Raw genomic sequence first — 144179 nt, 5'->3', positions numbered from 1 at the left:
TAAATTTCTCGCACGTTGTTTTTGCCAAATATGACGTATGTCCCTTTCCTTTATTTGCATGAATACGTATATGTTGGGTCAGAAACACATCAAATTTGGCTAATAATTCCAATAACCCTAAATAATTTGCATTATGGGGTGAACCAACAATTTCATCAATACCTCGAAACGCTAGCCCTGGTTCGGCTAAAAAACTTTGCATGTTGTACCACCATACAGCGAGACCTTCAGAGATGGTGGTCCAGATTGCCGTGTACACCGGTGCCTCTAATACCCAGTAGCACGTCCTCTTGCATTGATACATGCCTGTATTCGTCGTGGCATACTATCCACAAGTTCATCAAGGCACTGTTGGTCCAGATTGTCCCACTCCTCAACGGCGATTCGGCATAGATGGTTCAAATGGCTCTGAGCGCTATGGAACTTAACATCTGAGGTCATCAGTCCCCAATGCTTTTAACTACTTATACCTAACAAACCTAAGGACATCACACACATCCATGCCTGAGGCAGGATTCGAACCTGCAACCGTAGCTGCAGCGCGGTTCCGGACTGAAGTGCCTAGAACCAGCAACAGCGGCCGGCACGTCGTAGATCCATCAGAGTAGTCGGTGGGTCACTTCGTCCATAAACAGCCCTTTTCTATCTATCCCAGGCATGTTCGACAGGGTTCATGTCTGGAGAACATGCTGGCCACTCTAGTCGAGCGATATCATTATTCCGAAGAAATTCATTCACAAGATGTGCACAATGGGGGCGCGAATTTTCTTCCATGAAGAAGAATGCCTCGCCAATGTGGTTGCACTATCGGTCGGAGGATGGCACTCATGTATAGTACAGTCGTTTCGGTGCCTTCGATGACCACCAGCGGCGTACGTCGGCCACTCATAATGCCACCCCTAAACCGCAGGGAACCTCCACCTTGGTGCACTCGCTGGACAGTGTTGCCTGCAAACACGTCTCCGGCGATTGTCTGGTTGAAGGCATATGCGACACTCATTGGTAAAGAGAACGTGATGCCAATCCTGAGCGGTCCATTCGGCATGTTGTTGGGCCTATCTGTATCCCACTGCATGGTGTCGTGGTTGCAAAGATGGACCTCGCCATGGACGTCGGGAGTGAAGTTGCGCATCATGCAGCCTATTGCGCATGGTTTGAGTCGTAACACGACGTCCTGGGCTGCATGAAAAAAATTATTCATCACGGTGACATTGCTGTCAGGGTTCCTCCGAGCCATAATCCTCAGGTAGCGGGCATCCACTGCAGTAGTAGCCCTTGGGCAGCCTGAGCGAAGCATGTCATCGACAGTTCCTGTCTCTCTGTATCTCCTCCATATACGAACAACATTGATTTGGTTCACTCCGAGACGCCTGGACACTTCCCTTGCTGAGAGCCCTTCCTGGCACAAAGTAACAATGTGGACGCGATCTAACCGTGGTATTGACCGTCTAGGCACGGTTGAACTACAGACAACACGAGCCATGTACCTCCTTCCTCGTGGAATGACTCGGACGGATCGGCTGCCGGACCCCCTCCGTCTAATAGGCGCTGCTCATGCATGGTTGTTTACATCTTTCGGCGGATTTAGTGACATCTCTGAACAGCCAAAGGGACTGTGTCTGTGATAGAAATTCCACAGTCAACGTCTATCTTCAGGAGTTCTGGGAACATGTGTGACGCAAAAATTTTTTGATGTGTGTATATGAGAGTTTTTTACCCATAGAGCTTTTGCGAATGATACGTGCTGTGTAAGCAAAGCGACAGTCTGGACTTGTCAATTAGCGTCCAGGGTGGACGTTAAATGACAAAATAGGAATTTGGTCAAAGAGAGAGACTATATTTCAATGTATGCGATACAAGGGGCGGCCCTAGGGGGGTAGTTACCAGGTGTATGCCAGTCTAGGAGGACGAACAACTAAATGAATGGGAAATGGAAGGGGAGGCGGTTGACAGCCGGCCGCGGGGCACAGAGCCAGAGGCTCTTTCGCCAAAGAAAGACGTCTTTTCTGCTCAGAGTCTGGGTCAGAAAATGAGAGAAAAGCAGCTGCGTTCTGCACTGCAGAATCGTCCAGCGTCCACACACGTGATCTGTATCCCACGTTCATTGTTGGCTGAAACTTATTGCCTGAATTAGCTAGCAATTTCAGCAGTGGGCTCATGGCGTCTCTTTTCAGCACCTGTAACGGGACAGAACTGCCTCGTTCTGAAAGACAGGCAACTTGTGTCACGTAAGCACAGCGGAAGTTGTTCTAGGAGAAAACTTACAAAGATTTGACTGAAGTCTTTGAAATATTTTTTTTAACTAAATCCCTAAATACTCCTTGACTGGTTGCCACCCTGTACATTCCTTCATCTCTTCCAGAGGAGTGTTGCTTACAAAAGGATGTCAGCCACTCCCTGGAAAGACGATTTACGCTGCTAGAGGCCTTAAAGCTATGGGAGGGATCTGTTATAATTGTTTCATTTAGTGTAAGTCGGAGTGAACTTACATGTAGTCAAGTTTATCAAACTTCATCAGATAAGTATAGCACATATAAGTATAGCAAAATATTAAATATTTAAATTTTGTGCAGAAATACAATAGCTTTCGTAATAACTGAAATCATCACTCTCCATATAATCAAACCCTAAAATAAAGGCAGTTAAAATCGTGCCAGAGAGCTTCACAAAAGGGGAACGGACTATTATCGTTTTTGTTATATGCAGGAAACATATATTATTAATTTACTGTTACAATACTATACCCAGTGTCATGCGAAGTAGATGATGGTCGAACTGAATCAGCGCTGATCTTTTAATAGGTTGTAGGTGCTCCTAGAAATGTGTACATGTTTGTGTTGTCTGGCAAATTTGAATCTGACTGCTACATGTTGTTGTTGTTGTGGTCTTCAGTCCTGAGACTGGTTTGATGCAGCTGTCCATGCTACTCTATCCTGTGCAAGCTTCTTCATCTCCCAGTACCTATTGCAACCTACATCCTTCTGAATCAGTTTAGTGTATTCATCTCTTGGTCTCCCTCTACGATTTTTACCCTCCACGCTGCCCTCCAATACTAAATTGGTGATCCCTTGATGCCTCAACACATGTCCTACCAACCGATCCCTTCTTCTGGTCAAGTTGTGCCACAGACTTCTCTTCTCCCCAATTCTATTCAATACCTCATCATTAGTTATGTGATCTACCCATCTAATCTTCAGCATTCTTCTGTAGCACACCATTTCAAAAGCTTCTATTCTCTTTTTGTCCAAACTATTTATCGTTCATGTTTCACTTCCATACATGGCTACACTCCATACAAATACTTTCAGAAACGACTTCCTGACACTTAAACCTATACTCGATATTAACAAATTTCTCTTCTTCAGAAACGCTTTCCTTGCCATTGCCAGTCTATATTTTATATCCTCTCTACTTCGACCATCATCAGTTATTTTGCCCCCCAAATAGCAAAATTCCTTGACTACTTTAAGTGTCTCATTTCCTAATCTAATTCCCTCAGCATCACCCTACTTAATTCGACTACATTCCATTATCCTCGTTTTGTTTTTGTTGATGTTCATCTTATACCCTCCTTTCAAGACACATCCATTCCATTCAACTGCTCTTCCAAGTCCTTTGCTGTCTCTGACAGAATTACAATATCATCGGCGAACCTCAAAGTTTTTATTTCTTCTCCATGGATTTTAATACCTACTCCGAATTTTTCTTTTGTTTCCTTTACTGCTTGCTCAATATACAGATTGATTAGCATAGGGGAAAGGCTACAACCCTGTCTCACTCCCTTCCCAACCACTGTTTCCCTTTCATGTCCCTCGACTCTTATAACTGCCATCTGGTTTCTGTGCAAATTGTAAATAGCCTTTCGCTCCCTGTATTTTACCCCTGCCACCTTCAGAATTTGAAAGAGCATATTCCAGTCAACATTGTCAAAAGCTTTCTCTAAGTCTACAAATGCTAGAAACGTAGGTTTGCCTTTCCTTAATCTATGTTCTAAGATAAGTCGTAGGGTCAGTATTGCCTCACGTGTTCCAACATTTCTACGGAATCCAAACTGATCTTCCCCGAGGTCGGCTTCTACTAGTTTTTCCATTCGTCTGTAAAGAATCCGCGTTAGTATTTTGCAGCCGTGGCTTATTAAACAGATAGTTCGGTAATTTTCACATTTGTCAACACCTGCTCTCTTTGGGATTGGAATTATTATATTCTTCTTGAAGTCAGAGGGTATTTCGCCTGTTTTATACATCTTGCTCACCAGATTGTAGAGTTTAGTCAGGACTGGCTCTCTCAAGGCTGTCGGTAGTTCTAATGGAATGTTGTCTACTCCCGGGGCCTTGTTTCGACTCAGGTCCTTCAGCGCTCTGTCAAACTCTTCACGCAGTATTATATCTCCCATTTCATCTTCATCTACATCCTCTTCCATTTCCATAATATTGCCCTCAAGTACATCGCCCTTGTGTAGACCCTCTATATACTCCTTCCACCTTTCTGCTTTCCCTTCTTTGCTTAGAACTGGGTTTCCATCTGAGCTCTTGATATTCATGCAAGTGGTTCTCTTTTCTCCAAAGGTCTCTTTAATTTCCCTGTAGGCAGTATCTATCTTACCCCTAGTGAGATAAGCCTCTACATCCTTACATTTGTCCTCTAGCCATCCCTGCTTAGCCATTTTGCACTTCCTGTCGATCTCATTTTTGAGACGTTTGTATTCGTTTTTGCCTGCTTCATTTACTGCATTTTTATATTTTCTCCTTTCATCAATTAAATTCAATATATCTTCTGTTACCCAAGGATTTCTACCAGCCCTCGTCTTTTTACCTACTTGATCCTCTGCTGCCTTCACTATTTCATCCCTCAAAGCTACCCATTCTACTTCTACTGTATTTCTTTCCAACGTTCCTTTCAATTGTTCTCTTATGCTCTCCCTGAAACTCTGTACAACCTCTCGTTCTTTCAGTTTATCCAGGTCCCATTTCCTTAAATTCCCACCTTTTTGCAGTTTCTTCAGATTTAATCTACAGGTCATAACCAATAGATTGTGGTCAGAATCCACATCTGCCCATGGAAATGTCTTACAATTTAAAACCTGGTTTCTAAATCTCTGTCTTACCATTACATAATCTACCTGAAACCTTTTAGTATCTCCAGGCTTCTTCCATGTATACAACCTTCTTTTATGATTCTTGAACCAAGTGCTACGATTAAGTTGTGCTCTGTGCAAAATTCTACCAGGCGGCTTCCTCTTTCATTTCTTACCCCCATATTCACCTACTACGTTTCCTTCTCTCCCTTTTCCTACTGCCGAATTCCAGTCACCCATGACTATTAAATTTTCGTCTCCCTTCACAATCTGAATAATTTCTTTTATTTCATTATACATTTCTTCCATTTCTTCGTCATCTGCAGAGCTAGTTGGCATATAAACTTGTACTACTGTAGTAGGCGTGGGCTTCGTATCTATCTTGGCCACAATAATGCGTTCACTATGCTCTTTGTAGTAGCTTACCCGCGTTCCTATTTTCCTATTCATTATTAAACCTACTCCTTCATTACCCCTATTTGATTTTGTGTTTATAACCCTGTAGTCACCTGACCAGAAGTCTTGTTCCTCCTTCCACCGAACTTCACTAATTCCCACTATATCTAACTTTAACCTATCCATTTCTCTTTTTAAATTTTCTAACCTACCTGCCCGATTAAGGGATCTGACATTCCACGCTCCGATCCGTAACATAGAGGAACTAATACCAAAACATAAAATTCATCAACATCATGACAGAATACTAAATTCTATAACACTCAAAGTATTTGCATACTAGGGTTGGAACTTAATTAGTGGCAACTATTTATTCACAACCGATACGAAAGGGTTAAATGTTGCACCTGTTACTGTCCTTCAAAGTAGTTGCCAGCGATGTGGACGGCGTAGTATATCGTTAGCAGAACCTGTTCTGTTGATGTGCGAATGGAGCGGTCTACTGGCTGTCGTATCTCTGGAACAGTTCTGAAGCGAAAACCACGAAGTCGCTCCTTCACCTTCGGAATCAAATCAAAGTCATAAGGACTAAACTTGTATTACTGTTCGTTTTTGGAGCATCACCTGCGACCAGCTTTGCGAAAGAAGCGGCTACACTTTCTGCGCAACCCACCCATCATTTTGCACGACAATGCGCGAACGCATACAGCGCAAGCAGTGGCTGCCCTGTTCGGTCGATAGGACTGGGAAGTACTGTTCAAAACGGTTCAAATGGCTCTGAGCACTATGGGACTTAACTTCTGAGGTCATCAGTCCCCTAGATCTTAGAACTACTTAAACCTAACTAACCTAAGGACATCACACACTCCCATGCCCGAGGCAGGATTCGAACCTGCAACTGTAGCGGACGCGCGGCTCCAGACTGTAGTACCTAGAACCGCTCGGCCACAGCGGCCGGCGGAAGTACTGTAGCATCCACCATACTCCCCAGACTTAAGTCCTTGTGACTTTGATTTGGTTCCGAAGATGATGGAACCACTTCGTGGCATTCGCTTCGGAACTGTTTCAGCGATTCGACAGGCAGTTGACATGTAACTCTTTTGTATCGGTTGTGAATAAATAGTTGCCACTAGTTAAGTTCCAACCCTCGTAAAAAACACAGTAAGTGAGCTTCCTGCAGTACACTTGTTCGCCCACTGCTTGAATGCTGCTCACCGGTGTGGGATCCGCACCAGATAGGGTTGATAGAAGAGATAGAGAAGATCCAACGGAGAGCAGCGCGCTTCGTTACAGGATCATTTAGTAATCACGAAAGCGCTACGGAGATGATAGACAAACTCCAGTGGAAGACTTTGCAGGAGAGACGCTCAGTAGGTCGGTACGGGCTTTTGTTGAAGTTTCGAGAAAATACCTTCATCGAGGAGTCAAGCTGTATATTGCTCCCTCCTACGTATACCTCGCGAAAAGACCATGAGGATAAAATAAGAGAGATTAGAGCCCATACAGATGCATACCGACAATCTTCCTTTCCACGAACAATACGAGACTAGAATAGAAGGGAGAACCGATAGAGGTACTCAAAGTATCCTCCGCACACACCGTCAGGTGGCTTGCGGAGTATGGATGTAGATGTAGAACATTAACACCTGTCATCTGTTAGAACTGGATTAAGTATATTAGAAAAAGAGTAATAGCAAAGGTAAAATCTTGCTACATCATCCAGCCGATGTTATGGGTAGCAGCTGCACAAAATCCCACAGGCTACAACATGTTAACACAGTTTCAGTAAAATGTAGCAAGCATTTAGCAAGGTGAAGAGATGATGTACCACAAATCACACGAAAACTTTTATTTTCATTAACCCATGTTAAAATAAAAGTACAAAACCGTTCTTACACCGACGAGATATTGGAATTACGGATTAAATGAGATCCAGCAACGGCTACACGTCAAAGCCAGCTAATATTAAAATTGTGCCTACTCACTTTAAGACACCTTAAATTACCTCATACAGTAGTAGTCCTTCATAACATGGGATACTTAGGAATACTCAGTGAGAAAGTCCCAGTGCAACATAACACGTAGGTCAAAGCTATTCATCAATTTTAAATGGAAAAGGGTAGATAAAATAGATACAGTATGTACAGTATCTGATAAAATGCCATTGCCTCGACTATGATACTTTATTGACGATAATGGCCAGTACAACCAAATAATAGCGAAAATCTCAGTAAAGTAATGACACTTGAAACCATTTTAAATTGCCTCACGGTGTAACAGTGCTTCCACATCACTTAGTTAAAATTATGCAGATAGTTTTACATGTACGTTAACTAGGCATAATTGAGGCAAACGAAAATTAACAAGGTTGATATGTGACCAAGTTGTGGTTACTGGTTTGCACAACAACAAACATTGGTTTGATGAATGGCTATCTTCTATATTTCTCGTATGTTGCAGATCAAGATTCCACATAATATTGTCCAACTGCAAAATGAGGTTCTGGTATAACTTTAAATATTTGTAAGGCGAATACATCTAAGGGGCCCGCAGCTCGTGGTCGTGCGGTAGCGTTCTCGCTTCCTGCGCCCGGGTTCGATTCCCGGCGGGGTCAGGGATTTTCTCTGCCTCGTGATGGCTGGGTGTTGTGTGATGTCCTTAGGTTAGTTAGGTTTAAGTAGTTCAAAGTTCTAGGGGACTGATGACCATAGATGTTAAGTCCCATAGTGCTCAGAGCCACATCTAAGGGCTTCCTTGTCATAAACCGAGCGAGGTGGCGCAATGGTTAGCACACAGGACTCGCATTCGGCAGGAGAACGGTTCAAACCTGCTTTCTGCCATCCTGATTTAGGTTTTCCATGATTTCCCTAAATCGCTTAAGGCAAATGCCAGGATGGTTCCTTCGAAAAGGCACGGCCGGTTTCCTTCCCCATCCTTCCCTAAACCGAGCTTGTGCTTCGTCCCCAATGACCTCAACGTCGACAGGACGTTAAACACGAATCTCCTTCTCCTCTTAGTCATAATACAGTTTCAACTTAAATTCATTAATTGTAGAAAACACATATTCAAATGCTTATCGAATTCCCGGAACCACATTATAAAATGATGAACATGTGTCATCTCACAACATTACAGTTACAAAAAGAACATAAAGCAAAAGTACTCGAAGGAACAAATCTGTGCCAAATCGTTAATATTCATTACCTTATGTAAGAATACTGTTCATTACCTCATCAACCAACCTTAGGTAAAACCACAGTCCACTGATTCAATACCATTCTAACTAAGTCTCTTTGACAGGAAAACACATTAATTACCATTAATGTAAGGAGATACAGTATGAAAATACACCAAGAAAGTACATCTAGTTCTCAGAATAAAACACAGACTTAATATTTTCCCCAGTAGTGTCACTCAACCACGACGTTCTACAAACCTGTTACAATGCAATAATTATTAATAAACTGTCCTTCGAAACTAAAATTACAACTAGAAAAACTGAATGACAAAAACAGAACTCACTCGATGGATTATCAGTTGAAAATGAGGGACGATTACAACCTTATTTTTTCCTCTAAAATAACAAAGTTCAAGGAAAATATCCGTCTTGTCAACTGCTCTTAGAGTTTACAGTTTTCAGATATCAGGGGACCTTCAGTGGCATAAAATAAGCTTGTGAAACGAAGTTATAGGCATGAAGAAATACACAGACAAAACTCTACAAGAGGCAAATAAAATGTGTGACCACCACGACAAAACAACTAAGAATATCCTCGTTCTATTCCTAAAATTTCAGGTATAGAAAGGCAGGCTCTGCATGGCACAGCAGCAGCGCTTCTAAAGTGAGCTTAAAATACGCATAATGTATTTGAAAGTACAACTGGTGATATGTTCCAGCGATGCGACGCTAAGTGTGCGTAAAAACAGAGCCAGACAATGGTATCTGACAGTAGGTTAAAAACCAATAACGATCGGCACAGAGCAGCACCAAATTTGTACTTGAAGGGATACTAACTTTTGTATGACTAAACCAAATGCAAGGCAGCATTGTAAACAATGTTTCAGAAAGCTCGGTTCAGATCGTTAGTACAATACCTGTTTTAATTTTCAAACGAGGACAGCATGACAAATTCCATCTCTATGTCGATTTTCAGAAGACACAACATTCAGAAAACACTGGCCAATCGTTGGATTGTCTGCATCCAAACTACAAAAAAGTCGCCCCAAGGCGACGAAAATTCCGGTAGTGAGTCATGCAGGACTTAATACACCGTTTAAAACACGTAGGTAAGAAAAAGTAAATGTTAATTTCACTGGGCACAAGTCAGGAAAGTTCTATAAAGAGAGACTGATGGAAAACGGTCAGTTCGGCGTACATGAGAATTACAAGCGCACATTTATTTTTAACCCTTTTGAGCAGCGCCTTGCAAGAAAATAACGGAAATAAATTCTTCTGAACCATCAGTGGAAATACCGTGCCTGCATAGCAGTGGAACATTAGTTACAAAAGATAGATGAAAATTCGAAATAAGCTATAACGACCCATTGAACAATAAACGACTGACAATAGACACTGCAAAGAGATGCTGCACGTTCTAGATTCGAACAAAATGAAACATTCAACAAAGCTCGCTTGTAAAAAAGTAGCGTTGTAGAAAAACTTTAGTAACGCGAACTTAATGCAAAAATCCTTGTCAATAAAAGAGATCTACAGTACATCCAAGGTCTACAACAAAGTTGAATAATGCAAATAGCTTAATTCATCACATGACAAAGATCTACACGGCAGAGGGGAGAGGTGTATCTTTAAGCACCTCAAAAATCTTCAGAAGTACCTAAACTATCCACAGAATACAAATAGATACACACCTGGGTCATCCTTCCCCTAAAAACTATTAACGTTTACTTACAACCACGTAAAACTTATACTCTATATAAATTAGTCAACTGAGCAAGTACAATGTCTCAAACAAATTCTTAGAGAAAATTTGCAACTTAAAACACAGGCAGTAGACAAAAGATCTTTCAAAAGATGATGGAACAATTTTGTGCAAAGGTGAACACTGTCTATACTCACTGAAAACCTACACCACATGAAAACCAGACTTAATTACGACAGACAAGACGAAGAAAACGAAGAGAGATGGTAGCGTATTTATGTGGCTGGCTTATCGCAAGGCGACACCTGTGCCGATCCACATGTTTGTTTGCATCGTGCAATCTCTGCTTAAAGCAAGCATTCACAGGTGACAGAAGCTGCAACTTTTAAGACTCCAAAAACACATTGTCACAATTGGAAACTCGCTGCGAGGTAATATGAAACATAGTTAACGGTTTTACTCTGACGTCTGGAGGTGACAACATAAAATACACAGTTTAAACATAAATCATCTGCACATTATTGGTAAAGATATCCTCCTCAACTTCCACCGCAAAACATTATCTACACAACAGAAACAACATCGCTTAAAACTACTGCCATAGGAACTCTTGCCTGCACGTAATTACCTTTAAGTATCTTAACCAAATGCCCTCTTGTCTGCTCACAAATAACCTCAACAAATAACTTTATAAATATCTTCATATCAACAAAACTTTCCTGCCCTCTAGAGGACAACAACCGAAATCGTTATACCCTCACTTAACAACTTACAAGGATACAACAGATCCTTCGTCATTATAACTCTTACTACAGTGCATCACATAATACATCGTAGCTTCGTGCACTGAGGTATCAGTTATAATCAACTGCCACTTACGATAAACAGATGGCTTGAACATAAAAAGAATAAAAGGTCAAGAAGGAGATTGTAGAGGGACGAGAAAGAAGAGAAAGAGAAAGCAAAAAAAAAGTTCATTCCCTTCGTCCCGCGATCTGGCAAGTCCCACAGCTTCCCAGTGTTTCGGCAACACAAGTGCTAATCGTGTAATTACGACTGTGTACGCGCTTGGGGACTCAAGTCGCCTAATTCCACTTGTATGGTTCAAATGGCTCTGAGCACTATGCGACTTAACTTCTGAGGTCACCAGTCGCCTAGAACTTAGAACTAATTAAGCCTAACTAATCTAAGGACATCACACACATCCATGCCCAAGGCAGGATTCAAACCTGCGACCGTAGCGGTCGCCCGGCTCCAGACTGTAGCGCCTAGAACCGCACGGCCACTCCGGCCGGCAATCCCACTTGTACTCTGATAAACAATACAAGATCTGAATCTAATAGATTGTTGCTTTTCTTACGAGGCCTAGACGCGGACCTCCCGTCTGTGCCTGACCTTGCAATAAAAACAGACTTCCGTCGAGGTAAAAAGTTATTATCACAACAACTGAGCATGAAATACTTCAACGACAAAAATGGTTCAAATGGCTCTGAGCACTATGGGACTTAACATCTGAGGTCATCAGTCCCCTAGAACTTAGAACTACTTAAACCTAACTAACCTAAGAACATCACACACATCCATGCCCGAGGCAGGATTCGAACCTGCGACCGTAGCGGTCGCGCGGTTCCAGATTGAAGCGCCTTCAACGACAATAGAATTTAAAACTAGGATGAGGAATCCACTTCAATACACAAGTTCAACGAAAGTACGTTCTTCAATTACCCGGGCATTAACTATCCAATCAAAATACATCTGAAGTGCTCATCTACGAACAATTACATATTCAACATATCTCGCTACAACTACACTCACAAAACTTCAAATCGTTCTTGTATGTAAAGACACGTCCAAAAAAGGTAATAACTGCATGTTGTTGTTGTTGTTGTAGTCATCAGTCCTGAGACTGGTGTGATGCAGCTCTCCATGCTACTCTATCCTGTGCAAGCTTCTTCATCTCCCAGTACCTACTGCAGCCTACATCCTTCCGAATCTGCTTAGTATATTCATCTATTGGTCTCCCTCTACGATTTTTACCCTCCACGCTGCCCTCCAGTACTAAATTGGTGATCCCTTGATGCCACAGAACATGTCCTACTAACCGGTCCCTTCTTCTTGTAAAGTTGTGCCACAGACTTCTCTTCTCCCCAATTCTATTCAATACTTCCTCATTAGTTATGTGATCTACCCATCTAATCTTCAGCATTCTTCTGTAGCACCACATTTCGAAAGCTTCTATTCTCTTCTGGTCTAAACTATTTATCGTCCATGTTTCACTTCCATACATGGCTACACTCCATACAAATACTTTCAGAAACGACTTCCTGACACTTAAATCTATACTCGATGTTAACAAATTTCTCTTCTTCAGAAACGCTTTCCTTGCCATTGCCAGTCTACATTTTATATCCTCTCTACTTCGACCATCATCAGTTATTTTGCTCCCTAAATAGCAAAACTCCTTTACTATTTAAGTATCTCATTTCCTAATCTAATTCCCTCAGTATCACCCGACTTAATTCGACTACATTCCATTATCCTCGTTTTGTTTTTGTTGATGTTCATCTTATACTCTCCTTTCAAGACACTATCCATTACATTCAACTGCTCTTCCAAGTCCTTTGCTGTCTCTGACAGAATTACGATGTCATCGGCGAACCTCAACGTTTTTATTTCTTCTCCATGGATTTTAATACCTACTCCGAATTTTTCTTTTGTTTCCTTCACTGCTTGCTCAATATACAGATAGAATAACGTCGGGGAGAGACTACAACCCTGTCTCACTCCCTTCCCAACCACTGCTTCCCTTTCATGTCCCTCGACTCTTATAACTTTCATCTGGTTTCTGTACAGAAATTGTAAATAGCCTTTCGCTCCCCGTATTTTACCCCTGCCACATTCAGAATTTGAAAGAGCATATTCCAGTCAACATTGTCAAAAGCTTTCTCTAAGTCTACAAATGCTAGAAACGTAGGTTTGCCTTTCCTTAATCTATGTTCTAAGATAAGTCGTAGGGTCAGTATTGCCTCACATGTTCCAGCATTTCTACGGAATCCAAACTGATCTTCCCCGAGGTCGGCTTCTACTAGTTTTTCCATTCGTCTACAAAGAATCCGCGTTAGTATTTTGCAGCCGTGGCTTATTAAACTGATAGTTCGGTAATTTTCACATTTGTCAACACCTACTCTCTTTGGGATTGGAATTATTATATTCTTCTTGAAGTCAGAGAGTATTTCGCCTGTTTTATACATCTTGCTCACCAGATTGTAGAGTTTAGTCAGGACTGGCTCTCCCGAGGCTGTCAGTAGTTTTAATGGAATGTTGTCTACTCCCGGGGCCTTGTTTCGACTCAGGTCCTTCAGCGCTCTGTCAAACTCTTCACGCAGTATTATATCTCCCATTTCATCTTCATCTACATCCTCTTCCATTTCCATAATATTGCCCCCAAGTACATCGCCCTTGTATAGACCCTCTATATACTCCTTCCACCTTTCTGCTTTCCCTTCTTTGCTTAGAACTGGGTTTCCATCTGAGCTCTTGATATTCATGCAAGTGGTTCTCTTTTCTCCAAAGGTCTCTTTAATTTTCCTGTAGGCAGTATCTATCTTACCCCTAGTGAGATAAGCCTCTACATCCTTACATTTGTCCTCTAGCCATCCCTGCTTAGCCATTTTGCACTTCCTGTCGATCTCGTTTTTGAGACGTTTGTATTCGTTTTTGCCTGCTTCATTTACTGCATTTTTATATTTTCTCCTTTCATCAGTTAAATTCAGTATATCTTCTGTTACCTAAGGACTTCTACTAGCCCTCGTCTTTTTACCTACTTGATCCTCTGCTGCCTTCACTATTTCATTCCTCAAAGCTATCCATTATTCTTCTACTGTATTTCTTTCCCCGATTCCTGTCAATTGTTCCCTTATGCTCTCCCTGAAACTCTGTTCAACCTCTGGTTTAGTCAGTTTATCCAGGTCCCATCTCATTAAATTCCCACCTTTTTGCAGTTTCTTCAGTTTTAATCTACAGTTCATATCCAATAGATTGTGGTCAGAGTCCACATCTGCCCCTGGAAATGTCTTACAATTTAAAACCTGGTTCCTAAATCTCTGTCTTGCCAGTATATAATCTATCTGAAACCTTCTAGTATCTCCAGAGTTCTTCCACGTATACACCCTTCTTTCATGATTCTTCAACCAAGTGTTAGCTATGATTAAGTTATGCTCTGTGCAAAATTCTACCAGGCGGCTTCCTCTTTCATTTCTTACCCCCATATTCACCTACTAAGTTTCCTTCTCTTCCTTTTCCTACTGTCGAATTCCAGCCACCCATGACTATTAATTTTTCGTCTCCCTTCACTACTTGAATAATTTCTTTTATCTCATCATACATTTCATCAATTTCTTCATCATCTGCAGAGCTAGTTGGCATATAAACTTGTACTACTGTAGTAGGCGTGGGCTTCGTGTCTATCTTGGCCACAATAATGCGTTCACTATGCTGTTTGTAGTATCTTACCCGCACTCCTATTTTTTAATTCATTATTAAACCTACTCCTGCATTACCCCTATTTGATTTTGTATTTATAACCCCGTATTCACCTGGCCAAAAGTCTTGTTCCTCCTGCCACCGAACTTCACTAATACCCATTGAATATAACTTTAACCTATCCATTTCCCTATTTAAATTTTCCAACCTACCTGCCCGACTTCTTTCTCCTGATAACGACGCCCTCCTGAGTAGTTCCCACCCGGAGATCCGAATGGGGGACTATTTTACCTCCGGAATATTTCACCCAAGAGGACGCCATCATCATTTAATCATACAGTAAAGCTGTATGCCCTCGAAAAATATTACGGCTGTAGTTTCCCCTTGCTTTCAGCCGTTCGCAGTACCAGAACAGCAAAGTCGTTCTGGTTAGTGTTACAAGGCCAGGTCAGTCAATCATCCAGACTGTTGCCCCTGCAATTACTGAAAAGGCTGCTGCCCCTCTACAGGAACCACACGTTTGTCTGGCCTCTCAACAGATACCCCTCCGTTGTGGTTGCACCTACGGTACGGCTATCTGTATCGTTGAGGCACGCAAGCCTCCCCACCAACGGCAAGGTCCATGGTTCATGGGGGGGAATAACTGTATAAAATGCAAAATTTTTACTATAGTTTACAAATCTGAAGGTTCCTATTCGCTCTCTACGTTCTTCTCTGAATACATGGATGCAGTGCCTCGGTATATAGCAACACTGGCGTGTGACGCGACACGACACTACATCGCTACGCACACGTTCCACATGTGTCGCACGGGTCCAACTAGCACCCCCTGAAGGGGCTGGCTCTGAGCACTGTGGGACTTAACTGCTAAGGTCATCAGTCCCCTAGAACTACTTAAACCTAAATAACCTAAGGACATCACACACATCCATGCCCGAGGCAGGATTCGAACCTGCGACCCTGAAGGGGGTGCTGCTCTGACGCACCGGCAACCGGCCTGCCGCATCGGCCGCCGCCGTGTTGTCACAGATTACCGATTCGCCGCAAGCCGGAGCGGCTGCTTGCCACTGTTGGCACATTCAACTGCCCTGTCGTCACACTGGAAGCAGCGGCGTGAGGCGGTTTTTGGTTCAAATGGCTCTGAGCACTATGGGGCTTAACATCTATGGTCATCAGTCCCCTAGAACTTAGAACTACTTAAACCTAACTAACCTAAGGACATCACACAACACCCAGCCATCACGAGGCAGAGAAAATCCCTGACCCCGCCGGGAATCGAACCCGGGAACCCGGGCGTGGGAAGCGAGAACGCTACCTCACGACCACGAGATGCAAGAGGCGGTTTTTGTCTTGCAGCTTGTAGCGTACGCATCATGGACACAGAAAGGCTTATAGAGGATGTGAGAGAATACAACTTTTTGTATCAGACACGCGATCCTGATTACAAGAACATTCTGAAGAAGGCTGAGGGGATATAGCTGCTAAACTGGATCAAAATGGTAAATATTTTTGCAAAATTTTAAGTTCCACAGAAGCAAAAATCTAGTAAAGTATATTATCAAGCACTGGAATTCATCTAGTGTATATTACAAATTAAAGCATCTGGAAGTATGTAACCAACAATGCCATCAAAATGGAAAACTACACATAGAAAGTGGAAAGAGAAAAGAACCGTCACCTTTGTTATAATCGGCCTTGATGTATGGTAATTGTGTTCCATTTAAACGAAAATTCATTGTCTGTCCCACGTCGTATATTTTGAGGTCGTGTGTTATTCCCATGCATGTTTTTAACGCTAACAACAGAAGATGCTATTCCACGCAACTCTTTCGTAATACAAATCAAAGTAATATTTCCGATATTCTGAGAAATATATTTCACATAATTTTGCCAATGATCCAAAACATTGTTGTTTGCTTAACATTTACAGTCACTAAAGAATTTACCGACTGAGTTTTGTATGGATAACACAGAAATAGGATATTGTATGTTTCTTCACAGAGGTGTCGCTTGCTTATCTTTCTTTTAAAGGTATTCTGTTACTCAAATGTGATATTGTAGTAACAACGAAAGTGCCCTTTATTGAAAATGCGGCATGCCTTGCTCTGCAGTTAATTGCTTTATGAGATACTACAGTGTATGTCTCCATGGGTATGACAGGCTCAGCTTGTTAAGGTTTCACATGGATCATACAATTGCTTATATAGTTCGATATTTTAATAGCCATTTGTTTTACTGTCATGAAATGGTAGAATGTTCTACTTCAGGTGTAAATTCTACCGTTCTCGTTTTGTCAACTTGCCAAGTATGGGAAAAAATCTTTAATGACAAAGAAAATAATTACTGGCTAGAATAATTGAAAACTGTCACAGAACGAATACACAATACTAGAGGACCATATACGGAAAGAGAATTTCATATTTGAATGGGAATAGTAGCATGTCATAAAAGGCATTTCCATATGATCTTAACATTAGAGACCTCTTTGAGTGTAATTGTTTCCAGTTCAGACATCTACCACAATCATTATTTTCTTTATACCTTCTACAAGAATACATTACCGGTACATTTTTTCATTTACAGCCGAGACCCTGAAAACGAAGTGGAGGAACTTGAGAGATGCCTACGTCAGACACAAGAAGATGGTAAAAGGTACCACTGGTCAGAGCTTGAAGCGGTACACATCATGGCCATGGAGTGAACATAAGAGGTTCATGGACTGTGCTCTGGAAGCACGACCAACAACATCATATATTCCTTGCTCAAGAGAGGCAGTCACAAATGACAGCAAAAGACACTCACAGTCAGGTGAACACTCATCAGCCTCCTTAATTTTTTCTCAGTTAGAGTTGCTAACACATGAGTATGAAGGAGAATCTCAGGATCAATCCACAGAGGTTTTGGAACCATCTTCAGCACGAAAGAAGGCAACCGCTACAAAAATGAGAAAGCGGGGACCAAGTGCTGATTTTGATTGTATAATTCGTTACTTGCAAAAGAAACATCAGTACAAGGATAAGCATGACGTAGTTGATCATTTATTTTTAAGCTATGCAAAAACATATAAACGTCTTACAGTTAGATCACAAGCTAAGCTTAGAGTGCAACAGGAACAGTCATTTGCGGAGGCTGAGCTCGCGGAGTTCGATGAGCAACAGCGAACACGTCTCTCAGTCTTTCAGTAGACTCGGCCCACGCTGATTTCCGTGAGCCCGATGCATTTGGTGGTGCAAATACTGGCACATGGACTGACGATGTAGGTCAGGACATGAATCCTGATACAATCACCCTCACAAAACTTTGAGCACTTCAGATTTTTCACACGTAAAAGCTCTGTACTTGTGTAATTTATACTTATATAGAAATAATAATAATAATATTTTGTAAAACAAATGCTGTAGTAAATGGAATACACAAAACATTGACTTTTCTAAAGAATCTTCAAGTCTTTCTGTTCTCACATACTGGCTCTTTCGCAGTTCATCATAGCTCCTTTGCTTTTGATACAAATGCGTTGTACTGACAAACTGGTTGAAACACTTGGTAGGTATTTAAAAGTAATCGCATAATAATATGTTTAAAACATAATTTGTAATTAAAATCTGAGGTAATCAAATTTACGTCCATGTCGTGTAGCTTATCTTCTGTTGAAATAATCAGCAAAATGTTCACAAACTTGAATTGCAGCAATAGGTTACCTTCAATTAGTTGATCCAATATCTACGAATGCAGGTATTGGCTTGTACTCTTCTTCACTTTCAGAAGGGGACCAAGTGCTGATTTTGATTGTATAATTCGATACTTGCAAAAGAAACATCAGTACTAGGATAAGCATGACGTAGTTGATCATTTATTTTTAAGCTATGCAAAAACATATATATCTATAAAAATCATACAATCACATTTGATCTTTAATTTACAATTGCCATTGCCGACTTTCGCCCATAAAAAGAGGTACTCATCAGCATTTAACTTCTTCTTCCTTCTCGTAGTCAAAACAAATGGCATGCTTGGAACAAGGCTGTTTAGCCAAGAGTCCTGTAGTCTCGGCTATACTCCATGCCTTCCAAGCCAAAATGTTAGCATCTGGAAATGCTTCAAGGCCACCATAATCTGCTTGATTGCCCCATACAACAGCAAGTGTCAACCAGGTACTACCTTCAAACACTGCTTGTACATCACAGGTAAAGTTCAGATGGAGTCCACGATAAACATTTGGACCTCCAATCAATCGCTGTTTATTAAACTGCCCAGCCAAGTCAATATCAATCGCCTTCAAACTGCGATACACAGGTACACTGCGCCGCCAGCGACGACGGTAACCACGTCGCAGAGGCACTGTTGTGGCACGTTAACACAAGTGAACGTAGCAAGCCAACGCCCAGCGAGACACCCAGAGCTATGCGTCCGCACTCCTCGACGTTCGCAGAGCGAATGACGCTCCGTGCTGCGGCGCAGCTGGACCCCAGTAGCGCTTATCGCTAATACTAGGGCCCGTGTTGCCCGGCAGCCTCGTCCAGCGGCATGCTGATGAGTACCTCTTTTTATGGGCGAAAGTCGGCAATGGCAATTGTAAAATAAAGATCAACGGTGATTGTATGATTTATTATAGACAATAAAGTGTGTTCTGTCCTTTCCTTATCTCCTTCCCTTTTTTTATCAAAAAAATCTATTCACTTTTTGTTTTGGTGGCCGTGCCGCTCTTGGTTGCACGCTAGGCGGGTGACCTTTGTTATTACTTGTATAACGTAATTGTGCAAACAGCGAGCCGCTTTAACAATATGTTCTGCAGTTTCAACAACGGTTTCTATGGCTCTTAAAAATACGCGCCATTTCATTGCCAACATACCAAAGTCATTTTCCACTACACGACGTAATCGGCTGAGCCAGGCATTGAATTGCTTCTTCTTTGCGCTGTTGATTACTGCAGGTTTTGGATATCGTCTCACTAAATAAGTCTGAAGTTTCACCAACGAAAACACGAGGAACAGGGATGTCTGTACCCGGTAGTGGCTTTGGAGGTAGAATACTTTTGCCCTCGATATACTCTTGATAGGAAGCTGAATTCTCAAAAATAGTTTTGTCATTGTGACGTCCATAACTTCCAATGTCAACTACTGTAAACTTGTAGTATGGATCAAAGATCGCCAGGAGAACTAGCGAAAAGAATTGTTTATAACAGAAGAACTGAGATCCACTACTCTTCGGACATTTTAATCTGATATGCTTTGCGTCTATGCTTCTAAGGCAGTTCGGAAACCCCCAAAGTTCTAGAAATCCTTCTTCAGATTTCTTCCACGTCTCTTTGTTGGAGCAGGTAAAAAGGGCTGTAGAACAGTCCATATTGCCTGGCACACTTCTTTCACAATTTCTGAGACTGTTGAACGTCCTAACCGAAAAGAAAAAGCTATGGGCTGGTGACTGTCGCCTGTAGTCAAGTATCTGGAAAAGATTAAAATCAATTATGCCGATAGAACGAATAGATAAGTTAACGACCAAAGATATGTTTGTTTAAATTCATTGACAATGTTATGAATACAATGGAACAAAGCAATCTATTTAGTAGAAAGTTTTCTCTAGCGGGACATACGGAACTACGGGATTCTGTTTGCTGTATTTGTAAACATAGCAGATAAATTTATCACTCCACTCGTAACTACATTGTGGGATAGTACTTTCTTCCGCCGAACCTTTCATATGATACAGCAAAACTGAAATGGAATAATTTATATGACTTCTGAACCGGTATGAAGCACAAAGAGGCCAAAAATTGTAAAACTTTCCTCAAACAAATGGCTAGTCTTTGCCTTGTATCAATTGGCTTTCTCCAGTTCGTTGTGCACTTCTTGGTGCTCCCTTTTATCAGGAGATGCAGCCGATGAGATGCGGCATGCAGGAAACTTCGGCTAGCTGCAGAATAACCGCGGCGAATACTGACCGACACATAACGTCAAACAGGAACCGAAAGTAAATGGCGGTCCTATGGGCAGAATATTACGGACGTATCGCGATTCTAACACCAACGTACTCGAATGGAGAGAGGGAGTTGTTGGATCCCACTTCTGACGACAATGTACATGAGTGGAGAGAGGAAGTTGTTACTGAATGCCACTTCCTACGACTACGTACACGAGCCGGGAGAGGGAGTTGTTCAATCCCCCTTCTGACAACAATGTACAGAAAGGGGGTGAGGGAAGAAGGTTGTTGCATCCGGCTTATGACGACAACGTATAGGTGGTCGAGCGGTCAGGACTTGTTTCTGGGCATCCAGGGTGGACGTTAAATGACAAAATAGGATATTTGGTCAAAGGAAGAGAATATATTTCAATGTATGGGAGGACGACGGTACAAACTCACGACAGGCCAACCTGATTTAGGTTTTCCGTGATTTCCCTAAACCGTTTAAGGCAAATGCCGGGATGGTTCCTCTGAAAGGGCACTGCCGACTTCCTTCTCCACCTGCCCCCCCCCCCCCCCCCCCTAATCCGAGCGTGTGCTCTGTCCCTAATGAACTCGAAGACGGAACGTTAAACACTAGTCTCTCCAACGTACGGGATACAAGGACAAACAACTAAGTAAGTTTACAACGGAAGGGGAGGTGATTCATTTTAAGCTATGTTGGTGGCCAGCCATGGGATGCAGAGCCTGAGGTCTGCTCGAGATCTGGATCACAAGAGAGAGAATCAACTGTGTTCTGCACTGCAGAATCCTCCAATGTACACACACAGGTCCTGTATCCCACGCACGCTATTGGCAAAAACCGATTGCGTGCATTAACTAGCAATTTGAGCAGGGGCTTCAAGGCATGTCTGGCACTGGGCACAACTGCCTCAGTCCTAAAAGACAGGTTAACTTGTATCACATAGGCATAGGGGAAGTTGCTGTGGGAGAAAGTGGTTCAAATGGCTCTGAGCACTATGGGACTTCTGAGGTCATCAGTCCCCTAGAACTTAGAACTACTGAAACGTAACTAACCTAAGGACATAACACACATCCACGCCCGATGCAGGATTCGAACCTGCGACCGTAGCGGTCGCGCGGTTCCAGACTGTAGCGCCTAGAACCGCTCGGCCACTCAGGCCGGCTGCTGTGGAAGAAAACTCGTAAAGATTTGACTGGGCTCTTTGAAATAAAATTTTTAAACCAATTCCCTAAATACTCCTTGGCTGGCTGCCACCCAGTACAAATGGAACTGAAGAGAAAGTACCTGACTTAACTGTAAAGGTTGAGCGAAGTGTATATAAGGTGCAGTCTTTGAAGTAGCCTACATAGTATATGTAGTATAACAGGATGCCGACTACTCCTAAGGTCATCACTGCACGGAAGGCTGTTCGAGAGAAGTTATGACAGCTAAGGCTTGCACAGTTGAATCGAGAGCATAGGCCTACACCGAGAACTTGCTACTGAATCTTTCAATGAACTCTCAGTGACATTACACAACAACAATGATGTTGCTATTACCAGTTTCATTAACCATCACAGAAATGCTAGTATAGAAACAACATTCGGTGTCAGTCGTGAAAAGCCATACATGTTGGGCACACAGCCTATAAGTTTAAATGAAAAAACGGTACAGAGTGGGGACAGGGAATTTCAAAGAACACCAGGTCTACTGAGCCTCATTTTCCTAAAACCTTCAAAAACTGTGAATTATTCACTCAAAGATCTGGAGATGTATAGTGAAATAATACATTTGACCGGTGTACACAGGAAAGCAGGAAACCAACACACTCTGAAATACAGAGACATTATAAAACCATTATTATTAGACGTTCGACATAGCACTGGTGATAGCTTTTGTCACTGCGCCACACATGTGATTTGTAGTGAAACTGAGGCTTATGGAATATGGGCTCATTTACGTGATGGTTTTGAGATTTCCAGACAGAGAGGTCACAGTTCGTATTAACTGACGGCAAATCATCGAGTAAAACAGAAGTGATTTCTGGTGTTCCCCAGGGTAGTGTTATAGGCCCTTTGCTGTTCCTTATCCGTATAAACGATTTAGGAGACAATCTCAGCAGACGTCTTAGGTTGTTTTCAGATGATGCTGTCGTTTATCGAGTAGTAAAGTCATCAGAAGATCAAACCAATTGCAAAACGATTTAGATAAGATATCTGTATGGGGCAAATTTTCGCAATTGACCCTAAATAACGAAAAGTGTGAGGTCATCCACATGAGTGCTAAAAGGAATCCATTAAACTTCGATTAAACGATAAATCAGTAAAATCTAAAGGCTGTAAATACAACTAAATACCTAGGAATTATAATTATGAATAACTTCAATTGGAAGGAACACATACAAGTGTTGTGGGGAAGGCTACCCAAGACTGGCAGGGCACTTAGGAAATGTAACAGATCTCCTAAAGAGACTGCCTGCAGTATGATTGGCCGTCCTCTTTTAGAATACCGCTGCATGGTATGGGGTCTTTACTACATAGGACTGAGGAGGAAATTCAAAGAAGGGAAGCACGTTTTGTATTATCGCGAAACAGGGGAGAGAGTATCACCGAAATGACACAGGATTTGGGGCGGACATTATTAAAACAAAGCCGTTTTTCGTTGTTGCGGAATATTCTCACGACATTTCAATCACCAACTTTCTCTTCCGAATACGAAAATATTTTGTTGACGTCGACCTACACAGGGAGAAACGATCATCATAATAAAATAAAGGAAGTCCGAGTTCGCTCAGAAAGATATAGGTGTTCGTTTTTTTCCGCGCGCTGTACGGGATTGGAATAATTGAGAGTTAGTATGAATGTGTTTTGCTGAAACCTCTGCCAGGCACTTAAATGTATTTTGCAGAGAATTCATGTAGATGTATTGGCATTCAGCATAAAAGAGTCAGCAATCGACCCCGAAGAATATTTACTGTGCTGAGCCCAATGATTTAATAAATTGAATTACGACTGCTAATGACATCAGCTGCTGCCAGTAATACTGTTCATTCAAACGAGGTTGTTTCAGTAATTTGTGAGCTTAGAGAGAAAAGTATAATCGAATAAGAATGGAGACGGTAGTTCGAGAACTGCACAAAGCGTCATAGATAGTTGTTGTTATTGTTGTGGTCTTCAGTCCTGAGACTGGTTTGATGCAGCTCTCCATGCTACTCTATGCTGTGCAAGCTTCTTCATCTCCCAGTACCTACTGCAGCCTACATCCTTCTCAATCTGCTTAGTGTATTCATCTCTTGGTCTCCCTCTACGATTTTTACCCTCAACGCTGCCCTCCAATACTAAATTGGTGATCCCTCGATGTCTCAGAACATGTCCTACCAACCGATCCCTTCTTCTAGTCAAGTTGTGCCACAAGCTCCTCTTCTCCCCAATTCTATTCAATACCTCCTCATTAGTTACGTGATCTACCCATCTAATCTTCAGCATTCTTCTATAGCACCACATTTCGAAAGCTTCTATTCTCTTCTTGTCTAAACTATTTACCGTCCACGTTTCACTTCCATGCATGGCTACACACCATACAAATACTTTCAGAAACGACTTTCTGACATTTAAATCTATACTCGATGTTAACAAATTTTTCTTCTTCAGAAACGCTTTCCTTGCCATTGCCAGTCTACATTTTATATCCTCTCTACTTCGACCATCATCAGTTATTTTGCTCCCTAAATAGCAAAACTCCTTTACTATTCAAGTATCTCATTTCCTAATCTAATTCCCTCAGCATCACCCGACTTAATTCGACTACATTCCATTATCCTCGTTTTGTTTTTGTTGATGTTCATCTTATACCCTCCTTTCAAGACACTGTCCATTCCATTCAACTGCTCTTCCAAGTCCTTTGCTGTCTCTGACAGAATTACAATGTCATCGGCGAACCTCAAAGTTTTTATAGATATGTTATAATTAAAGATTTGGCTGACTTAAGGAAGGCTGATTTTGTAGATATGAGGGAATATTCACATGAAAATAATGGATTCAGATATATTTTAATGGCCATACTCCAAATTTGCCTGGCATTACCTGTTACAACGAAGACGAGGAGATACTCACGGAGGTGTTTGAGCGTTTGTTGCAGACAGGGACAAATCGATGTATGGACAACCTCCAAACCGATCACCGTGGAGAGTTTTACAATAGGTACGTATTTCAAGACTGATGCAGTGGTATGAAATTCAGCGCTACTCAACGTTCACCCACCTGGAGGCGAGTATCGTGGAATATCTGAGCAGAACAATAATATGTCAAATGTGGATATATTTTAATCTTTGCATCTCATACAAGCGGACAGATATCATCCCTGAAATAATTGTACCGAATAATCGAATCAAACATAGCACAATGAAAATGAGACTAATCGATGTGTATGACAATGGACTCATGGATACGATGTACTATCGTATTAAAACGCTGGATCCATATAAACAGAAATTTAATGTGGGTGATTTGGAACAGATTTCGAAACACAAGACAGCATTTGAGAAGTTGATTGGTTGAGTGAGATATTCACAGTTTCCGAGGTGCAGAGAAACAAATCCTTGAACTTACATCTCAAAGGATAGCTGTGGCACTGAAATTTTAGAACGCTTCTACACATAGGAAATGCAGAAGAGCTCAGAATCACACAAATTCTCATAGAAGGTGTCATAAGACGTCAAGGGAATAGAGCACTAATGAAATGGCTTGGTTTCCTGCAGCACAAAACAGCTGAATTGGCGCTGGCGATTCGCTATGTAATGGAGTCCATGGAGCGCATCTGGCACAATAGCATAACATGCACGATAGGAGACACATTATAGGAGGCGGTGGTATTATCGACAAGAGTCCAGCAGAATTGCACATACCAGGTTGTAATTACTGTGGCCATAGTACAAAGCTTCAAAAACATTTGGTTGGTGGAGATAAGGGGCTTAAGCTGCTTGATGAGGCGTGTTTGGAACACAACATTGGGTACATAAAAGATTTCTGACGACGTCACGCTGTATATCGAATTGTAGCTGATAAAGCCAAGGCAATATGTCTGAGAAAGGCTACTGGCATAGGACAACGCTCTGCAGCATTTGTAGTTGATAAAATAATGTGAGGTAAAATTAAGTGGGGTTAGAGGTGAATTTCAAGCAAGTTATGAACGCTGCAGGCCGTGCACTGAAGAAGAAGAACAAGAAGAAGCAGCAAGCAAACAACAGTGATGAAGAAGAAGGAGGGTTGTTTAAAAAACCGTATCCTGACAGCGATGTATTGTACTAAAAGCGCCCTGAAGCATAAAGTAACGGTTAAAGTACCCTGGGTTCTGCCAATAGCCAAGACATCGGGTGGGATTATCCCCTTCTTCTTTCCTACTCTCGCAGGTCTCACGGCGATGGGTTTACTGGTTAGTGGTGCTGTGGGTATCGCCAGAACAGTCAAAAACGCACAGAACTCACAAAATCAGCTAAAGGATGTAAGGAAACATAATCGCTGGATGGAAGCAGCAGCCATCGGAAAAGGTCTACACGTGAGACCTTACAAGAAAGGATTAGGTCTCTTCACACACATAAAAAAAAAAAGTTAGCCATCCTACCGGATAGACTGCTTACAAATACAGATCTGCCTAGCGTTGGGAAAAAATTCAGCATTGCAAGATCCCACTGTGTGTTTATGAGGGACACATCACTGAAGGCTACATGGAACTCAAGAGAATGTGGAATTGTGAATTTATATGTTGCTGGAGGACCTGGAAGCCACTGGGTAGCATATGTTAAGAATAATACAAACAAATTTTCTATTTCGATTTATTTGGAGACCTGAAACCACCAGAAGAGCTACAACGATACACAGAAGACATGTGTGTTCTACAATTTTATCGCCATCGAGAGTTTAATACTTATTTATTTATTTATTTTTATTTACACGACAAGTTCCGTAGGACCCAATTGAGGAGCAAATTGTAACATCCACGTGATAAATTTTTGGTTACAGTGCGACGAGAGGAAATTATGCCTCTAACAGTTATAAACATTATCCATTCGACGTATGAAAAAACAGTGAAAACTTATAAATATTTATTATTTACATAATATTCTATGATATAATTGGACATATCGATGTGTATCATACAAAGACAATGATAATTATAATTTCCTTTTATGATCTGCGTTTGTCTTCCTTTGTTTTTACTTTTTGTTGGTTAGCTTTTGTAGGTTTTGGCCGCATATCAAACTGAGGTCTGTTAAGAAATTGTAATTATTTGTTAATTATTACTTGAAAATAGAGTTCATTATTATTATTATAAATATGAGTGAATAATTATTTGTAACTTTAATTCCTCTCTCAGTAAGTATTATCTGTGTTCATTGCTTCTTTCCGCTGCAACGAGCGCAGCCATTGATGATAGCGATTTGTATCGCGTTTGTCTGTTTTCCTTAGAAACAAATCAAATGTTTGCTTGATGAAGTCTAAATAGTGCACAATACGAAAGTGTAATTTATAGCGTTTAATAAGCATTTAAAATACTCACTTATTTGCTCTAAAAATAGAAAGTCTGTATCAATTGTCTGCCGCCATCTTAACAATTATCTCAGCGGCAAATTCAAATTACGAAACTCTGCAGATATAAATGCTGAAGGTAATACAAATGTGTAAAAATAAATGTGCACCGGTGGTTCCGAACTCATTTTAATGAAAATGATTCAAATCAGATTGGTTCTTTAAAAACAGTGCTCATAGCACGATCGTTATAACAAACTTATCTAGCTGATGTATGGAGCCGAAATTAATTATGCACGAGTTGCGAAGAATATTGTTTCAGATAACATATGTCAGTGTTGTGCGTGGCTGATATTCGGTGGTTTTAATGATCATTTTGCTGAAGATAACTGCTTCCATCTTAATCAATAGTTGTATAGAATCTGTTGTATGAACTGTGATTTAGTGACACTTACACAACTTACAGACAACAATTTAACACGACATTAACTTTGAATTCTTTAGCAACTTGATCAAATCTTTAGCCAGGAGAAAAATTATTTAGTAATTACTCAATGTAATAAAATAAGATTATCATTTTCATTTAAAAATTAGTTAAGTACCAAACCACTGAATAACACAGCGAACGCCACAAAATCTCCAAGGTCATGTAACATGTCAGTACATTAAATTACAACATAAAAGTAACAACAGATAAAAATAAATGTTTATGAAACCGAAAGAGTCAGTCCATAAGTTTAAGTAAACGCAATCAACAATATAACAAGAATCAGCTTAATTTTTCAAGGAACTCCTCCACAAAATAGAAGGAGTGACCTATGAGGAAACTCTTCAGTTTCGACTTAAAAGCGGGTGGATTACTGCTAAGAGTTTTGAATTCAAGTGGTAGCTTATGGAAAATGGATGCAGCAGTACATTGCACACCTTTCTGCACAAGAGTTAAGGAAGTCCGATCCAAATGCAGGTTTCATTTCTGCCGAGTAATAACTGAGTGAAAGCTGCTGAATAAGCTAATATTGTTAACAAGAAATGACAGTAAGTGTGAACATTCTTGCATCGTTTCCCCTAACATATATGAAGAAGCATATATATATGAGGAATTGCATTAAGCATCCACTCATCAATTGAGATTCAGATTTAGTGTTGTATACTTTGACTTTAAAGGAACGATCGTCTGTATTACCCACAGATTACTTCCCACCGATTGATTTAAGCAATGGAATGTGGAGTACTGCATTGGTTGCACTGGAGAGGTACAACAGCTTTCCAAATATCGCAGAGGCTAACAATACACTTCATCTGGAAATTAATGGTCGAAAAAAATTGTGGCAATAGAACCCGGTGCATATGATACAGATGATTTAAACGATATCTTAAAACCATCTGGAAAATTGATTGTTCTATGTGCAAACATCATGTACTCAAATCTGAAATAAAGACAGCGAATGCACCGATTGGCCTTAACCAGAAAGTTTCAGTGGGACGATAACCAGATTTCACAAAAGAACAGGTTTTGAAGAAGGATCCTAAAAAATTTCACATATCCGACCAGTCGGTAGATATACTTCCTGTCAGTACAATCCGTGTTGAATGTAACATTGCAAAAAACTCTTATCTCAACAGTAGGTTATTCATACAATGTGTGATTCTTCCCACGAGCTGGAAGTCGGTATAAGATAACTGAGACCCCAACCAACGGTGTGTACCTCCCAGTGACACTCCACACATTGGACTATCTGGAGCTGCATAATGTGGACCATGATAATCATCTTGTCGACTTTTGGGGCGAGGAAGTAATTTTATGACTACATCTAAAGCAGGATAGCAGTGACATCGAACATGCAGAAACTTGGAAGCTACAACGATAACCTTCAACCAACCAGGACTTTCCAGGAGTTGGAAGTGGTGGTGATCTTCAACAAGTCATGGATCGCGGCAGCCCTGTATTGTCAGCAAGAACAGAATGGGTATAAAGTATAAAATCACAGCACACATCCCACAGCGTGGCACTTCACAACAGAAAACCAAGGTTAGAACACCTGCGAACTACGAGTTTTTTTAAAACAGTGGGTCTGAAAGCTTGCAATGACATCATTCAACATAACAAACCGGTGGAATACGACAGTCATATTATACGCAAGGAATATTTCTCGCATAAACCTTATGCTTCAACAGATTTTAACAAGAACGATGAAATTAGGATTGCCATCCAACACCAATATAGTTTAACCCTTCTGTGCAATAGTTTCATATATCTGGATGGATCATTTATGAAAAAGGATGGTACATGCAATGCTTTATCATTCGTGTTTCATGAGATATGGCATGAACTTAATGGGACAGATTTGACTGCAGATGCAAAGTAGGCACAGCATCATCTCGTGAAACGTATGTCTCAGCATCTCCCTCAGATCTGAACCATTTAGAAAATGCTAGATGGTTCATAGACGAGCCAGTTGGTAGAACAGCGGAAGTTTGCAAAAGATATACTGCATGTATACCTCTAAAACTGCTTAAGGGGTACTTTGGTGACATGCAGCGAGTTGTTATGAATATTACAGAGGGACGTTTTCTGGTGCAGAGCACATCTGACAGCGACTCATATATTCAAGGAGTTAACGAGGAGAATGAGGTCACCATCAATAAAATAATATGGAAAATGCCATACATCACTATATCACATGAGCAGCTTTTGAACCTTTTAAAAGTTCTAAATGGAGGTGTATTTCTATCATTAAAATTTCATTCATGGGAGCTTTTTGAGTACCCAGTGATACTAATGGCAAGTGGATGGACATGGATTATTAAATATTTTTTCAATTGAAGACACACAGATTCATCATATTTGCGAATCAGACTTATAGAAGAGAGAAATGTGTATGGTCTAGCATATGACATGTACGTGAGGTTCTGTGCTTCCAATTATGAAGAGGAAGGATGTCTACTCAACCCACAGAAATTCAAGGAACTGGCACCAATCATCGTTATAAACTGCTCTAAACGGATCGAGATAATTAAATTGGGACCATAGAAGTGAGAATCGAATCTGAGTCTTTGCAAATTTCCCTGAGCCCACTGCAGTGTGTGCTCTAGTTCTACATGACTATGTGATTATCTGTTGCCCACTCACTGGCGTCATGCAGCAATCTGTATAAATGAACAATTGCTGCACCATACGCAGAGCATTTCATAATGGCATCTTGGGGTGCATGGCTAACACACAGGTTTTTTTCTGTTGATGAGTGCAGATATTTCACATTTAAAATGTTGCATTTGTAGCATACGCAGAAGATGCAGGTATAGTAGCCTCAGTAAGCTTTACTTCGCCAATGTCCTTCAAGGATGTGAAGTGCACTAAAACATGCAAGAGTGTAGAGTAGTTAACATATTGCTACCATGTAATTCACTGGGGTGATATTGGTATACCTTATAAAGATATTGTGATGTCGCTTCGGTTATTTGATCCCATGGGTACCATCATCTACGTCAAGGGGAAGGAGAAGATAGCATGGATGTGTCGAATGTCCAAATATGCTGCCATTAAAGTCCTGGAATTATACAGGTGCTCTTCTCTCCATCGACTCAGGAAGAACAAGAAGATGTATGAAAATAGTGTTGCTGTGTCTGCTTATTAAAATGTAAAATTACTTTTAAGTTGGATGAGAAATTAATGAATTTTTTACCTTACATTCTGTGTACTTTGTTGCTAATTTCACCCTGCTTCCACTTTGATAGTGTGCAACTTTGTCAAGATACTATCTCTGTGGTTCTCCTGAAGCAGAGGAGATATAATTTTAGAGATGTTTGCTATATGTCTTTGGAAGGAGTCACAGTCACATGCCACCTGCTCCCATAACCCAACATGTGCAGCACAATACGTGAAGTCCAATGCAACCATTACACATATTTTGTAATTTTCCACTTTAACCTTCTTTTCCTTAATAACACTCATAATGTGCTGCACAACCTTTATACCCAGATGGTTCAGTTCTTGAGTTAAAATTCAGTTCTTGAGATTAAAGTTTGAGTCTTTTCACGTAATACTTTTCTTTTAAAAATAACCAATAAAAGAACGTTCACATATTGAAATATTTACAGTTTTCAGATATTTATAATCTACACCAGAACTGATGTGGAGATACTTTTATTACAAGTAAATTACAGTCCCAGTAGCACCAGCATTATTATACAATAACAATTCTGAAGGACTGAACTATGTAGTCTTAAAAACGAATGCAGAAATACTTTTACTACGACTAAGTTACACAATCCCAAGAGCACCAGTTTCATGGATGAGCAATAATTCTGATGGACTGTGAACTATGTACACTTAAAACTAATCTGACATGGACGGCTAGCAGCAGATGAAACTTAGAAACTACTCTATTTACAGATGTACATGAAGCGCACTCAGTCTAATTCTCTCCTTCTCAGTCAGAGTCACCTGCCTCTTTTCTTGCAACAAGTGAATAGTGTGAATATGGGCATGTTTCAATCCTGTCATCAGAAATGACCCTCGTATTGCCATGAGGAGACAGGGCGATTTTAGAGGGCAGTACAGTGTACATCTCGTGCCCTCTCGATCAAATACTGGTTTGTCTCACTGTATGTGGCAGCTGCGATGCAGCACCACAAACAGCACAGTACAGGCACTGCAAATAGCCTTCGGTGAAGAGGGCTTTTGATGCCACATGACACACACCCCTAATCCACCGCTTGGTGGCAGCTTCCAATGTGTGATATGCATACATTTTTGCACGCAGACCTAAAAACTCCACAATCGTCAATCCATTCGCCTCGTCTTTCATAAGAGCGATAATCTTCTTGTTCTGTGGAACAATACTGTAAAGATTATTGGCCGGTATGAGGACATTTAGAATTCATTGCCATGGGGCCTCTTTACTTCATATGGATCACCGTGCTTCAATCAATACTGAAGCTATCTGTATCCATATTAAGTAACTCTGGATCTGCAAAATGAGTTTTTGCAAACTCATAGTAGAATCAGTGCATGTGAAGTTTGGATAGGTCTAGTATGCACATCCCCACATACACAGTTTCATGAACTCTACTGCAACCTTCACAACCTCAACAGAAACAAAGTTGTCACTGAATATTGCGACTCCCCCCCCCCCCCCCCCATTATAATATGGTCTGGCGATGAATTTTCATTTTATTACACTCCAACGCCCACCGCATGCGGTTCTGATCAAAATTTCACTCTCTTCCCTCAAATTCTCAATTGTTTTGCCGAAAATTGAATTATTCATTAATTTATAAAAACCTCTCTCAAAGTCACACACACCTCAAAAGCTCTCTGTCCCGTATTCAGATCACTATGCTCATTCAACCAGAGGGACTGCCAGAAGTAGATAGCCCAGATGATTCTAACCATCTCCATCCCCAAGTCGAGACACTGCCGGAGATTACAATAATCAATAATATATCTCCACTGATTCGTCATCAGTTTTGGGGGTGGATGCTCCTCGCAGAACTAGTTGCTCTAGTAAATTGGCATGCACAGCGTGCAAACTAATAGGGTGTGTGAGTTCTGCCTGCGCCACATACACCCCAAATCAGAATCCGCCACCATACCGTTGATTTTTTAAACCTAATCCCCTCCATTCGTCTTTGGGCACCCACCGAAACTCGCCAAATGGCAGTGATTGTTGCATAGTGTTCCCATATATGTTATTCACATCCAAGTACATGACAGAACTTGAGTCAAGGGATGCATTGAACCTGTCACCCATCCAGGGTTATTTGCCTTGGCATGCCTATGGACATATAAACGAAACTCCTCATGGATCCCTCGCTCTAAGAAAAGAAGCAAGTAAGGATCAGTCAATAATTCGATGTTGCGCTTCATTTTCTGAGTATTGGGTCCAAGACAAACCTGGTGCTATGTAATAAAAGGTGGGATCCAGAGACTATGGGGTCATGCATAGACTCCAGCATTTCTCAAAAGCATCCTCAAGCAACAGCACATCTGAATCCATGTAAGCCATGCATACTCTCCTAAAGTGGTGATATTGAATTCATGGCATGCTCAGACTCTGCACCTGTTATGGCATCACTTGTGATATTTCTGGAGAATACAGTTGTGTTGGGTAGCCTGGTTTCGTTCAGTCTCACCACACTGCCCAGATATTCATATAAGCAAACCCCCTTCCTAGTCCTAAGTTGAAACTTTCCCTTGTCAGGAAATGCAGCTCAAGTGATGTTTATATCCTCCATCGTGGTGCCTGCATAAAATGTAGTGAGTCAAGGAAATGGAACGTAATTCTTGGCGTCATTCGTTTGGAGAATGAAATGTATTTCTCAATGGTCTCAGGCAGGACACCAACCTGATCATCTTCTAACCGAAATTAGCCAAGTGCTCAACAAGAAAGTGAGTGTCATACCCACTTAAATTAGGGAAGAAAACGGGAATGTGCCTCGGTAACTGGTACTTCAAGTTGCATGTATTGTGATGGCTGTGATCTCTATGAGGAGTTACCGCATTCCAATCTAACGATAGCCCACAAATATGACAGTCAATTGCACTCTTGTACGAATCTTCATTCTCCTTCGATTTGGTCATGGGAATGTTGGTGCTGTCAACTTCCAATGAAAGTTTTCCAGCTCATTGAGCAGCCAAACTGCAGGATTATCCCCAACATAATATTTGTAGCAGTTAAAACTCAAATCATAGGACGGTACAATTTGGTGTGCAGCTGCATGTGGCACATGTTTTTCTGTAAAGTTAAAATCTGAGGCTGTGGGGTGACCTTCATAGTGGGTCACAGGGGCGAGGGGGCATTCAAAGCCAGCATACACCACAAACGGGCATTGCTCCTGGTCATGAGCATTTTTAAACTATACGAATTTCATGTCCTCAGTAGGCTTAATAACATAGCCCTTGGAACTCAGCCTACTAGATGCATTGCTAAAATGTCCCTTGTCGAAAAGGCATTGAGGCATCTTAAGCAAATATACTTTTTACACTTGCGTTCACTCAATTGATAGAAAATGAGTCAGGACATGTCTAAGATCCAAAAGCAATGACAATTTCCTTGCTTTTTATTTTCTTCATCGGAGAACCGCAGCATGTTTACATGCAGCTTACGCTCGCTGGAAAATTTTGAGAAATGGAGCTGGCCAACGACTGTATGTTAATTCTGCTTGTGCTGTTCATTTGACTTGTGTTTCTCCAGACCATAAACATGAACTGATATTCTGGTATTCTGTACCTCAAATTTAGGTATGTCTGGATCTTGATGGCGAACTCAATACCATCAAAGTCATACACTCTGGGGATAACACCTTTATGCACATGGTATCTACCTGTATTCTCTGGATTCTGTTTAGTATTTCCCTCTCAAGTTAGGATTAATCGTGCAAAAGAAACCTCATCCTTTTCATTTATAACATTAATACATCCCTTCTTATCAGCTATATCCTTAGGGGCCTTGATATGGCTTGACCCTCCATTTATCGGACCACAGACATATGTGGATGTCCAGGTGTGGTATTCAGCTGGTAGCCTTAGCTGACCTTCTCTCTTCCATGCCGGAATACCGATCCACTATAGCACTCAAGATGGACTCACAAAACGACTCAGCGATTGATGTGCCCTGCGATATCACGCCATTATCCACGTCCCCCCCCCTCCAAAATGTATTGAAGACTATTTTCCTCAACATTGCCTTGCTGTTTGGGTGGATACATTAACTCACAGCAAAGAACGGCACTGATCGCTAAGAATTTTGAGGAGTTCTGCTTCCAACTAAGGAAGGCACACTTTCAGAAAACTGGGTGGGTCACAGTACGCTTCTGCTGGATTCCCAGTTCTGGTGAAAGAAACTCGCGCTTAAAGATTTTAGCAACCACTGAGTGACATGAGGTCACTGATCTCATGTCCTTCACTAAAAGGACAGGAGAGCGAACTGTCACTAGCCACAGGATCATCACTATTATACTACTATGAGATGAGATCCGTGTGGTTGATCATTGACCTGGGAAGAATAGATTAGATTAGTACTTGTTCCATAGATTATGAATACGACACTTCGTAATGATGTGGAGTGTGTCAGGTTAATAAAAGGTGTCCATACAAGATATTACATTACACAAAATGTTACATGACACTTAATATTTTTAATTTTTTTTTTGGTAGGGGTTGGGGAAATTACCCACTTACTATATCCAAAAATTCATCTAATGAGCAGAAGGAGTTGTCATTGAGAAATTCTTTTAATTTCCTTTTAAATGCTATATGGCTATCTGTCAGACTTTTGATGCTATTAGGTAAGTGAACATCTCTGCCCAAATTCTTTGTCTTTACATATGTCTGCTTGTGTCTGTATATGTGCGTATGGATATGTGTGTGTGCGCGAGTGTATACCTGTCCTTTTTTTCCGTTATGGTAAATCTTTCCGTTCCTGGGATTGGAATGACTCCTTACGCTCTCCCGTGAAACCCACGTCCTTTCGTCTTTCCCTCTCCTTCCCTCTTTCCTGATGAAGCAACCGTTGGTTGCAAAAGCTTGAATTTTGTGTGTGTGTTTGTGTTTGTTTGTATGTCTATCAACATACCAATGCTTTTGTTTGGTAAGTTACATCATCTTTGTTTTTAGTTATATATATATATATATATATATATATATATATATATATATATATATATATATATATATATATATGTATGTATGTATGTATGTATGTATGTATATATGTATGTATGTATATATATATATTGTGAGGCTGCAGTGAAGATCTCTAGCTCTGAGACACATATACCTTTCATCGACGCTGATTCCGGCGAGGAGGTTAAAGCAGGCTCAAACATGGTAGTTGGATGTCTCTATAGCCCCCCTGGCTCAGCAGCTGTTGTGGCAGAGCACCTGAAGGATAATTTGGAAAATATTTCGAGTAGATTTCCCGACCATGTTATAGTTCTGGGTGGAGATTTTAATTTACCAGATATAGACTGGGAGACTCAAACGTTTATAATGGGTGGCAGGGACAAAGAATCCAGTGAAATTTTTTTAAGTGCATTATCTGAAAACTACCTTGAGCAGTTAAACAGAGGACCGACTTGTGGCGATAACATATTAGACCTTCTGGTGACTAACAGACCCGAATTATTTTAAACAGTTAACGAAGAACAGGGAATCAGCTATCATAAAGCGGTTACTGCATCGATGATTTCAGCTGTAAATAGAAATATTTAAAAAGGTAGGAAGATTTTTCTGTTTAGCAAAAGTGACAAAAAGCAGATTTCAGAGTACCTGATGGCTCAACACAAAAGTTTTGTGTCAAGTACAGATAGTGTTGAGGATCAGAGGACAAAGTTCAAAACCATTGTTCAATATTCATTAGATGAGTATGTGCCAAGCAAGATCGTAAGAGATGGAACAACAACCAGGTTAGAAAACTGCTGCAAAAGCAAAGAGAACTTCACAGCAAACATAAACATAGCCAAAGCCTTGCATACAAACAAAAATTACACGGAGCGAAATGTAGTGAGAGGAGGGCTATACGAGAGGTGTTTAATGAATTCGAAAGTAAAGTTCTATGTACTGACGACTTGACAGAAAATCCAAAGAAATTTTGGTCTTATGTCAAAGCGGTCGGTGGATCAAAACAAAATGTCCAGACACTCTGTGACCAAAATGGTACTGAAACAGAGGATGACAGACTAAAGGCCGAAATACTAAATGTCTTTTTCCAAAGCTGTTTCACAGAGGAAGACTGCACTGTAGTTCCTTCTCTAGATTGTCGAAAAGATGACAAAGTGGTAGATATCGAAATAGATGACAGAGGGATAGAAACACAATTAAAACCGCTCAAAAGAGGAAAGGCCGCTGGACATGATGGGATACCAGTTCGATTTTACACAGAGTACGCGAAGGAACTTGCCCCCCTTCTGGCAGCGATGTACCGTAGGTCTCTAGAAGAGCGTAGCGTTCCTAAAGATTGCAAAGGGGCACAGGTCATCCCCGTTTTCAAGAAGGGACGTCGAACAGATGTGCAGAACTATAGGCCTATATCTCTAACGTCGATCAGTTGTAGAATTTTGTAACATGTCTTACGTTTGAGTATAATGACTTATCTGGAGACTAGAAATCTACTCTGTAGGAATCAGCATGTGTTTCTAAAAAGACGATCGTGTGAAACCCAGCTTGCGCTATTCGTCCTCGGGACTCAGAGGGCCATAGACACGGGTTCCCAGGTAGATGCCGTGTTTCTTGACTTCCGCAAGGCGTTTGATACAGTTCCCCACAGTCGTTTAATGAACGAAGTAAGAGCATATGGACTATCAGACCAATTGTGTGATTGGGTTGAAGAGTTCCTAGATAACAGAACGCAGCATGTCATTGTCAATGGAGAGAAGTCTTTCGAAGTAAGAGTGATTTCAGGTGTGCCGCAGGGGAGTGTCGTAGGACCGTTGCTATTCACAATATATATAAATGACCTTCTGGAGAACATCGGAAGTTCACTGAGGCTTTTTGCGGATGATGCTGTAATATATCGAGATGTTGTAACTATGGCAAATTGTACTGAAATGCAGGAGGATCTGCAACGAATTGACGCATGGTACAGGGAATGGCAATTGAATCTCAGTGTAGACAAGTGTAATGTGCTGCGAATAGATAGGAAGAAAGATACTTTATCATTTAGCTATACATAGGAAGAAAGATACTTTATCATTTAGCTACAATATAGCAGGTCCGCAACTGGAAGCAGTTAATTCCATAAATTCCCTGGAGTAGGCATTAGGAGCTATTTAAAATGGAATGACCATATAAAATTAATCGTCGGTAAAGCAGATGCCAGACAGATTCATAGGAAGAATCCTAAGGAAATGCAGTACAAAAACAAAGGAAGTAGGCTACAGTACACTTGTTCGCCCACTGCTTGAATACTGCTCACCGGTGTGGGATCCGTACCAGATAGGGTTGATAGAAGAGATAGAGAAGATCCAATGGAGAGCAGCGCGATTCGTTACAGGATCATTTAGTAATAGCGAAAGCATTACGGAGATGATAGACGAACTCCAGTGGAAGACTCTGTAAGTGAGACGCTCAGTAGCTCGGTACGGGCTTTTGTCGAAGTTTCGAGAACATACCTTCACCGAGGAGTCAAGCAGTATATTGCTCCACCCTATGTATATCTCGCGAAGAGACCATGAGGATAAAATCAGAGAGATTAGAGCCCACACAGAGGTATACCGACTGTATTTATTCCCACGAACAATACGAGACTGGAATAGAATGGAGAACGATAAAGGTACTCAGGCTACCCTCCGCCACACATCGTCAGGTGGATTGCGGAATATGGATGTAGATGTAGATGTAGATGAGATGGTGGAGGCGGTTTTACTGGATCAGGCCAGTGTGAGCAGCCTGGCTGTGCTAATGGTTCTCAATGTTGCTGTTGTTGCTCACCTGACCCACTACCTTGAGGGGTGGGCGCCCATTGATAAAAAAATACTTTTTTGCTCGAGGTCCGTGGCACAAGCATTTCATCCACACCACTGTGTGTCTACGTCACCTCTTCAGGAAATTTATCCTCCTCTAAAAAGGACCAGTTCACAGCGCCTTTGCGCCTCTTCTGTTCTCTGACCCATACAGGGAACCCATCTTTGTCAGAATCGGCATGGAGCCACCGATCCATGTCGCCTACAACAAAAAGATATGTATCGATTTGTCAGAGAAAAACCTCCTACACTACATACAGAAACGACAAATATTTTAGCACTCAGAATTTTTTTCTGCTTACAAGGCTGTTCCGGTGTCTCATTGTGTGCTGGAGGCTGTTCTAGCATCTGTTGCTGTTGGTGAAGTCTCCAGCTGCCTGTATACCAGGTCAAGCGCCTCTATAATTGTTGATGTAACAAGATGAGGGATAATTTTTTCGAATGTTGAAACACACACACACACACACACACACACACACACACACACGAATTAAGATTACACAGCTACTACAGAGAGATTTTTTTCTATACCTATGCCACCGTTACTGCTGAGTATTCTTTGCTGCAGGCTGTCCCGCACCGTGTTGCTCCTGTTGTAGGTTGTTTTTTTTCCAGCCTCCAACATTGTCACCAGATCAGCCTTTATTTCCGTCATGTAAGCTGTAACAAGAACAAGCAAGAAATAAGAAATTTTGAATATCAAACCACAGCCACTATATAAGAACAAATTACATTACTACGATGAATTTTTTTTAATACTAGCAAGGCAGTACTGGTTGTGGGTTTTCCACGAGAGGCTGGACCTCAACAGGGAGAGTTCGGCATGGTCCAGCGTCCTCTTTTCCTAGTCTCGCCTCACACTCCAAAATGAAATTCTGGAGCTGTGCTGTAACGAGAGGGGGAAAAAAACGGAATTACTGACGAGAAATGCTCTGTAGAATTTGACACTCTAAGTTTTCTCAATTTTAACATCATAAACACAGATCAATGAAAATAAATTATTTACTTATGTGCTAGTTCGTCTTCTACAAATCTATGGCACTTGCCGCTAATGCTAGAGTTGCTGCTGCTGCATTTCATCTTCAAATACGGACATGCACTGACTGACACAGAACTATAGCGTCCACAGGGGACAGGAGCAGAATGAGGATGAGGTAGGTGGATGAGTGGCTTATAGAGACTCACCGCACTTCAAAGGCAGCCGACCAGAGGGCATCGTTTTGAACGGGCATCCAGTCGGGAAGGACAGTTGATGGAGAGTTCTAAAGGGTATTTTCAGGAGTCAATGAGATTCAAACTTTGACCAAAATTTCCAGAAATCGCTTGTTCTACTGTAAGGAGGGGTGATCCGTGACATCACACTTCTTTGTCCGAGCTTGGGCTGTGTCCAACAAGCCTTTGTACTGGACGTCTTCTACAGTGCGGCGGCGTGATCCGAGATGTCACAACATTCACAAAAGCACGCACACACGGCGGCGGGTTGCATGATAGTGAAGTGAATATTGTTAATACAGTAGGTGTTTCTTTCGGGTACAACAGCATGTCGTGGTGGATATTCTCATCTTTAGGACAGTGCTTCGAATTCCTGCGTCTGTTCAGATGATTTATTTCCTGTGACACATCTCGAACGTTTCAAAACGTTGTAGTGCCTGTGTCATCTGAAAAAAAAAACTACAGCTCTCATTATGCAGCGAGCCGTTTTTTATGAGCTATGGTTTTGTAGGCAATATTTAGATGTATTTAACGATCTTTTTATTGGGTGCAGAAGTGGTTTAGGGTCCATTTGCGGTATATGCAACTGGCTTTAGTTGATTTACGCGATATATTTAGAGATATTTTTTGACTGTCTTTAGATATATTTTGACTTATAGCTGAAGAAGAGGTATTTATTTCAACTTGTAGCTGTGGGGAGAATGTCCTGTGCAGAGTTATTATTTTTATTTTGCGTCTACTTGCAAATTGTTTAAATAAACAATATTTTGCACTACCTTGGCTTCTGCAATGTACCCCCCACGAATTGTTTAAACAGTATTCCAATACCTTAAATTGCTCAGTGCAATGTGTTTGACTGTCATGAGTTTCTCTCAGCTCCCAGTCCAACGCTGACTGAGCGACCTTTTTTTTTTTTTTTTTTTTTCTACAGGAGTGAAGGGGCAGGGATTTCACAGAATGTGCAGAATGTGGTGGGGGAATGGGACACATACCAACTGGGAAAACACACGACATTATCATGGGTGAGGGGAGGAATTAATTGTTGATCAATTAATTAATTTGTACAATCAATTTGATATCAATTTGAAAGTGCACCAGAAATCCTCTTATTCCATTAGTAATGCAGTCGTGCACTACACATCATATGTCCAGGCTTCATACACAGGCACTGCTGCCACAACCAACTGTACACATAAGAGCTGCTCAGATAGTTAGATTCAAATATCCCTATAACCTAGGTGCTCTCCACTTTTGGAGTGGGGGGTAGGGGGGGTGGAGTTTGATAAAGTTATTCATCCATAGAGTTTGATATTTGTTCACTGTATGACATATTTATTCTTGTCAAATCACATTCTTGTTGATCTGCTAAATAAAAGTTATCACTACATGTTGTTGCTAATTTCGCCTTCAAATCTATGTAAACTTTAACATACCTGTTTCTTTGTAAGACACATGAAGTATATTAAAAAGCATCCTGCCTATGTCCATGTGCTGTCGTTTCATCAAATGATCACCTAATGTGTTTCTTCTCCTTTGATGGCGCTAGAGATAACTGGAGGGAGTGCAATAGTCGAAGATCTGAGTTGCTCGCCATTTAATCAGTTTGTAGCGACGCTGCAGCGCGCTAATTCAAGCTCGCCGTGTGTGTGTGTGCTGTGCGCGTGTGTCAGTGCAGTGGTGCTGTAGCAATTACTCTACGCGACGTTGGTGTAGTTCCGCGCCCAGCCTCTAGAGGCGCTGTGTTTTCTATCTTTTATATACGTTCGGTTTATTGTTATTATTCCTTGTTTTATTGAGTGAGTAGTAGTTCCTTGCCTGATCGCCGAATCGTCGGTGGTACCAGCACAACGGTACCTCGCCTTGCGGAGTGGTAGTACCGCCGGAAGATCTGCTTCTCGAACGCCGCCGTCTGTATCGGCTTCTTCTATTATTGTCGTCGTCACGTGCCAGCAGCGCACTGACCTGGGTGCACAAAAGCTCAACCTTGGCAGCGAGAGAATCATGGTCGGCTCGTGCTACAGACGCGGTACTGTTTGCACTGTTGTCCAACGCCGCGACTGCGCTGACCGGAGCCGGTGTGATCGCATCCTGTATCCGGTCTGCTAGCTGCGCCACGTCATCCAGCGGCATGTCCGTTTGTGAGGCGATTATGGCTTTTATTTGCGGCGGCAACCTACTGCTCCACAGTGTTCTGAGCAGACTGTCTGGCACAGTAACGGTGTCAACTTTGCTGCGTAGATGTCGCAGGTATTGAGAAGGCTTCCTGTCGCCAATTTCTTCCTGTGTCAGAACCTGACGTATCCGGTCCTCTTGTGACGCGGCCACCCGTCGAATCATCTCTGATTTTAGCCTGGCATAAGCTCCAGCCTCGGGCGGTGCTGTGATTATGTCCTGCACCTCGGCTGCATAACGTTGGTCGAGTTGGCTCACAATCAGCGCAAATTTAGTTGCTTCGACCGTTATTCCAGCGCAGCTAAAACTTGCCTCTGCCTGCGCGAACCAGAGTACCGGATTGTCGGGCCAGAACGGCGGCAAACGGACTGCAATCCGGGAGACGGCCTGCTGTTCGGTCATTATGTGCTCGTTACTTACGTAGCTCACGGCTGCTTCTCCTTAATCACGTCGGTCTCTGCTTGAATCACGTCGGGGTCACCACTTGTCGGGTACAGCTAAACTGGTGGCTGTCCGACCTTTGCTTAACGTGATTCGGAAGAATGAAGACCTTCAGTTGAGTAACAATAACTTTATTGCGAACGCGTATCTTGCGACGCCCGGCATGTATGGACAGATCGGAGCTATAAAATTTGCTTCCGGCCTAAGCAGAGTATCCTTAATCCTCGGAAACTTCCGTAATTAGGAGAGGAAACAGTACTCGTCCACACAAGTCAGGAGGCAAGGAACTACTACTCACTCAATAAAACAAGGAATAATAACAATAAACCGAACGTATATAAAAGATAGAAAACACAGCGCCTCTAGAGGCTGGGCGCGGAACTACACCAACGTCGCGTAGAGTAATTGCTACAGCATCACTGCACTGACACACGCGCACAGCACACACACACACGGCGAGCTTGAATTAGCGCGCTGCAGCGTCGCTACAAGTTCACTGACCAGCTCTAGTACAAATAGCATGAAAGTTCATTCTTCTAAACCACCATACCTATTCAGTCCCATATTATATTGTGTAAAACTGAAGTGAGGTAGTTGTGGCATTGTACTTGCTTCTGGATTCAGCTATGGCAAATGACAGGAAAGATTTCGAAACGGCACAGCCAATTTCCTACACCATCCTTGTCCAACCTAAGATCATGCTCTGCCTTTAATTACATCATCCTCAGTGTGACCTTAAATTCTAGTTTCTATTTTTTGTTCAATATAAAGGGAAATTCACACTTGTTGCCATGTCATGTCAAAACATTCCACAATGCATTTCAAGTGGGTGATATTCACACAGGCTGTAACCTCCCCCTCACTTATCGACCTTAATGACAGTGAAAAATTAAACCGGGTGTACCTAATGGAAATTTGGGAAAAGCAATCGTCACCGAAGTTAATCTGTCGGTAAAGAGGGAGGAAAGGGTTACATCTAAATGAAAGGAAAAATGCAAATGAAACTGGTGGAAATTAATTTTGAAAAGGGGTAAAGTTAATAAAGAAAGTAAATGTGCGGCCGTTACCTTAACAATTAACTAGTGGTAATTAGATATTTGAGATTTGGGGGAAATTATGGTCGCCAGTCCTATGGACAATTACTATAGTAACTGAAAAAGAAAGGTTATTACACTAGAAGCGTGGCAACTGAAGGTTGACACGTGTAGTGTGAAAAATGAATGTTTGTCAGAAGTAAGAAATTTCGCTACACTCAGACTTAATTTAGCAAAAGAATTAATAAAACCGGAAAATTGAAAGTTAATTTAGTGACTGAAATTAATAGTGAGCTTTGTTTCTGAAGCACATCGAAATTCAGTAAAATACGGTTAGTCTTGGGCTACCTCAACAATCATTTCAAAAGCTACTTGAATCTACACAATTTAGGAATAAGAGATTTAACTTTGAACTTGAATTAAATGATTCTGAACAATTAACAATAGTAAAATTTAGTACGTACCAAGCTGAGCTGCAGTCACAGGTAAGCTAAAATACGGTAAGAAAACTCGCACTTCTAATTTGTGATTGTGTAATCTAAATACTGTAGCCAGCTAATGCTTCCCGTCCACGACACCGTGTCAGAAACTACCATAGCAATTCGAGCGCAATTACATGCTGCCAAACGCCGAAAGCGCGGCAACTCATGGGAGCGTCACACAACACACCTGCTCCACTGCACTACTCCAGCCAGACTCCCCCACTCTGCCCGCGCTCCACGCGACAGAGTTCACACTACCAAAGATCCTAAACACTTTGGTTCTCCACACGACCTATCGATGTAATCGTTCGATAGCATAGTTTTCCCTAGGCCAGACCCAGCGTAAAAATAGAAATAATCTTAACACAACAAACCAATTATACATCGTCATAAATGCATATATATATATATATATATATATATATATATATATATATATATATATATATATATATATATAGTAAAACAATTACAATATACAAAGACACAGAAACGTCATATCTTCAGGTAACAAAATAGGGGAAAAAATTATAGTACAATAGATGGAAATAGGAGGATATGCATTTCCGGCGTTACAAGGCCCTTCTCCTTGTATCACATCACATCACGTCACCGTCGAGGTTTCGGGGAGAAAGTTTTGATGGGAATGCTGATGGTAGCGGAAAATGTCTCCTCGCCTGTGAACTTCGAATTTTAGCATATTTTCTTTACACCCACCATCGTCCTTGTAGTGGATTTTGTGCTTTTGTAACTTTTTAATCTTTATTTTATTATTGCGCTTCGAGGCAAATTGCAAATGTTCCATGATGACTTGCATATTTTTTGTCATTGAGTGTTGTTTCACAGGCACTGTCAGATATCTGGGAGCGAAAAATTATTTAGTTTTTACAATAACAGGACAGAGCTGACACCTTCACTGCGTAAAAATAAGAACGTAAGTTGAGGTAGCAGTTTTCATTAAATGACATTTTAACTGTCAGCTCTAATGAAGGAGAGAAACACAGTTCTTTATGACATTACTAATTGTGCAAGGAAAAAACGTAGTGGATAAGGCAAACAGGCTCTATTTGTTCCTTTATGACCTCTTAGCCACAAACAATCCAGAGCTAATAGAGAGCATCGTGACTGATACAGGGACTAGTGATCACAAGGTCGTTGTAGCTAGGCTCAATACCGTTTCTTCCAAATCCACCAGAAACAAACGCAAAATAATTTTATTTAAAAAACCGGATAAAGTGTCACTAGAAGCCTTTCTAAGAGACAATCCCCATTCCTTCCGAACTGACTATGCAAATGTAGACGAGATGTGGCTCAAATTCAAAGATATAGTAGCAACAGCAATTGAGAGATTCATACCTCATAAATTGGTAAGAGATGGAACTGATCCCCCATGGTACACAAAACAGGTCCGAAGGCTGTTGCAGAGGCAACGGAAAAAGCATGCAAAGTTCAGAAGAACGCGAAATCCCGAAGATTTACAGACGCGCGAAATTTGGCACGGACTTCAATGCGAGATGCCTTTAATAGGTTCTACAACGAAATATTGTCTCGAAATTTGGTAGAAAATCCGAAGAAATTCTGGTCATATGTAAAGTGCATAGCGGCAAGACGCAGTCAATACCTTCACTGCACAGTGCTGATGGCACTGTTACCGACGACTGTGCCGCTAAAGTGGAGTTACTGAACGCAGTTTTCCGAAATTCCTTCACCAGGGAAGACGATTGGAATATTCCAGAATTTGAAACACGAACAGCTGCTAGCATGAGTTTCTTAGAAGTAGATACCTTAGGGGTTGCGAAGCAACTCAATTCGCTTGATACGGGCAAGTCTTCAGGTCCAGATTGTATACCGATTAGGTTCCTTTCAGATTACGCTGATACAATAGCTCCCTACTTAGCAATCATATACAACCGCTCGTTCACCGATAGATCTGTACCTACAGATTGGAAAATTGCGCAGGTCGCACCAGTGTTTAAGAAGGGTAGTAGGAGTAATCCATCGAACTACAGACCTATATCATTGACGTCGGTTTGCAGTAGGGTTTTGTAGCATATACTGTATTCAAACATTATGAATCACCTCGAAGGGAACGATCTATTGATACGTAATCAGCATGGTTTCAGAAAACATCGTTCTTGTGCAACGCAGCTAGCTCTTTATTTGCACGAAGTAATGGCGCTATCGACAGGGGATCTCAGGTTGATTCCATATTTCTGAATTTCTGGAAAGCTTTTGACACCGTTCCTCACAAGTGTCTTCTAATCAAGCTGCGGGCCTATGGGGTATCGTCTCAGTTGTGCGACTGGATTCGTGAGTTCCTGTCAGGAAGGTCGCAATTCATAGTAATAGACGGCAAATCATCTAGTAAAATTGAAGTGATATCAGGTGTTCCCCAGGGAAGCGTCCTGGGACCTCTGCTATTCCGGATCTATATAAATGACCTGGGTGACAATCTGAGCAGTTCTCTTAGGTTGTTCGTAGATGACGCTGTAATTTACCGTCTAGTAAGGTCATCCGAAGACCAGTATCAGTTGCAAAGCGATTTAGAAACGATTGCTGTATGGTGTGGCAGGTGGCAGTTGACGCTAAATAACGAAAAGTGTGAGGCGATCCACATGAGTTCCAAAAGAAATCCGTTGGAATTCGATTACTCGATAAATAGTACAATTCTCAAGGCTGTCAATTCAACTAAGTACCTGGGTGTTAAAATTACGAACAACTTCAGTTGGAAAGACCACATAGATAATATTGTGGGGAAGGCGAGCCAAAGCTTGCGTTTCATTGGCAGGACACTTAGAAGATGCAACAAGTCCACTAAAGAGACAGCTTACACTATAATCGTTCGTCCTCTGTTAGAAGATTGCTGCGCGGTGTGGAATCCTTACCAGGTGGGATTGACGGAGGACATCGAAAGGGTGCAAAAAATGGCAGCTCGTTTTGTATTATCACGTAATAGGGGCGAGAGTGTGGCAGATATGATACGCGAGTTGGGATGGAAGTCATTAAAGCAAAGACGTTTTTCGTCACGGCGAGTTCTATTTACGAAATTTCAGTCACCAACTTTCTCTTCCAAATGCGAAAATATTTTGTTGAGCCAACCAACATAGGTAGGAATGATCATCAAAATAAAATAAGAGAAATCAGAGCTCGAACAGAAAGGTTTAGGTGTTCGTTTTTCCCGCACGCTGTTCGGGAGTGGAATGGTAGAGAGACAGTATGATTGTGGTTCGATGAACCCTCTGCCAAGCTCTTAAATGTGAATTGCAGAGTAATCATGTAGATGTAGATGTCGATCGCTTGATGTGTTTGAAAGTGTATGTTTTCGCTACCAAATAAATTTCGATATTTTGAAATGTTGTTTCACTTCTCAGTATTTTACTACACGAAGTTGATCAAGAACATACGTTATGAAATTCGTTTTCCCATTAATTAAGTTTATCATTTATAGTTTCTCAGTTCCCATAACTTACTCTGACTTTTTGTATCACAGGGATATCTCATAACCTCACTTTCACCGTTCGGTACAAGGCTTAAGCTAACTGATGTGATGTGAGGGTGAGTGTGAATACACCTTCACATCACAGTGATGTGACTTGATGGTCTGTTGAGGGCTAGTGTGAACTGACTGTAAAGTGTGATGTTAGAAACCGTACTTTGAACCAGCACTGCAGCACCAGGACGAAATCATGTCACCGCCAAAGTCTGTCGGTGACCACCAGTAGGCTGTGTGGTCAGCAGCTTGGCAACGCCTCTGCGACGACAGGCCGCAACTGCCGACACTGGGCCAGCTTGCAGGGACTATTTCAGCGAGATTACGACAACTGGGTCATCACCCCATTCCAGACTACATGGCATGACACACTAACTCAGCTTTTACCGCAAAAGCTGCAGGGGAATGTGGTATTTAAACGGGACCAAACTGGTTCGTTACCGTTGAACAGCTGGGCAGTTATGTGACATCGAGCTTAGGCGGTTTAGAAACAATAAAAAAATGATGAAGCGTTTTCCAAAGCACAATGAGAATTACTGGAGACAACATACACTGATCAGCCAGAACGTTACGACCACCTATGTAATAGCCAGTATGTCCACCTTTGGCATGGGTGGCAGTGGCGACACGTTTCTGGCATGGCAGCAATGAGGTCTTGGTACAATGCTGGAGGGCGTTGGCACCGCATCTGCACACACAAGTCATCTAATTTCCATAAATTCTGGGGAGGGGTGCGATGAGCTCTGATGCCACATTCAATCACATCTGAGATGTGTTCGATTGGTTTCAGATCTGGCGATTTGGGGTGCCAGCACATCAACTGGAATTCGTCACTGTGTTCCTTGAACCACTCCATCACACTGGTGACCTTGTGACTTGGCACATTATCTTGCTGAAAAATGCCATCGGGAAATATGATCGCCATGAAGGGGTGCATGTGGTCTTTAATCAGTGTACAATACTCCTTGGCTGTCATAGTGCCATGCACGAGCTCCACTGGATCCATGGATGCCCATGTGAATGTTACCCAGAGCATAATGGAGCCGCCGTCAACTTGTCTCCATTCCACAGTACATGTGTCAAGGAGCTGTTGCCCTGGAAGATAACAGATTCGCGCCCTACCATCGGCATGATGAAGAAGGTATCAGGATCCATCAACCATGCAATGCACTGACAATGTGCCCACATCCAGAACCGATAGTCACATGCCCAATTCAGTCGTAGTTGCTGATGTTGTGGTGTTAGCATTGGTGCATGAATGGGTCGTCAATTGTGGAAGCCCATCATTGGGAGGGTTTGGTGCACCGTGTGTTCATACACATTTGTACTCTACTCAGCATTAAAGTCTGATGTTAGTTCCACTACAGTTCGCTGCCTGTCCTTTTTTACCAGCCTGCCCAGCCTATAACGTCCGAAATCTGTAATGAGGGGTGGCTGTCCAACATTACTACGTCTAGATGAGGTTTCACCTTGGTTTTGGCCTCATGTTGAAGACACCCACCACAGCACCCCTCAAGCACCCAAAAAGTCATAGAGTTTCCGAAATGCTTGTCCCAAGCCTACACATTGTAACAACCTGTCTTTGGCCAAATTCAGACAGACATGCACCTTCCCCATTCCACACACGGACAGCACGCTTGCCGATACTACATGCACCATGCGTTTGTCTGACTAGCAGTCATTCCCCACCAGGTGATGCTGCTATCACCTGGACGGTTTTATGTCGATAGCAGGTCAGTGGTCATAATGTTGTGGCTGATCAGTGTATACCAACAGGTCCTCATCACGAAGGGTTGCGCAACATTGTCTAGCAATTGTCTCATGTCTCCCATTTTAAACGAGAGTCACAAGTTCTACGATTTTTTTGCAAAAGCATTTGTATAGGTAAGAAATGTCACTGAGTTGTCGATGCACAAAATCGCTCAATTGTCTGTAGAGGCTATACAGTGTAGATACAAAAAACGTTCAACTTCGTATGCTAGGGTTTACACGGTCTGACATGTCCTCGCAGCCTAGTCGTACTTAACAGGGTCGGGAAATGATTGGAAAATGGCAACGCGGCAGTAGCCATGGCAGCAGCAGAACGTGAAGTCAGCAGCCGGAAGCCGTCACACTTGGGAAGCGCCATGATATTCTCTGCGCCGCCTACTAATGATTATAAACAAGACTCAATAAAGAAGCCACCAGAACTTCTTCAACTACGCAACACAGCTGCAGAGAATCATTTCCCACACTGAACTACCCTAGACACGCCGTTAGAACTGACGTCAGAAGTGCTCCCTCTACTTCCACCCTGTGAGACGGCCTTCAATGTCGATGTTGTTTCACTTCTCTGCAATTTATCATACAAAATTGATCAAGAATATACGTTATGAAGTTTGCTTTGTCCATTAATGAACTTTATTGTTGCTAGTTACTGAATTTCGATACAATACTCCTTCGTTTTGTATGTCGGATGGCATCTCATAACAGCACATCACTGTTCGATACTGTGCTTAGCGATTTGACGTGACGTGACGTCCATTGTAAAAACACTCTAACGTTGACACTCTAACGTGACGGACGGTCCATTGACTGCTAGTGTGAACCGGTCTTAAAAAGAAAACTTCAAGATTATTTAAAAAATAATTATTATTACTATCAGTTTTGATCCTTTCGTTTTTGGCACAACTATCAAGTTGCAGCATTCTACAAACTGACACAAGCGTTCTGAAAATTTTTATGACAGTGAGTTTTTAATGCAGTTGGTTACGGGAAGGTTTTCGAATACCTCATGCGCATATACAACTAAAGCACGTGATATTTTATTTCTGTCGCACTGGAACCTCTGAGTAAGACCTTAAAAAAACTGCATATCGTCTACGTAATTCTCACTGATAAGGCCCTTTAGCAAATTCTACAATGCTGAAATTCACACTCGCGGTAAGCAGTGTGTATCATGAGCCGCCAAATCAAGAAACATTAAATTCATACCAAATATGGGACGACCACATTGTCGAAATGATGTAATTCAGACGAACTTACAAGACTTATCACAGCATATAGTACCAAACGCACGCATCGTATTGATAGCGAGATTACCGGATTGTTTCCAATAACCCTTCAATAATACGGGACAAATATCTCGTGTTATTTGGTGTATACCGTTCTACGTATTGATTACAATATATTTGTATACGAATATAATAATGAAGACAAATAGTTGATATACTAGTTAGTACTTGTTCAATAGTTGGCAGGCGTGTATGAACTTCTTGGCGGAAAACATATTTTGACTTTGACTGGATGGGAATTGTGCGTGAAAAATACTCGAGTTATGAATTCTGTGTGATATTGTTTATGTTGACAGCAATTTTGTATTGACGTTAGTTTAATGATGGTGAGGATATTGAGGCATAAGAAGCCGAATGTATCAGCTGTGTAGGTTTTCGTTTTCACTAGGAATCTTTTTAGTTGATGCTTGTTTTACATGATTTGAGTGAACAATGGCAATGTCATCAGCTAGTGCGTCAAGCTTAGTCCAGCAAGAGGACAATCTCGATGACTGCGGTCCATTACTTATCAATAAGCTCGAGGTAATTCTTGTCTATCAAGATTTTTACTATGTATTTGGTGTTGTGTTCTGTACTGTGGAATTGACCGGTAAGATTTCGTAAGATAGATACAGCTGTAGTTGTGATCTTTCAAATACTGCGGGACTATAATTACACTGCGTGGAACGTATGCTTTCAAAAGTACATTGTGCGATTCACTTGCCGAAATGGTTTATGTTTTAATTCATTTGAATGTTGATAGTAAAAAGTAGCATATGTTTATACTGATGAGACATTATGCAAGGATTGTTTTACAAATATTACTATTTATATTGTGTGTTTTTAATAGGTCCTTACTGCTCAGATACCCAAAAGCAGCCTGTTGTTTCTGCTTGATCTACACATCATGTAATGAGAGCAGGACTAATACCAAATTATGTGAGATAGTTAAATTTAGTTGTAGCATTTTGACATATGCCTCCAGTCTGTCTCATAAGAAAACGCTTACTTCACTTACTACTCTCTTTCTGAGTTATAATTTCAGACTGCGCCAAGGCATCACTACTGTTTGCACTAGTATGTATATAATTATTACACGAGCGCTTTTATTATTATACGAATGTGCTGAGTACACCAGTAATTAAAAACTGATGTTAAGTGGAAATTGTGTGTGTTTAAGAAGGGCCATAATTAGCATATACTTAAAGGTAAAACCCAAACAATTGGTGCTCTTGTTACAGGCAGTTACATGCCCCTTGACATCTGTAGCTCTGCATGAATAGCTGCAGATGGGGAAAAAATGTGAAATAACGACAGAGACCCTGAATTGTTCACAAGCAGCATTATGAACATTCTTAAGAAACAGCTTCTACTGTGCAACAAATGTGAAGCAACGTATGGAGCAGTAGATAGTTATATGTCAAATGAAATATGCTTGGCTAAGAGGAGGACATGAAAAGTGTCCATAAGGCATTGCAGTTGAACACAGGCTTGTGTGATTGCCAGAGTGCATAACAGGAAGACTGAAACACCAGAATTGGCATGTTGCCACAGAAAGTTATACCCCAACATATAATGAATGGAAATGGCCACAATCTGGTGAGACAGTGACTGCACAAATCTGAGATATAAATCTTTGAGCAAATGTTGCTGGTAACTCCACTCTATCCCCCCCCCCCCCCTCCTCCCATCTGTAAAAAGTGTTGTTTTTAATTCATCTTCCTGTCATTTGTGAACACCTAAATTTTTTGAACAATACACTTGCTGTTCAGTTGGTTGTTGTGTGTAAAAGTAATTACCTCTGGATTCTTATGGTTTGTTTGTTTGGAACCTGTAAGCTTACCAAAATTATTTGTGCTTCTGGTCTGAAGGGGTATTACGTTCAAATGTTGTTCAATAAGTTATTCCATCCAAAAAAACTTTTACAGTCTCGTCATTGAATCTTTAGTATGCAGGTTAAACACTACATATGTTTTAGACTCCTCGTTAACACAGATTTCACATACACTATGTGTTATGACATATAGCGAGTTCATTTGGGAATTCAGCTTAGCTTGAGAGGGTACGTTACGACAAACCTGTTTTTCCTGTGCTTGGAGTCCATTGAGCAGTCCCAGTTCTCTTATTATTGTAACTTTCTTTTCTGCTTCCCTTCTTCTTCTTCTTTTTTTTTAAAGTGTAAATTGAGGCAGTCTGTAACTCAGTTGTCATTCCTTCTGAACAGCAATCTACATAGTTCATTGGGGCATCAGCATCCATTGGTTATATGTCAGGAGGTTACCAAGCTGTTTATATAGGTTTCTGCCAGTTTTTACTGTTTACTCTTCACAACTCAAAAAGTTGGTCAAGAAGGCTAGGAGAGTATTCTTGCTAGAAAGAGCAGATAAGCAGTTGTTAGCATCCCACTTAGTAAATGAATCGACTTCATTTACTTCCGGTACAATGGATGTGGAAGAATTGTGAGCAAATTTTAAACACATTTAAATCACGCACTGGACAAGTATGTTCCGAAAAAGTGGGTTACAGATGGAAAAGACCCACCGTGGTTTAAAAGCGCAATTCGGAGAATGCTCAGGAAGCAGAGGCAGTTACACTCGCGGTACAAGAAAGATTGGGAGAATGAGGACAGGCAAAAGTTAGTAGAGATTCGTGCTGCTTTAAAAAGAGCGATGCGCGAATCATTCAACCACTACCTCTGTCGTACCTTAGCAAAAGATCTTGCTGAAAACCCAAGGAAATTCCGGTCTTATGTAAAATCGGTAAGCGGGTCGAAGGCTTCCGTCCTGTCACTCTCTGATCAGTCTGGCCTGGCAATGGGAGACAGCAAAACGAAAGCTGAAATTTTAAATTTAGCATTTGAGAAATCTTTCACACAGGAGGATCGTACGAACTTACCGCCGTTTGAGTCTTGTACAGACCCATCTGCAGGACATAGTGATAGACATCCCTGGGGTTGTGAAGCAGCTGAATGGGTTGAAAATAAATAAATTGCCAGGTCCTGATGGGATTCCAATTCGGTTTTACAGAGAGTACTCTACTGCATTGGCTCCTTACTTAGCTTGCATTTATCGCGAATCTCTTGCCCAACGTAAAGTCCCGAGCGACTGGAAAAAAGCGCAGGTGACGGCTGTATATAAGAAGGGTACAAAGATGGATCCTCAAAATTACAGACCGATATCCTTAACATCAGTTTGTTGCAGGATTCTTGAACATAATCTCAGTTCGAATATAATGAATTTTCTTGAGACAGAGAAGTTGCTGTTCGTACATCAGCACGGCTTTAGAAAGCATCGCTCCTGCGATACGCAACTCGCCCTTTTTTCACATGATATCTTGCAAACCATGGATGAAGGGTATCGGACGGATGCCATATTCCTTGACTTCCGGAAAGTGTTTGACTTGGTGCCCCACTGCAGACTCCTAACTAAAGTACGAGCATATGGGATTGGTTCCAAAGTATGTGAGTGGCTCAAAGACTTCTTAAGTAATAGAACCCCGTACGTTGTCCTCGATGGTGAGTGTTCATCAGAGGTGAGGTTATCGTCTGGTGTGCCCCATGGAAGTGTGGTAGGTCCGCTGTTGTTTTCTATCTACATAAATGATCTTTTGGATAGGGTGGATAGCAATGTGCGGCTGTTTGCTGATGATGCTGTGGTGTACAGGAAGGTGTCATCGTTGAGTGACTGTAGGGGGATACAAGATGACTCGGACAGGATTTGTGATTGGTGTAAAGAATGGCAGCTAACTCCAAATATAGATAAATGTAAATTAATGCAGATGAATAGGAAAAAGAATCCTGTAATGTTTGAATACTCCATTAGTAGTGTACGCTTGACACAGTCACGTCGATTAAATATTTGGGTGTAACATTGCAGAGCGATATGAAGGGGGACAAGCATGTAATGGCAGTTGTGGGGAAGGTGGATAGTCGTCTTCGGTTCATTGGTAGAATTTTGGGAAGATGTGGTTCATCTGCAAAGGAGACACCTTATAAAACACTAATACGACCTATTCTTGAGTACTGCTCGAGCGTTTGGGATCCCTATCAGGTAGGATTGAGGGAGGACATAGAAGCAATTCAGAGGCGGGCTGCTAGGTTTGTTACTGGTAGGTTTGATCATCACACGAGTGTTACAGAAATGCTTCAGGAACTCGGGTGGGAGTCTCTAGAGGAAAGGAGGCGTTCTTTTCATGAATTGCTACTGAGGAAATTTAGAGAACCAGCATTTGAGGCTGACTGCAGCCGCCAACTTACATTTTACGGAAAGATCACAAAGATAAGATAAGAGAGATTAGGGCTCATGCAGAGGCATATAGGCAGTCATTTTTCCCTCGTTCTGTTTGGGAGTGGAACAGGGAGAGAAGATGCTAGTTGTGGTACGAGGTACCCTCCGCTATGCACCGTATGGTGGATTGCGGGTTATGTATGTAGATGTAGAAATAGTCTTGCTAGGATGGCTAGGGTGTGTGCCTGCTGTGTGCAGACACAAGGGGAGCTGGCTGCAATTCGCGAACAGTTGACTGTGGTGTTGGCTGCAATCAGTCACGTTCAGGCTACCTCCTTGGGGTATAGCAGTGGCAGGGATTCTGGAGCGTCACATGGGGTACCTCAGGTTTCATTTGTTTTGCCCATGGTCTCTATTGCTGAGCACCGAAGTGGTGGACCCGCAGGACGAGTTGCAGGTGGTAACGTGTCTGCATCACTTGAGATGGAGGACCAATGTGGAAGCTAGCCGTATGGCCTTGCCTATTCACCCTGTGAGTGGACAGGTGGCTGTTCCTTCAGCAGGGTCCAAGTATTAACATATGGACAGGGGTTTATTAGTTATTGGGAGGTCCAGTGTTAGGCATGTTGTGGAGCCCAATAGAAAGAGAGCATTCAGGGTTGGAAAGAAAGTCAATAAGTCAATGATTACTCAATATGTCGGGGGGGGGGGGGGGGGGGGGGAACTCATCTGAGATGTGGAGGCGGCCTTGCCTGCAGCTATTGAGCATACAGGATGCAGTTGTGTGCAAGTTGTGGCTCACGTCGACACCAACGACTCCTGTTGCATGGGTTCTGAGGCCATCCTCAGTTCTTACAGGTGACTGGTAGAGGTGGGGAAGACTGCTACTGTCGCACTTAGGGTGCGAGCAGAACTTGCAAGTTGCAGCATTGTGGTCAGAGTTGTACAGGATCCTTTGGTTTGGAGCCGAGTGGAGTGTCTCAACCGAAGTATTCATCGTCTCTGTGATGGTCTAGGCTGCAGATTTCTGGACCTGCGTTATCCAGTGAGGACTTGTAGGACTCCCCTTGATTGGTCAGGGGTGCACTACACAAAGATAGTAGAATACTTGTGGAGTGTACATGTTTTTTTTTTTTGTTAGGCTAGGCAGTAGTTTGAGGTACTCTCATGAACACTCGCCAGTCCACAAGCATATAGGGAAATCAGACCGCATTCAGAGTATACACACTTCAACTGTAAAAATTTTATCAGTAAATTGTTGAAGTGTTTGTTACAAAGTTCCAGAATTTGCTGCCCTCCAGGGAAGTTCTCAGCTTCATATTCTTCGTGGGACTGAGAGCTGGTTAAAGCCCGAAGTGAAAAGCTTTGAGATATTTAGTGAACCTTGGAATGGGTATCGGAAAGACCGATTATACACCATAGAAGGGGGGGGGGGTATTCATTGCTGTCAACAAAAATATTGTCCCTACTGAAGTTAAAATTGAATGTGATAGTGAAGTTACCTGGTCATGCATAACAGGTCTAGGTGAAACCATGTTAATTATTCGATATTTTTACTGACCACCTGACTCTGCTGTGACAGTTCTAGTCATTCAAGTAAAGTTTTTGTGCATAAATACCCAGATCGTGCAATACTAGTTGATGGTGACTTCAACCTACTGAGTATAGGCTGGGCCGTGTGTGGATTCAATGGAGGGAATACAAACAGACAGTCCTTTGAAGTTTTTTTGAACACGTTTTCTGAAGACTGGCTTGAGCAGCTAGTTTGGCAGCTGACAAGCAGTGGAAGTATCTTGGACCTTGTAGCTAGAAACAAACCAGACTTTTTCGATGGTGTCAGTATAGAGAAGGGGATTAGTGATCATGATGTCATCATAGCGACTATGGGTATGAAAGTTAATAAATCAATCCATAGGGCTAGGACAGTTTTTCTGCAGGAAAGAGCAGATAAGCAGGTGTTAGCATCTTATGAAGACAATGAACTGCAATCATTTAGTTCTAAAATGATCCACATAGGGGGATTATGGGCAAAATTTAAACAAGTCGTAAATCGTGCTCTGGACAAGTATGCGCCTAGAAAGTGGATTAAGGACGGAAAAGACCCAGTATGGTTTAATAATGAAATTCAGAAAATGTTGAGGAAGCAAAGGCTGTTGCTCTTTCGGTTCAAAAGAGGACACTCAAATGATGACAGGCAAAGATAGTAGATATTCATGAGTCTATGAAAATATCTATATGTGAAGCATATGACAGCTACCACTTTGGTACCCTGGCTAAAGATCTGGCAGAGAACCCCAAAAAAAAATTGTGATCCTGCGTAAAATCACTAAGTGGGTCTAAGGCTTCCATCCACTCACTCATTGACTAGTCTGGTTTGGCAATAGAAGACACCAAAAGGAAGGCCAAAGTTTTAAATTCCATGTTTAAGAAATCGTTAACGCAGGATAGTTGTACAAACATACTGTCGTTCGATCATCACACAGAATCCCGTATGGATGACGTAATAATAAGCATCCCTGGCATAGAGAAACAGCTGAAAGAGTTGAAAACAAATAAGATGCCATGTCCGGATGGAATCCCAGTTCGGTTTTACAAAGACTACTCTACGTCATTGGTCCCTTACTTAGTTTACATTTTGTAAATCTCAGGACCAGCACAAAGTGCCAAGCGACTGGAAAAAGCGCAGGTGACTCTTCTAACCTAGAGACCGAAAAGCTCATGTCCATTCTTTAGAAAGCATCTTCATGCGAAACCCAGCTTGCTGTTTTCTCACATGATATACTGTAAACTATGGATGAAGGGCAACAGTCAGGTTCCATATTTCTAGATTCGACATGGTACCCCACTGCAGACTGTTAATGAAGGCACTTGCATACAGAATAGGGTCCCAGGTATAACACTGGCTCCAAGTCATCTTAAATAATAGAACCCAGTATTTTGTCCTCGATGGCAAGTGTTCATCGAAGACAGGGGGTGGCATCAGGAGTGCTCCAGGGCAGTGTGATAGAACTGTTGCTACGAGGGTTGTTTCAAAAGTTCTCGGAACGGTATAGAGAAGAAGCACTTACATCACTGAATCTTTTTTTATTTTTCAATATAGTCTTCTTGTAGATTAATGCACTTGGTCCAACAATGTTCCAGTGCCTTCATCCCCTCTCGAAAATGAGTTTCCTCAAGGTCTGCAAAATAGTTGTCAACTCTGGCTATCAATTCTTCGTTTGAAGTGAATCTTTGTCCACCAAGAAAAATTTTCAGTTTTGGGAAGAGGTGCAAGTCTGGCGGAGCCATATCAGGTGAATAAAGCTGGTGTGGCAACGATTCATACCTTAGTTCGTGTAATTTTGCCATGGCAGCAGCACACATGTGCGGGCGAGCATTGTCTTGATGGAAGATTACTTTCTTTCTAGCTAAACCTGTCCCTTTTCACGTATCTTTTGTTGTAATTTTTCGAGACAATTAGCATAGTGTTCTCCAGTAATTGTTCGCCCAGTGGGGAGATAACCTACAAAAAAAATCCCCTTTGCATCCCAGAACACTGATGCCATGACCTTTCCTGCCGAAGGAATTGTCTTTGCTATCTTTGGTGTCGGAGAATCAGCATGTTTCCACTGCTTTGACTATTGTTTTGTCTCTGGGTATAGTAGTGCACCCAAATTTCATCTATGGTCACAAACTGACACAAAAAATCTTGTTCATTTCCCCTAAAATGGGCCAAACATTGTTCCGATATATCCATTCTCATGTGTTTTTGATCAGCGTCAAGGGTCACAGCACCCATCTTGCAGATAATTAATGTGATATACCCTTGCAGATGACATATGGCAAGTGTGAGCACTATCACGCACTTTCCATCGATGATCCTCCATGACCATTTTGTGCATTTCTGCAATGACAGATCATCTAAGCTCCCCCGACTAAATTTAAATTCATTTGTCCTCTTGGCAACAGTTGAATCTGAAGAAGCAGAGACCCCAGTGTATTCTGAAAATCGGCATAAATGTCCTTTGCTTCATACTTTTCTTTATGAAGTACTTAATCACTGCTCGAATCTTCATTTTTTCCATCTTCGCAAATCACTATGTAGGAACAACAACAGAGCCATGTTACCGCCACAGCTCTCTTCCAAGAGCACTGATGTGGCACGTGTTTACAGGCAACAGTCCAGTGAATATCACGTGAACAACTCGTTGTGCTAGTGCAGACCTCTTGTGGTGATTCCAAGAGCTTTTCAAACCGCCCTCATATTTTCTGTATACATGAATGATCTGGCATACAGTGTGGGCAGCAATCTGCAGTTGTTCACTGATGATGTGGTGTACAGGGAGGTGCTGAAGGAAAGTGACTAGGTTGATACAAGATGACCAAAACAAAATGCTAGTTGGTGTGGTGAGTGGCAGCGGGAGAAAAATGTAAGTTTATGCAGGTGCGTGGGGGGGGGGGGGGGGGGGAGGACGCTTGATGCTTGGATACCGCATTGGTAGTGTCTTGCTTGACACAGTCATGTTGTTTAAATATGTGAGCATAATGTTGCAAAGCGATATGAAATGGAATGAGCATATGAGGATTGTGGTAGGGAAGTCGAATGGTCAGTTTGGTTTATTGGGAGAATTTTAGGAAAGAATGGTTCACCTGTAAAGGAGAACACATACAGAACGCTGGTGCGACCTATTCTTGAGTACTGCTCGAGTGTTTGGGATCTGTACTGGTTTGGACTGAAGGAAGACATCGAAGCAATTCAGAGGCATACTGCTAGATCTGTTACCAGTATATTCAAACAATACACAAGTGTTATGAAGGTGCTTCGGGAACTCAAATGGGAATCCTTGGAGGGAAGACAACATTCTTTTCATGAAACAGTATTGAGAAAATTTAGAGAATCTGCATTTGAAGCTGACTGTTGAACAATTCTACTGCCGCCAACATACATTGTGCATAAGGACGACGAAGATAAGATACGAGAATTATGGCTCATATGGAAGTATATAGACAGTCATTTTTCCCTCGCTCTTTCTGCGAGTGGAACAGGAAAGGAAATGACTAATTGTGGTACAGGGTATCCTCCGCCACATATCATACAATGGCTTGCGGAGTATGTATGTAGATGTAGATGTAGAAATTCTGAGCAAGGAGCTCTATGTGATGGAATGGTGCAGTGCTGATTTTCATATGGAATGGGTATTTTGGCTTAGCTGCCTGTGTCGTGAGAATGGTGCAAATCTCGAGGTTTGCTACATGCTCGTAAGGAGTGCTGTCGAGACTAAATAATAATTAGCTGGCAACTCTGGGAACCTGCCGCACTTCATTTGTATTAGGCTTACCAAGATCCATCAGACACTGCCTGGCTTGACTTTTATAACTCTACTTGCTCAAGAGAACAGATTGCCACTTAATTATCTTTCCAGAGTTTTAGTGGCCCATTGTAGTAAAAACACCTAGTCAGTAGAACTTTGGAAAGTAGCCCTTAAGGTCAATGTTTTCTCAGTAGTAGCTACTTAGTATGATAAGGCATGGCTAGTGTGTCAGAATGTATGTATTATCTTTAAATGTGGAGAAGGGTCTTCCAAGAAGGTTACATTCTTTCACATCCGGAAAGGCATGAGAATTCCTCTAGCTCTGCAAAATCCACTAAGAGACAGTTTAATAGAACAGTACTTGGAGAAACTGCTATGTCAATCAAGCCACTGACCTCCGGAAACCAAAACAATTTGGAGAGTACCTCTTTTTGTAGTGCAGCTGTACTACATTCTTAACTTCAGTAAATCTGCAGTGGCGATATGCATAAAGACACTGTAAAGCATCAGAAAGAATGCTGCTGAAGGAATCACTGAAGCAAAAATTGTGATTTGAAAGTTACCTTTCCCTGTGGTGATTTAATGGTCCAGTATACTGATATCCATATATTGGAACCAGAGCTGGACACCATCTAGTGTTCCCTCTTATGCATCCCAGAACACTAGCTTTGCTAATCAGTGGCTCCCACAGGGACTTCTGTATTGCAGTGAAACTTAAATGGATACCAATCCCATTTGGAAGAATTTCAGTTCCTGGCCCAGGAGAGACCATTCTACATCCACTTACAAGAAACTCATTTTAAAGTCTCCGACACAGCTGAGTTAAGGTACTGCTACTCCTACAGGAAGGACGATCTTACTGGAGGCGGTTAAAGTATTGGGTGGCTGTTTCTGTCGGTGACATATGCCACTCCTCTTCTGTCCCTCTTTTCCAAGGCCCTACAAGCAGTTGCAGTGGAACTTTTTACACCAGCTAAAGTCGCAGTGCGTCCCTTATATCTTCCATGTCACGTTCTGTTGGAGTCAGATGCACAAACAGAGCTCAAACAGGCATTCCCGTGCCATTCCTTCTCATGGGTAACTTAAGAGCACACAGTGTGCTCTGGAGCTCAGCTGCAACTTGCTCCAGGGGTCAAATTATTGACTATCTCAACCATTTAGTGTGTATCTTGTTTTTGAACTGTGGTCAGATGACACACTTTTCTACAGCTATAGAGTCATCTTCAGCCTTTGACCTTTGTTTTTGCTCCCTAGCAATTGCAGACTCAGTTCAGTGATAAGCAGCCACAGATTTTCGTTCCAGTGACCACTTTCCAGTGTGGACCCATCTGCTGACTTGGATGGTGGTCAACAGGAGACCCCAAAGACGGATGCTTCAAAGGGCAAATTGGTTACCATCTTTGATCAACAGGAATGTGCCCTGGAGATGTGGACCAGGACACTTGTGTGATACAATGAGCTGCCACTGATACCATTCCTCAGTTTAGCAGCCACCTCAGACAGTGGCCTGTTTCTTGGTGCAATGAAGAATGTCACATGGCAATTACAGCGAAGTGCACAGATTTAAAGCAATTCAAACAACCTCCAACTACAGAAAACCTTTGTGCCTTCAGATCTGTGAAAGCAACTAAAAAAAGAGGATCTGCTGGAAGTAATTTTCAGCTTCCTTTAATTGGTCCACTTTCGCTACATGTGTGTGGGACTCATGCTCTGCCATCTGAGCCTACCCTGGAGTTCATATCTTGTTCCAATTAGGTCTGGTTTTTGGTCAGTACTTGGAAGGAAAGCAGGGAGGAATATTAATTTCCTTAAGGAAACCAGGCAAGGATCATACCAGCCCTAATAGTTACTATAGTGCAATTCTTTTATCTTGGCAGTTCGCGCATGCCCGCCCAGACGCGGGAGATGGCTGCGTTGCCAGTTGTATGCGCCAAGAGAAGCAGCGCCATAGTATAGTTCGCAAACTTACGTTTAGGGGGGAGCGCGTAGTGTATGAAGTAAAGCCACCATGGCCGCATTAACCCTTTCGCTGCTACAGAGACATGCTCTCCACATTTCGCAAGGTGTGCGATTGTGTCATCATTGCACTGCTCGCCTGTGCAGACACATGGTGTTTCGACTGCTTTGACATACTTTATCATTCAATTTCACAAAAACTATTTGGCCCAAAAATTTGATTTTTACATATCTTCTTGACTGATAACTTCCCCCCATTAATGACTTAATTTTGTTTCGATGTTCAACTCAGTTATTGTGCAGCATTAGATGTAGTAAACCATTGCACGAAATTTTGAAGAGTTTGCAGAGGTAAAAGTCCATAGTGTATACTTTCCATATGGTTGATTTTAGTTGCCACTAGAAATTTCAGAAAATTAAACATTCAAACGAATAAAACTCATGAAGTAAGACACTTTGATATTGTTTTTAATAAAGAACACGCTGAGCTATCATGCCGGCACTCTTCAACCATTATGCTAACGCAGCTTGTCATTCAATACATCTCCCAGAGGACTGTAAAATATCACACAGAATACCGACAAACACTGTTGGTATGATTATGAATTACTCATGTTTCGTCGAAGTACAATAGGAAATAAACAATTACCACTGTTCTTTATTGCGAAAAAGCGGTTAGTGAGAATGATACAAACACCTTTCCTTGCTATCGCCTAAATTAGGAGGCTTATTGCTTGTTTGGTTTAATTAATCAATAGAATATGAAGCAATTGGTATAAAGAATGCTTTTTCCAAACTTTCTATAAAAGAAAGTCTGCTATCAAGACGTTGCTTTTGTTCAATTACTTTATTTATGACTGAACGTTTCTAAAACTGAAGACACTCGTCCGTGCTCTGCACTGCAGGCGAGCTCTGGCAACGTCATTCTCTGTTCATTGGCTGACTGTGTTTTGTGACGTCAGATGTGCAGAACGAACCTAAAATTGGCCGGCGTCATAAATGTCGCACACTTTAGAGTATAGCCTTTACCAGCTGTATGGGTAAAACTCTAGAGCACATGGTCAGCTGCCGCCTCGTCTTGCTCCTCAAATCCCAAGATCACCTGTGTCGCTCCCAGTGCAGTTTTGCTACCATTCCAACCTTGACAACTCAATTGTACTGGAGATGGAAGTACAGAAGTCTTTCTTGTGCTGCTACCATTTAGTTGGTGTGTTTTGTGATCTTGAAAACGCATACTGACCACTGGGAAATACAAAATCCTTCACCAACTAGGTGGAAGTCTGCCTTCTTATTCAGTTCTTCCTTGAGGACATGAGCTTTTGCTATCATATTGGTGATTCCTTGTCTGAGCACTTTGTTCAGGAGGATGGGTTACGTCAAAGAATTGTACTCGGTGACACCCGGTTCACAATCGTTATGAATGGCATCTCCTGTGCCATCAGAAGTCCAGTCAAAAGTTCTTTTGTTTCTGGATCACTTCACGATCTTCTGCTCTTCCTCCATTCTCACAACAATGTATTTGTCAGATCACGGTTAGATTACAGTTGTGCGGTTTATGGATCTGCCTGTATTTGCTACTTCAAGATGTTAAGTGCTTTCCACCATGAGGGCATTCAGATATCGCATGGACCAGCCCAATTGAGTGTCTGTGTGCAGAGGCTGCTGAATCATCACTCTGTATTCAGCTTTGCCTCCTTCTGGCTTGACAGGACCTGAAAATCTTAGTGTTGCCTCAGACATTGACATTTAGTGCAGTGATCCACCCCAACTTTGAGCAGGTGTTCAGGAATTACCCCAGTGCGATCAAGCCATTCGGGATACATGGTACCGACTGTCTCACAGATCAGGATGTATCAGAGCTTCGAATACACAGCCAGTTATGGAACAAATTTCCACCTAGGTGACTTCAGAGGCCCAGAATGATTTTAAGCCTGTTGCAGTGCAAGATGACTTGTACTCTGCGTTGTGTTTTACTTTGTATGAGTGTATTCCAGCAAGGGAATGCCATTGGATGTTCAGCTGTTTTCCCTGATATAATTTTTCAAGTGTGGCTTCTGGAACAATTCACAAATTATGATGTGGAGTTATGTGGCATTATGATGGCCATGGAGTGGATTAAAAGGCATCAAAGTACAAGGTTTCTTGTCTATTCTAACTCACTCAGTGTGCTGCAAGTGGTCCAGTCCACAAGACATATACATTAGACCAGTTGATTTCATCTCATCCATAACATAACACGTTACAGCGACTCCACTGAGGCAAGGAGGATGCCTTTTGCTTGGTACCTGGACACACAGAGATACACCGACATAGCTAACAAAGCAGCCAAAGAAGTATGTCAGGATGATGATGTATGTCGATGTACTGTTCCGTTGAATGCTGTCCTCTCATTATATGACGGAAGAATCATATGTCGGTGGGAGACTGGGTGGCAGGCAACAAAGTGGTCTCTCAGATTGACCACACTGGCATGGCAGACTTCACACCGGCCATAACCCCTTTAAAAACACTGTTTTCTCCTTCAGCAGGAGGATCTACCACTCTGTGAAGTTGGTTTACCACATTTGATTCAACATAATTTGATGTGTGTTTTACGTATGTTTTTGGATAGGGTCCGCCTTTAGCGAAGCACAATTTTGTTTTTTAATCCAAACATGTTTCACTGCAGTTGCAGCATCTTCAGTGGGCTTTTATTTCTCATCTGTTAAAAATAAAGAATGTTTTTTACCATTTGTAAGCATGTAACTGTTAGTTTTTAAATTATAATTACAGATATTTGAAAAAAACACACAAATTATGAATTCGTACCTTTTTACTACATGGTGTGGTTTTTCTGATGTGTTGTGTTTCTACAGTGACTATTTTGTTCCACAGTTTGTCATCTGCAACCACTTACACCTTAAAGAGAGAGAGAGAGAGAGAGTGTGTGTGTGTGTGTGTGTGTGTGTGTGTGTGTGTGTGTGTGTGTGTGTGTGTGTCTATTTACATAATGTTCCAATTACGTTTTCTTTTTCCTCATCTTCGTCACTGTCAAACACTATATACCGAGTTGTCACTGTCAATGTTTCACTGTTTACCGGCTGTAAAAACAAACATGGCGGGCAATGGAGCAGTTGAAGGTGTAAAAACAAGGTGGCTGACAGTGGAACATTTGAAGGTGTTCATGGCGGTTGTTCTGAATCTTTCAGAGATGTCTGTGAATTTGTGTGTGTGTGTGTGTGTGTGTGTGTTTGTGTTTGTGTGTGTGGAAAAGGGGGGGGAGAGAGAGAGAGAGAGAGAGAGAGAGAGAGAGAGAGAGAGAGACAGTAGGTTTTACGATTTAATGTCATCAGGGCAACCATTGGTTACCAGATTCTGATGGTGGCTATGAACTATACTACTTAGTCTGAAAGATAAAAACTGTGTTGGAGTTGATGTGGATTCAGAACATAATCCCATAGCAATGGATGGCCAGAGTGTCTGAAGAAAACAGATGCATAGTATTAGGAAAATATTGAAATTAATTAAATTGTATAACAACTCAGAAGTCTTTCATTTATTAAAAATATGACAGAGCATCTCAACCACTAATGGTTATCCAAAATGAGAAAGACATAAAGGATCTAACAGACACACACACCAAACTGTGTAGTTTGCTGTGAATGTGGCTATTCAATGTGTAGAAAATGATTTTCTTGTCAGTTTGGTATCAGGGCTTTCAGTGGAACACTTTCTGGTTTGCTGTGAATCTAATAGATGACATTTATGTGTATATCCTATAATTTCTGTTGATTCTGCATCTTCTTCTTTTGCTGTGAAACTGTGTTTTTGTTAAAGGCTTTTTACAGTATTTACTGTAAAAACTATAAATAAATACTCCTAACTCGCCATGTATCCGTTGCAATCTTGCAGAATAAAAAGCTGAGAAATTACAAATGTATAGGAAGTATTGAGCAGCCAGCACACAGTGAGAGTCGTAAAAATGCAGCATCTGAAATGTAGCTGCCAAGTCTTGCATGGAGCCATCAGAAAGGGTTAAAAGGCCATGTTTTGAGCACCTGGTGATATCTGATTTGGATCCAGTCAACTATGCAGCATGTTTTTCCCATACACAAAGCTCTGCAAGAGGTGAAGATCAGTATCATCAGCAGCACGATCAGGATAGATGTATTCTGCAGAATATAACAAAATGAAGTTGTGCTCTCTCCTATGTGATGTAATTGATAGTGCCGGTATAGTAAAAGATAACAAAGCAGAAAACAGCCGAAGCGAACTTTTGTGGCAGAAATACAGAGAATTGGGAAAAGAAATGGGTGTAGGAAGATCAGACGTGACACGTGGGAAAGTAAAAACAGGTGCTCAGTAGAGGCTCAGGTAAGGCACTAAAAGTCAGCAACATATCTTCACTATAATAAAAGCTCATTCAGATGCTGTCTCAGGAATATTTTATGAAGTGTAGATGATAATTGCTGTGAAGTTTTGTTACTAAACAAAATAACATCACTCAAACTGCTCTTTAAGAAAAAAGTGTCAGGAAAGGAAAGACAGGATATTTGATGTGTTGACTAGTATTTTACTTTTTTTGATGCACTAATTTTCTGTAATGGTTCAGTAATTCAATTAAGTTGTAGGAATTGTGAGCAAGATGGAATTACGAGGTGCATTCAAGTTGTAAGGCCTCCGATTTTTTTTCTAATTAACTACTCACCCGAAATCGATGAAACTAGCGTTACTTCTCGACATAATCGCCCTGCAGACGTACACATTTTTCACAACGCTGACGCAATGATTCCATGGCAGCGGCGAAGGCTTCTTTAGGAGTCTGTTTTGACCACTGGAAAATCGCTGAGGCAATAGCAGCACGGGTGGTGAATGTGCGGCCACAGAGAGTGTCTTTCATTGTTGGAAAAAGCCAAAAGTCACTAGGAGCCAGATCAGGTGAGTAGGGAGCATGAGGAATCACTTCAAAGTTGTTATCACGAAGAAACTGTTGCGTAACGTTAGCTCGATGTGCGGGTGCGTTGTCTTGGTGAAACAGCACACGCGCAGCCCTTCCCGGACGTTTTTGTTGCACTGCAGGAAGGAATTTGTTCTTCAAAACATTTGCGTAGGATGCACCTGTTACCGTAGTGCCCTTTGGAACGCAATGGGTAAGGATTACGCCCTCGCTGTCCCAGAACATGGACACCATCATTTTTTCAGCACTGGCAGTTACCTGAAATTTTTTTGGTGGTGGTGAATCTGTGTGCTTCCATTGAGCTGACTGGCGCTTTGTTTCTGGATTGAAAAATGGCATCCACGTCTCATCCATTGTCACAACCGACGAAAAGAAAGTCCCATTCATGCTGTTGTTGCACGTCAACATTGCTTGGCAACATGCCACACGGGCAGCCATGTGGTTGTCCGTCAGCATTCGTGGCACCCACCTGGATGACACTTTTCGCATTTTCAGGTCGTCATGCAGGATTGTGTGCACAGAACGAACAGAAATGCCAACTCTGGAGGCGATCCCCCAAAACAATTCTCTCCACTTTCTCGATCATGTCGTCAGACCGTCTTGTGCGAGCCCGAAGTTGTTTCGGTTTGTTCTCACATGATGTTCTGCCTTCATTAAACTGTCGCACCCACAAACGCACTTTCGACACATCCATAACTCCATCACCACGTCTCCTTCAACTGTCGATGAATTTCAATTGGTTTCACACCACGCAAATTCAGAAAACGAATGATTGCACGCTGTTCAAGTAAGGAAAACGTCGCCATTTTAAGTATTTAAAACAGTTCTCATTCTCGCCGCTGGCGGTAATATTCCATCTGCCGTACGGTGCTGCCATCTCTGGGACGTATTGACAATGAACACGGCCTCATTTTAAAACAATGCGCATGTTTCTATCTCTTTCCAGTCCGCAGAAAAAAAATCGGAGGCCTTAGAACTTGAATGCACCTGGTATAAAGTTTTGCTGCACCTATTGGTTGGCTTGATAGTTTGAAGGTATGTGCAAGTATTGTTGCCTGAAAAATCAGTGGAGAGCCCAGCTTCATAAATAATAATGACGCAAGGAAAAAACATGTCCTTGCAAACCTCATGACATAGTATCAAATGCTTTACATTGTAAGTGCAGATAAATGTTGACTGTTTCTATAACTTGTACCTTAGTACGGGCCTTCGCCTGTTATGATGCTTAAGAGTCTACAGGTTTTTAATGTTCTTACTAAAATTATAGTAATATTAATGTCATAGGAAAGTTCTGGTAGAATATTACTTATTTCAGTGATAAAAATCTGTGAATAATGAAAAAGGCAATTACATTTTATGACAGCAACATGGTGGCATGAAAGGAAAATAACAACACAAGATCTTTGTTCCATGTGATACTTTTGGCAATAACAAGAGATTAAAATAGTGGGGGAAATTGCAGCTGTCAGATGATATGTAGTTTGGCATTGCAATAATCAAAAAGGAATTCAAATATTTTATTGTGTAACTTAGGAATTCAGAACAGTGTGGTCTCCATTTTCATATCTATTTCAAAAGCCACAGTTACTGTACAACAAGAAAGAGGGGTTTGACTTTATGGGCTAGAGCAGAATGAAGTACACTGAGGTGACAAAAGTCGTGATATAGCAATATACACATACACAGATGGCGGAAATATCAAGTACACAGCGTAGAAAAGGGCAGTGAATTGGAAGAGATGTCCCGTGTACTTGGGAGATTCATGTAAAAAGGTCTCCGATCTGATTATGGCTGCACAGCGAGAATTAACAGACTTTGAAAGCGAAATGTTCATTGGAACTAGTCACATGGGACATTCCATTTTGGAAATCATTAGAGAATCGATATTCTGAGAACCACAGAGTCAAGAGTTTGCTGAGAACACAAAATTTCCGGTGTTAGCCTACCTTTACCTATGTACAACGTAGTGGCCAACGGCCTTCAGTTAATTATCCAGAGAAGCAGTAATTCATGGAGTTATCAGTGTTAACAGATGAGCAACATTGTGTGAAACTGCAGAAATCAATGTAGGATGTAGGATGAATGTATCTGTTATGACAGCACAGCAAAATTTGGCATTAATGGGCTATGGCAGCAGACGACAAACACGAGTGCCTTTGCTGACACCATAAACTTGCCTTCCGCGCCTCTCCTGGGCTTGTGACCATATCAGTTGGACCCTAGATGACTGGAAAACCCTATCCTGGTCAGCGGATTCCAGATTTCAGTTGGTAAGAGCTGATGGTAGGGTTCAAGTATGGCACAGACCTCACAAAGCCATGGACTCAAACTGTCAACAAGGCACTGTGGAAGCTGGTGGTGACACCATAATGATGTGAGCTGTGTTTGCTTGGAATTGACTGGATCATCTGGTCTGATTGAACTGACCGTTGGCTGGAAGTAGTTGTATTCGGCTACTTGCAGACCATTTGCAGCCATTCGTGGGCTTCGTATTCCAAAATAATGATGGAATTTTTACAAATGACAATGTCCCACATCTCAGGGTCACAATTTTTCACAGTTGGTTTGAAGAACTTCTGGACAGTTTGAATGAATGATTTGGCCACCCAGATCGCTCGATATGAATCTAACCATCTATGGTACATATTGAAGAGGTTGATTCGTGTACGAAGTGCTGCACTGGAACACTTTCATAATTACGTATGGCTGTAAAGGCAGCATGGCTCAATATTTCCGCAAGGGACTTCTGACGACTTGTTGAGTCCATACTATGTCAAGTTGCTGCACTATACTGAACAAAAGGAGGTTCAACAAGATATAAGGAGGTTTCCCATGTCTTTTGTCACAACAGGTTGTGGTGTTGTATTAGATGACTGACTGTAGTACATAGAAGTAATCAGGGGCAGTAATAAAAGTGCAAAGTCAAGAAAGATTGGACCATATTGAAACAGTTTTCATGTTAATATATCTATTATTGATATTTTACTGGGGACATGACCTCTGTGGTGCATGGTAAGAAATGTGCTGGAAAACCTTTAAATGGGAGGAATTGGATACTTAGTGAAGAACTCATCTAAAATATAGATGAATAAAAAATAAGTGTTATGAAAGACAGCTGAACTGATAAACAACAAGATTTTGTACACCAAGCTTGTTCAAAGGTCATAGTAAAAGTAACGAATGAAATATTTTATGAAAGCTTGGTACACTACTGTGGAGATCTGCATTATACCAGTATGTTGCCCAAAGACCACAAGAATTGATCCATGACTGAAAATGATTTTTTTTCAAATTGTTTGCGTACATAAAAGGATAAAATATGGCAGCCTGAGAAAAGTTGCACTATAGAAAAAATTCCTATTTAAATTGATTTTCTTTGAATATGGGTCCACAGTTCAAAAAAATAAACAAATAGTTGCTTGATGCCTGACTGCTTACAACTATCAAACAAATATTGTAAGTTAGCATTGAAATACAATTCTGTAATGAAAAGGTTGTGTGTAAAACAGCAAAGAAGGAAAACATCCTGTAGTGGAAGAAACAAAAGTTTAATGAGACATATCGTAAGATAACAGGACTTGCTAATTTCATATTCTAGATGAATGGTATAAGGTGAAGTACGACTGACTACCGAAGATATTTATTGCATCAAGCATGCAGACATGAAAGGCATAGCATTACAAAATAAGGAAGGGTAGACTGTATCGAAATGTCTGTTGAGATCCAAACAAAATTAACTCCTCGGAATACTGAAGCTATTGTCAAAGTCTTTTAAACTGAGTGTTTTAAGTCTCATGGAATTATTGAGAGGAAGTAAAATCCACTGCTTTTCTTTTGTGTTGGTAGATTTAATTTCCAGAAGTTGCAGCTTATAGGTGAACCTACCAGCACAGAAATTTTTGAGTGTGCCGGCAGGAAAAATTTTTCAGACATGCGTTCCAGTTACAACAGAAACCGTATTAATGCACTGATGTCTCCAGCTATACTCTGCAAAAATGTTGTTACTCCCTGAGAAGTAGAATACTCTACTCAAAGTGGTTTCTGAGATTTAGGGGAAAATGCAACAGAAAATGTAAATTTTCAGGAATGGCTTCTAAAGTTTCGAAAGACTGTAACTCACTTAAACTATGCTTTATTTTTTATTTTTCGTCACTCAGAAACACCCTGCACCATACTGTATATCATCCTCTTGATCTTTTTCTTCTTCTTTCTGGACTCCTTAGTGGCCAACTGTGCTGCATACTCTGCTTTGATAAAAGCGAAACTTGTCCATCTGTTTAAGATCTCTGATGCAGTTTGCTCCAGGATTAATTCCCATATGCTGTAGCACTTTCACCTTACCAATGTTGCCATCATTAAAAGCAATAACAGCATCACTGCTCCCCCCTCCCAACTTGAGTATCTTCATTCCAACAAAAATGTTTTTTGGTAAGCGAGTCCATATAAGATTATTGAATGACTCATTGGGATTTTGAGTCTGACCATGCAGACACTTCTTCAGTAATTCAGGATTTGCCAGGTCTCTGTAAATAGGTTTTATGACATCCATGGCTGCTGCTGGGATGGAATGTTTATGGCTGTATGAACTGTTTGAGTACTGGGTATTGCGGTAATTGCACCGTGAATCAGGTCCAGGAGGGCAAAGGTGGTGTACTGGTTTTCCATCAGTTGACAGTCTGTGGAAGAAGCTAGCTCGTACTGCCTGCTCCATTTTCAACAAATCCTCGGTATTATTCGTTTTAGCATCATACTTTACTTTTTGAGAGATTTACCAATCTAATCATCACTTTTACTCAGAAAAACGTTAGCACCTTGACATACTATGCGTGTTTATACTGTGAAACGATACAAACACATAGCCTAATTTAACCTTTATAACACAGCAATCCACAGCCTTCTGTATAAAAAATTACCGATTTTATTAGATCTTGAAGTAGTGCACTTAAAAATTTTAACATTTGCAACCAGTGTAGATTATATTTAAAGAAATAAAATAAAATACTTCCCATGTGAGATTATAAGTATATATACATATCATTTGAATATAATAGAGGGAAACATTCCACGTGGGAAAAATATATTTGAAAGAAAGATGATGAGACTTACCAAACAAAAGCGCTGGCAGGTTGATAGACACACAAACAAACACAAACATACACACAAAAATCTAGCTTTCGCAACCAACGGTTGCCTCGTCAGGAAAGAGGGAAGGAGAAGGAAACACAAAAGGATATGGGTTTTAAGGGAGAGGGTAAGGAGTCATTCCAATCCCGGGAGCGGAAAGACTTACCTTAGGGGGAAAAAGGACAGGTATACACTCGCGCGCACACACACACACATATCCATCAGCATATACACAGACACAAGCAGACATTTGTAAAGGCAAAGAGTTTGGGCAGAGATGTCAGTCGGGACGGAAGTACAGAGGCAAAGATGATGTTGAAAGACAGGTGAGATATGAGCGGCGGCAGATTGAAATTAGAAATTAGCGGAGATTGAGGCCTGGCGGGTAGCGAGAAGAGAGGATATGCTGAAGGGCAAGTTCCCATCTCCGGAGTTCAGACAGGTTGGTGTTAGTGGGAAGTATCCAGATAACCCGGACGGTGTAACACTGTGCCAAGATGTGCTGGCCGTGCACCAAGGCATGTTTAGCCACAGGGTGATCCTCATTACCAACAAACACTGTCTGCCTGTGTCCATTCATGCGAATGGACAGTTTGTTGCTGGTCATTCCCACATAGAACGCTTCACAGTGTAGGCAGGTCAGTTGGTAAATCACGTGGGTGCTTTCACACGTGGCTCTGCCTTTGATCGTGTACACCTTCCGGGTTACAGGACTGGAATAGGTGGTGGTGGGAGGGTGCATGGGACAGGTTTTACACCGGGGGCGGTTACAGGGGTAGGAGCCAGAGGGTAGGGAAGGTGGTTTGGGGATTTCATGGGGATGAACTAAGAGGTTACGAAGGTTAGGTGGACGGCGGAAAGACACTCTTGGTGGAGTGGGGAGGATTTCATGAAGGATGGATCTCATTTCAGGGCAGAATTTGAGGAAGTCGTATCCCTGCTGGAGAGTCACATTCAGAATCTGATCCAGTCCCTGAAAGTATCCTGTCACAAGTGGGGCACTTTTGGGGTTCTTCTGTGGAAGGTTCCGGGTTTGAGGAGATGAGGAAGTGGCTCTGGTTATTTGCTTCTGTACCAGGTCGGGAGGGTAGTTACGGGATGCAAAAGCTGTTTTCAGGTTGTTGGTGTAATGATTCAAGGATTCTGGACTGGAGCAGAAAATTGCAATTTTATAATGAGATAAAAATCCAAAAATGTGAAAAACTTTTATTTACATTCTAACTCCGCTTTAACAGTTCAACTCCCTTTTCCATCGTGTGGGCCTACCTCTGACAGCTCTCTGGGACCAAGATCCTCTCCACAATTTCCAGCCTGACAGCAGCAGATTATGACACAGCAGACTGTATTGCTATCTCCAGCACCTTGGGCCGCTATTTTGTCGAGATTTCGAGCTCCACCCAGTAGCACCCTGCTGGAGGAGTCTCGGGTGATACCCTTCTCTTCTCTGCTATATTGCCGCCTTTACTATTAGGGAGCTAGATCATGCTCTTGCTTCAACTCGATTCCCGCCCCAGGGCCAGATGATATTCATATTCAGATGTTGCTTTGAGGGCAAGCACTTTCTCCTTCATACATACAATTGCACCTGGGCAGAGGGCATGTTTCCTAGACTGGCGTGAAGCCACTGTCATAACCATACTCAAGCCTGGTAAGGACAAACACCTTCCTTCTACACTCATGCTCATAAATTAAGGATAACTGCAGAATGTGGTGCCACACAATGTGCCACTACACGAAACTGGCGCTAATAGCATAGGCACATAGGGAACACACACGACACAGATCTATAGGTCCACGGTATTGCTGATAAGTTGAGAAAACCGTCCCGAAACACATGTGCTACGAAACGCCACAGTTTCCTGCGCATGTACCCCAACATCAATATGGGATATGATCACCATGCACACCTACACAGGCCGCACATCAGGTTGGCACACTCTGGATCAGGTGGTCGAGCAGCTGCTGGGGTATAGCCTCCCATTCTTGCACCAGTGATTGTTGGAGCTCCTGAATTGTCTTAGGGGTTTGAAGACGTGCAGTGATACGTCGACCGAGAGCATCCCAGACGTGCTCGATGGGGATTAGGTCTGGAGAACAGGCAGGTCACTCCATTCGGGTGATATCTTCTGTTTCAAGGTACTCCTCCATGATGGCAGCTCAGTGAGGCTATGCGTTATCATCCATCAGAAGGAAGGTGGGACCCACTGCACCCCTGAAAACGCGGACATACTGGTTCAAAATGACGTCCCGGTACACCTGACCTGTTACAGTTCCTCTGTCGAAGACAAGCGGGGGTGTACATGCACCAATCACAATCCCACCCCACACCATCAAACCACGACCTCCATACAGGTCCCTTTCAAGGACATTATGGGGTTGGTATCTGGTTCCTGGTTCGCGCCAGATGAAAACCCAGCGAGAATCACTGTTCAGACTATATTTGGACTTGTCTGTGAACATAACCTGGGACCACTGTGTCAATGACTATGTACTGTGTTCTTGACACCAGGCTTTATGGGCTCTCCTGTGACCAGGGCTCGGTGGAATGCGCCTTGCAGGTCTCAGGGCGAATAAACCATGTCTGTTCAGTTGTCTGTAAACTGTGTGTCTGGATACAACTGTTCCAGTGGCTGCAGTAAGGTCCCGAGCAAGGCTACCTGCAGTACTCTGTGACCGTCTCCGGGCATTGATGGTGAGATATTGGTCTTCTTGTGGTGTTGTACACTGTGGACGTCCTGTACTGTAGTGCCTGGACACGTTTCTTGTCTGCTGGAATCGTTGCCATAATCTTGAGATCACACTTTGTGGCACACGGAGGTTCCGTGATACTACCTGCTGTGTTTGACATGCGTCCAGTCGCCCTAGTATTCTGCACCTTATAACATCAACAATGTGTGTTCTTTGAGCCATTTTCAACACACAGTCACCATTAGCACATCTGATAACATCTGCACACTTACTCGCTGCACTGTACTCTGACATGCACCAACACACCTCTGTGTATGTGGACTGCTGCCAGATGACCGCAGCTCAAATGCAGCGCATGGTCATACCCCTAGGTGATTTGAACCTGCAAACCACCCAACAGAGTGTTGTTTCACCATGTATCAGCATTACCTTAATTTATGAGCATGAGTGTAGTTATTGCCCCATTTCTCTCACCAGCTGTGATTGCAAGGTGATGGAACGTATGATTCATACCAATTTACTAACCACTACACAGTGTTGCTTTTGAGTGTGCCGTTCTGCAGTTGACCGTCTCATCACTTTGTCAACACATCTCATGAATGGTTTTCTGTGGAAATACCAGACTGTGGCCGTATTTTTTGATTTGGAGAAATCCTATGACACTTGCTGGAGTATTGGTATCGTCTGTATTCTCTACACGTGGGGCTTCCATGGCCCCATGCCCCATTTCCTTCAGGAATTTTTAAAACACTGAATTTTCAAGGCACGTGTGGGTTCTACCTCGTTGGACACCTTTATCCAGGAAAACGGAGTGCCTCGGTGTTCTGTCCTGAGCGTCGTCCTCTTTGCTATTGCCATTAACCCTACTGTGGCTTGTCTCCCACCATGCATCTCTCGCTCTGTTTTCATTGACGATTTTGTGATCTATTGGAGTTCTCCATGGACTTGTCTCCTTGAGCCATGTTTTCAGCGATGTCTTGATTGTCTTTAGCCATGGAGCATCGACGGTGGCTTTTTCTTTTCAACTGACAAAACCGTTTGCATGAATTTCTAGTGATGCTGTTGGTTTCCTCCAATGTATTTACATCTTGCACCTGTTGCTCTTCCATTTGTTGAAACTACGAAATTCCTGGGGTTCGTACTTGGTAGGAAACTTTCTTGGTCCTCTGATGTGTTACCTGGCTGCTCTCTGTATGCGGGCCCTCAATGTTATGTGTTTCCTTAGCAGTACTTCCTGGGGAGCACATTGGACCACCCTCCTCCCTTTGTACCGGTCACTTGTCCATTCAAAACCAGACTATAGATGTTTCATTTATGCGCCTGCATGTTTGTCCCTTTTACACTGTCTCAATACTTTCCACCATCGCGGCATCTGTTTGGCCATGGCGCCTTTTACAATAGCCTGGTTGAGAGTCTGTATGCAGAAGCTACTGAACTAACACTGTCGTACCGCTGTGACATAGTCCTCTGCAGATACGCATGCCGTTTGTCTGCCATGCCTGCTCACCTACGCTGTGCCTTCTTCTGCAATGACTCCTTTGATCGCTGGTGTGGGACGTGTCCCTCTTGCTCTGGCAGCTTAACTTCACACTACTTGCCACTTTACTGATGTGTGTAAACCCTTCACCTCTTTGGATTCGTGCTGAGGTCCATGTTCACCTTGCCCTTCATTCACTTCCTAAGGACACTACTCCAGCCTTGCTCTGTTGCCATAAGTTTCACAACCTTTGTTTGGAACATTGCAATAGTACCTTTGTGTCCACTGCTGGGTCTTGGACTGATCCTGGTGCCGAGTGTGCCTTCTTCATTGACACCACTTATTTTTGGTATCGGCTTTTCGAACACCGCTCAGTATTTACATCAGAGCTCTTCGCCCTGTATCAGGCCAAGCAGTATCTCCACTGACACAGGTTTTTCAATTGCGTCATCTGCTCCCTTCTCTCTCTGTGCCCTTCAGAGCCTATGTGTGCTGTACACCACCTATCCCTCAGTGCTACTGGTCCAGGAAAGCTGTCACTTGCTTACTCTTGATGGAGCTACTGTGATGTTTATATCGGTTACTGGTCACGTCAGTCTAATGGGAAACGAGGCCACTGGTGCTGCTGCCAAGGCTACTGTCCTCGCACCTCGGCCCGCTGGTTCTATTCCCTCTGACGATCTTTGTGTTGCCGTCTGTCAGCAAGTGGTGTCACATTGGCATCACCACTGGACCTCCATTCATGCGAACAAGCTTTGGGGAATTAGGGTTAGACAAGACGGTACCCACTAAAAAGTGATCATAAATAGTAAAAGTTAAATAATTCAATGTGTAAAAAGTGTCAGAAATGAGTTGTAAAAGGAATTCTGTGCATGACGTGCAACATGTGGCTGCATGGAAGGTATGTGAAAATATGCCTAAAATTTATTAGCGATGGTATGCATTGGTCATGCCTTGACTGTTTACAGGATGCAAAAACAAAAACTAGCTTCCACAGCGAGTTCGCAGGAATAATTTATTAAAGTGCTTTGTAGCAACATTGATGCCTTAAAAGACGCATTAATAGTGCAGAAGCAAGAAAATTGTGACCTGAAATGCAGGAAAAAATGTTTTTACATAACAGCAGAGTCGATAGATGAAAATAACCTCAAAATCGGTTGGAATTGTACAAATAACGGGCTGCTGCACCTAAGGAAGAAACTTGTGCAGGAATCACAAGAACTGAAAATAAATACAAGTGGACAAGTGTGAACCTTGTCATAGGCAACTCTCTGCTGAGAAATGTGGTAGTGCCAAATTCCACAATAGAAGTTCGTCCAGGAATCATGACCCACCAGTTGAAGAAACAATTTAGCAACATATATAGCTTGCAGGATGGTTCAGCAGAGGCATCTCGGAAGAATTATAAGGGAGTCTTCATCCATGCTGGTACAAATTCTCTTAGAAGCAGCACTGAAGAGGAAAGTGTAAGTGAAACAAGAAATTTAATTCGATCTGCGAGTAACCTTTACAAAACCTCTAGAATTGTGGTGAGTTGTATTATCTACAGAAGATCAGTCAGTGATCGATATATTGAGAGAATAAACTGTGATTTAAACAAAAACTGTTACGAGCTAGGTGCTGTGTTTATAAATCTGAATAAATTCTTAAGCAATAAATGTTTGGATAAAGGTGGTCTGCATTAAAATAAATTAGGATTAAAAATGTTCAGTAAAATGTTTGCTGATACATGCAAAGTTCTGCAAAATAGGGGAAACTTATAAGAAGTGATGGGGATGAGAAATGGTGTTTGGTAATGAAAGCGGTAAGACTGAAACGGTACCCAAGAAAGAGTATGCTTGAGACCATAAATAAAAAGAATGTTCCTACATAATGCACTTCAATATAAATGGTGTAAGGGCCGACTTTTCAAACAAAAGTCATAAAGTGGACAAATTACAAATTATTTTATCTGAATGTAGAAATATCAAGGTGATTTGCCTAAATGAACATTGGCTTACTTCTGAAAACATTAAAATTCTTAATAAAATTGAAAATTTCGAATTAACCAATAGGTTTTGTAGACGAGAGAAATCATATGGAGGCACTTGCATACTTACTCATTCTATATATTAAGAAATGAAGAGTGTATATTTGAAAGCTGCTGTATCGAGTTGAGGGACATAAATGCCATAGTAGTTTCTATATGTAGAGTACCAGAGAAAGCTACAATTGAAGCTTTTCTGGTGAAATTTTATTGCCTGCTTGTAAAGCTCAGTAAAGAAGAAAGGAAAGAGAGAGTAATAGCTGCTGATGTCAATATTAATATCATAGTTGAAAGCAATGACGTTTCCATATTCACTGACTTAATAAAAAACTTTGGCTTCAAAATAAACTTCATGCAACCCACTAGAGTAAATGCACAGTCAGCTACCTGTACTGATAATATTCTAAAAAATTATGTATTTGAAGATTTTTATAAATTTTACGTTGTTTTAGGAATCTCTGACCACTCTGCTTTATTCGTTTAATGACCAAAAATATGAAAAGGAACTTCAATGAAAAAAATTGTCACATTTAGAAATAAGTTAAGAGTGGTTGAATGTCCTTACTGCAGCTATATTGCGAGTAATATTAACTTTAATGATTTTTTAAGTAGCTTTCTTGAAATATTTAATGAAACTTTCCCATTTAGAACTATATGCAACAAAATGACTAATAAACTTAAATCGATTATCTGGGTATAAAAATGTCTAGTGCCAGGAAGAACAACCTCCGCAATGAATTGAAATATAATAAAAACAGGCTTTTTACTGAGTATGTTTGTCATTATGAAACTATATTTAAAAAAGTTCTGAAGGAAGCCAAAGAAATGGCAAACAAGAAGTTCATCGTACAACATAAAAGTAAAACAAAAGCAGTGTGGTCAGTTGTCAAATCAGAGATAGGTGTTAGAGTGAGTAGTAATGAAATATCTAGGATTAAAGTATATGATAGCTTTAGTGTAAACTTTGCTCAAATATCAGAGTGTGTAAATAAATTCTTTATAAAAGTGGCAAAGTCAGATCTTGATGCAGCGGAGTATCAGAGTAAATTAAATCCCTTTGGAATCCACCAAGAAGCTGAGTATCTTACAGATTTAAAAAAAATTGCAATAAAGGATGTGGAAAATGTTATATTATCATTAAAAAATAAAAAACTCTGCTGGGTGGGATGGGATACCGACTAAAGTGATTAAAACAGTCTGTGGCATGATAACACACCCCCCCCCCCCACCCCGATAGCACCAAAGGAGACGGGGCTACCCATGGCGACACCGTCAGTCTGTTCAAAATATTCTTGATTAAACATAAAATAAGTTGAGGAAAGAGGGTGCCTGAACAAAGCAATGATATCAACAGGAAACATGTTACCAATCAGTGTCAAAGAATCTGCAAGAGGAACTTTGGTGGCCAACCTTTTTATGGAGGATTTTGAGGAGAGAGCACTTGAATCAGCTGCCCTGAAACCAACAGTTTTTTGGAGGTATGTGGATGACACTTCCATAGTGTGGCCTCATGGAGAAGATAAATTAATGGAGTTTCTACATCAACTCAACTCCATTCATAGCAACATCCGGTTCACCATGGAAATAGAGAAAGATGGTTGTTTGCCTTTCTTGGATGTCCTGGTTCGAAGGAAGAATGATGGTTCTCTAGGGCATTCAGTTTACCAGAAACCCACTCATACTGATTTGTATCTGCAAGCATCGAGTTGCCATTACCCATCGCAAACCATGAGTTTGCTTAAAACACTTGTTCATAGAGCTCATACTGTCTCTGATCCAGATAGCTTACCTCAAGAACTTGCCCATCTGAAGACAGTATTCAGAAAAAATGGGTATTCCATGCGGCAGATTAACGGGGCACTAACAGGTAAGACTAAGAAGCAGGAAGTGAATAAAGAGGAGAACATGTCGGAACAATCTTTTCCTGTCTTCCTTTTGTTGAGAACACTTCGTTTAAAATAGCAAGAATCCTCTGAAAATTTCAGGTAAAAGTGGTTTTCTGCCCACCATCGAAGATTGCGGACCTTGTGGGATCAGTTAAGGACAATCTGTTACTACGAAAGGCCGGAATTTACAAGATACCATGCCATTGTGGTATGGCTTACATAGGTCAAACCACATGCACCATGAAAGAACGCTGCACTGAACATCAACATTACACCAGCCTCTTGCAGCCAAGCAAGTCCGCTATTGCTGAACATTGTATTTCTACTGGACATTCAATGGAGTATGAGAAAACAATGATTTTGTCCACAGCAACGTCTTTCTGGGACTGCATTATTAAAGAATACGTAGAAATACTACTGGCAGAAAATCTGTTAAACCGTGACAGCGGCTACCACCTCTACAGTGCGTAGAACCCCATCATCTCCACGATTTTCTCTAATCGAAGACGACAGAGTGCGTCAACGGCCGCAGCAAACAGCAACACAGAGGGCGACAGTTCAGCTATTCCACAAGTTTTCGACACATGCGCACAATAGTCACAGTACGCTATGTATTGCGGAATGGAGGACGTTTTCGCCAGTCTGCGACGGCTCACCTGAAGATGACTGGCAGGTGCCCAGTTGAAATATCATGCAAAGTATTGAACAATGACCGGCTGCAACCACTAATGAGTTGTCTGTCTATGTGAATGGCCACTGCCAAACTGTGGCCAAGAGACAGCTGTACCACTGAGTTACCAAACATGATGCACAACATTGTGTGTTTGACTTAATGACTGACCCACGGCTTGTGTAATCTAGATTCTTACCACCACCAGCACAGCAGCTGATTTTTTGAATTACAGTGGTGGGAACTCTCCCTGCAGCATCTTTTATCCCCAACTATCAGCTTGCCTCATCTTCACAAGTTCTCCCCCCCCCCCCCTCCCCCCCCCCAAACTGCCTCTATCCTCTATCCTGCTTCCAATCCAGCCTCACACACACACACACACACACACACACACACACACACACACACACCTTCTGTCCTCCAGTGTCCTGATTAGTCCTTTCCATTTCTGTGCTTCCACACACACACACACACACACACACACACACACACACACACACACACACACACACACCTGTCATCGCGCGCCCCCCCCCCCCCTCCCTGTCCCCACACCTAGCACACCAGCACAGCTCTCCCAATGATGCACAGAGCAGCTACCATCCTGCCTCCACCACATCTCTGTACACTGCCACAGGCAAGCTTAGTGTCTTCCTCTCACCCTTACCTTGCTATGGCTGGTATTACACCATAACCTTTTTTTGACACAGGCTCATGATCAAATATTCATCAAATTTCTTTGATGTGACATTAAAAAGATGTATTACACTGCTGTCATAATTTCCGTCTAATTTCAAGATGGTGGACAATAGCTACTTGTTGTTATTATGTGCTGCAGTTGCTTTTAACTGCATTTGCTTGTACTACAGTTGAACTGTTTGTGCATTTAGAAGAAAAAGCAGCAAAAAGAAAGGAAACATACAAGGGTGAAGCCATGGGTAATTTCGAGATAATAATACCATTCAACAAAATTTGTTAACAGAGCTGCAAGTGGAGGACATCAAGTCTTATATAAATTACTTACGAATGGATGGGAGTGCATTTCAGTATTTTCTCAGTAAAGTGGCTTCTCATGTTACAAAACAGAATACTCACTTGAGAAATGCTATATGTGCAGAAGACAGACTTACCGAAATATTGCAGTTTCTCAAAACAGGAGAAACCTACTCTAGTTTACAATACAGCACTCGAATACCACAGTGTACAGTAACCAAAATAATTCCAGAAACATGTGAAGTGATTTACAAAGCACTGAAGGGAGAATATCTGAAGATTAAATAAATGTTTAGTACACTATATGGGCAATAAGAACTATTTTATCTTTAAATAATTTAATTAATAAAATTAGCGTTCCAACAGTAACAAAATTAATAGAAAGATGAAACAGATGGAGCACTTTTTAACTTGGGACATCCAGAGTTCAAGGGTAGACAGAATGGAATGGAAAGCTAATAATTTTTTTAAAATTTTAGATTATGGCCACATCTTGTATCCTGGCTTGCTGAAAAGCTGCCTGGATGTTTCCAGGTGTGGAGATGGATGGCTGTAGCTGTGATTGTAAATATGAAACCGTCTGTAGCATACTCCACCCGCCCATCACCATACGATTAATAGCATGCATTGTGCCCCTTTTTCACCCTCCATCTACACCCTAGGCGAGAAAAGGGTATTGAGGAGAGTTGAAGGAATACACCAACTTTGAAGAAGCCACATTTACAGACACACTACAGACACATCAAATAGATATAGTGGTCCAAGCAATTACATTTCACATTGCAGTGAACAGAAGACAAATGACTTTTATGATCAAATCTATGGCAGGATTCTAGATTTGATCATATTTCTTTGACAAAAGTTGAGATTTGACATAGTTCCCCATTACACTGTCAAATTTCTTTGATATAAATGTTTGACGTATCAACTTTGACAAAGAAATATGATAGTGTAATACCAGCTTTTCCTCCACCTACCCGGCCCACACGTGTTCTGTATCTCCGCTAGCTACCCAAGCTGATATTGCTACTCACCCCAGTGGGGTGACAGCACCTGAAATTTGCAGTGGCCATGTATATGTGAATTATGCATATATGAGTTAGCGTGTGTCTGTGCTTCTTCATCTGATGTAGGAATTTGTCCAATAGCTTATTATAACCAACAGTCTACTTTTAAATTTGCCTGTCTGTTGCACTTCTTGTGTGTGGTAAATAATAATTTATCCGAATTCATAGTGTTGTTATTACTGGAAGACAATCATTGGTATCATTCTTGAATTGACAGGCACATGGGATCAGTGCTGCGGATGTCAAAAAACTGGAAGAAGCTGGATTTCATACAGTTGAAGCTGTGGCATTTGCTCCTAAGAAACAGCTGCTAGCAATTAAAGGCATAAGTGAAGCTAAAGCTGATAAATTATTGGTATGTAGTTCTGTTGTTTTCATTGCAGTTGTTTTAAATACTGATGGTTTAGTACTATTACATTTATTCTGTACTGTAACATCTTTGCCACAGAAATGTTCACTTATACTTACACTATGTGATCAAAAGTATCTGGACACCCCCCAAAACATACATTTTTCGTATTAGGTGCATTGTTCTGACACCTACTGCCAGATACTCTATATCAGTGACCTCAGTAGTCATTAGACATTGCGAGAGAGCAGAATGGGGCACTCCGCGGAACTCACAGACTTCGAACATGGTCACGTGATTGGGTGTCACTTGTGTCATACGTCTGTACGATAGATTTCCACACTCCTGAACATCCCTAGGTCCACTGTTTCCGATGTGATAGTGAAGTGGAAACATGAAGGGGCACATACAGCACAAACGCATACAGGCCTGCATCGTCTGTTGACTGACAGAGACCGCCGACAGTTGAAGAAGGTAGTAATGTGTAATAGGCAGACATCTATCGAGACCATCACACAGGAATTCCAAACTGCATCAGGATCCACTGCAAGTACTATGACAGTTGGGCAGGCGGTGAGTAAAATTGGATTTCATGGTCGAGTGGCTGCTCGTAAGCCACAAATCATGCTGGTAAATGCCAAACGAGGCTTCGCTTGGTGTAAGGAGCGTAAACATTGGACGACTGAACAGTGTAAAAACGTTATGTGGAGTGATGAATCACAGTACACAGTGTGGTGATCCGATGGCAGGGTATGGGTATGGTGAATGCCCGGTGAACGTCATCTGCCAGCGTGCATAGTGCCAACAGTAAAATTCGGAGACGTTGGTGTTATGGTGTGGTCATGTTTTTCATGGAGGTGGCTTGCACCTCTTGTTAATTTGCATGGCACTATCACAGCACTGGCCTACACTGATGTTTTAAGCACCTTATTGCTTCCCACTGCTGAAGAGAAATTAGGAGATGGCGATCACATCTTTCAACACGTTTGAGAACCTGTTCGTTATGCCTGGCCTGTGGTGGAGTGGTTACATGACAGTAACATTCCTGGCCTGCACAGAGTCCTGACATGAATCCTATAGAACACCTTTGGGATGTTTTGGAATGCCGACTTCGTGCCAGGCCTCACCGGCCGACATTGATACCTCCCCTCAGTGCAGTACTCTGTGAAAAATGGACTGCCATTCCCCAAGAAAGCTGTCATCAAGGCTAAGGGTGGGCCAACACCGTATTGAATTCCAGTATTACCGATGGAGGATGCCACGAACTTGTACGTCATTTTCAGCCAGGTGTCCGGATACTTTTGATCACATAGTTTAGTAGAGTGAAAAATGTACCTGGAGTCAATGTACAGTTTCTGACAACTTATTGTCAACGGGAATATTCTTCTGACAACACTCATCTTAAGACAAGATCTTGTCAAGTAACTAGCACTAGTTGAGACACAATTTGCATGATGCTGGATTAAGACATCAACCAAGCATACATACTTGTTTGTCACAATGGAAATGAATGATGATAAAGTGAAAAAAATTACAAGCATTCAAATGGCATAAGCAGTTTTGTGAAGATTTTATAGAAATTGTAAGGACAACACTTGATGTGGTGCTTGCCCATTTCCACCTCTTGCAGAAACATTGTAGTTGTTAAATCATGTAATCAGCCAGTAAACATTCAGCAATAATGCAACCTGACTCGGTCTATCACATGTGCCAGTTATATTGCATTGGATTTTGACCGCGTATTGTGTTGTATACTTCTGGATCCATAATAAGACTGATTCCTGAGTGCTGCCTCCACAATTTAATTGTTACATTCAAAACTAATATTCTACTTATAAATAAGTATGTATGAGGAATCATGATTTTTACAGAGCTATCCTATTTTTTGTATCCAAATAAAATACTGCTACCATTTTCAAATATGTTATTCAAGTAAATGGATAAGAAGCAGTTATAGAAAATACGTACATCATGGGTATAGGTCCACCAATGCCTTTAGTAAGAATTTATTGCCAACATATATTTCAGCAAAACATCACTATCAATCTAATAAGAAAAAGAAATGAGTATGTTACATTAGACATCTAAAACTGTTTTTTTAATCTAGTAATTAACATTTGTGAAAAAAAGGGGGCTTCTTCCCCCCCCCCCCCCTCCCCCCCTACAGAAAATGTGATGTGGAAGCTACAGGTATCTTCTGTTTATGATTACTGTGGTGTTTTGAAGAATTGCACTGATATATACTCACATGTGTGGATGGAGGTGGGGGGAGGGGGTACTTTGAAAGAAACATAGATTTAAGTGAGCTATGTGCAATTAATATTTTGTTCATAATTGGTACCAAGATCTTTCTGATGACCCATATATGAGGCACTTCGATTTGACCACTATCAGTTAACAGCTTGGGTGTTGGTTGCTACCTGTTTTCAGGTGAATGTTAAATACAGGAATGTACAGTGTGTCCCAGGAGGAATAATCATCATTCAGGGATATGTTAGGAATGATCTTTGATACTGTGAAACAAATCTCTTATATTGAAAGCTCTTTGCCTTTGCTTTCCATATTTTAGGAGGAAATAATGTGGACTAAAACACGAAACAAAAAGTCGTGTAAACATGGGCTTTAAAATGCATGCCTTAAGAGCTATTCGCATTTGTTCAACAGAAAAGATGAGTTTCACGGTGTCAAAGATCAACAAATGCTCACAGCTCTTTAATGTACGAACTTTAGAGTCCATGTTTAATGTTTTTTTCCCCCCCTTTTTTTTTTTTTTTTGTACCTTGGTCCATACTACCATCTCAAAAATTATGGAAAGCAAAGAGCTCGCAATAGAAGATATTCATTTCACCAGTACCAAAGATGAAGCTCTAACTCTTAAGGTATACATATTAGAGCCCATGTTTACTAGACATTTGTGCTTTGAGTGATCATTCCTGTCACATCCCTGAATATTTCGGGGCACCCTGTATATGGAAGAGGTCTTTTACGTAGTTGATAGTTTGAACTGACCTTGTATACTATACTATGAAAAACTATTAACTGTTTTTAATTAGTATCGTTTCATCTGAAAATCAATGAGCAAAACACAATGAGGTGACATAAGTATTGAAATATTTGCTGCTGATCAGCAATTTGAGGTTGCTTGGCAGGTTGTTGAGATCTAGATGAGTAAAACTGTGTGTTACTTTAAAATTGCCACTGCAAGTGGTCAGTGAGGACGGTAAGTGATTCTTCATTTCATATGAACACAAAAAATGCAGCAGTTCACATGCGAATTAAATCTCCATAGAAGTGAACCTCTAAATGCACCTCAAAATGAGTATGTGTTGGTAACAACCATAATGCATCACTTAGGTGATAAGAGCTGTAATTTTTATTTTCTTGTGAAACAACTGTTGCATATCAGTATCTGCAAAACTCATACCTTGTTATTAATCTATAAAACTGGCATATTGCAGCTGGAAGCTTCTAAGCTAGTACCAATGGGCTTTACAACAGCAACTGAGTTTCATCAGAAACGTTCAGAAATAATACAGCTTACAACTGGTTCAAAGGAACTAGATAAGTTGCTTGGTGGGGGAATAGAAACAGGCTCCATCACTGAAATATTTGGTGAATTTCGAACTGGTAAAACACAAATTTGTCACACATTAGCTGTTACATGTCAGGTGAGTAGTAACAGATGTCTAAGCCTCAGTGAATATAAAGAATTGCGTAAATAAATTTTGTAAATTATAAAGTGAATAATTCATAGTTTCACATAATTTTTGCTTACATTATACTTTTTAAAATAAAATGCTCTAGTATTGGTGTTTACTTGTTTAAGGAAAATCTCATTCATTTGAGAACCATTTGATTACTTACAGCCTTGGCCATTTATATTTCCCAATTCTCTTTGCAGCTTCCTATAGATCAAAGTGGAGGAGAGGGCAAGTGCTTGTACATTGATACTGAAGGTACATTCCGACCTGAGCGTTTACTTGCAGTTTCAGAACGATATAAGTTATCTGGAAGTGATGTACTTGACAATGTTGCATATGCAAGAGCATACAATACAGATCATCAGACACAACTTTTAATTCAAGCATCAGCTATGATGGCAGAGTCCAGGTACATAGTAATGAGAGAAATTCTGTAATGTAAGCATACATAGTGTGTTCTAGTTCTGTTAGAACTGCTCGTGTGACATTCCAAACTGCAATGCCCTCTTGTGGTGAATTGAGGTGTTATGAACCTTGGAAATTTCAACAGCAGCCATGTAGTAGGCCAAAGACTTTGCATCGCTGCAGCAGGTGTCCTGGCTGTGAATATAACAATACTTATCTGACACTACTTGGAAAATGACAGTGGAGCAGCAAGGCAACATCATTTTTGTTTAAGTTATGCAAATGAGGCAACGAAACATTTGATATGGTAAAAAGTGTTTATGGTAGTGATTGTTTAAGTCATTCAAATGTTTTTCAGTGGTATGCAATATTTCATGATTGCAGGGAGCAAATAAAGGCCGTGCCACGAGCATCAAAGCCATGAACATGTCTCACAGATGAAAATGTGCAAAAAGTTGCTGTATTCATTGCATCGGGTAGATGTATTTGTGCACTATTCACTGACAAGCTGTCAAGAATACCAAAAACTAGTATGCATGGAATTTTGATTGAAGATTTGGGCAAAAGGAAACTGCGTGGTTTGTGTGCAGGCAGTTTCAAATGATGAAAAACATGGCAGAGTCCACCACTGCAAAGGCCTGTTACAGGCAGCCCAAAGTGCCACTGATTTTATGAAATCGATTATAACTGGCGATGAGACATGGTGTTTCCAATACAAGCCCACATAAGTAGAAACCAAAGAAAGTGCACTTGCAGAAGAGTTTTGTGAAAACAGTGCTAAAAGTTTTCCTTGTATACCAAAGGAAACATTTGCAAGAGTTTGTACCAGAAGGACAAACCATTAATTCTGAATGTTATCTCAGTGTTCTCCACGGTTTGTGAATGAGAATTCATTGAATTTGTCCCGAATCCCAAGAGGTGGGTTCCTGGTAACTCCATCATGACAATGTCGCAGCCTACAAAGTGAAGATCGAGTGCCAGCAAATGGACGCAGTCCTGAATCACCCATTGTATTTGGCCCCAGCTGACTTCTGGTTGTTCCGTAAATTGAAGTTGGCAATGAAACGCTACTGTTACTAGGCAGTTAAAGGACTCCACGAATATTGTCTGCATTACTAAATGCATTTCCACACAGTCACTATTTCAAAATATTTTAAGATGATTTCAGTTGTGTAGTGATTAGAGAGAGACTATTTTGAATAAATACAATGATTTTGTGAACATAAGCCATCACTTTAATTTTTAACACCCATAGTCCTAACAGATCTGGAACACACTATGTACATGTGAATGATCATATTGTATTTTGAAGTAATCGAAAGTAGCCTTCTTGAGAAAGAACTATAGAACTGGATTCTATCTTTTTTTTTTCCTTTGGAAACAGGGAGAAACTGTTTCTACTACTAACATTTGTAAATGTACTTTACATTTGCTGAGGGAACATGTGATAAATATTCAGAACCCTTAGCATGTTGGCATATAGTGCATGTGCTCGTTGTCCCTTGATATTAAAAAAGTAATCTTTCTTTCGACATTCTAGTTCTAACAAATGGTTCTAAAAAGAAAGTGCAAAGGAGATGTGCTGGCAGAATATGCAGGGAGATTCTTCACTGTTGCAAATATTTTGTATGAGAATGGAAATAAAGGAAAGCACTTCACATGCCTGCATCCTTGTGATGACCTGTTTTTCTGTTATTGCATGTGAAATGGGGCTGTTTGTTGAGTATGGGATGTTAGTGGGAACTGTTGGATATGTGCAGTGTTGTTTTGAGCTCTTACCAAGAGAGCCACTCTGTTGTCCACATGTTACATTGCAACAAAGAGATGAGGAATATGTGCATTTTGCTACACTATATTGCAGAGACTGAAGCCAAGTGTTGCAAAAAGAAATATTTAGAAAATTGCAAATGTCTTCAGCAGTTATTTGTTATTTTCATAGTGTCCACTAATCATTGATGTGTTTTCCACAAATTGTCTCATTATGCTTAAAGAAGTTCATGGCCATTAAAGTGACTAAGCAAGGTGACATAAACATTGCCTTTTATTTAGTAAATGTGAATGGCAATGTTACGAAGCCCTAGTGTCACAAGTCCCTACTGTTTGTAAGATGAAGTTTTGATAGACAGATTAATAAAACAATAATTCTTACACTATATTTGCAAGATTTGATATTTGTAAAAGAAACCAACCCTGGAGTGTACTAACATATAATCTATATCGAAATTGAAATCTATGTCTGGAATTGCTTGAAAAATGAAACAAATGACAGTTTACCAGTCCATCAGCTGATTTGCTTATAGCTTATATAAACTTGTATTCAGCTGACTGAAGGTTTCAGCACCCTATGAAAGTGGCTTCTGATCACCAATTCATTTGATTGATTTGAAGGAGCTCTATTCTGTACAATGTCATGGTCTCTCTCTGGCTGCTTGTAGTTTCTTCCTCTTACTGTCATAAGCTTGAATTCTGCGACTTTCTGTTACTACTTCCATTGTAAATACTTTATGGTTAAAGGAGACCACTCACCAAAAAGAAACAGCTTGAGTTGTTGATAGGCACGCACATAAGAAGGAAAACTTGCTAGCTTCTGGCATTAATATATACAGGAGCATGCGCGTGTGCCTATGCCTGTACATAGTACCAGCTAAATTGACAGTGTCAATGCTGGGGGGTGGGTGGGTGGGTAGCGGTTCTGAAGGAAGCCAGCTGGGAATGCGAGAGGTAGGGCTGGCAGGTGTAATTGTTGTAGCTGATGGGAAGCGGCACATGGCAGTTCACATCTGAAGGTGACATGAGGATGTGAACTGGGAGGGGGTGATGGGATGGAGGAAGGGGAACTGTTTGGTGGAGAGTGCGGGGGTAGTAAGTTGCCTGAAATTGAGGCCAGGATGATCACGGGAACGTAGGATGTGTTCTAAGGATAACTTACATTTTTGTAGTTCAGAGAAGCTGTGATGGAGAGGAGGATTCAGATGGTTCAGATTGTGTAGCAGCCATTGAAATTGAGCATGTTTTGCTACAGGTTGCTCAAATTTGTTCTTGACAGTAGTTTGGCGTTGGCCATTCATTCTGGTAGAAAGCTGATTGGCAGTCATACCAACATAAAAGGGTGTGCAGTGTTTTCAGCTGAGCTGGTATATGATATGGTTGCTTTTTGGTGGCATGGCCTCCAAATGGGTAGGATAAGCTTGTGACATGACTGGAGTAGGAAGTGCTGCGTGTGTGGATTGATCAGATCTTGCACCTTGGTCTGCTATATGGATGTGATCCCTGTGACAAGGGGGTTGGGATGGTAGTGGCTTGGGGGTGGAGTAGAATATTCTGTATAGTCTGTTCGAAATTTCTGTAGTGTTGACTCTGTGACAGGCATGAGTGGAGTGCAAACCAGAGTTGCCATGTCCTGCACAGAACATAATGTAATCTTACATTTCGTTCAACTTCCTCAAACAGTCAAACCACTCATTTTATGAATATGGAATTTGTATCATTGTGTTCTGGAACAGTTACAATATATTTTGTTTTTAGTTTTATCTGCAACAACAAATTATTGAGATGATACGTGGACAGTTTATGAAAATGGATTTCGTTGGTTGATTGATTTCGGGGAGGGGACGAAACAGCAATGCCATCGGTCCCAGTGAATTAGGAAGGGATGGGAAGGAAACCAGCCATGCCCTTTCAAAGGAACCATCCCAGCATTTGCCTGAAGCGATTTAGGGAAATCACAGAAGACCTAAACCAGGATGGCCGGATGCGGGTTTCAGCGGTCATCCTCTCAAATGCGAGTCCAGTGTGCTAACCACCATGCTACCTCACCCAGTATGCATTTCATCATGACTAAATTTTCGTCATGCAGGAACCTTTTTTGCTATCTAAATTAGGTGAATACATTACGTGAATAAAATCTTAAGATTACATCATTTTTTCATATGTCTGAAACCAGAACTCTGTTGGTGATCTCTAATGGAGATAATTTGAGATAAATACGACACACAATGGTCCACTCGCAACACACCAACTACTAATTGTGTGCCCTTATGGTTTTGATACATGAAACAGATCGCTATAGGTTTGTAATGAAACTGTTATTAATTTTTCAGATCCACCTACTTAATGCCAATACAACAAAAATAAGATTAAGCATTTTTCTCACTTATCTTAAATAGGCAATATCTATTGTTTAGAAAGAAGAAAAGTGATGCAAATAACAGGGCATCTGTATTAAATCGGTTGCATTGTAAACAGTGACGTTTGTTTTGTGTGTTACAGACTGAATTCCTGAGAGAAACTTCCTTTGGAATTAGTTGGTATTAAGGCCTTCGTATTAAAATTTCATAACTTATGGCTATATAATTTTGTCATGCAGGTACTTACAGATGTAAACTTTATATGCCAAACATGTAGCTGAATCTGCCTATGCTCTATTTCTACAGGGATAATGGAAAAATTCCACAGATGTCACTCTTGTCGCTATGACTGTCACTGTTGTCATTTAATGAAATTATCATCTCCTCTGCTGAATTTTGGAAAAGAGCTTGATTCTGCCAAACTATTTCCATGATGCTCTGTGTATGTTTAACTGCTTTCCTCCAGTCTTCAGAGGTGACATTCCCGACAGTTCCTCTTGTGAATGCTTAGACTGCAGATAGAATAAATTTATTACTATTTCTGATGACATAACCTTTAATTTGGGCAATGTTAATTCTTTTGGATTGAAATGGCAGTGGTAAGGTGGTAGTGTAACGGCTGTCTGCCCATGCTTCTTGTGCTAGTTCATCAATTTCGTAAAGGGGTACTGTCGCTTATGGAGCAAGATTTTTTCCATAAGCTTCACCTTCTTAATGACGGCGCTTACATCAACATTATGACATTGAATCCAATCAATCATTTCCTCCTTTCAGATTTCCGTGGTAGATGCCTTAATAACAACAGGTGAATGGCGAGGAGTTGTATTAGAACAACTGTTGATGGTTTTCAAAAATTGGTATTAGTGAAACCTTCGAACCACTTCATAAATGTAACATGGATCATTTGTTCGTGATAATATCCTGTTTCCTTTGATTTAAAGGCACAAGACTGTTGGGGAGAAAGCTTTGCGAGGTGCCTGCATGAAGAAAAATAAGTCTGTCCCCATTGGCAACACCTCTAACCAATTGCCTGAAACCTAGCCTCCCACATCAATGATACTAACCACTTCTGCCACCAATTTTCCATCATCCCCACGCCTTTACCTTCCAGTTCCCTATTCGTTACTGTTGATGCCACCTCCCTATGCACCAACATCCCTCCTGCTCATGGCCTTACCACTATCAAACACTACCTCTCCCAAGGTCCTTCAGACTCCAAACCCACTACCCCATTCCTTTTACACCTTATCAACTATATCCTGACCCACAACTATTTTTCCTTTGAAGGGGAGATTTACAAACAAATCTGTGGCACAACCAAGGGCATCCACATGATTGTGGGCCAACTAGTAGTCTGCTTCAGATTGATTGATATCTTCATGATTTGGACTCAGGGCCAAGACACCCTATTCACATTTCTTCACAAGATCAGTCCACCCCCATTAGCTGTGCGGTCTGCATGACTGAATGCCATGCTAAGGCATCCTGGTTTGATTCCCAGCTGGGGCAGGAGATTTTCTCTGCTCAGGGACTGGGTGTTGTGTTGTCCTCATCATCATATCATCTCCATCTCTGACACGCAAGTTGCCCAATTTGGCGTCGAATGCAAGAAGTACTTGCCCTTGGTGACCGAACTTCCCTTAATGGGGGACTCCCGGCCCACAATGCCGTACACTCATTTCCATTTCACAAGCTCATCTACTTCACCTGATCCTCCTTTACCCAACTTTGTCACCTTCCTGGACATTGACATCCATTTCACTGATGGCTCCATTCACAATGCTGTCCTAAACTTTCTAACCACAAACAGTACTTGCATCTTGACAGCTACCATCTCTTCCACATAAAAAAAATCCCTCCCTTACTGCCTAGCTGCCTGTTGATGATGTAGCTGCAATGATGAGAACTCCCTTGCTGAGTATGCTGAAGGCCTCACAAAGGCCTTCACATATACGCAATACTCCCCCCCCCCCCCCCTCTAAAACTAGTCCACAAATAGATTTCCAGTGGCATGTCCTCACACAACCCCAATTCTCCCACAACCACAGAGAACTGGCTACAAAGCCTCCCATCCCCATCCTCGTTTCATGTCGTCTAATATCACCATGGATTGGAACAGCTGAACCATATCCTTTGCCAGGGCTTTGATTATCTCTCCTCAGACAAGGGACATCTTACCCTAGTTCCTTCCTACCCCTCCTAAAGTGGTGTTCCATCGCCCACTTAACTTACACAGCTTCCTAGTCCATCCCTATGCCCCTCTCACCTTTTGCGCCCAATCCACCCACCCAGCACATCCTACTCTATCATGTCACAGGCTTATCCTACCGCATCAGGGGCCCAGCCTCTTGTGAAAGCAGCCATGTCATATACCAACTTTGCTGCAAACACTGCATAGCCTTGTATGTTGGTATAACTACCAGCCAGCTGTCCACCAGGATGGATGACCACCACCAAACTGTTGTTGCGAGTGAAGGTGACCACCTTGTGGCACAATATGCAGTTGAGCACAGCATACTCTATTTCAATGTCTGCTTCACAATCCAAGCCATCTGGATCCATCCCTCCACCACCAGCTTCTTTGAACTATGCAGATGGGAGTTATTCTTACCACACGTCCTCTGCTCTAGTAATTGTCTTGGCTTTAATCTTGGGTAACCCATTATCCCCTACCTTCCAGCGAACAGTGCCCCTTCCTCCATCCCATCATCCCCTCCCAGTTCACATCCTCATGTCACCTTCAGCATGTGCCGCTTCCCACCGGCTACAACAATTACACCTGCCAGCCCTAAGTGCAAATAATCATAGGTAAACTTCACAGTATAAGCAAATGCAATTTACAACAACTGTCTGTTCACTTCTAAGAGTTCATTAAGCAACGTTCCCTAAGTCAGCCCTGGACAATGATCTATAACCAAGTGGGTGAGAGCTGCTCTTCTATCTTCTGAGTAGGCGTCTGTCCTTTGTCATTTGGTCACTGGCAGATTGTATGCGGCCGGCAGTTGGCCACGGCGGAGTTGTTATCTTCATCCTCAGTGCCGCCCTTGGCTCTGGTGGAACTTGTGCAAGTAGTGAGTCTCTATGGCACTGGGCACCAGATCACATCTTTGCACCTGTGGTGCTTTTGCCCTGACTTTCTTGTTCAGACAGCACAGCAGATGGGTCAAGGAAGATTGAAAAGGAACGACAGGTCAATCAGAGACAATACTGAAAGAGACCCAATTGTTGTGAGGATGAGTGGGGACAAAGATAAAGATAGGGGCTCTGATTGGTGCATGGTGATGAAAATGATAAAGACATAGAACTCACATTCAGACCAATTATTAACTCATTTTTAGTAAGGGCTTGTATGGCTATGATCTAGACAAGAGAGAAAAGTTCTCTGCCCTCTATATTAAGAGTGTAGTTTTAACATTATTTTTGTTCTCGTCTTCTCTGGACCGACTGCTTACCAGCAAGCTGCCTTTGATTTCCTCCTCCTCCTTTGCTCACTCACTCGCTCACCAGTGGGTCCTTCACTTTCACATCCTGTGGACTGAGTGACATGTTCCTATTGTATAACCTTCCCCAACCTTTCTTCTACCCGAAGAAGGAACAAATAGTCCATAAAGTTAAGACAGTGTGTGTACTTTAATGTGTGTCTATCAACACTATGAAATATTTCATCACGTTTCCTTGCTGCATTGTATTTAATTTCTTCCAGACATGTTTCACCTTTTACCTCAAGGCATCTTCAGTGAAATAGTTCCTCACAGTTGCCGCCTGCAATTCCTCTCCTTTGGTCACATGCTGGAGGTCGCACTATTAACTTCACTTAAGAAACATAAGCCCCTTTTCATGTTACTAACTTTCTTCCTTCAAATTTTCATATTGTTTGTGCTAATTGCTTTGGAGCACAATTGGACTTCTGTCATTAGCTGTAGATATTTTACTGAAAACTGTGTGTTGACTTTATGTCTCTTCCTGTGTTGTTTGTTTATGTAAACATCTAGTTTATGGATGACATGACAAATTTTGAAATTATGAAGCCACCCTTTCAAGAATAAAAGAACTCCATTTGTGAGCTGATCTAATTCATTATGAAAAAATTTTGTGTTTCCATTAACGTAGACCTCATTATTGGCTTTCCCTCTGCTCTCTTAGTACTGGACGACTTATGCAAAACTTCATCTGCAGTTTCTAATGTGGTGGTGTTTTAACATCGGGACTTTTTATCTGGAGCAGATTGTGACACAAACTTTTATAGCTGATGTTTTTGTTTTTTTATTATTGTATTTAGTTGAAGATGCAATATTAAATTCTCTCGTAATATTGTGTCGGTTCTCACCTTTTACCATTCTTCTTATGGTGTCCAGTTTTTGGTAGATTGATAATGTCAGATTCGGGTGCGTGAGTTGTTTGTGTGTGTGTGTTTGTGTGTGTGTGTGTGTGTGTGTGTGTGTGTGTGTATGTCATGTACTGTTGCTGAAGGCATTAATGGCTGAAAGCCTTATTTGCAACAGTCTTTTTGTTGTGCCTATCTGCGACTCATCATCTCTGCTGTACAGTGAGTAGAAATTTTCCTTTTCAAAATATTGTTACATTTGTGTTTTGCCATTTTAGGTGAACTTTTACTGTTTGTAAGGCATATTAACTGCATGTAAAAACTTTTAACTGTGCTGTAGTCTATTTAACAGTCATACAAGTACCTGAATATTGACAATTAAATGAAACCACACAGCACTGATGTAAATGTAAGTACTGTATATTTAGATCTACTGAATGAACTCTTCATTGCTGACATGTGCTGCCTAACTTATCTGTAAACCAACTGCAGATGTTTTTTTATGATTGCACATGTTTATTTATGATCACATTGTGTGATACCACATTTTTACTTACTGCCCAATTTGTGATAGAACGTATTTATTTATGAGTGTTCTTACTACTTCTTGTTTCTGTAATAAGATTTTCTGACCTTCCTCCTAACTTTCTACATAGCCCTCTGTATAGTAACTACCATCGATTTCCATTACATCACCTCGCGGTGGTCTCGCGGTTCTAGGCGCTCAGTCCGGAACCGCGCGACTGCTACGGTCGCAGGTTCGAATCCTGCCTCGGGCATGGATGTGTGTGATGTCCTTAGGTTAGTTAGGTTTAAGTAGTTCTAAGTTCTAGGGGACTGATGACCACAGATGTTAAGTCCCATAGTGCTCAGAGCCATTTGAACCATTTTGAACCTCGACCATAAGTTTTTGCCTTCTTATTCTTAACCTTTTTCAAATACTTTTCAGTCACTCCTTTTGTAGCTCGAACATCCAGCCATGAATCACTACTTGTTCTGCCTCTGCCAATTCTGAAAACTCTCCTTTTTCCTAACAGAATTCCAATCACATGTCCTAGTTCTGAAAAAATTTCGGGAGGTCATGCCCCATAGCTTGTAAGTATTCGAAAAATGTCGTGATTACCACCTTGAACTACTGATAAAACTCTTTATTCAACAACCAGTTTAAGTCGATAGATCATCATCAGGTTTTTAAAAGGATTTACAGCATCATATTAGGCAAATAGAAAAGCATTGCTATCAGATAATAAAACCATGAACTTGTCACTGCTGTCACCCCAGCATAAAAATTACATCGTCTATATATGAACTGCACTAGACAGTATGCTCTATTGTGTTACATCAGCAATCAGTGTTCAAGCCATGAATGGATGCATACCAAATACAACCTCTATATGATTACAGTGATAAATTGATGGTTTTATTATTTGATGTGTGATTTTATATTCACCTAATAAGATGCTTTTAAGAATCTGACTGTGGTCTGTTGACTGAAACTAGTCATTAAATAAAGAATTTTACCAGCAACTGGAGGCAGCACTTGGGACATTTTTCAAATTTTTTCTGAAATCTTGTGTAGCATATGAAATCCCAGCTACCTCCACTGTTAAAATAAGCATCTCACGCTGTCACCCATCCTACCACAATGACTTTCACCTTTTCAGTTTCCATCATTCCCTTATCCTCAGCAATCTTCTTCTTCCATTGGCACTACATCCCAGGACAGGACGTGGCTGCCTCAGTAATTTTCTGCCATTCCTCCCTGGACTTTGCTCTAGACCTCCAGTTACGACAACCAACTTTGGCAATGTCTTCTCCAACCTCTTGGCTCCATCTCAACCTCGGCTGTCCTCTTGGTCTTCTCCCTAAAGGTTCACTGCAGCAGGTTTTCCTTGCAGGATCTGACTCATTGAGCCGTATTACATTTTTATTTTTTTATTTACACGTCAAGTTCTGTAGGACCAAATTTAGGAGCAAATTTCCAAGGTCATGGAATGTGTCAGTACATGAAATTACATCATAAAAGTAATAACGGATAAAAATATAATGTTTATGAACCCGAAAAAAGTCAATCCATAAGTTAAAGTAAATGCTGTCAACAGTACAACAAGAATCACCTTAATTTTTCAAGGAACTCCTCGACAGAACAGGAGGAGTGACCCATGCAGAAACTTTTCAGTTTCGATTTGAAAGCACGTAGATACTGCTAAGATTTTTGAATTCGAATGGTAGCTTATTGAAAATGGATGCAGCAGTATACTGCACACCTTTCTGGACAAGAGTTGAGGAACTCCAATCCAAGTGCAGATTTGATTTCTGCCGATTGTTAACTGAGCGAGAGCTGCCTATTCTTGGCAATAAGCTAATATTATTAACAAGAAATGACAGTAAGGAATATATATATTGAGAGACCAGTGTCAAGATACCCAGACTCATGAACAGGGGTTGACAAGTGGTTCGTGAACTTACACCGCTTATTGCCTGACTTGTCCGTTTCTGAGCCAAAAACATCATTTTAGAACAGGAAGAGTTACCCCAAAATATAATACCATACAACATAAGCGAATGAAAGTAAGCAAAGTAGACTAATTTTCATGTCGAACGATCACTCACATCAGATACCGTTCGAATAGTAAAAATGGCAGCATTAAGTCTTTGAACGAGATCCTGAATGTGGGCTTTCCACGACAGTTTACTATCTATCTGAACACCTAGAAATTTGAACTGTTCAGGTTCACTAATCATAGCCACGCAGTTTGAGGCGATGACCTCAGCAGTTTTGTCCCTTAAGAATTCACACACATTTGAACATTTTTTTTTTTCCCACCAGTCATATGCCCCTTCTGTGAAATTAAAATGTCAGGTTTTGTTGAATTGTGTATGTGTGTTAGAAACTGTAAAAACTTGAGTCTTACTGTGATTTAGCATCAGTTTATTTTCTACAAGCCATGAACTTAGGTCATGAACTGCACTGTTTGAAACCGAGCCAATGTTCCACACAATATCCTTTACTACCAAGTTAGTGTCATCAGCAAACAGAAATATTTTAGAGTTACTCATAATACTAGAGGGCATAACATTTATATAAATGAGGAACAAAAGTGGCCTCAACACTGTGCCCCACTCAGACTCCACATCACAGCCATTCTCAACACTGTGAGTAATGACCTTTTGCTGTCTGTTTTTGAAGTAAGAGGTGAACCAATTGTGAGCTACTACTCCCCGTATTCCGTAATGCTCCAGCTTCTGGAGCAGTACTTTGTGATCAACATAATCAAATGTCTTAGTTAAATCAAAAAATATGTCTAGCGTTCGAAACCTTTTGTTTAACACATCCAGTACCTCACAGAGAAAAGGGAATACAGCATTTTCAGTTGTTAAGCCAACCTGTACATTTGATAGCAAATCGTGTGATATAAAATGATCAATTTTCCTTACATTCACAGCATTTTCAACAAGTTTAGCAAACACTGATGGCGTAGAAATAGGTCTAAAATTATCTACATTATCCCTTTCTCCCTTTTTATAAAGCGGCTTTACTACTGAGTACTTTAATCGTTCAGGAAACTGACCATTCCTAATGGACAAATATGGCTAAATGCAGGGCTAACATGTACAGCACAGTACTTTAATACTCTGCTAGGCACTCCATCATAACCGTGAGAATCCTTGGTCTTCGGTGAGTTAATTATTGACTCAATCTCCCCCTTGTCTGTATCACAGAGGAGTATTTCAGACATCAATCTCGGAAAGGTATTTGCCAAGAAAGTTATATGATTCCCTGTAGAAACTAAATTTCTGTTTAATTCACCAACACAGCAGTTGTCAGAAAATGTTGTTAAATACTGTACATATATCTGATTTATCAGTAAGAGAAATATTTTTACTGCGAACTGACTTTATATCGTCGATCATGGCTGCTGACCAGACACTTCCTTCACAACTGACCATATGGTTTTAATTTTATCCTGTGAATTATCTATTTTATTTGCATACCACTGTGAATTAGCTATTCTATTTGCATACCACATACTCTTTGCCGTTCTAATAACATTTTTAAGTGCCTTACAATACTGTTTGTAATGGGCTACTGTAGCTTGATTGTGACTACTTCTAAATTTTGATATAATTCCCACTTTGTTCTACTTCTCATAGTCATAAAGCCCGTCACTCCTTCGCCTTCTCCAACTCTCATTTTCATACACGGGTCCAAAGATCCTCCTCGGTGTACTTCTTATATGTGATCTCAGTCTGCTTTCACCCTGCTTTGTAATCATCCATTTTTTCTGAGTCATACGCAATTACTGGGTGTATCAGCATTTTGTGGAGTCAGCGCTTAGTCTCTTGTAATAGAAGCTTGGATTTCAAATGTCACAACATTCCAAAATAAAATCAATTAGAATCACTTACACGGGCCATAATTTCAGTCAGAGGGCTGCCATTTCCTTCTATCTTTGCACCCAGATAAGTGAAACATTCCACAAGTTCAAAAGTCATTCCATCAATGGTTACTGTGGGCTGTAAGGGTTAGTTTGTACCATTGTACATGTAGTGGGTCTTTCCCTCCTTAATTTTCAAACCCACCTTCTCTCCACTTAGTTTTAGAGCTGAGAATGTACTTTGTAGATATCTAAATGTTCTACTTGTTAGGTCTCAATCATCTGCATATTCCAACAGTTGTACGACTTATAGCCGATAGTACCTCTTGTCTGGATATCCGATTCACACACTAGTTTTTTGAGTGCCAAGTTGAAGAGTAGGCAGGAAACCCCATCCCCTTATCTTAGCCCAGTTCATGTGGGAAATTGGGGTGATAGCCTAGACTAAACTTGCACAATACGCTGGGGGTGCCTTAGGGTGACCCCTATCAAACGCACCAACTTCCTGGACGCCTGAAATTCCTGCATTGCCTCATAAAGTTTGGCTTCATTTGTTCTGTCTTATGCAGATTTGAAATCAATGAGAAGGTGATGCACACCAGCATTAAATTTGTTGGTCGTTTTTACTATTTGCCAGAGAGTAAATATGTGCTTCACAGTTTACTTTCCTGGTCTGAATCCACATTGGTAACTTCCAATAATGTTTTCTCCTACATGTGAGAGTCCAACAAACAAGGTATTTGACAATACTTTATAAGCAGTACTTAGAAGTGATGTGGCTCTGTAGTTGCTACATTTACCTGCTTTCTTGTGTATCAAACACACTATCCCTACATTCCATTCTTCTGGCAAGTCTTCCTTTTCCGAGATGAAGCACAAAATCTTGTATACCCCGCAATTTAACTCAACTCCTCCGGCTTTCGGTAGTTGTGATGTTATATTATCAGTCCCAGCACTATCAGCTACTCCTTTCTTATGCCTGCATGGGAATGCCTCTAGCCAATAAAGAGCCTAACACATTCCAAACCTTCAGCTGCTCATAGCTCAGTACTTTCTAAAGGCATCACCTTTAGCACAAAATCGAAGTTCAGTCGTGCTGGACGTGTAAAGGACATTCTTTCTTTACTCGGTCTTTTGCAGAGGAAACATTTATTCGGCACACACCTCCACTGACAACAACCAACTGAAACCCCACATGGAACCTCATTTAACACAGTCCCAATCTCCCTCCAACAGAGATCTTCCTCCCCTTCTGCCCAGTCATCACCTGGTAATCTTGCATAAATTCCTCATTTTTAATATGGTGTTACCTTCATTTGCCCCCCCAAGAACCATGGACCTTGCCGTTGGTGGGGAGGCTTGCGTGCCTCAACGATACAGATAGCCGTACCATAGGTGCAACCACAATGGAGGGGTATCTGTTAAAAGGGCAGACAAACGTGTGGTTCCTGAAGAGGGGCAGCAGCCTTTTCAGTAGTTGCAGGGGCAACAGTCTGGATGATTGACTGATCTGGCCTTGTAACACTAACCAAAACAGCCTTGCTGTGCTGGTACTGCGAACGGCTGAAAGCAAGGGGAAACTACGGCCGTAATTTTTCCTGAGGGCATGCAGCTTTACTGTATGATTAAGTGATGATGGCGTCCTCTTGGGTAAAATATTCCGGAGGTAAAATAGTCCCCCATTCGGATCTCCGGGTGGGGACTACTCAAAATGACATCGTTATCAGGAGAAAGAAAACTGGCATTCTACGGATCGGAGTGTGGAATGTCAGATCCCTTAATCGGGCAGGTAGGTTAGAAAATTTAAAAAGGGAAATGGATAGGTTAAAGTTAGATATAGTGGGAATTAGTGAAGTTCGGTGGCAGGAGGAACAAGACTTCTCGTCAGGTGAATGCAGGGTTATAAATACAAAATCAAATAGGGGTAATGCAGGAGTCGGTTTAATAATGAATAAAAAAATAGGAGTGCGGGTAAGCTACTACAAACAGCATAGTGAACGCATTATTGTGGCCAAGATAGACACGAAGCCCACGCCTACTACAGTAGTACAAGTTTATATGCCAACTAGCTCTGCAGATGACGAAGAAATTGAAGAAATGTATGATGAAATAAAAGAAATTATTCAGATAGTGAAGGGAGACGAAAATTTAATAGTCATGGGTGACTGGAATTCGGTAGTTGGAAAAGGGAGAGAAGGAAACGTAGTAGGTGAATATGGATTGGGGCTAAGAAATGAAAGAGGAAGCTGCCTGATAGAATTTTGCACAGAGCACAACTTAATCATAGCTAACACTTGGTTCAAGAATCATAAGAGAAGGTTGTATACATGGAAGAAGCCTGGAGATACTGACAGGTTTCAGTAGATTACATAATGGTAAGACAGAGATTTAGGAACCAAGTTTTAAATTGTAAGACATTTCCAGGGGCCGATGTGGACTCTGATCACAATCTCTTGGTTATGAACTGTAGACTAAAACTGAAGAAACTGCAAAAAGGTGGGGATTTAAGGAGATCAGATCTGGATAAACTGAAAGAACCAGAGGTTGTACAGAGTTTCAGGGAGAGCATAAGAGAAAGAAATACAGTAGAAGAAGAATGGGTAGCTTTGAGAGATGAAGTAGTGAAGGCAGCAGAGAACGTAGTAGGTAAAAAGACGAGGGATAGTAGAAATCCTTGGGTATCAGAAGAAATACTGAATTTAATTGATGAAAGGAGAAAATATAAAAATGCAGTAAATGAAGCAGGCAAAAAGGATACAAACGATCTCAAAAACGAGATTGACAGGAAGTGCAAAATGGCTAAGCAGGGATGGCTAGAGGAGAAATGTAAGGATGTAGAGGCTTATCTCACTAGGGGTAAGATAGATACTGCCTACAGGAAAATTAAAGAGACCTTTGGAGAAAAGAGAACCAATTGTATGAATATCAAGAGGTCAGATGGAAACCCAGTTCTAAGCAAAGAAGGGAAAGCAGAAAGGTGGAGGGAGTATATAGAATGCCTATACAAGGGCAATGTACTTGAGGACAATATTATGTAAATGGAAGAGGATGTAGATGAAGATGAAATGGGAGATACGATACTGCATGAAGAGTTTGACAGACCACTGGAAGACCTGAGTCGAAACAAGGCCCCGGGAGTAGACAACATTCCATTAGAACTACTGACGGCCTTGGGAGAGCCAGTTCTGACAAAAGTCTACCATCTGGTGAGGAAGATGTATGAGACAGGCGAAATACCCTCAGACTTCAAGAAGAATATAATAATTCTGATCCCAAAGAAAGCAGGTGCTGACAGATGTGAAAATTACCGAACAATCAGTTTAATAAGTCACAGATGCAAAATACTAATGTGAATTCTTTACAGACAAATGGAAAAACTGGTAGAAGCTGATCTCGGGGAAGATCAGTTTGGATTCCGTAGACAATACTGACCCTACGACTTATCTTAGAAGCTAGATTAAGGAAAGGCAAACCTACGTCTCTAGCATTTGTAGGCTTAGAGAAAGCTTTTGACAATGTTGACTGGAATACTCTCTTTCAAATTCTGAAGGTGGCAGGGGTAAAATACAGGGAGCGAAAGGCTATTTACAATTTGTACAGAAACCAGATGGCAGTTGTAAGAGTCGAGGGGCACGAAAGGGAAGCAGTGGTGGGGAAGGGAGTGAGACAGGGTTGTAGCCTATCCCCGATGTTATTCAATCTGTATATTGAGCAAGCAGTGAAGGAAACTAAAGAAAAATTCGGAGTAGGTATTAAAATCCATGGAGAAGAAATAAAAACTTTTGAGGTTCGCCAATGACATTGTAATTCTGTCAGAGACAGCAAAAGACTTGGAAGAGCAGTTGAGCGGAATGGACAGTGTCATGAAAGGGGGGGTATGAGATGAACATCAACAAAAGCAAAACAAGGATAATGGAATTAGATTAGGAAATGAGACACTTAAAGTAGTAAAGGAGTTTTGCTGTTTGGGGAGCAAAATAACTGATGATGGTCGAAGTCGAGAGGATATAAAATGTAGACTGGAAATGGCAAGGAAAGCATTTCTGAAGGAGAGAAATTTGTTAACATAGAGTATTGATTTAAGTGTCGGGAAGTCGTTTCTGGAAGTATTTGTATGGAGTGTTGCCATGTATGGAAGTGAAACATGGACGATAACTAGTTTGGACAAGAAGAGAGTAGAAGCTTTCGAAATGTGGTGCCATAGAAGAATGCTGAAGATTAGATGGGTAGATCATATAACTAATGAGGAGGTATTGAGTAGGATTGGGGAGAAAAGAAGTTTGTGGCACAACTTGACTAGAAGAAGGGATAGGTTGGTAGGACATGTTCTGAGGCATCAGGGGATCACCAATTTAGTATTGGAGGGCAGCGTGGAGGGTAAAAATCGTAGAGGGAGACCAAGAGATTAATACGCTAAACAGATTCAGAAGGATGTAGGTTGCAGTAGGTACTGGGAGATGAAGAAGCTTACACAGGAAAGAGTAGCATGGAGAGCTGCATCAAACCAGTCTCAGGACTGAAGATGACAACAACAACACCTTCATTTGCTAAATCTGTCCTTAATGAGTCCAACATTACTCCTATCCTTAACCTGGAAACCAACCCAGATCGTATCATCCTGCAGACACAAAGCTTCCACCACTGTGGTCATGAATCATTGTGACAGTGTGGCTGAGTCTCTCTGCCAACTATCTGACATATCTGCACAAAAACCTCATAACCATGACCCTTTTCCAGAAGTCCAACATAATGTCTAGCAGCCCCTCAAGGGTCTGAGGTCCATCCCAAAACCTAACATCTGAATCCATCACCTTCTCACACAGCAGCCTCCCACACTTGTACGAGTCCACAGACCAACCTCACAAGTCTCCCTACTGGCTGTCCCATTATTGATGATTACAATTCTCTTACAGAACAAACCTCTGCTTTGTTGACTTAACACCTCCAAACCATTGTCCATAACATCCCATCCAACCTCCAAATCATTTCTCACTTCATTCACTGCCATTCCACAGCTCCCGTCCCATTACTGCAAGAGTCCATGCCAGTCACTGTGGATGTGTTGTCCTTGTACACCATTGAACATTAGCTTTCCCAGGACCACTACCAAATGCCCTACCTCTTTCCTAAGCCTCCTGGCCAACCACATCCTGGCTCAATTATTTCGCCTTTGAAGGTCAAAACTATAAATAGATCTGTGGTATTATCATGGGAACTCATGTGGCATCATCCTATGCATACTTATTTATGGGCCATCTGGAGGAATCCTTCCTATCTAGTCAACACGTAAAACCCCCTTGTCTGGTTTGGATTCACTGGTGGCATTTTTATTATATGAGCTAATGACAAGGAAAACCTTTGCTCTTTCCTCCATGACCTGAACACCTACTCCCAAATCTGCTTCACCTGGTCCTTCTCAACTCAGCAAGTCACCTTCCTGGATGTCAATATCTTCCTCTCAGATGGCTCCATAAATATATCTCTTAGTGTCAAGTGCACCAGCCACCAGCAATACCTCCACTTTGACAGCTGTCACACATTCTATGCCAATAAGGCTTTCCTTAGAGTCCCACCATGCATATATGCTGCATTTGAAGTGGCAAGTGATGGTTGTTGAAATATACTGATAACATTACCAGATTCTTTATTGACAGGCAATGTGTTCTATAGCTCATCCATAAACAAATCTCCCTTGCCATCTCCTCCTCTGACACAAGTAAACCTGTTAATCAGCCACCAACCAGCTCTATTGTGATCACCCAATATCATCCTGGCCTTGAAAAGCTCAACCACATCTTCATCAGGGCCTTCACTACGTGTCATTGTGCCCTGTCCATCCCAGTGCCAGTCCTGTACCCCATGGGTCATTCTGTTCTGGACAATGCAGGTACAGGACCTGCCCCATACACACACCTGCCATCTCCTGCCAAGTCTAGTCAGCATTTCCTATCCTATAAAAGGGAGGCCCACCTGTGAAAGGATTAATGTTGTATGTCAGCTGTGCTGCAATTACTGTGTCACATTTTGTGTGGGCACAGCAGGTAACCAAATGTTTATTCACCAGAATGACCACTGCCAAACTGTGGCTAACCACAAACTTCGACCTTCCAGTTGCTGAACATTGTGCACACCACAACACAATTTACTTTAATGACTGCTTCACTACATGTGTTATTTGTATGCTCTCTTCCAGCACAAGTTTTCCTGAGCTACACAGTGGAAATTCTCTCTTCTGCATACAGTCTTACAGTCCTTCTAACCTAAACCTTTGCTAACCTGTTTCCCACTGCTTCACATTACCTTTTCCCTATTCTCTTCTGTCACTGTCACATCACCCCTTCCCTGCCCAGATCATGTACTGCCTTCTTCCACCACTGTTCCTCTCTCTCTCTCTCTCTCTCTCTCTCTCTCTCTCTCTCTCTCTCTCTCCCTCTCTCTCTCTCTTTCTCTCCCTCCCTCCCTCCCTCCCTCCCTCCCTCCCTCCCTCCCTCCATCTTGCCCCCCCTCCTATTTCTTCACTTAGTACTCCATTTTCTAGTGTCCACAGCTCCCCTAACTATCTCCAAATTACAATATGTTAACTGAAATAGCAACAGTGAACTACAAATAAAAAAAGAGAATCAGTAAACAAATGCATAGCAACTGAAATACCAAAATGTAAAACAAAAATGCTATGAATCTGCGCACCATATAAAAAATTTAAAAAATTGCAAAAGAGGAAGATGCAATAGGCAGTGACTTAAGTTGGTTTACCTAATAGCTTTATAATTAAAAATAGCAAAATTATCAGTACTGTTTTAAGGATATCAATTCACTGTTAAAGTGGATTTCCAAAGTTCAAAAATTCTTGAGGGAGTGAAATTTTCTCATTGGAATAGTTTATAGACTACACAGTTATTTGCTTATTTAGAAACAGAAACATCAGGGCTATAAAACTGTTGTACTAAATTCTGGAAATAATTACTTTTAAGAGTTTAGTTCCACAGAAAACAAACATTTTGAAATATGATGTCCTTTGAAAAAATGTAGACGGCTTTTAAATGAGCTGCACCCATCTAGAAACAAACTTTGTTTATATCATCCAAAGTATCACCTTCCCATGGTTTACATCTACAGTAAATCACTAATATTTCTTTAAATAAAATATTTCCATATAATCTAACTATACTGTAACATTGGTAATCAGGAAATGAGAGTGTGTTCAATAAGGAATGTAACACTTCTTTTGTAGGCCAGTTTTTGTTGAAAAAATACAGAATGTATTGTGAGACATCATTGAGTATTCCTGCTTCAACCCCTATAGTTTCATAAAGTTCTGATTAGTGATGGTGCTATATGTTATCTTCAAAATGGTTTCTGTAACGGAGGTATGTTCCAGTCATCGAGTTTCTTTTGGCAGTGGAAAACCAGGGCATCACAGGTATTTATAGGTGTTTGCACAATGTCTACGGAGAGACATGGGAGTGAACGAAAGAATGGCGAGTCATTAGGTGAGCCGTCTGTCATCATCACAACTAGGTCACAGAAACCTGTCCGATCTTCCCACGTGCCAGCTGGCCACACACAGCTGTGACTCCTGCAATGTTCGAACAAGCGGACACTTTCTTCACGGTGATTGACAGATCACAATCAAACACCTTGCTGCACAACTGGACGTCTCTGTTGGTAGGGCTGATAGACTCATCCACGAGCTGGGATGCTCAAAGGTGTGTGCCCACTGGTTTTCTTGACAACTAATGGAAGATCATAAGGAGCCATGAAGGAATATCTGTACAGACTTGCTTGTGCATTATGAGGCTGCTTGTGTTTATTTTTTGTCGAACATCGTCACAGGCGATGAAACTTTGAAGCAGAAACAAAACTGCAATCCATGGAGTGGCACCACACCACCTCTCCTTTGAAGAAAAAGTTCAAAACCGCAACCTCAGCTGGTAAAGTTATGGCGACTCTTCTGGGACTCGGAAGGGGTTATTCTGTCTTATGTGCTTCCTCGTGGTGCAATGATCATCTCTGAAGTGTATTGTGGTACCCTCAGGAAATAGAAGAAGCAACTTCAGCATGTTTGTTGTCACAAAGATGCAAATTAACTTCTCCTTTTCCATGACAATGGAAGGCCTCACACGGGTCTGTGCACCCAGGAGGAGCTCACAAAACTTCATTGGACTGTTCTTCCTCATCCACCCCACAGCTTGGATCTCACACATTCCAAATTCCACCTGTTTGGCCCAATGAAGGATGCATTCAACGGGAAGCAGTATGTGTAGGTGGGGAGGGCCATTGATGAAGCGAGACATTGCTTTCAATATCAGCCAGTAGAGTGGTACTGTGCAAGCATACAAATCCTACCAGTAATGTGGCATAAGGCTGTTGGATTGGATGGAGATTATATTGAAAAATAGGGTTTTCTAGCCAAAACAGTGACGAATAATAGGGTGTACTGGAATCCCAAATAAAACCAATGTTCTTTCAGTACAAAAGTGTTGTATTACTTTGTAATAAAATCCCTGCTTGAAATTGGACTTCTTGTGTAACTATTGTACCCATTGTTTTTGTGAATGTTTATTAAAGTTTGTATGTGTATTATTAACAAAAATGTATCAGAAAGGGGAAAAAAATAATATTGACATCAGGACTTGTACCTATAAGAACAAGTAGGATAGTCTCACCTTGCTTTCCAAATGTGTGCATTTCTTATTTATGTTTCTATGATGACTGTCATGCTGAAAATTGTAGTGTGTGCCTTTCAGTCCTAACTCTGTTTTTTTTTTTTCGGTTTCATTTTGGCTTTATACTGTGTGCATTTCTTGCTTAGTACTACTGATTTGTTCCATTAATGAATCTCCTAGGCCATAGTTCTATCAGATTTGCCAATGGACTGATTTGCTTTAACCTGTTTTTGCTTCCTTATTTTTCTATATTCTTCTATACTAGCTGAACTGACAGATCATGATTTGTCGTATGGAATCTCAAATTTCTGATTCTAAGGCACCTGCTTCCTCAGTGTTCTCTCCTTTAGCTTTGTGCTTATTTCTTTAGCTCTTGCTTATTTCTTTGGCCATTGGTGTATTTCCTTTCATTCTTGTGAGCCGCATTCTGAAATCATTCTATCATCTTACCTTGATAACTTTTGTAACTCTCACTTTTCTCCATGGCTGTGGTGGTGGATCATACTGTACATGTCAAATCATTATAAACATCAGCACATTCATCTTTAGACTCCTAATAAGTTGCTGTATTAGTATTATGATGGGAAAGTTATAGTGAAATACGGATATAGGAGAAGTAAAGGAAAAACTCACTGAATTGTTGCGCACTGTCAACAGGTACATGAACAAGACGGAGAACATTGTTAGCTTTCAAACAAATCCTTCATCAGAGCAATAGAGTACACATACACACACATACATCTGCATTTTCCTAGATGACTACATTGTGCCAGCACAGTAGCTTGAATGGGGAGAGGAGAGAAAGTATGCAACAAATAGGAGGGAGGTTTGGGGAAGAGTAGGTGACAGCTAGTTGGCAGCAGATATGCACTTATCAGTGACTCAATGCCTCATCTACACAGTGAGTTGTCACGTTTACTCATTCCATTATTTACAACTCCGTATGAAAATGATGAGGGTCCCAGCACTTTACTTCTGCTCAGTCTTTCCAAAAGATATGCAAGATTTTGCTGCAGCATACCAGAAGTTATTTATTTCATTCGTCTTTTGTGTGTGAAACAGGTTCATTTGTAAAACTGTATTGTCACTAGTGTGTTGTGAGAAATGTTCCTTTGTTTTTTTCTTTGTAGGTATGCACTCTTGGTTGTGGACAGTGCCACAGCCCTGTACCGTACCGATTACTCAGGACGAGGAGAGCTCTCGGCAAGGCAAATGCATCTAGCACGTTTCCTGCGTATGTTGTTACGGCTTGCTGATGAGGTATGCAGTTGATCTTCACTTTTCTCTTAAAACAGTTGATTTGCTCTTAATGTAAGTAACCATTGTTGTAATTTCTGTATTGCAATGCCCCCTGTCTGTAGTCTAAAGCTCTATCATAGATATGATTCTTGGTGTTGCAGTTTTCATAAATGGTGGTGTAGGTTTGTTAAATTTTCAGAAATTAAGATTGAAGAAACTTGAAACAGAATTTAATAGATGGGTGCAGAAGGTAAAATGTTTGACATAACATTTAATTCTAAAATCTAGAACTAATAGATAAAAGAAAGAAATGATAAAGATTGGCTTTTGCCATTCTAGAAAACTCCAAAAATAGGTTAAAAATTGACAGCAAGGTTGACAAGAACTTACATTCATGAGATGCAGGTCACACTAGTATTGATAAAAATGTTCTAAATTAGAGCACAGTAGTTCTAGCGTTTAGAAAAATAGGTTGCTTCTTCAAGAGGGATGAAGTAGTAAATGTAGAGGAATTTAGATGAAAAAGGGTGGGTGGTCATTGGAAGAACAACCTGTTACACAAAGGAAAATTTAACAGTGTGGCAATTCAGACATAGTATTTAATAAGCACTGTGTAAACTTCAGTTCAGAGATCATAGAATGGACAGAGTTAGAAGTAATGATGGGTTAAAAGGAGAGAGAAAATGAAAAGTAGAAAGAATAATAGAAGTAAATAAATAAATAAATAAATAAAGTTGGTGGAAGGGGATTGCACACATTGTGAGAGGGGAGGCGAGAGAGTAAATAATAAATTAGAGACGTAAAAATTGCAGTATGGGAATATTGTACAGTTTGATGACATTTGTGTCTAACTCTGATATCGGCACACCATTGACTCACTTTCCAGCCTATCAATCACAGAGTTATTTTAATTTAAGTATATCAGCACATTTTTTTCATTGCATGTTCTGTTATATAGGGATGAACACTAAACTCGCAGAATAGGGGAGCAGACAGAGAATTCCTACAGTTGAGTCAGCATTAAGTTGATCCCTGACAGTTCCAGTAGGCTAGATGTGACAGCTTCGTGTGCCTGCCACAACCAGTCATGTAACACGATTTTGTAAATGTCTCTGTGACAGTGCCTCAGATTGTCACAGCTCTATAGATGGCTGTTGTTTTCGCATGCAGCCATTTGAGCTTTGCAGCTAAAAGCTGGCAACAGTGATGCAAGCTGTCAGGGATCTTCTTACGCCACCTGGACTGTAATTATTGCAAGATCCTTTTTGACTGTGTGACATTCTCAAATTACTTTCTCTTGTTCAGGATTCCTACCCCTGCAATAATTCTTGCGGTAAAACCTGCTCCGTGTAACTTCCGCTACTGCCTGCCCAGGCTCATCACTGGCAAACTTACAGCATTAAAGCAGGGATACTCTTGCTTGTAGTTTGCATAAAATAATTTTTTTGATTGACAGATGTCAGTAGCAGGGGATGGCATTGCCAGCTACTCTCCACCCTCCGTATTGTATAACCTGCTTCTCCTGACAAGACACCCACTGCAAGTACCTTCAAAACAACAACACAGCGATCAGGTGGAGCCCAAGAGATTGGCTGACATCTGCCCGCTACGAGTTAACTTGTTAAATCATTGAGCACAAAGTTATTTTAATTTAAGTATATCAGCGTATGTTTTCACTGCATGTTCTGTTACATAGGGATGAACACCAAACTGGCAGAATACATGAGTGGAGAAAGAACTACCTGCTTTGGTGGTGTCCCATTCCCCCATTGTAGAGCTTGCTCTACAGGATGTCACAAGAGGTTTGAATGCTTGTTATATTACGAGGGCCAGTTGGGTCCTCTCACCAAGCACTAATTTCACTAAATTCTGTAGATTGTAACTTGCTCTCCAGCATGTTCTATCATCCCTCCAACTTCCTGTATTTGCCACTGTTAGCCTAATCCCATCCCCTTTACCTGACATATTGGCATTTGTTATAAACTTGTCTCATTTTATTATTTAATTATCACTGTCACCTACCATCATGTGTGTGTGTCCTTCCTAATATCTTCATTTCAATGCATTATTCTTTCCACTTTTCATTTTCTCTTTGTCTTTTAATTTAGTTTTATTTCTCACTCTGCCTGTCATCTCCAAACAGAAAATGGCTCATTTCTAATTAATGTACCATCTATGACTTCTTACTCTCCCTAGAATGATTCTGTTCACCTTTGCCTCCCGCTCTTCTCATAATACGAGGATGCTTCTTAGCCTGTGTCACTCAACCTCTTCAATTGGTGTTTCTTTTTTTCCCTAAGGAAGGAACCTAAGATATGAAATGTCAGGCACATTGTGATCTGTTTTCATGTGTTTTTAACAGCAGTACTGGGGTGGGGCTTTTTGAAGAAGGTGGTTAGATGATGAAACTCATCGCTTATGTTCTGGATGTATGTAACTGCATGTTTTTTACAGCATAGGATTCCAGCATCCCTTGGTCTACTGCCTCCCCCCCCCAAAAAAATCCTTAACCAACCCCCTCCCAAACAGGCGCGCACACGCACGCACACACACACACACACACACACACACACACACACACACACATTCCTGAAATCAATAAGGCAATAAGGTAACTCATGGTTTTCTAGCTTTTTTGGGTTAGAGTTCATTTTCCTACATTGATCCAGTGGTTTTCCTCTTGGCTGAAGGATATTATGTATAGTGGAAAAGTTGTTGACAAAATGTTTCTGTGAGAGTTCAAATCAGAACTCTGCCTATTGATCCTCCCTCCTATTGCTGGCCTCTGTAAAATGCTGAAGTTGCATTTCTTGTCGAATTTGTTATTTGTTTCTCGATTTAAAGTCTAGAGCTACATCCACCATGGAACTTCCTTTAATAGCTATTGTGAGATGGGAGCTTCAACATGGTCATGCTTTATGCAGAGATTAAATGCAATAACCGAGTTTACTACACCCACAATTGTAGAAATTATTTCAGTTGTAAATCTGAAAATAATAATCAATCTGTACAGAGAATGTAAGCTGCATACACAAAGAAAGACAATACAGTTACGCAACCGTACATGTTCTTGTCACCTGCGAATGGAATTTAGCCTCTCTCCTCCGACAGCATTTAATGAGCTTTGTATTACAAGCTCAACTGTGGTATGAATACTTCGTACCCAGAGGACCCTAAGTACATCAAAATCGATAAATGAACTCTGCAACAGACAAGATCAAATCTTCTTCATCCAGTGAGGTGGTTGATGTAAATTCTTTAACTTTATTGCTAATCTTGTGACTTTTTCAGCTATGCAAGGATTAGCTTGTATAATGTACCAGCACATACTTTTAATAAGGACTGATCTTCCTTAAATAATATAGTGCAATTACATGAAATTTGTGTGAAACAGCCTCTGTGGTATTACACAAAATTATGGACTTGCAATTCTAGCAGTAGCGTGACAACGAGGTTGTGTAGTGTACAAACTCCATATTTCATGTTTACAGTAAGTGACAAATGTTTGGCAAGATTAACTGGTAGTGTTGCGATCAAGCAACACCGAAATCAAGTCCAGTAAAATCATAAAAAAGCACGAGTCTCAAATGGACTGGCATATGGGAGACAGCTTGCTTTAAATGCTGTGGAACTCCCCGTGGTGAAAGAGTTTAAGCGCAGGAGCTAGTGTAGAAGCAGCACTAATTCTTTCCTACAGTACCAGAAAATTATCTGATTATCTGGCTGTAAATGTGTTCTCTAAAGCACTGACAGAAAATCTGCTGCTGGAAAGAGCCACACTTATAAAAACAGTGCTTTTGTCACTTTCTGTCTCCTGTTGGTTTTGATAGTCATGTTGTTATTAGTATATTAATAAGAGATCTAACATTTGTGCTGTCCATTTATTATTGTTATCTTTAAAGCTAAATTTCAAATTTATCAAAACCATGAATGTGTACCCATCATGGATAAAATCCAAGCTTATTGTTAACTTGTTTTTTTATTACACAGTTTGGGGTTGCTGTTGTTATAACCAATCAAGTTGTAGCACAAGTCGACGGTGCTGCTTTATTTGCTGCTGATCCAAAGAAGCCTATTGGTGGCAACATCATGGCTCATGCTTCAACCACTAGGTAAGTTGTAAACAGATTACCTACTACAGGAAGGTTTAATTGATTATTTTTGAATGAAAATTAAGTTACTGAGGTCACACTATGTCTGACACTAAAGAATAATCATAAAGTAAGTTTTATTGGCAATTTATGGTGCAACTGCACTGCAGTCACGAAAAGGACATACTCTTAGAGAGAGATGACAACAGTGCAGACACTTAATTGTGGGTTGTGATAACATGCAAGAAAATCATTATATCCATTGTGAATTGCATTAAGCTGTACAGATCCTGATGACTGCATAGGATCTGTTAGTGCTATCACCAGTATGTTTGTATTGTTTTAAGTGTAATTATAAAGACAGTGCTCATGGCATGGGTGTGAGTCAGGTGGTTCATTGAAGGATGGAGCAATATGTATGCTGTGGAATGCAGTGTGAAAAAATTGTGGTAAGAGGTGAATCAGTCTGTGTTGAAGAAAAGATGATGAAGGCCAACATACAGATAACCATGTTGGCTCCATATGCATTTTAGACCAATTTTCTGAATGCTGCCAGATGAACAGAAGTTTGACAAGGCCTTACAAATGTTGTTCTGGATCTCACAGTCATTAATAGAAGAGTGCACCAAGCAATGATTCAAAAAGAGCAAGCAGAACTGTTGTTATCTCACTATTATGTTGAATGTGATGACCATTTAAATGACTTTGCCTGGTGTGATTTTCTTTTTTATTGGACCTGAAAGTTTTCCTTGCTAGCAAGAGAGTGCAGAATGACTAACCTGTAAACATGCTGTTGCCAATTGCATGTCATTGTATGAAATTTCAAACTTTGGTACTGGATAAAACAATTGTGTGTCTCATGTTGACAGATCTCTTAACACAGATGACACGTTCAAACATAGTTAATAATTTGTATTTCAGGTTGCAGTGAAGTACTTTATTCCATAACATTTTTTGTTGTTTTAATTGGCCAATGGAACTTACTTTCTGGACATTGCTTGTATATTACTCATAGTATGGACAAGAATTGTTTTGTAAATAATGGTGTGGAGTTTTGAATGCTGTATGTGGTTCAGGATACCATTACCAAATAAACAAAATAAGTGATAATATATGGAGCATTCATAAATATGCAATTCCCATCTGTGCTTTTGGAGGAAAAAAGAAGAGTTCTACACTGCTCCTCAATCTACAAATTTGTCTTCACATTTGGTTAACTCATGGTAGGGTCTATAATAGCTACATAAGAAAAAACTTCATACATGTGTGCATTAATTATCAGCAGTTTTTATTACATACAGTTCAGGTTTAAGGGGAGACAGTGGCAGTCTTGCACTGATACTTTTGTAAATCCATATCTTTGCCATTTTTTGTTCAATCTCATTGAAATTTTGCACACTTATGTATAGAGATCTAATATGATTTTTTTAAAAAAATTCGGAATTTTTAATAACAATCTAATGCAGTGACATAATTTTGAATTTTTTATTGCATTATTATTTTAAGGTACACTTTCTCATATTTCGAGGCAAATTTTTTTAATGGTAAAATAATCTACACCAATAGGTGTACAATTAAGTGCAGTAACTTTTTGGTAAATTAATGCTATTATTTTCTGTGATATTTTGGATTTGAACATTTTTTACTGGCAAACTTTTTAATATATTATCAACCACAAAACTGTGTATAATATCTCGATTAAAATTTTGTTCCACTTAAATATTGCTTCAAAGCAAAAGAACAGGTGTGGCAAATTTCATTGCAATCCTTCCAGTAGTTTCTTCTCTGCTCCTTTACCTAGCAATTTTTTGTATGTTCTGGACTGAAGTCTCCTCCTTCGCGATTCTTTACTTATTGATGATCTGCAGTATCTGCTCAGTGAAGACTCCAGGTGTAAAGCCCAACTTGCTGAGGATGTGAAGTATTGCCACATTCCCATCATTAAACACTGCTGCAGCTTCCAAAGCAGAAATCTTCTCCACCAAATTGGAAACGAACACAGTCTTTGGACATCTTTTCCAAATAAGAGCATTGAAACTTGCATTTGGGTTCTGTGTTTTCGCATGCAGACATTTTTCTAGCAGTTCTGGTGAAGTCAGTGCTCTAAAAGTTGGTTTAATGGCCTTGAAACCTCATAAGGAAGGTTATTTTTATGGGTATAAGCTTCCCCACTTTTCTTACTTTTCAAAATTTTGCACCATTCATTAGAACAGAGGCCATGTTGAGGTGTAGTGTCTGTCGACAAGTAATGAAACCAAATGGCCCATACTGCTTTCCTCATACTGTCCAAGCTTGTGAGGTTACTTCTAATTGCAGCACCATAAAAGACTTGTAGGCTGTCAATTCTCCTCTTTGTTAAGTCTGTTTTTACCTCCCAGTGGCTTCCCATCCTCTAGTAGCTTGCCTTTATTGTCTGCAACAAGTCATTAAATGAAACAACAAGTTCGCATTTAAAGTCTGCAACAAGTCGTCGGAGTCGTCCACCCATCCTCTTCTGAATATGGCCTAAGCACTCCAGTTTCTTAGTAGTGGAGTCTTTTCCATAGGGCTGACTTTCAACTACATTCTTGAAAGCACTAGAGTCTCCATCTCCTAAATACTGTACGTATCTTACTCCATACTTCTGCAAAGATCTATGGAAAATGAATTTCATACTTGCAGCTTCCATCCCACCACTGGAGCCTGCATAATTTCTGCTACAAATAGCTTTATGGCCTTCTTGCCATTCTGTTTCTTTACCTGCATCAATATATTTCTTGTGCAAGGAACATGCAGAACAATATTTAGACATCACCTCTAAGTCTAATACTTTTCCAGCGTCGACACTAATGATTGTTGAAACTCCACGCAGTGAAGTATGCCCCCTCTTCACCCAGGAACTGTCTTAGGAAACTGCTGTATCGTTGCTATTAGTTGCTTCACAGTTTTCTTGAATTGCCCCCAGGACTGCAATTTTCATGCTCTCTTCACTTACTTCTGCAACTGCATTGAGGAGAGCAGTATTCATTGCAGAAAATTTTAGGGGAGGACCAGGCATGTTCATAATACCACATAAAAGGTTTCCACCATCTCTTCCAATCCCTATACATCTTAGTCCACAAGCAAATCTCATATTGGCTTCATAGATTCTATTACTGACCTTTGATGTCTTGAATGATCTGTCAGCATCACAGTTTTGACACAAAATGTCAGGGTGTATATGACCCGGGACAACCGGAAGATCCGGGAAAAACCCAGGAATTTTTTCATCTGGGAGAAAACCAGAAAACACCCGAAAACATGAACGAGAGAAAAAAGAAAATGAAAATAAAACTTAAGTTGCAAAGGAATTGCACCGTATACAACAACAAAACAGTGCTCATACAAGTGTCTGCCAACAGCAAACTGTGTCAAAGGCTTTAGGAAGACTATGCAATGCTTTATAACAACAAACTGCCTCCAATGAGCGTGACGTGACAACTGTTTAAATTAGATTTGTTTGAGCTGTTGTGGGCGGGCTCTTGAGCATGCGCAGTTATGTCGCGTATGAGTTGTATCTTCTCCCGCTTCTGGTTACAGAAGTATGGCTGGGCGCCACTGCTTAATACTGCCTCGGTTCGTAAATATAGTAAATCTGGGGCTGATGCACAGAGCAGTCTGAGTTGTGGTGGGGAGGTAGGCAGCGTCCACGGGACCGGTGTTTATGTTCAGTGATTTTGTCGTTTCCTCTTCGTTTATTGCTCTCACGTTAAATGATAACAAAACGGATTTTTGTGGCCGGAAGCTATCAAATGAATTAAAATATGTTCGCATAATTACGGAAAGCTAAAATATGTTGTTAGTTTCAGATTTTATTTCCATCTTCCTGACAGAACAATGGAGTTATTTTTGCCGGTTTGGTAAAGAGATTTGGCTTAAAGTTAATCTTTTCTGCTGAGGCAGTCAGTTTATTTGAAAAGAAGTCTTTAATTTCACACTATTGGCTAGTTTCAACTGTTTGCTGCATTTCAAGTGCATGTATGGCATTATGCCATGATAAAGAACCAAACATGAGATAATACAGTACTGGGACTCCAAGAAAATTTACATACGAATGTGCATTTTAAGCCGAATTATGCGTTTTAGTATTGGTCACGAAATTTCGACGCTCTTGAAGTATCATCTGATGTATTGTTTCTCTTATGCCATACGTAAGATCTTTTAATGTTTTACACATACGAACATATGGGCTTCCTGCAACATCGTAGCTGCGCAAGCGCGGTGACGCCTGTTATTTGGCGTTCTCTTGCAACTGCTGAAACGAACCTAATTCTAACAGGTCTTGGGAAAATATTGCGAATGGTGGTTTGAAAAGCGTTACATTCAAAGCAGATTTCCTTTTTACGCAAGATAAACTATGTGCGAGAATGTACGATGAATTTCTTAAATCCTAAAGCGTTTGACTCTCATTTAAAAATAAACTCTTTGAGGACGACCATTTAGAAGAATTTCGAGCCCAAAAGATCAGACATTTACGTCATTTTACTGGCACATTTGTGTGATGTATCTTAAAGTGTAACACACGCAAAAAGATCAACATTATATGTGGAAGCTTAGCTTCTTTTCCAGCATATTAATCTTCGAGACCAACATTATACGTGAATGCTGTGTATATTAATTTAAACCATAAACTTTTCTTATTTGTGTGTTCGCACTACTTAAGAGTGATCTTGCTATTGGCTCACTACATCACGTGTTCTATGTTGCCATCAGCTGGCGAGATCACGTGACAGGAGCTATGACTGTCTTACAAAAGCGCATCGCAATCTCGATTTCAATCTTTCAGAAAGTAACATGCGGTGTTTGGTGGAATTCAAATTTATACCTTCGTAATACGAAAATATGCAGTGAACGTGTTGCTGCACATCAAAGGTCTTTCAAAACGTGTTTTCCCCCCACTTGAGTTTCGTTTTTTAAAGTGCCGGGAAATTCTACTCCCGCATATAAAACTATAGGCCTGATGAGTTTTACAGTGCCGAGGAAGAGTATACTGTCACTTAACACGGAAAAAGTGTATTTTCATCCGGGAGAAAGTGTATTTTTAACCGGGAAATCCGGGAAAAATCCGGGAATTTCTTTTTTTCCTTGTCCACGTATACACCCTGAATGTGCAATGTGCAAACCAAACCTTCTCTCTTTCCATCATCAACCAAATCCACATTTCCTCCTCAAACAGAGCACTTGCAGGCTTTTCTAAGTGCTTCTGCCACCATTTCCGGATCCACAACTCTGAAACCTGTATTTCTGTCATGATTTGTTTCTTCTGACATAATCCCTGTCCCCAAGTTTTATTTTAGATGCACTTGGAGAAAAGCTAATGTTTGCATCTGCAGGCCCGACCCTAACCTCAATGTCAGTTTTTCGCTTTATATTGAAAATATGGGACTTACTATATTTTTTAAATACTTTACCAGGCCTAAGCATTGTAAAAAGGGATCAACAGATTCAACCTTGCACAAAGAATGGCACAATAAATCAAGTGTCACTTGAATTCCACTGAACTGCACAAAACTTGTTTACAACACTCCACAGCCTTCTATACCACACTGATTGAACCAGAAAATGGCTCAACAGCCTTATTTACAACACTGCTGTTATGTATACAAAAAATCACAGCCTTCTAAAGCTATATTTTCTAAGTTCACACGCCAAATTCTGCAATAAAATTTTTCCTCCATTTGGTACATTGAAAAGCTGGCTTGGCACATTACACTGCTTAGGGTTTTAATTTTTTTATGCCATTTGTAGTTCGAATTTCAAGGAAAAAATTTGGAATAATAATCTCAATTATATTTACTATCAAATAAGCAAATAAAAATAATTGGAAAATTTTTCATTATTTCTGCCACTGTCTCGTCTTAAAGTGCATGCTTAGTACAGTAGTTGTGTCATTAGTTACCGTGAGCACAAAGGACATGTACATTTGCCCAGTTTTTCACTATCATATCTGAGGAGGGGTATCTGTTGAGAGGCCAGACAAACGTGTGGATCCTGAAAAGGGGCAACAGCCTTTTCAGTAGTTGCAGGAGCAACAATCCGGATGATTGACTGATCTGGCCTTGTAACACTAACCAAAACGGCCTTGCTATGCTGGTACTGCGAACGGCTGAAAGCAAGCGGAAACTACAGCCATAATTTTTCCCGAGGGCATGCGGCTTTACTGCATAGTTAAATGATGATGGTCGAAGTAGAGAGGATATAAAATGTAGACTGGAAATGGCAAGGAAAGTGTTTCTGAAGAAGAGAAATTTGTTAACATCGAGTATAGATTTAAGTGTCAGGAAGTCGTTTCCGAAAGTATTTGTATGGAGTGTTACCATGTATGGAAGTGAAACACGGACGATAAATAGTTTGCAGAAGAAGAGAAGCTTTTGAAGTGTGGTGCTACAGAAGAATGCTGAAGATTAGATGGGTAGATCACATTACTAATGAGGAGGTATTGAATAGAATTGGAGAGAAGAGAAATTTGTGGCACAACATGACTAGAAGAAGGGATCGGTTGGTAGGGCATATTCTGAGGCATCAAGGGATCACCAATTTAGTATTGGAGGGCAGCATGGAGGGTAAAAATCGTAGACGGAGACCTAGAGATGAATACACTAAACAGATTTAGAAGGATGTAGGTTGCAGTAGGTACTGAGAGATGAAGAAGCTTGCACAGGATAGAGTAGCATGGAGAGCTGCATCAAACCAGTTTCTGGACTGAAGACCACAACAGCATCATCATCTCAGGATCCTGTGTGAGAAATAATGTTTTCAGAACGAAGGGTAATAGAATGTGGATATTTCAAGGATAAATAGTGGGTATGAAAATGAAGTTCATTAGGAAAGAAGTAGAAATTTCGATACACTGAGAGAAAGGTGAGAAAATCACTGACATTTAGTATGTTAAGGGACTTGGTGAATTTGCTGGAGTGCACAGTAGACAACTTAATGAGAGTAAGTTGCAGTTGATGGCTGAGGAAACAATGCTTCATTCAGGATCTGAAATTAAAGATAAATCTCTCTGTGACTTCAAGTTGTATTGAGGACTTCAAACTTCAGTTTTGCTTTCGTGATTTAAAACAGCAATATGATGCAACTGTGTCCGATGAAATCCCAGCAGTAGAATTTAAAATTAAATAGAAACAATTTGTGGCTGAAGAAGGATACCCACTGAAGCAGCTTTTAACTTGAATGAATCTGGCTAATCCTGCGAACAAATATTCATTTCTATTGATGAAGAAACTTTTGGGTCATTCCTTGTCCCAGTTTAGAAGATGATCCCAGCTCGACCATCTTCAGTTTTGATGAAATTTGTACAGGATGTACCTGAGGGCTCTACATGGACTTATACTAAGTTTCAGGCTCACCTGTAACTTGGTTCAGGTGCTAGAGCCATTTTCGTGAAGACCACTTTTACAGAGACCGAAAAGTCGTGAAGAAATCGTCAAGTTTGGCATTCCACTGTTCCTAATGTAAAAGAGCTAGACTCTTGCCTCTGGGTATAATGGTACAAGTTTGTGTGCTCTACACACAAATGTTGCAAGTAGAGTTCAGAAAGCAATGCATTTGGAATAATCTCAGTTCAGAGTTGGCAACAAATCATGTTGCAAGAAATTTGCCCCATCGTTTAATGAGGCACAAGTAATGGAGAAAGTGCACTATGGACCTGGTCTTTTGCCAAACTACTGTCTGTCTGGGTGTCAAATTTTGGCCTGTTTTGTGTGTTTAATTAGTGTGCTATCATCCTGTAAATTTGCTAAAAAACATGAATGTATCAAAATACACCCGTGTTCAAAATCATGTATCTCAAAATGGACACCTACCACATTAAATTCATGAACACCATTCAACAGAGCACATTTCATTCTATTAGAAAACTTATTTTCATTTTGGTGTCTCTTTGGGTAAGGTGCAAAAAATTCGCCTAAACTATTGACGTTTTTGGTAATTTGGTAAATCCTTGCGTTGGTCCATGGTGGCTATGCCACTACCAATCTCAAGACTGGTAATCCCATCGCCAAGGGGTCAAGCCCGATAGCCATGCAGGGTCAGCCACGGGTGGGTTTCTTTACGGCAGGTTCCCAGACCTGAAAGTGTGTGACTAGCAGGTTCCCAAGCTGGAAAGCGAATATCTAGCAGGTTCCCAAGCCTTTTTTGGGTCTCACCGTGGTTCCCAAGCCATAATACAGACTTATTCAATTGTTAAATGTTTTAAATTTTTTGCTGATGTCCAAAACTGTTGCTTCCGGCAAACTGTATTGAGACACTGTACATCCATTCTCAAAACGTTTGTCTTGATCAGTTTTTGCATCTTCAATAATTTCTTTTTTAATATAAATATTAATATAAATAGGATGGCAACATAGTGAAAGAACTGGAAGCGAGGTGTAGCAAAGCTAATGCAGTGAGCGCTCAGCTATGATCTACTCTCTTCTGCAAGAAGGAAGTCAGTAGCAAGACTAAGTTATCTGTGCACCGTTCAATCTTTCGACCAACTTTGTTGTATGGGAGCGTAAGCTGGGTGGATTCAGGTTACCTTATCAACAAGGTTGAGGTTACGGATATGAAAGTAGCTAGGATGATTGCAGGTGCAGGTACTAGTAGATGGGAACAATGGCAGGAGGGTGTCCACAATGAGGAAATCAAAGAAAAACTGGGAATGAACTCCATAGATGTAGCAGTCAGGGTGAACAGGCTTAGATGGTGTGGTCATGTTACACACATGGGAGAAGCAAGGTTACCCAAGACACTCATGGGTTCAGCAGTAGAGGGTAGGAGGAGTCGGGGCAGACCAAGAAGGTACCTGGATTCGGTTAAGAATGATTTTGAAGTAATAGGTTTAACATCAGAAGAGGCACCAATGTTAGCACTGAATAGGAGATCGTGGAGGAATTTTGTAAGGGGGTTATGCTGCAGACTGAACGCTGAAAGGCATAATCAGTCTTAAATGATGATGATGATGATGATGATGATGATATAAATAAATTCAGTGCCATTCTCCACCAGGGTTTCGACTACCTCTTGTTGTGTCCTGAAATCAGAAATGTCCTGCCCACTGTCCTTCCCACCGCTCCCACAGTGATATTCTGCTGTCCACTGAACCTACACAATATATTCGTCCATCCCTACACAAGCCCTGCTCCCAACCCCTTACGTCATGGCTCATACTCCTGTAATAGACCTAGATGCGAGGACTGTCCCATACATCTTTCCACCACTACCACAACCTACTCCAGTCCGGTCACAAACATCGCCTATCCCATCAATGGCAGGGCTACCTGTGAAACTAGTCATGTGATCTACAAGCTAAGCAGCAACCACTGTGCTGCATTCTATGCGGGCATGACAACCAACAAGTTGCTTGTCCGTGTGAATGGTCACCGACAAACTGTGGTCAAGAAATAAGTGGACCACCCTGTTGCTGAGCATGCTGCCAAACATGACATCCTTCATTTCAATGACTGCTTTGCAGCCTGTGCTATATGTATTCTTCCCAGCAACAGCAACTTTCCTGAATTACACAGGTGGGAACAGTGTTCCCATAACCCTCCTGGCCTCAACTTTCATTACGCCATTGTCCTCACCCATTCAGCCCCTTCTCTGTTCCTATTTCAGCACTACACAGCCCTCATTCCACCATCGCACTCAGTCTTTTTACTTTTCTCTTTTTCTGTTACCCCTTCCCCCATCACCCCCCCTCCCCCCCCCCACACCTCTCCCCTGCCCTCCGTCTACCTCCCAACTGCACATAGCTGCCCTGCCCTCTCTTCACCTTGTCCCTGCATGCTCCCCAGCAGCACTGCACTGCCCACTACCCCTCCCTTACGATACTTCCCCCTCCCCACCCCAGCCTCCCTACCACCACCCAGTCACCACTCCCAACATGCACTGCTGCTGCTGCTGCTTGCAGTGTGGCTTCAGTTGGCCGAGGCTGCAGTCATGTGTGTGTGAGTTGCATTTGCGTGAGTGTGTGACCGTTTTCTATTTTAACGACTGCCTTTCTGGCTGAAAGCTTTATTTGTGACAGTCTTTTTGTTGTGCCTACAAGTATCTCATCATCTCCGCGTGCCAACTTTCCTTTTCATAGCAATATGAAAATAATGAATAGCTTCTCACCATAAGGAGGAGACACTGAGTAACAGTTAGGCACATAAAAAGACTGGTATATAGTTTAGCTTGTGGCCAAAAGACCTACTCCAGAAATAGAAAACAACATATATTTACACAAGCACAACTCACACATACATGACCACTATCTCTGCAGCCACAGTGCCAAGAGATCATGATCGTGTACCAGGTGTACCGGTATGAAATGAGCGTTGAGATACAAATGTGTCAATAGGGAACATTTGTTGTGAACGAGCTTTTTTTTTTGACATCTGTCAAAGATATTTAATATACATCAAGTCATGGAACAAACATCATCATGTTTTCATCGTGTTAACACTGTCGAATTTTGTACCAGAAAGTGATGATTTGCAGAAAGCATTAATTTTTTGTTTTCATTTGAAAAAAAGTGCTGCAGAGTCGCATCGAATGCTTGTCGAGGCATATGGTGATCATGCTCTATCAGAAGCAACATGCAAATTTTGATGTAAGAAATGAAGAACGTGGAAGACCACCAAAAAAGTTCAAAGACGCCGAATTGCAAGCAATATTGGATGAAGATGATACTTTGAGTAAGAAGCAAATGGCAGCAATGCTAAATGTTGCACAACAAACAATTTACGACCGTTTGAAAGCTATGGGAAAGATCCAAAAGTGTGGAAAATGGGTGCCACATGAATTGAATGAAAGACAGATGGAAAACCGAAAAACCATTTGTCAAATTTTGCTTCAAAGACTTGAAAGAAAATCAATTTTGCATCGAATTGTTACTGGTGATGAAAAATGGATTTATTTTAAGAATCCTAAATGGGAAAAATCATGGGTTAATCCGGGACAACCATCAACATCGACTGCAAAACCAGATCGATTCGGCAAGAAGACAATGCTCTGTGTTTAGCTTCTAAAACCCGGTGAAACTGTGAATACTAATCACTACAGACAACAAATGTGATCAATTTGAACTATGAATTGATCGAAAAAAGACCAGAATGGGCCAGAATCCATGGCAAAGTATTTTTTTTACACGACAATGCACCTGCACACAAAGCAAAACTGGTTCAGGATACAATCAAAACACTTGGCTGGGAGCTGCTACCCCAACCGCCATATTCACCAGACTTGGCCCCTTCTGACTACCATTTGTTTTCATCAATGGGACACGCATTGGCTGAGGAACACTTCGATTCCTACGAAGAAGTAAAAAATTGGGTGTCTGATTGGTTTGCTTCAAAAGACGAACATTTCTATTGGCATTGTGTCCACAAATTGCCAGAAAGGTGGTCAAAATGTATAGAAAGCAATGGTCAGTACTTTGAATAAAATGTTTTTACTTTTCAATTCAAAATTAGTGTTTCATTTTCACAAAAAAATGCTCATTTCATACCGGTAGACCTGGTATGTGTAAGTCATGGACCTGTGAACATGTGTGTGTTTTCTACTTCAGAAGATTATCTTTTGGCCATAAGGTAAAACGTATAGCAATCTTTTCGTTGCACATGTCTGCAATTCACCGTCTCCTCTATAAGGTGAGTAGCAATTGTTATGTGATAATTTGCAATATTCTCTAGCAGAGAGCAACACTGTACCCTCATTGTAGGGCAAAGTTGTTGTCGTCGTCTTCGTCTGTGGCCTGAAGTCTAGTTTGAAGTGGCTCCTCCATGTTAGTGTATCCTGTACAAGCCTTTCCATCTCATAATAATTGCTGTAACATATGAACTTCCTTACTGTATTCATCCCTTGGTCTGTCTCTATAGTTTCTATCCCTCACACTACTCTCCAATTCTGGAATACGCCTCTCAGAATATGTCCTATCAACCAACGCATTACTGTAGTCAAGTTGTGCCATGAATTTATTTCCTCCCAATTTCATTCAGTACCCTCTCATAGTTATGTTATCTACCCATATAATCTTCAGCAATCTTCTGTAGCATAACATTTCAAAAGCTTGTATTCTCATCTTGTCTGAACTGCTTATTGTCCATGTTTCACTTCAGTACAAGGTTACATTTCAGGTAGGTTCAGAAAAGCCTTCCTAGCACCTAAATTTATATATTTGATGTTAGCAAATTCTTCTTTTTCAGACCCCCCCCCCCCCCCCCCTCCCCAGGTGGCACACAGTTTTTTCACGAGTTAATGCGTGGCGCTATGGGTCCCCAAGCTATTGTGGTCCATTCTCCTTTCTCTGCATGCATTTCCTTTCCTGTGCCCCTCCCTCCTTGTCCTCGCTTCTTATCCTCTGCCCCTCCTTCTCCTCTCACAGTGTTTTAAAATGATGTCAGCCTGGCTATCCACCTGGTTTCTTGTATTCCTTTCAGTTTTTGTTTCTCTTTTCATCCATCCTTTTTGGCGTTTTTGGTCCACATTTGGGGTTTGACCACCATTTCTAAATTTTCTCTCCATGGTGTAAGCTTTTTGGGGGAAGAACTCCCTGCCTAGCATCTATGGTACAGATATATCTTCCACTCTCTCCCTCCCATCTCTCTTTTCCCACGATAAGCCTTCTCTGCCCTACTAGGTCACTAGCATATGCAGCCAGTCCATGTAATGGGGCTGTTATCTACCCATCTGGCTGAGCCCCCTGACAACACAGGAATCAAACTTCTGGTACCTGAACTGTTGCCTTCCCGTGTGTGCCAATCAGTGGTTGCTTGTTATTTTAGGGCATTGGAACCCTCGGCAATGGCCACTGTTCCAGATGGCCCTTGCTGTGACTAGATGATGCCCGTGGGGAGAGCCCGTGATTGGAGTGGGTGGCATAAGGATGGATGCTTTGCATATAAAATATACCAAGCTCCAAAAACTTGTCCGTTCTTCTGTGACCATATCTTTGGTTAGTAATGGCTCATTTAATGCTGCTTTTATCACTCTGCAGCCTTTCCTTCCCAGGCTACATGACTAGAGGGGGGCCAGGCATGCCAGCTTGGGGTGAAACACTTTCCCCGATACGTGGTCTGCACTAGGACTAACGGAGACACGTTCACCACCACTAAGCTGTTATTTTTATGGAAAATATCAAAGACAAGTTTGGCAAAGTGGAGTCTCTCAGTAAGATACAGTTGGGTTTGCTGTTGATCAAAACATCTTCTGCAGCCCTTCGTGCTTGTGATCATCTTGGCAGTGCCCCAGTGACCAATACTCTCACCAGTCTGTGAATACAGTTTAGGGAATTATTTTTCTTAGGAATCTCATCCTTCAAACTGATAAGGAACTCTGGGCCAGTTGGGAAAGACCTGGTGTACATTTTGATCAGAGTTATCAGAAAGGTCTTAAGAACATTCGCACTGCAGCTGGTGCCTTTATTCTGGCCTTTGAGGAGATACCCCCGGAAAAGGTCAAGGTTATGTGTTATCAGTGTGACGTGAAGCCATATGTCCTGCCTCCCATAAGGTGTTTTTGGTGCTTTTATTTTGGGCACATGTCTTCCCAATGTGGCACATGTCTTCCCAATGTACGGCATACCATCTATGTGGTGAATGTGGACACCCTTTCCATGAGGGGAGCCCCTGTGTTCCGCCACCCATGTGGTGCTCAGTTTATAAGAAGGAAAGAAAGATCCAGGAGTATTAATCCATTGATCGTTTATCTTACACTGAGATTCATCAGAAGTATGACTGACTTCACCCTGTGTTAAAGACATCTAATGTTGCCTCTGTTATGTCCTTTCCCTCTCCTCCCTCCTCCTTATTCAGTTCTGCCCCCTCTCCTCTCCACCTCCTCTGATATTCCCACACTCTCCCCTCTGGGTGCCGCACTCCCTCCTTGGCTGGAGAAGTGTCCCATTTCTTCAGTGCCCATTGGTGATCGGGATCCCCTCCAAGATTCCTCCCTGTGGCATTCATGCATCACAAGGTCATCCACTCTCTTTCAGCTTTGGATCTTGCAGAAGCCTACTCTCCCTCCATGCCTTGCTCTCCTTGACCTATGAAAGAGACAGAGAAGAAACATGAGTCACAGGACAAGACCCCACAGTGCCCCAACAGGCACCATCTCCCTCCTTGCAACATGAGTCTAACCTCCTATTTACGGCTGTCACTCCATCCTCGTTGGTGACATATGGTGATCTGGTGGCTTAATTGGCTCCAGCCATTCACTTTCCATTTGGATCCCCATTGCATGCTTATTAGTGGATACTAAAGCCACCTCTTAGAGTTGCAGTTCCTTATTTCGTTTTACTCAGCATCTTGTGTCATGCTCCGAGAGTCTCATTGCACTGATACTCACCGACTCTTTGTGGGTTCCATGCTTTTGTTCAGAGCCATGTCAGCCCTTTGAGGGCATCCAGTGGCATTTGCGCGTTGGTCCATATGGACATAGTTAATACATCGCTCCCCTTTCATGTATCACATTGGAAGCAGTTAACATCCAGGGCCACTTGGACTTTGCGGTCACAATTTGTGGTCTCTATTTCCCTCCTGATAGGCTTCCTACACCCAATACCCTAACTGCCATCCTTCAGCAACTCCCCTTTACCTTCCTACTCTGTGGGGATTTTTATGCCTACCACACTTTAGGGGGCAGTGCTTTTTTTTTTTTCTAGTCAAGGATTCATCATTGACCAATTTCTTGTGAAACACAAACCTGTATCTAATTAATGATGGTTCCTCTACTCATTTTAGTGCCACATATGACATTTTCTCTGTCATAGATCTTTTGCTCACTTCCCGTCCTCTTCTTCCTTCCTTACACTGGTCGCCACACAATGACCTTTGGGACAGTGATCACCTCTCATTGATTCTCATTCTCTCCCACTCCTGATGTCCAGGTTACCCCATTGAGCTTTCCATCATGCTGATTGGCCTCTATATACCTCCCAGATCTTGTTTGCACCTTCTCTGTCAGGTTTTATTGATGAAGTCATTCGTAATCCCTCCGATAAGATAATTCATGCTGCTGGCATTGTTGTCCATGCTCAATGGGCCCCATTTGCAGCCATCCAGTTCCGTGGTGGAGCACGGCCATGATCATAGTCGTGCCTTACAACATCGTGACTGACACCTGTTCTCCAATGGTATATTACCTTTAAACGGCTTCACACCAAATCCTGTTACTTAATAAAAACACAGCAAATGAGTGTGTTGGTTCTCCTGTCCGTTTGTCATGGGTGTGGGCTATTCTCTGCACCCTCCAAGATTGTCAGCTGCAGTCTTCTGTTTAGGGCCTTGCCCTTCCAGGTGGTTTTTGTACAGATCCATGAGCCACTCGAAACATCTCGTAACCCATTTTGCGATGGCATCAGCACCAACCTCCTGTCCATATTCCTTCCTCCTCCAGGAACAGCAAGCTGAGATCTTCTTCTGGCTCTCTCTTGTTCCCATGATTCAGCCCCTGTTCCTGATTCCATCCATAACCAACTTCTTCAACTCCTCAATCCTCCATAACGGCAATATCTCTTCAAGATATTTTCCCCTGTCATTGGAGAGACAGCTTTGTGGTCCCTGTCATTAAGCTCTGGAAGAATCTGTCGTCCCTTGATAGTTATCATCCCATCAGTCTGACCAATGTCCTGTGCAAGTAACCTGGATGGATGGTGGCTCATTAGCTCAGTTGGGTCCTCAAATCTCAAGACTTTTTATCACGTTACCGATGCGGCTTTTGGGACAGGGCTGTGGCTGTGGCTGTGGCTGTGGCTGTGGCCACCTACTCCCACCACATGTTGTTCTTCCCTCTGCCTCTCCTGGCAGGAATCTTATTATCCTCTACCGTCTTCTTATCAGCCATACTAGGTGGACCCATGGTTTTTTACTCCGAAATGAGGCACCCGCCATCCTGCAGTTGTGGACCCTTATCACACTGGTCCATATTTTGCCAGACTGCCCATGCCTTTTGGCCCTTTGCACTGAATATGCTCTCCCACCTTCCTTGTCCTGGGAGTTAGCAGATGACCCTTGCTTTTTTACATTTGCCCTCAGTTTTCTTTGCGAAAGTGGTTTGTCCTCACAGGTATAAGTCCTTGAATTTCCCTCTGGAATTGATGCGCCTCAGTTAGTGTTGGCATTAGCCTTGGTTATGAAGGCCTTGGTCTTGTCTCTGCTCCGGCTTGGTTCTCGCACCATTTTCTTCTGGGGGTTCGTGTGGTCTTTTGTGCTGTTTTGTTTCCCCTTTTCTTGGGGTCTTCTTCCCCTGATGTTTGTTCCCATTGTGTTGTGATCATAGTATGGTGTGGGGATTGGGAAGGGTCAGTGGTGGTGCTGGTGCTCCAATACACGTAGTGTTTCTGGTGCCTTTCTCACTGTTCCCTGTTCTTTCCTCTTCCTAATGCCCTGATGTTCCTTTTACCTCTTTGCTTGACCATTTTTCCTTCCACTTGACTGGACTGTCCTGTTTGTGTTGTACCTCCCTTGGTTTCTGCTTCCTTAGATTATGGGACCAATAATCTCGTTGTTTGGTTCCCTTCCACAACCAACCATCTTTTTCAGAAATGCTTTCCTAACTATAACCAGTCTGCATTTTGTGTCCTCTTACTTCAGCTATCATCAGTTATTTTTGTGCCCAAATAGTAAAACTCATCTGCTACTTTTAGTGTCTCATTTCCACATCTAATTCCTGCAGCATTGCCTGATTCAGTTTGACTGCATTTCATTACCCTTGTTTTACTTTCGTTCCTGCTCATCCTATAGCCTCTTTTCAAAGTCTCCGTAATCACAGAATCTCTCAGACACGCACGTGATATCATAAAGACACATTGAGTAATCGACAACAGCATCCAAAACATAACATCAAGTAAACACATGTTCATTACCTAGTGCTGTTAAAATTCAATTTTGTATGGCACAAAGCAGGAGAACAGCAGCTGTAAAATAAGAACAAGAACACGTGTAGAAGGGCTTTATATGAAATTTGTGAGCAGAAATTTATATTATCACTGCATTATAGATCAGCAGAAAGTGCCAGAAGTGCTTATAACCTCACTATATAATGTCCAAAATGTAAAGCAAAAAAGTTAAACATAAATATTTATACACTATGTGATAAAAAGTATCTGGACACCTGGCTGAAAATGATTTACAAGTTTGTGGTGCCCTCCACCGGTGCTGGAATTCAATATGGTGTTGGCCTTGAGGACAGCTCCCACTCTCGCACTTCAATCAGGTGCCGGTAGGTTTCTTGGGAAATGGCAGCCCATTCTTCACGGAGCATTCTGCTCTGAGGATAGGTATCGATGTCGGTCAGTGAGGCCTGGCACGAAGTGGACATTCCAAAACACCCCAAAGGTGTTCTATAGGTTCAAATGGCTCTGAGCACTATGGGACTTAACATCTTAGGTCATCAGTCCCCTAGAACTTAGAACTACTTAAACCTAACTAACCTAAGGACATCACACAACACCCAGCCATCACGAGGCAGAGAAAATCCGTGACCCCGCCGGGAATCGAACCCGGGCGTGGGAAGGTGTTCTATAGGATTCAGGTCAGAACTCTGTGCAGTGCAGTCCAGTCCATTACAGGGATGTTATTGTTGTGTAACCACTCTGCCACAGGTCGTGCATTATGAACAGGTGCTCGATCGTGTTGAAATATAAAATTGCCATCCACAAATTGCTTTTCAACAGTGGGAAACGAGAAGGTGCTTAAAACATCAATATAGGCCTGTGCTGTTATAGTGCCACACAAAACAACTAGGGGTGCAACGCCTCTCCATGAAAAACACGACCACACCGTAACACCATTGCTTCAGAATTTTGCTGTCGGCACTACACACGCTGGCAGATGACTTTCACTGGGCATTCGCCATACCCACATCCCACCATTGGATTGCCACATTGTGTATCGTGATTCATCACTCCACGCAACGTTTTTCCATTTCAATTGTCTAATGTTTATGCTACTTACACCAAGTGAGGTGTTATTTGGCATTTACTAGTGTGTTGTGAGCAGCTGCTTGACCATGAAATCCATGTTTTCTCACCTCCCACCTAAATGTCATAGTACCTGCAGAGGATCCTGATTCAGTTTGGAATTTCTGTGTGATGGTCTGGATAGATGTCTGCCTATTACACATTATGATCCTCTTCGACTGTCGGCGGTCTCTGTCATCCAACAGATAAGGTCAGCCTGTAAGCTTTTGTGCTCTACATGTCCCTTCACGTTTCCACTTCACTATCACATTGGAAACAGTGGTCCTAGGGATGTTTAGGAATATGGAAATCTCGCGTACAGATTATGACACAAGTGATACCCAATCACCTGACCACATTCGAAGTCCGTGAGTTCTGCGGAGTGCCCCATTCTGCTGTCTAACGATGTCTAATGACTGCTGAGGTCACTGATATGGAGTACCTGTCAGTAGGTGGCAGCACAATGCACGTAATATGAAAAACATGATTTCCACGGTGTCCGGATACTTTTGACTGTATAGTGTATATTCTAGGCCACTGAAGATGCCTTGCAGATAATACACGTGAAACTTCCAGGGCAAGAAAAATTTGTTTTGTTCAGTTGTAACTATACGGATCTAAAGTAATTGTTATGGACATAATATTACCCATTCCATTCAATTGTTCTTCCAAGTCATTTGCTGTTTCCAATGGAATTGTAGTGTCATCACCAAAGTTTTTTATTTCTTCTCCCTGAACTTTTAATTCCTTTTCCTAATTTCTTCTTTCTTTCTTTTACTTCTTGCTCAGTGTACAGATTGAATGACATCGGGGATAGGCTACAACCCTGTCGTCTCACTCCCCTATTCAACTACTGCTTCCCTTTCATGTTCTTCTATTCTTGTAACTGTAGTTTGCGTTTTGTACAAGCTGTTTATAACCTTTCACTCTCTGTATTTTATCCCTGCTACATTCAGAATATTAGATTGTATTCCAGTCAACTTTGTTAAACGCTTTCTCTAAGTCTACAAATGGTTTAAATATAGGTTTGCCTTTCTGTATCTTCCAGGATAAGTTGGAGGGACAGTATTGCCATGTATGTTCCTACATTTCTCTAGAAACCAAACTAATCTCCTCTAGAGGTCAGCATTTTCCATTCTTCTGTAAAAAATTTGTATCAGTAATTTGCAACCATGATTTATAGACTGATAGCTTGCTAATACTTACACATGTCAGAACTTCATTTCTTATAGTTTAATTTTGTACTGCGACATGTTTGTACTGGAGAGTGCGGTTTTAGAGTTATTCAAGAAAAATGTACAAAAATGATATTAAATGTGTTCTATCTTGGAAACCATTCGGAATAGGGCATATGTCCATATGAAGTTTTTCGTTCAGAATTGCTAATACTATCAACCCTCAAAGCATGTACCTTTCCTCCGAACTCACCCTGTATAGTCTTTTCATCTTCCAGCTTTTCCTTATTTGCTTAGTACTGACTTGCCATCTGAACTCGTGATATTAAAACAGTTGCTAATCTTTTCTCCAGAGGTCTCTTTAATCTACATTTCTCCTACTTTCCTGTTTCTACAGCCTTGCTGTTTGTCTTGTACCCATTCCCGTGTAGCCATTTGGCACTTTCTGCCAACCTTACTTTTTAGACCTCTGTATTCCCTTTCACCTGCTTTATTTGCTGCATATTTGTATTTTAGCCTATCATCAGTTAAATTCAGTATCTCCTGTGTTATTCAAGCATTTTTACTAGGGCTTGTCTTTTTATGTATTGTACTTTTCTTTCTCTTCCTTTTCCTTCTGTTAAATTGCAGTCTTTTACAGTTAAATTTTCCTCTCCCTTAAGTATCTGAATAATTCCTTTTAGCTCATCATACATTCTTTCAATGTGTTCATCAACTGCAGAGGTAGTTAGTATATGAATTTTTTCCACTGTCATAGGTGTTGGCTTTATGTCTATCTTGGCTACAATAATTGGTCCCTTTGTTGTTCATAGTAGTGACCTGCATTCCTATTTTTGTATTCTCTATTAGACCCACTCTTCCTGCATTACACCTGTTCGATTTTGTACTTATGACCCCCGCTCACCTGACCAGGAATCCTGAATTTCCACTGTTATCTAACTTCAACCTATCCATTTCCCTTTTTCAGTTCTGTGCATTCACCTCACTAGAAATCCTGCTATTCCTGCCACAGTAGTTCACTAATTTCCACTGTATATAACTTCAACCTATACATTTCCCTTTTTAAATTTGCAAACCTATCTACTTGATTAAGGGATGCAGCATTCCACACTCCAACCCATAGAATGCAATCTTTCTGAGTAGTCCCTACACAAAGATCCAAATGAGGGGGGAGGGGCTGTTTTACCTCAAGAATATTTTACTTAAGAGGTTGCTATCATAAGTTAACCACACAGAAGAACGACTTGCCCTCAGGATTAATAACCACTGTGGTTTCCCCTTGCTTTCCACCATTTGCGGTATCAACACAGCAAGACCATGTTCGCTATCTTTACAAGGTCAGATCAATATCCTGATTGTTGCCCCCTGCAACTACAGAAGAAGCTGCTTCCTCTCTTCAAGAACCAAAGGTTTGTCTGGCCTTTCTACAGATGCCCTTCTATTGTGGTTGCACCTACAGTATGGCTATTCGTATCAATCTGTATCAGTGAGCCACTAGAGCCACCCCACCATGGCAAGGCCATCATGGTTAATGGTGGCGGTGGTGGTGGTGGGGGGAGTCAAAGCAACATAACCATTATTAGAATTCAGAGCAGTGTCAATCAGTGGTACAGTGCACCAGAGGAAGAAGAGAGGACTTCATCAGTGGGCACCAGTGTGGGCATCAACACTTTGAACAATCTGGCTGAGGTGAAAGCAGTTGCAGATTCCGACTGAAATCTGAGTGTGAGAGTGTCAACAGATAAAAGGAATCACAAAGGGATTGTGTATGAAATCATTATGACATAATAATAGACATGCAGAAGTTCTGGATTCCCCCCCCCCCCCCCCCCCCCCCTCCCTTAGTGTTTTAACTTTGATAGGAGGAAAAAAAGTGCTGATTACTCATTAATTCACAGCAGGTGACAGTTGTTGATGAAATGTGGGCTTCAAGGAATTGTACGGGGCAGGGGGGATCAGTCTAAAGCATGTACAAGACATCTTTATCAAAGAATGTTTAAGTGAGCATATTGTAAAGGAACTTGATAACCAGTGTTACCTTGGCCTGGAAGATGCTGTTCTTGCATATTTCATACTATACTGACTGCAATTTTCTTGCTAATGCTTAAATGCCTGAGAAAGGTCATACGCATCCACAAATATCAGCAAAATGTATATTCTTCACAGCAAAATGTTCCTGTTATGCATCAATGTTAAAGAGAGACTTTTGGGAAAACCAGTTTCAAATACTCTTTATCATATGAATTACCTCCTTTTATTCTGCTGCTCAATTCTTGTTTGAAAAAACATCATTTTGGGCCAGTTAATAACATGGGTTGATATGATGAGTGCACTGAAATACCGTATTTACTCGAATCTTAGCCGCACTCGAATCTAAGCCGCACCTGAAAAATGAGACTCGAAATTCAAGGGGAGAAAAAAGTTTTAGGCCGCACCTCCAAATCGAAACAAAGTTGGTCCATTGTAATATGAGACACAATTTAGGTCGAATGAATGACGATACAACTACAGTAGTTTGGTTCGAGTCGTAAGCTTAGCAGTTAAGCTTTACCAGGTAGCCATTGCTATGCGTCAGGCGCTCCGTCCGTATTTATACGGGTACCCTTCCCCTTTTCACGTGCTTCGTCTGGTTTGAATCGATTGCTTATTTTGCTTTGATCTGATAGGTGCCGTTTTCTTTGTTACAGGTGTTTACGTCACTCTAAGTTGAAAATGCATTACTGTACTGTGTCATGCATTGTTTGTTGCATTCCGATAGTGCGTGTTTACGGCCTGTCGCGGCTTGCGGCATGGCTTGCTTTTGTGCGCGCTACCGCCGCTTACAATTTAACAAAAAAAAAAAAAAATAATAATAATAATAAAAGAGAGAGAGGAGTCGTCTCATTATCGAAACAATGGTGAGAGACTGCTATTTGTTGTTACTTACACTGCTGCTTTCTTTGATGATGATCAACAATAACCAAATAATAGACCGCATATGATAGAAGATGTTCTGAACGAGAGTTTAGCGAAAATTTTTCTCCATTTGAAAATCTTTGCAGACGCCTCTTTAGTACATTACATTCTGCTTAGAAATTAGAGTCATCTTAGATTTAAAAATCTAGTCAGTTGCCGTGCTTCATTTCTGACTGTATCGCTACTAGGCACAAGAATATTACGAATATAAACATGAAACGATACGTATATTCTTCCGCGTTTGCTGTTGTCTCACTCTAGTTTCGTAGTTTATTAGGCAGACAGGATTTAAATGAGATAGCAGCAAACACGAAAGAATACATGGCAAAATGTTTATATTCGTATTATTCTTATGGTGAAGAGAAAAATACTGCATGTGATTCACATTTCATCAGGTTCCTATTATCAACCATCTCTTCTCACAGGTAGGAAAAAATTCATAATGTAGAGTTGGCCATATTGACAAACATCCCAAACAGTCTTGCCAGTCGGATTTTCGTATTACATTGAAATTCTGCTACATTCGAAGATGGACAATACGGAATTTGTATTTACTTCGTTGAATAATGTATGAAAATGCAATAGTCGAAACTCGGGGCGGAGAAAAAAGCTCGTCTTCCACCTTTTTTTTAAAAAAAATTTATGTACTGACGCAGAGGTTTTGGCGCCAGTATTTTTATCTTTGTGCCTACAAAGCATGCCTGTGTAGCGCTACATATATTCGATGGCAGAAGTTAGTTGTGGCGGCACCTACCAACATTTTTCAGAACTTCCGCTTGCTTTGCACTCGATTCTAAGGCGCAGGCGGTTTTTTGGATTACAAAAACGGGAAAAAAAGTGCGGCTTAGATTCGAGTAAATACGGTAGACTCCAGTTCAAGACTTTCTACTGGGTAAAGAGGAATAGGAGACTTTCTTTCAGTGATATATTGATGTTTATGAGTGTTATTTTGATGAATATTAACTGTATGTAAAAAATTTTTCAAGCATGCTGACCACATGTACTTCACAGTTCCTATTGGAATAAAATGTGCTCCGCTCTCGTTTTCCACGCTCCATATGTTTCATTTAATGAAGAGATTAGTTGCCAGCTGCATACCTGTTTCTGGATAGATGAATGGAAAGTGGTTGATTTCATTTGCAATTTTGCTACTCCCTTCTCTAGCTTCATAGAACATGTTTACAATTCTAATGGCTTGTAAAGTGTTACTAAAAGTGGGGAGAGGCACTTTATTTCTCTCGCGAACTTCATGGTCACTGTGGCGCTTATTGTTCACTTCATTTGCAGTTTTGTCATCAGTTTGCACTTCAGTTGCAACAAGGTCATAATCTATTGTTGCTACATTTCATAGTCCAACTGATTGAGATTGTCACAGTTGATTTCTGGCAACAATGCAGACAGCAGCAGATCGTCAGTGTCATCGAATGTGTCTTTAATATTGGTGGCATTTATTCCTTGAGTTGTGATTCCCACATGACGGAAACAGTTGGCTTGTGCTGTGAACTGCCTCCAAACTTTGGTAATGCATCCGATTGCATCCATCAGTGTAATGGAATAATCCTGTTTCTCCTCACTGCATTGTATCATTACTCCATGGTCAATAAGCTGCAATAAGCTTGTCATTTTACAAGAAGAAATACAAGGTTAATATTCTCCAAATCAGAGAGTGTAGGATGTGCTAGACAGTTGTCAAGAAGAACCAGTATCTTCCTTTTATGACTTCTAAGCTCCTGATCCCAATGCCTTATTTCAGCTTCAAAGAGTTCAGAGGTCATCCAGGACTTTTTATTAGCATCGCAGCGCACGGACAGATTTTTTACATGCTTAAAATAACTAGGATTTTTTGATTTACCTATCACAAGCAATTTTTTTCTTCCCAGTTCCATCTGTATTAGCAGAAACCTGAACTGTTATTTGTTCTTTAGATAACTTGCCATCGACATATTTTTTGCCCTTTAATTTCAGAGTTTGTCAGGTGTCAATGTAAAGAAAATGCCAGTGTCGTTTGCATTAAAGATGTCACAGTCTGCATCTTCTACACGAATTGTAGGTCACACAGTAGTAAGCCATTGTTGGATTGTGTTAGTATTCACACTGTTGGCTTCACCACTCACTCTGTCAAAAGTAATGCCGTGACATTGCTGGAATCTGTCAATACAGCCACTGCTGCACACAAATTCCTCATCTTTTAATTTCATGGCAAATTCTTCTGCTTTCGCCATAAGGAGTGGTCCACTAAAGGGTACATGGATACTTCTCTGTTGCTTTAACCACCGAAGCAGCACTTCATCCATGTCATTCTGTTCAGCTTTTCATAATCACTTTAGATCCATTTTGTTCTTCCAAATTATTAAGACTGTGAAATTTACAAAGCCAAATTGATGACTGACATGAGCCTTCTAAGTTCTATTCTCAGTTACATAAATTACTTTCACTTTTTCCTCCAACGTAAAAACTTTTCTTTTACTGGTCATGCTGTTCTAAAATCCTTGCACTTCATAACAAATTGTGAGGGAAAGTGACATAACATGTATTGTTGACAAGTTCTGTGATTGCCTCCACTACTGTAGCATGAATGCGCTATGGAAACGATGAGGTGAGGAGTCTATACTACATTGTTGGTGATGGAAGAGTAGAGTTGCCATATTACGATAGATTTCCTTCTACAGTACATTGATTGTTGGAAAGTCTTGTTGCTAACTTGAGGCTGAAAATGATGAAATGAACGAGGTAAAGGCATATACATTTGTCGTATTAAGCAAGGATGTGAAGTATGCCCCTTACGAGGAATAAGGCTGTACCACAGAAATCACGACGTTATAGCCAAGTTCTCATAACTGATGACATTATAAGAAAGTTCAACTGTATTAAAATTTGGTTGATGAATTTAAACTTAAAATATTTAATTTTTATTCACAGGTTGTATCTGAGAAAAGGAAGAGGTGAAACCAGGATCTGTAAGATATATGATTCCCCATGTTTACCAGAAACAGAAGCTATGTTTGCTATAAATGCAGATGGTATTGGAGATGCCAAAGAGTGAAATTGGTACTCTGCTGTAAAAAAGATCTTTTGTACAGTAAAATTAGCTAATAAGAGTGTTAAAACATGTTGTTTTTATGTATATTCTTATTAAAAAAATCCAAACCTCGAAGTACCTTTTGGTTCAGTAATTATGTTCTGATCAGTATGACTGTCTGGAACTGTTTTGTGGCTGAGGAAGAGGAGTGTAAATGGATGTGTACACAGCTTTTATAGATAATTTAATTATGTAAAATAGGGTAACATACATTGAGAATATCAGTTTCCATTGATTTTTTAATCCTAAGCTAACACTGAAATATCTTTCGATGTATAATTCATTATAAATCTGCATCATGCTGCAAGGCAAGTAAGTACGATTTGTAATCAAGAAGTAATGGTTTTTTTTTTTTTCCACAGGCTTTATAAATCCAGTTTTAATGAATTAATTTTTTTGTTTGTTTGTTAGCGCGTGCGTGTGTGTGTGTGTGTGTGTGTGTGTGTGTGTGTGTGTGTGTGTGTGTGGTTGGTACACATGTTCCTGATGTTGTTGTTGTTGTTGTTGTGGTCTTCAGTCCTGAGACTGGTTTGATGCAGCTCTCCATGCTACCCTACCCTGTGCAAGTTCTTCATCTCCCAGTACCTACTGCAACCTACATTCTTCTGAATCTGCTTAGTGTATTCATCTCTTGGTCTCCCTCTACGATTTTTACCCTCCACGCTGCCCTCCAATGCTAAATTGGTGATTCCTTGATGCCTCAAAACATGTCCTACCAACTGGTCCCTTCTTCTCGTCAAGTTGTGCCACAAACTCCTCTTCTCCCCAATTCTATTCAATACCTCCTCATTAGTTATGTGATCTACCCATCTAATCTTCAGCATTCTTCTGTAGCACCACATTTCGAAAGCTTCTATTCTCCTCCTGTCCGAACTATTTATCTTCCATGTTTCACTTCCATACATGGCTACACTCCATACAAATACTTTCAGAAGTGACTTCCTGACACTTAAATTTATACTCGGTGTTAACAAATTTCTCTTCTTCAGAAACGATTTCTTTGCCGTTGCCAGTCTACATTTTATATCTTCTCTACTTTGACCATCATCAGTTATTTTGCTCCCCAAATAGCAAAACTCCTTTACTACTTTCAGTGTCTCATTTCCTAATCTAATTCCCTCAGCATCACTCGACTTAATTCGACTACATTCCATTATCCTCGTTTTGCTTTTGTTGATGTTCATCATATATCCTCCTTTCAAGACACTGTCCATTCCGTTCAACTGCTCTTTCCAGTCCTTTGCTGTCTCTGACAGAATTACAATGTCATCGGCGAATGTCAATGTTTTTATTTCTTTTCCATGGATTTTAATACCTACTCCGAATTTTTCTTTCGTTTCCTTTACTGCTTGCTCAATATACAGATTGAATAACATCAGGGAGAGGCTACAACCCTGTCTCACTCCCTTCCCAACCACTGCTTCCCTTTCATGTCCCTTGACTCTTGTAACTGCCATCTGGTTTCTGTACAAATTGTAAATAGCCTTTCGCTCCCTGTATTTTACCCCTGTCACCTTTAGAATTTGGAAGAGAGTATTCCAGTCAACATTGTCAAAAGCTTTCTCTAAGTCTACAAATGCTAGAAATGTAGGTTTGCCTTTCCTTAATCTTTCTTCTAAGATAAGTCGTAAGGTCAGTGTTGCCTCACGTGTTCCAATATTTCTACGGAATCCAAACTGATCTTCCCCGAGGTCAGCTACTACCAGTTTTTCCATTCGTCTGTAAAGAATTCGCGTTAGTATTTTGCAGCTGTGACTTATTAAACTGATAGTTCGGTAATTTTCACATCTGTCAACACCTTCTTTCTTTGGGATTGGAATTATTATATTCTTCTTGAAGTCTGAGGGTACTTCACCTGTCTCATACATCTTCCTCACCAGATGGTAGAGTTTTGTCAGGACTGGCTCTCCCAAGGCCGATGTATGTTTGCACTTTCATCTCTTTTGAATATTTAGTTTATTTGACAATGAAAAAGGTCAAAAAATGGATCAAAGAATTTGCATTAAATTTTGCTTGGGGAATGGAATAAGGTGCAGCATCGCATTTGAAATGTTGACTGTGGCTTTTGGTGAATTTGCTTTGAGTAAGACGAGTTTTTAAAAGAGGGTCAAGAAGATGTTGGAGACGACGAACACCCTGGATACCTCAGCACGTCAATTACTGTTGACAATGTGGAAGAAGTAAAGGAAAGAAAATGGTTCTGGAGAATCGCCGAATCACCACCAGAGAGATTCTTGACAATGTCAGCATGTCCTTATCTGATACCAAGCAGTTTATTCAGATGTTTTGGAAGTGAAACATTTAGCGTCAAAATTCGTTCCAAAACAGAATCATAAATTTACAAAATGACTCAAGTCCACATTTTCATGGTTTTGATTTATGGGCACAGCAATGTTCCAATACCCAACATGCATTACTTTAGTCCCTAACTTCTGCACATTATTTCCAGTAACAGAATGTTCGTGGTTCATGGTGTGGGTTCCTGTAGTCATGTCCTAGTTCATGAACCACGGGCAACGTATGAGTGGCCAAGTAAGTGGTCCCGACAGTCGGGATACCAGTTACTTTGGAATAAGGCTGGGCATCTCGGACATATTCTGAGTCGTGGTCACCTTTGTGCTCATACGGCAAAGACTACCAAATCCACCGGTTAGTCCCTCAGCCATTAGGGGTAAAACCCAATGGGACTCGGGGCAAGTAAGGCTAGCAACCTGCTTCCCTGGTACTTTAAATATGATGGTGGCAATAATCAGAGCAAAATGCCTCGGACCTTTGGAGGTGACGGAGTCCCACCTCTAACTGACAAACCAGGGACTCCTAAGATACGACTTCGCAAACAAATGGTAATGAGATGGGGAGCTATTAATATCAATGGGGGCTACTCTGGGAAGAAGGTAGAGCTGGCAGAGGCTGCAAGTAAGATGGGGCTGGACATTTTAGCTGTTAGTGACATTCGGGTAAGGGGTGAGAAAGAAGAGGAAGTGGGAGAATACAAGGTCTACCTGTCAGGAGTCAAAGCAGGAATAGCACAATGGGGTGTAGGGCTTTACATCAGGAAAGAAATGGAACCCAGCGTAGTTGCAATAAGGTATGTAAACGAACGACTGATGTGGATAGATTTGACAGTGTCTAGCAAGAAAATTAGGATTGTGTCAGTATATTCGCATTGTGAAGGGACAGATCAAGATAAGATGGATAGTTTTTATGAGGCACTCAGTGATGTACTTGTTAGAGTAAAAGACAAGGACAGTGTTCTGCTCATGGGTGATTTTAACGCCAGGATTGAAAATCGAACAGAAGGGTATAAAAAGGTTATGGGTAAATTTGGAGAGGATATGGAGGCCAACAGGAACGGGAAACAACTCTTGGATTTCTGTGCCAGTATGGGCTTAGTAATCACAAACTCCTTTTTTAAACATAAGAACATTCACCGGTATACTTGGGGAGGCAGGGGAACCAGATCTGTCATTGACTGTATAATAACAGATCAGGAATTCAGGAAGGCTGTGAGGGACACACGTGTATTCAGGGGATTCTTTGATGACACTGATCATTATTTAATCTGCAGTGAAATTGGGATTGTGAGGCCGAAAGTGCAGGAGGTCAGGTCCATATGTAGGAGGATAAGAGTGGAGAAACTTCAGGATAAGAAAATCAGGCACAAGTACATAACAGCGATCTCAGAAAGGTACCAGTTAGTTGAATGTAGTCAATTACAGCCATTGGAAAAGGAATGGACAAGGTACAGGGACACAGTACTAGAAGTGGCTAAAGAATGTCTTGGAACAGTAGTGTGTAAAAGTAGGATGAAGCAAACAGCTTGGTGGAATGATACAGTCAAGGCAGCCTGTAAAAGGAAAAAGAAGGCGTATCAAAAATGGCTACATACCAGAACCCAGGTAGACAGAGAAAGTTATGTTGAAGAAAGAAACAAAGCCAAACAGATAATTGCAGCATCGAAGAAGAAATCGAGGGAAGACTTTGGAAACAGGTTGGAGACTATGGGTCAAGCTGCTGGAAAACCATTCTGGAGTGTAATTAGCAGTCTTCAAAAGGGAGGTAAGAAGGAAATGACAAGTATTTTGGACAGGTCAGGAAAACTGCTGGTGAATCCTGTGGATGCCTTGGGCAGATGGAGGGAATATTTTGAAGAGTTGCTCAATGTAGGTGAAAATGCGATCAGTAATGTTTCAGATTTCGAGGTAGAATGGGATAGGAATGATGATGGAAATAGGATCACATTTGAGGAAGTGGAAAAAATGGTCAATAGATTGAAGTGCAATAAAGCGGCTGGGGTGGATGAAATTAAGTCGGAACTCATCAAATACAGTGGAATGTCAGGTCTTAAATGGCTACACAGGATAATTGAAATGGCCTGGGAGTCGGGACAGGTTCCATCAGACTGGACGAAAGCAGTAATCACACCAATCTTTAAACGTGGACACAGAAAAGATTGTAACAAATACAGAGGTATCTCTTTAATCAGCGTTGTGGGTAAAATCTTCGCAGGTATTGTTGAAAGGAAAGTGCGAGTATTAGTTGAGGACCAATTGGATGAAAATCAGTGTGGGTTTAGGCCTCTTAGAGGTTGTCAGGACCAGATCTTTAGCTTACGGCAAATAATGGAGAAGTGTTATGAGTGGAACAGGGAATTGTATCTATGCTTTATAGATCTAGAAAAGGCATATGCCCGGGTTCCTAGGAGGAAGTTATTGTCTGTTCTACAAGATTACGGAATAGGAGGCAAACTTTTGCAAGCAATTAAAGGTCTTTACATGGATAGTCAGGCAGCAGTTAGAGTTGACAGTAAATTGAGTTCAT

General features: G+C 41.2%; 1 protein-coding gene across 1 annotated transcript; it reads left to right on the top strand.

Annotated features, from left to right (window-relative positions):
* Positions 1-50736: 50736 nt before the first annotated feature.
* LOC126183253 (DNA repair protein RAD51 homolog 1) lies at positions 50737-139378 on the top strand. The gene is made up of 7 exons (XM_049925072.1): positions 50737-51127; positions 83142-83279; positions 86732-86941; positions 87175-87383; positions 110006-110135; positions 114105-114226; positions 139199-139378. The coding sequence occupies exons 1-7, from the start codon at positions 51038-51040 to the stop codon at positions 139320-139322; spliced, it is 1023 nt and encodes a 340-aa protein (XP_049781029.1). The 5' UTR covers positions 50737-51037; the 3' UTR covers positions 139323-139378.
* Positions 139379-144179: the final 4801 nt, after the last annotated feature.

The sequence above is a fragment of the Schistocerca cancellata genome, chromosome 1 (genome assembly GCF_023864275.1).
Source record: "Schistocerca cancellata isolate TAMUIC-IGC-003103 chromosome 1, iqSchCanc2.1, whole genome shotgun sequence".
Classification (NCBI taxonomy): domain Eukaryota; kingdom Metazoa; phylum Arthropoda; class Insecta; order Orthoptera; family Acrididae; genus Schistocerca; species Schistocerca cancellata.
The sequence above is the reverse complement of the archived record's forward strand: the minus strand, read 5'-3'. Positions and strand labels throughout refer to the sequence as shown.

What these genes read in the sequence shown, in the direction of transcription:
- LOC126183253 (XM_049925072.1), top strand. Translation starts at nt 51,038, where the DNA reads ATGGCAATGTCATCAGCTAGTGCGTCAAGCTTAGTCCAGCAAGAGGAC. An exon ending in TACTTATCAATAAGCTCGAG is followed by an intron (nt 51,128 to 83,141) that starts GTAATTCTTGTC and finishes TTGAATTGACAG; the next exon opens with GCACATGGGATCAGTGCTGC. An exon ending in CTAAAGCTGATAAATTATTG is followed by an intron (nt 83,280 to 86,731) that starts GTATGTAGTTCT and finishes GGCATATTGCAG; the next exon opens with CTGGAAGCTTCTAAGCTAGT.